This window comes from Neopsephotus bourkii, unplaced genomic scaffold (assembly GCF_033783945.1).
Source record: "Neopsephotus bourkii isolate Nb327-2 ecotype Australia unplaced genomic scaffold, CSIRO-AGI_Nbou_v1 NB_631, whole genome shotgun sequence".
Lineage (NCBI taxonomy): Eukaryota > Metazoa > Chordata > Aves > Psittaciformes > Psittacidae > Neopsephotus > Neopsephotus bourkii.
Genome location: NW_026901130.1, coordinates 740,831 through 885,009, shown reverse-complemented (window position 1 = coordinate 885,009; position 144,179 = coordinate 740,831). Strand labels below are relative to the sequence as shown.

Here is a 144,179-nt window from a genome sequence, read left to right as displayed (position 1 = left end):
AGACAACTTCTGTTAATAAATGGAATGGAAAGTAGAAGATGATTACCACTGAAGGATTACACTCATGCTTTGACTATGTTGTGTTAGAGTTATTCAGATTTCATAAACTAAATCAGGGCAGGCAGGTCTTATTAATCTGTACTCAATCATATTCTGTACTAAATTTAATTAAACATGGGTGATCTCAGATCCTCATCTAATCCCCAAATTAAATTTAACTTGGATTATTGGGGGGGGGGGGAGGGGAGGGGGATTGTGACACGTTATAATGACCTAATAGAGGAGTCCGAACTGTCCCCACCATTACTGATGAATCCCAAAAGTGCTTGGGTCATAATGTATTTCAATATATATGTATATATATTTTTATTGGCAGGGTCACTATGACTGGTGTTATCTCTGCTTTCTAATTATGTTTTGGAGCAGGTAAACACATTCCTTCCAGTTAGCCTGCAATACTTACTGGCCTATTTGTGGCACACATTCAAACCCTATTGAGGGATGCTTATATTGCAGTTACGATATATCTTTGCAATGACACTACTTCAGAAAAAAATGAAGAGCCACACATCACTTTCTCCTTCTCAGTCTGTGAATGGCAAAGGTGACAAGATTCTCTTCATGACCTAAAGCTGCTTTGCAATACAGATACCTAGTAATCATCAAAAAGCCTGTTTTGACAACCACCAAGGACAGAATGTCTTTTTTATCCAGAAAACAAATACAGAACATCACAGATACACTAAACTGGCAATACAAGGTCTATTCCCTAATTTGGCCTCATGGAGGGTGACAGATGGGACTCCCCTGTGACACCACTCAATTCTCATTCACATTCATAGCAACAATTTTAGATTTCTACAGCCCACACTGAATTTTTACTGAAAGCCCAGTAATTATTGCAGGAGGCACTTATTTTTTCTTTCCTTTAACTTCCTCTTTATGAATGTTTTGAAATTCCTCCCTTGCTGCTCCCTCTTCATATGTCTAGGAAAAGCTTGCCTTTGGCCAAGAATCATTAAAAATTGCCTTTACGCTGTTGCTTCTACAGAAGTCAGGAACAGCAACAGCTCTAACAATTTGGACGTAAAAGCAAGATGAGCAAAAAGGATGATAAAGAACCCTTCATAAGAACAGCAACCTAAATCATAGCAAAGCTACCACAAAAAATTACCTAAAAGGTAACTAGAATTTTAGCCCTACCCAATCACAATATCCTGATCCTGTTCTTAACTCTACACTGAAGACTGAAAAACAGCCGAAAGCCTCATTCAATTCCAGAACAGTTTGTAAAACTCCTTAATAGAGGTTTTATGAGGAAACATTTCTTCCAGACATAAGTCTCATCTTTGAAGTCTATTATCCACTCTTACAGTCCAGCTGAAGCCAAAAGGAGAGTTTACTTTGGTAAGAATAACTCATGTAACAGTATGAAAGGAAAGCTATCGAGAGCTAGATATGTAGGCTGCTGATAATGACTGTGAATGTTTCAGGTTTAGTCCCTAAATCTAATTCAAAAGAAAGTTGTAAGGTTTTGCCAGTCCTTATCTGCATAAACCCTTACCTCCTCAAAAAGATTTCTCCTCAGTTTCTAGTCTACTGTTTAAAAATATTTTAATTTCTTTTTCCAATTTAATTTATTTATGACCTCTTTATTTTCTTTTTTTTCCTTCTAATCCGCACTGATGCCCACATCTTTTCCTCTTTCAACCCTTAAATGTTTTCTCCTCCTGAAGATTGCTGTCATCGTCTTGAGCACACTAAAAATTTTTGAGAAGTTGCTTACAGATGTGGAAAGGTTCGTGGAGAATTTTGTTCATGTTTTTATACGTAAAATGTACAAAGTAGAAATCGTTTTATGCCAAAGAAAGAAAACAAAAAAAAATCAATAAAGCAAAATAAATTACGGAAATTTACAGATGTGGACAGGTCAGATATTAAGGTTATTTATATTCTCAAATTCTAAAGGAAAAATAAAACTATACTATGTATGGCTACAAAGAAGATGGAAACTCTCTTTTTACAAGGAGTAACATGGAAAAGACAAGTGGTAACGGGTACAAGTTATTCCTGGGGAGGTTCCAGTTGGACACAAAAAGAAAATTTTTCACAATGAGAACAATCAGCCATTGGAAAAATCTCCCCAGGGAGCTGGTGGAGCAAGGTGCTGGGACATCTAGACTAGGTCATGATTAGCCAAGGAAAGTTGGACCAGATGATCCTTAAGGTCCCTTAGAACCTGGGACTCTCTATGATACACAACTGCATACGGCAAAGGGTAGCACACACAGCAAATGATGAAACACAATTAAGAGGAACACACATCACCTAGGAGGAGGGCCTTCAATCACAGAACTAGAAAGGAGGGGAAACTCACTGGCTCCCATCCACCTACAGATAAACTGGTAACAACGACAGGGACTTGCAAATGGCAGTAAATAAAGAGACAAGGTTTGCAGGCAATTTCTTTTAACAGAGATTCCAAAACGGAAGAATTCAGCAAATTATATGGTTTACCTTTCACATCTTTACTTGACATTTTGTTGATTCTGCAATGTTGCAGAGCATTTTCAGGGTAAGAAATAGCAGAGATGCAGAGGAGGGATTATTCTAGCAAACCTTTGCCATGTCAGGAGCATGTTGGCACAGAAGTCTGCATCTAAGTACTAGCTTGTAGCTAGCTTGGGGTATGACTGCCCTTTAGGTAATAAGTGTACAAGCAATTTCCCTCTTCCTTTACTCCTTGCTTTTTTATCTAGCTGGAAGTCCTATGGATAAGGGTAGGAATAGCAGCATATCTAGCTGGAAGATCTATGGGTAAGGGTAGGAATAGCAGCAGTGTATATACTGATACTGGTAGAATTCCTGAGGAAGAAATGCCCGGCCTAAATTGAAACAGAAGGCCTGCCAAACAGAGTGCTTTGGAACAGGAAAGCAAATCCTGGCAACAGATGAGGAAGATGAGACAAAGCACTGTGACTTTGAAGACTCACACACAGTTTTGTGGATTACATTGCAAAAGCAGCTGCCTTCCTCTCAACACTGAGTTTTATCCATGCAGGAGCAGCTAACTATCTTCTTTTACAACACTATGTCATAGTTCACCTTTTTGTCTCTAGCAGTATGTGGCTGCATCCAGTTCTATATATAGCTTGGACAAGGATATAACCATGTCTTCAATCTATACTATGCACTATGCAGTATATTGCAAATAAACTGTTGTCAACACTGGGAGCTACCACTATTTCTATGGTGATTTTTGGCGACTGCGTGCATCAATAAGTAACTAATTTACTATTTAAATGAATCAGCTTTTTTCTTTCACTTGTTTCATTTCTCCATGTCTCCTCTGAACATCCAGTCCATTTCTAACATCTTTTTTTGACAGTGAAGAGCTTGCTTAAAAAAAACAACAACCAAAACCAAAACCAAAAAAAAAAAAAACAAAAACAACAAACCACCTTTAATTCTTTGCTTTCCCTCAAAGCACTGCTCTTGCCAAAGGAGTTGTGAATAAAAAACAGCTTTCACTGCCTTCTCAAACATCTTCCATGCTTTCTGCCTCCACCAGATCTGTTTCACATATGCCTTCCTGGGTAAGACAGCAGTATCATCTCGTTTTCTCTCCACAGCACTGCTATGGATTGATACTGTCACTTACACAATGCTCCCAACTCCTATCTGGTTAATTAGAAACATGCAATTATTCTCAGACTGAAACAATAACCTTACAAGACATAATATAACATCAAATGCTAAGCCAGCTGGCTATATTTTCTAACGAAGTACCCAGTTATACTTTCTAGTCAGAAACTGGGTCCAATAATGTATACCACAGAATTACATCTTCTACAGTGTGCCACACAAGCAGCCTGTGATGCTCCTGCTTCCAGCTCTTTACTATCTACATCCTCCACACAGCAAAGGCTGTATATATGGTAAAAAGAGCTCAGCTTCCCAGGACAGTTCTGCTGCCTTTAGCAGGGTTACTCCAGTCATGAGTTATACTTTATAAAAACAGCAAAATGCACTCCTGGATCAAACATCCCTTCAAATCCTCTGAGAGATGCCTTGTCGTGACAGACTGGCTTTGGATCAATGCCTGCAGGGAACACATTAGCCACTTTCTTCCAATAGTAAGTAAACAGCCATACTTCATGCATGGCCTCCAAAGGAAGGTCCTTTGTTTGTACTGACAACTGCTATTTACATACCTTTGAGAATGATAATGAGTCTGACACTGACTTGGTCTCCATATAAGTCAATAGGGCTGCAAGAGTTATAAATCAGGAAATAATATTTCTTGCAAATAAGCCCAGAGTATTTAAAATAATCCTAAATAAGACAGCATGATTATTTCTCAAAATAGCAGTAAAGAGAATGGATTGCCTGGAAAGCTGGATTTCAGTTCATCCAGATGTGTGCAATGGAATCATTTTTGTTTTCTTACAGCTATTAAAAAGTTATCCATCTTAGTTTTCACCATGGAAAATTACTAAACTCGGGGGCTAGTCATGAATGGCACTAGAATCAATTTAATAGAGACAAAAATATGTCTGAGGCAAAACTGATTTAGAGACAGGAATGATTTATAATGCTCTTTCACCAGTATCGGCTGTTCTTTCCATTGCAGTCACTTTAATCTCAAATATCCGAAATGTGGCATGCAGCTAAAAGAAAACTCCATGACATGTTTGAAAACATGGGGAGAAAAAAAATCTCAAGTATTAGGATACAAGAATATGAAATAAGTACTTATTTATTTTTTTTCTATCTCACATGACCAACATTACTGGAACCTTTTCACCAAGTGAGCGGAAAAAGAGGCTGTGTTTTCTGTGTACTGAGACAGCACAGAGTTCAGACATTCTTATGTCTTTTCTAGTAGACAGCGCTCCCCGTAAAGCCAAAAAACAAAAGATGGCAAAACAATATTTGGATATTACACACACACACACACACACACACACACCCCACTGGAATCACACATTTTGGCAGATATTTCTCTGAGAAAGCACAACTGTAGGTAACAAATTCACATTTATGGGGAAAGATGTTCACCTGTTGCTCTTTCCACCACCTTCATCTGCACTGACCCATTCTAGATTTCCAGCCTTAGTCTATTCATCTCAACATAGGAAAGTTTAATCCTCTATTTGCCAATTCTGCAATAGAGTTCTAAAATACTACTGCAAAACAGCGTGTTTGGATCATCACAGTAAATTACTCCCATGAGGGTGTTTACAAGTGAAAACTGGAAGAATATTTTAAGAGCTTTTTTCTCCCTTTTCTTCTTTGATGCAAGAGTTACACTGCTTGAAAACAATGCCAGACTTAGCATTGGATGGAATCCTTCACTGAGTAGAGACCAAATCATGGCAGAAGTAACAAAAAATCCAGTCCCTCGACAAATTAAATCCTTGGCCTCCCTACACAAACAGCCAGCAAGGATCTCAGTTAAAGCCAAACATAGTAGCAGTGTTTCTCTGTGATGCAAATTCATCTTCCTGGTGATCTGGATACAGACATTCTAAATGATTGTCAGTTAGCTACAAAATGAACATTTTGAAAGAAAAGAAATCAGACCTAGATGAAAAAGGTCAATAGAGGAAAGAATTACAATACAGCCCCTGCAAGCAAAAGCATGGTCTCTGAAGAACCTGAGAGTCCATCAGCCTCTCCACTGACTTGGAAGGTACCTGAACAGTGTAATGGGGGTTAGAAGTTGACTAGCACCATTTGTAAAAACATCAGGAAGTTTCTAACATGTGAGTACTGATTTTATTGTCTGGAAAGGGTAAAACAGGTAAGTTGTGGGGGGCAAAAGTTTTCTGCATACCAATGTGCAGTACTTGCACTGAAACTACCAGGTTCCTCCTCTTTTAAAATACAGATGAGAAGTGGACTTCTGTGGTGGGATCTGCCCACACTATCCCAGGAATGACCCCTCCCTTGGGAATTGCTATTTTGACATACCTTTTTCTTAGATCATTGCTTTGCAATGTCTCCAATGTCTCCATTGACACCCTGAGCCTCAAGCTCACTCTTCTGAATATTGACAACACTCATGCTGGCATATGGAGAGCTCACAGGGGATTAACAATGAGAGAGCAGTCAAGATCTATTGGTGTCTGATAATCTTCCTTTACTGGAAAAAGGGGTTTTCTACCAGTAAGGTCATTGCTTCAACAGATTGTGTAAAGAAGACAGTGAAGTATGCAAACTAGGCTGCTCCCTGTTGAAGTATGTGAACAAAAGAAAGACAGAGACCATGATAAAAGTTGATCGTGTGAGTAAAAAGGCCAAACCACTACCACATGCCTGATGAAAAGGCAGGAAAGACGCTGTCCAAACCAGGAGTCCCAGGAGAGATGAGATCACACTAAGCGGGGGAGGAGGGTACATACAGGATGTTGTTTTGTAACTGTCTAGTGTTTTCCAGAGTAAAAGTGATTGTGGCTTGGCTAAACCCAAGTTCCTTGCCTGCCCACTACTTCATCCCTAAAGACCAGAAACAAGAGCTCCACCAGCAGGTAGGCTTTCTGGAAGTGCATCAGAGCAGCAAGGTGCTAGGAATACCTACTGTCAGCAAAATCTCTGGAAGACCCAGCCTCTCCATGATGGTGGAGCTGACTGTCCAAGAGTTGTACTACAGCCTGAGTATCCTGAGGCACAGAACCAGACTGTGCCCAGTACCCAAACCCCAGAAATTCAATCAAACTGGTTTTGTTCTCAAAGGTCTACTCTCACAAGGAGGAAAGGGTTTCACTGTAGCATTCTGCTTCCAAGATAAGTCTGCATTGAAAGGAAGTCAACTCATCTTTCTTACTGAAGCTACAGGCTAACAATTAGGTCATTGTAAGAGTCAGGAGCATTTTTACGTCACACTTCAAGTGCTCCATAGTTTGCTAGATTCTTTATTTGTGCTGAATTTTTTCTGTAAGAACAGTTTTAGAAGAGATATCAGCAATTCCTAACTTTTCTGACAGTAAATTAATCCAGGCTGCTCTCAGAGGCCCTTCTTCCCTTACTGACTTCTCATCTCTCATATGCTATCTGCTCTCCTGTAAATTCCCTTATCTAAATCTCACAGTATTCATTTCATTTTCTATTATTGCTTTTGTTATCTTTTACACTCTCTACTTCAATATGTAATTGTTCGATTTCTCCTATGCACTTAATGTTTGATTCAGATTGCAGGTCAAAGGAGGTGATCCTGCCCCTCTGCTCTCGAGAAACCTCAGCTGGAGTATTGTGTGCATTTCTGGTGCCCTCAACATAAGAAGGACATGGAACTGTTGGAACAAACTGTGCCCATGGCAGGGGGGGGTGGAATTTAGATGATCTTAAGGTCTTTTCCGACCCTAACTATTCTGATTCTATAACAGCCTCCATTTCCATTACTATCAATGTTCTGTTCAGAGTACAAAGGACAGCGTGCACAGATGGCTATGGCAATCCTCTTGATATTAATTTTTCCTTTATTCTATATCCTCTGTTTATCCCTTCAAACATTTTATTCTATCTTGTTTTCTTTTATGCTACTAAAATTTCCTTTGATATAATTTATAACTCTTGTTTTCTTTTGTCTCACTGATGGCTTAATTATAAATTTAATTAAGTTCTAAAAATAAAGCACTTTCATACTCTCTTATTAATGGTTCTACTTGACAGTATTAGACATGCTTCTTGCTTCAGTTAGAAAGTCATATCACAAAAGTGAGACGATGTTAAATTGAAACAAATTTCACATCATCTGTTTTGTAAGCAAACCCATTGCCTTGCCTTGACAGAAACGACCTTCCAAAACTCTCTATTCCCTTATTTTCTAAGTTCTTACTACACATTCTCTGATAATATAATGTATTAAGACCAATGTAGGCCTTTTAATTAAGGCTTTGAAGTCGGCAAACTTGCAAAAGGATTTAGGGTTTCTGTTTCCTATCCCAGTCCCCTACAAAGCAAGATATTTTCCTTTTGAATGCTATTTTTTGCTCTCTTTCATTCAGAGTTCCATCCAGCTCTGTTACTTTTAATCTGTGAAAGTTCTTATCTGTCTGTGCTTGAACACTGAGTTTTTTCTTTCTTTGGTATTGATGCAATTTTTGTAATTATAACATAGGAGGAAGGTCTTGAGTTATTTTAGTTTCCAAATTGAGATGCATAAATAAAGTATCTGTCTGAACAAAGCAGTTTGTGGCTATTCATCAGGGACTGCGGTGACAGGACAAGGGGTAATGGTTTAAACTTAAACAGGGGAAGTTTAGATTGGATATAAGGAAGAAGTTATTTACTGTAAGGGTGGTGAGGCACTGGAATGGGTTGCCCAGGGAAGTTGTGAATGCTCCATCCCTGGCAGTTCAAGGTCAAGCTGAACAGAGCCTTGGGCAATCTGGCCTACTGTGAGGCATCCCCGCCCATGGCAGTAAGATTGGAACTTGATGATCTTAAGGTCCTTTTCAACTCGAACCATTCTATGGTTCTGTGTAAATTTATTGATATTATGCAAATTAGGCCACATTACTAAATACTTCCAGTTAGAACAGCTCAGTAATTAATTGACTGGGATAATCAGAGCTCTGAGAAAGCTATTCTGTATTCTTATACCCCTCCCACAGGAAAATTTTTAATAGTCAACACAGGCTGCCTACCAATGAAATCAATGGATCTTCAAAGTTCTTTAGGATGATCCATTCCTTGGGTTGCCAGGAAGTTCTCTGAGGCCCCCCACATGATGTACGCCAGTCTCACTGCAATCCCACTATGTATTGATCTAGGGACCAGAGAGAGCATAAGGACAAGAACAAAACTGTGGTGTCCTATGTCCAGTTCTCATCATTCCACAGTGACTGTAAATGAAATGACACTTGGCTGATGCACCAAGTTCACTGAGGGGGCAGGAGCATCAAGTAAAGAAAGCTGTTATCCAGCTGACTTCCTAAAAGCACAAAGCAATGGGCCAAATATTTAGCTAGCAAGATAGATCTGAAGGCAGATCATCTTGACAAATAAAGTGCATATAAAGACACTCAGCATTGAAGAAAAGGGCACCTTACACATCATTAGGACAATGCTATGCACATAATCACCTATACAGGTTGATGAAAAAGCACAAAGGAATCATGCAAATACTAACTAATCCATACACATTTTTTCTTGCTTTCTCTTCTCTTTGCAACAAGAATCCAAAGCATAGATTTCTCCAATAGAAAATACATGTAAAAATCATGAACTACAGACGAGTCAGTCTCACCCCTGTGCCTCGCAAAATCTTGGAGTACATTCTCCTGGAAGGCATGCTAAGGCACATGAAAAACAACAAGGTGCTTGGTGACAGCCAGCATGGCTGCACTAAGGGGAACTCCTGCCTGACCAATTTGGTGGCCTTCTATGATGAGGCTGCAGAACTGATGGACAGCAGTAGAGCAGTTGATGTCATCTACCTGGACTTGTGCAAAGCATTCAATACTGTCCCACGCGACATCCTTGTCACTAAATTGGAGAGACATTAATTTGATGGATGGACCACTCGGTGGATAAAGAACTAGCTGGATGGCCACACACAAAGAGTTGTGGTCAATGGCTCAATGTCCAGCTGGAGACCAGTAATGAGTGGTGTCCCTCAGGGATCAGTGTTGGGACCGGTCTTGTTTAACATCTTTGTCGCTGACATGGACAGTGGGATTGAGTGAGCCCTCAGCAAGTTTGTCGATGACACCAAGCTGTGTGGTTCGGTTGATACCCTGGAAGGAAGGAATACCATCCAGAGGGAACTTGACATGCTTGTGAGGTGGGCTGATACCAACCTCATGAAGTTTAACCATGCCAAGTGCAAGGTCCTACACCTGGGACCGAGCAATCCCAGACACAGCTACAGGTTGGGCAGAGAAGAGATTCAGAGCAGCCCTGCGGAGAAGGACTTGAGGGTGTTGGTCGATGAGAAATTTAACATGAGCCAGCAGTGTGCGTTCACAGCCCAGAAAGCCAACTGTATCCTGGGCTGCATCAAAAGGAGCGTGACCAGCAGGTCAAAGGAGGCGATCCTGCGCCTTTATTCTGCTCTCGTGAGACCTCACTTGGAGTATTGTGTACAGTTCTGGTGTCCTCAACATGAAAAGGACATGGAACTGTTGGAACAAGCCCAGAGGAGGGCCACGAGGGTGATCAGGGGACTGGAGCACCTCCCGTATGAAGATAGGCTGAGAAAGTTGGAGCTGTTCAGCCTGGAGAAGAGAAGGCTGTGTGGAGACCTCATAGCAGCCTTCCAGAGGCTTAAGAGCTCAAGCTCTGCCCAGAGCTTAAGTGCAGCTGTGGCAGCTACCGATAAGAGATATAGCTTCATAGCAACCTTTGTTTTTGCCGTCAGTTCTCAATAGCCAAAGACTTGTTTCATTCCACTTTGGAAGAATTCCCTAGTAAGAAGTGAAGCCAGTTGTTCTTCTGCTTATAAGTCACATCATGACATTAAGCAGGAGAGGGACTTATAATTGATAGCAAATGATTTCCACAGATGTGACCAGCAAAGTGAGGAAAGACAGATGCCTGCAGCTCTCGGTGACATTGTAGCTTCACTAAGCTACATTTACCTCCTGTGGACAGTTACAGGTTTTCATTTAAAGAGTGGTATTCTTTCGCACTACATGGCCTCTTCAAGTTACATGAGCTGCTGCAGATTTCTAAAGTTTTGCTTGATAACAAGAACGTTTGCAAACAAAAACTCTTTTTGGTCTTTACAACACGCTGTGCATTTTTCTCTTTCATATGTGGATGTCTCTGAAGGAATTCAATGAGCAGCGCAAAGAAAATCAGCAGAGCATAATACAGCCATTAGCGTATCAACTGTAGTGCATGTGTTTATGAACCTGTCACTCAGAGATTAGACCAGACATGCTTCTCTCATCAAAGGCTTCAAAGTCAAGCCTGAATACTCAGCTGACTTTCCCAAGATGGGATTCTCCTACTCTCAAAACAAACATGTCATTTCTGTCTGTGCTGCAGAACCGTCTCATATAATGCCACATCAAGTATAATTAGCTGCATTATTGAATCCAACTGCTCCAGCATCAAATTCTCTAGTAAGTTCCAGTGTGGCTGACATGCTGCCTTGTGATTTGCTGACAGAAGATATTAAGGCATCTTTTTCATGTTCATTAGGACTGCTCTGAGTTCATTTAGTTCCAGAAAACTATAACCTAGTGCAGTCTGGTATCCTAGAGCATTAACTGTAAAGCTGTATTCCTAGGCCAGGTACTGGGTCACAATACAACTTCTGGCAAGTTGCTTCACATTTCAGATAATCTTTCTTCTAAACTTGCCATCCCTAGATTTACTATACTTTTTTTCACAAAAAATGTGTAAAATTCAATTGATATTAATAAACCTTCTCGTTTAGATAACAGGTCCTTTTGAAATAAAAAGTATTATCACACTTATTAAAGCTGCTTCACAAATGGCCATTTATGGCTATATCTAACCAGTAGTGCTGGAATCATGTTTAGGCACATTTTTTATTTTGTCAGTAGAAGCTAGACTGCTTGCATAACAAATAAAACTACCAGCATGATGAACCTGCCTGCTCACAGATCATAAAGTTTGATTCCATATTTTAAAATGTGGCAATAATTCTTTTTTTTTCAGTTCCCAGCTTGTTCAGAGAAACACCATTCATCAGTTAGAGCAGAAATTCAGTTTTTTGCTAGTAAAGCTAAAAATATATTCTTCTCCAGCTTAGTGGAATGTCAGCCTGTTTGGATCCTGCTTTTTACTTCTGTGTTTGAAGGCCTACATGAAGTTAGAAGATGAAGTCATTGGAGGTGTGGCATGTAGGGAAAATGTTATGGGCTTTAGCTGTTCATGGGAAAGTACACATTAGCAGTGATATAGTAGTTAAGAGCTTCTATAAGGTAAATTTTATCCCCTTTACTGAAATTGTTTCCTATGTGAAAGATAGAAACTAACAGCTGAAGGCACATGACTCCAGCACTGCCCAGATAGTCAGGGACTGAAAGCAGTAATGCAATGCACATGATTAATTTTTAACTGTGAATATTCCTACCAAAGAAACAAAAAAGTAAGTATTGATCTACACTCACAGACCTGAAGGTTGATCCATTTCTGTTTAACTGGTGTGAAAATTTCCTTTCTTACCTTTACTCTCCATTCATCACTAAACTCAACATCTGCCCCACACACTCACTTCATAATCACAAATGATAATTAAAAAGATTATTTTAGCCTCCAGCCAAGGGTAGACTAACACAGTGATATTAGCTGATAGGAGTCAGAAGATGCTGAGTTCCAGTTTGATTTGCATAAGGACATGATAAGCTTATGAGGACTGGAAACTGCATTGCAAATCCCCAGCAAGCTCTCCAGTTGCTTGTATGATACCCATATGCCATATAGTATGATTACCCAAATGTACATGAACAAGCACTATATTGTGTGATGTGCCTTCTAACTCTCTTTCCTCTTTACAGAAACAGTGCAGTGTTTCAAACCAGTTCATCATTTGCACTTTGAGAATGGGCTAGAAAACCAGTCTTTGAACATAGGGTAACAACATATGCAACAGTTCTAGAATACAGTTTGTGGCTTGACAATTAGTAGTACTTCATCATAATATAACAAACCTCATTTGTTAAGGAAGAAGGTAAGAAGGCAAGGAAACTAGAGTTGTAGGTGTCTAATGGCCCTAAGTAATCTGAAGAAAACTGTATTGTTGTTCTCATCTGGTCAACTCACAGGATTTTACCAAGAATATTCCAGGACATTATATTCTTCTTAAAAACTCATTTTATAAAGAATCTCAGGCTGTGCCTTTCAAGCAGAAGCATCCGGTGCTTCCCTTAAGAACTCAGCTTGCATGGAAACCCTAAAGCACTCAAAGAATCCATCCTCCCTGCAGAATTTAAGCAGATAGGATCTCCCTTTACAGGCCTCCTTGGTGAGAAATGGATCCTAGAGGAAGGTCCTGTTGAGGTTAGATGAATTAGGTAACATAGATTAGGTAACATAGGTAACAAATGAAGTTTCTTGTGCTTAGGTTTAGAGATACACATCCCTCATATCTTAAATTTCGAAGTCCAAAAGCAAAGCATGGTACATTTTATGATATGCTGAGTCATGATTTTTAAGCTATCCTCATGGTTTTTAAGTCTGTTTACTCAGTATCTGGAAACACTGCATAAGCTCTTGGATAAATATTCGGGCTCTCAAATTACGACCCATCACATGTCTTCCTCTTCAAATGAAGCTCAAGCACCTTTCTTTGCTTGATGGTGTTAATGGCAAGTGTGCAAGAGGCTGTCTGAAAGCAGCAAGGGCTGGATGCGAGCAGCCATGAACTCTTCATTTGTATGAGCTGCAGTGGCTGACGCTTGTGGTCTGTGCTTGTAAAGAAATAAACTATGGGTTAAACACAAAGGAAATTTCTTTTGTAACCTCAGTGTTGATGATAGGAATTGCAATGCTACCATGTGGCTAAGCAGAGTTCTGCTCATTATGAGCATGCGTAAACACAAATCCAAGTACATAATGTTTTGCAAAAACACTCAGGGGGTTTACTACTTTTTAAAAATGGTGAACTCACAGGTGCATCTCAAATTCCTTTCAGAGTGTCTCTGCCACACTCTGTGACTTTCCAGTACCAACAAAAACTTGGTGTGTTTCACCTGCCTTTGTCATAAACTCCCATATTACGAGGTCCTAGAACCTCCCCATTTTATGAAGATAGAAATGAACTGTCACAAGGCCATCTGGTGTTATCAAACAGAGAAGCTATAGGGGCACACAGGTTTGAAGTAGCCTGGAGTCTTTATTTTTTCTGAAAAGCCATGGTGATGGCCACACTGAAAATAGAGGGCTGTGGCTAGGAAGAAGGCACACAGTGTGTTGCAGCTTCAGTAGAAAATATTTTATGTCCAGTTCTTTTCTTTTTATAGTTATGAATGCTTCTTACCAATAGTCTTGAACATCACAGAGAATGGCAGTGTTTAGGAAAAAAAATCAGTGTGCTAGGAGCCTTGAAAGGAATTTGGAACATATTGTTTACTGGATGTTAGCAGCTACTTGAAATTGAACTTTTTCTGTGTGTATACATTACCATCCTCCAATCCCACAGGAATTATACACAAATATCCAGCTCTACTGATGGAAAACATGACAGGGTGCATTTGGCAAGGATTTTTCATTCAGAACTCACTTCCTTGCCAGGAGGTTTCAAGGCTCATGCAGCACTGTTCATATGGCACCTACCCTTCTGCAAACCATCAATGTTGCTGAAAAAGCTTCTTAATTACATCACTTCTTTTCATTTTCTTATGGTTTAGTAGAAGTTTCCTCTGTGGGAAAATGGTAGGATCGTTAGTCTCAGCCACGTTAAATATTCTCACCCAGCTTCCTGTCCTAATTCAAATAGATTTATTGGCAAAACTCAGATTTAATGTGAGCAATAATGGCCCAAACCAGTGATGTGAGGTTTTTTCTACTTCTGGATCTTCAGCTTTTCTGCAGGGGAGTTCAGAGGTGTGTATAGCAAATGCAGGCTAGGCAAAGCCTTGATTTCATTATCTGCCTTTCACAGGCTTCTCACAGAAAAACATGTCCTAAGTCATTAAATCACAGAGGTTTGCTTGTGCAGCTTTTGTCTCTATGAAGCTAGGAAGCCCAGGAAGCTGGTCCTGTGCACGACCATTATGGTTTGGCCCATAATGTCTTTGGAGGTAGTTATTCACAAAATCTGTCACACAATAAAGGAAAAGGCATCTTCTCTTCAAAATGAGACATTTGTCCATAAGGCTGCACTCTCTGAGTACCTCACAGTCTGTAGGGTGTGTATGTACACCATGTCTTTACATGAGGTACTCATTTTTAACAGTGAAGAATTAAAGAGCACAGAAATACCTTTCCAGGTATAGTCAGGAACCTAATACCAGAGGAATTAGAAGCACACCAGTAATTTTCATTTCATAGTGGAGAGAAGCAAGCTTCACAAGGCACAATGCAGAGCAAGACTGCTATTGGGAATACCCTACAGTCCCCTGAGGAACAGTGGCAATCCAGTGATCCACACCGCAGCAGGGACACCTCTATGTGACTGCAGGCCATAGGGGATCCACACCAAGGCAGGGACACCTCTGGCTGACTGTGACCCACAGCCAACCCACACCAGAGGAAAGACACTGAGAAAAAGCATAGCAAGAACACCTGAAGAAGCAAATAACAGCAGAGGAAAAGCAGTAAGAAACAAGGTGCCATAGAAGAAAATAAATAAGCAAAGAAAGCAGCAGGAAAACAAAAAGTTGTGCATACAACGGTAGACCTCGTGTGTCACCCATCACCTAATGTAGTAACTGGGATAAACTGAGTTTAACTCCCAGCAAACACTGGGGAAGTCAAGCCTGGAGAAGAGGCAGGGAAAAGTGCTTGGCTCAAGTGAATTTTTGATTGCTTATGTTCTCTTTTTTCCCCTAATCCCAAATCAGTGATCAGAAGTTGATGCTACCTGCACATAATCAAGTAAAAATATCCTGACTAGAGATGTTTTGCCCACTGTGAATGCTTGGATGCTTTGACAGGAATTTGTGTTGCTTCCACAGGGCAGCTTAGCCCAGCATGTGTCTCCCTCCATCAAAAACTGACCAGGACCCATAGTGCCTGGCTCCCATTAGGTGTCCCAGCCAACAGTTCCCTTTAACTACTGCAACATAAAATGTCATAAAGAGCTTATTAATCAGCCAAGCCTAAAGCTACAGGAGTATTTCAAAATATTCATTATTAAATTTGGAGGGAAAGGGGAATAGGGAGTTATATTTGGTAGTAAAGAACAACAGCCCAATATTAAAAGAGAATAAATGAATGACTGCGGATATTGTTAAACACAGACTTAGGTGATTGTCATGCTACAGGTGAGGTTTAAACATTCAATTTTCCTTTCACTAGGGTCACTAGTAAAACATGCTTTTACTTCCATAGGAGGTGAATGGAGCCATTAAGTGCAGTCGAATTGTTAGGCCATATGGTCTCTCTCCTTGTAGTTTTCTTCATGTTGCAGGTATTTGTTTCTGTTTTGTGTTTGTATTTACATTTTCTTGGCCCTCTTAGTGCCCTAAGGAGCCATTTATAAATGGTCATAACACAGTAACTCACAAAATTACAGCCCTATAAATTATTCCCTCAGGCATTAAAAGAGCCTGGGAAAATACAAACACAGACAGACTCAAAACCTGTATATAAAAAAATTTAGGCCGTGTAGCAGGGGGAGGAGAGTCATAATTTCAAAAACTGGAAAACTACTTGTCTCATAGACAGACCTCATTTGGTGGGTGATGCAACAAACACAAGAACTACCTGGGTCTTCTATAGCTTCTTACTAGGCCCAAACAGATTTATTAACAGGAAAAATGAGTAAAATTATGTAAAAACAGTGAATACTGCTAAATGATAGTGTACTTACTTATGACAACAGTTACAAAGTGAAAACACCTTAAAAGTCAGAAAATGAATAAAGGACGTCTAAATCTTACTCTTGTTACATAACAAAGGAAAATACACTGATGGCCTCTACTGCAATGGTATCCTAGAATATCACACTCACCATTACATTTGTTTTCAAAGCTTCTCCCTGAAACAAGGACTTGATATTTTTAATCAGTGAGAAACTGATGCACAAAGCAACAAATTTTGAAAGATACCCAGCTTTGTAGACCCAGTGGAGACACATGACTGCTCTTAGTTTCTGCAACAAAGGGTGTACCTGAAGTCCCACAAAGTGGTTTGCAGCCCAGAATAGTGCAAGCAAAAGGGTGATGAGCACATTTGTGTTCTTCAAGTTCCCTGTACACGTTCCTGAAAGCAGAATGTACATAGCTCAGAGACATAGAGCCATGCCCCTAGCTCAGGGTATTCTCAGGCCCCATAATTTAGGGATCTACTCAATAAACACCCCACAACCAGCTTATATAGTGTCTACCCTATGATGTTGTGGTAAGGACAAGATTAGCATGGACCAAACACATTCTGCTGCACTGATGAGTGCCCCATAAACCTGATAGCTTAACTTGGGCATGTGGCCAGACAATTGCTCGCCTAACGAGAAGTCACATGGAAAAACTAAGCACAAAGCCAGAACACTATGACAAAAACTGACTTGCGGATTGCCAGTAGGTTCAACTACAACGTGTTTCCCAACATGTCCTACACTACTTAGCCTTTCAGATCGAGCAAGACCCCAAAAGAAGGTGGTGTGGCTATGGAAAGTCTCCATTTTAAGGTCTAGTCAAGTGATACTAGTTTCCTCACAAAAAGATTTGGACTAGAATCACACACTTCGAACTAATGTTTGCGAGAAGACAAATGTCTCCATATTAATCCCAGAAACAATAACAACAAGCAAATGCCTTTGTCAGTTGTTTCCAAATGTTTTTTTGACCTCTTAGTCCTGGAGATTATGAATTTCAGATGGATGTACTCCATGCCAAATACATTAACTCAAATAATTGGTGCCCTGGGGACCCACCTCTCTGGGAGACTGAATTCATCAGCAAACTGTGCTGGAGGACCTGATTTTGGCACACAATAATATGAAATTTAGTGAGGGGAAAGAATCTTAGAATTCATCTTAAATATTCTATGGGCTAAATTCATAGCTATACGTTGTTTTTCTGGCTACAGTACTGCTGTTATAGGATTTGAGGAATGTTTTGTTCCCACTTTTTTCTGAAAAAGGATGAAAAGTGTGTGAGAAATCCTACTTTTCACTGGGAGAGCTACTGAAGAGACAGAACATCTGCTGGAGAGATGTATGGAGCTGTCTGTCCACCTGTGTTTATGGGGAGACTCTGCAGGGTAATATGCTAAGGGATGTTAAGTCTCCACAATCTGCAACAGCTCCAACTCATGTCAGTTCTAAAATAAGGCGCAGGAAAAGAAAGATAGATCACAGTTTCTCAGGAGGCTTTGGGCAGAGCAGGGAGAAGACAAGCTGCAAAAGATCATATCTCTGCGGAGCACACTTTTCTGCTAAAGCACTGTGCACATTTTGTTCTGGGGCATAACAAGACTCCGCATTCCGTGTTCTCCCAGAAGGTACTGAGAAGTTGCTCGTGCCAATAGATTTCTCTGATAAGGGAGAGTCTTGCTAGACATTTTGGTTATGTTCACAACAGACCCAGGACTGTTTGCTGGCTCTGAGGCCACCCAGCCACTCACAGAGCACACCAAATGTGCTCCACTCCCATCCACACATGAAACCAGGGTAGCAACATCCCAACCAGCTCCTTGGAATGGCCCCTGAATGATCTCAGGGCCAGCTCTCCACTGTGAATGTACCAGCTGGCTTGGGCCACAGCCAGGAACTACGCAAGCTATTTATTAAGCCAGCTGTATATCTTACTAATATAGCTACAGATACTTAGAGCAAACTTGGACCAAATGAAGGTAGAACAGATCTGCTTAAGACCTTCATGCTTATGGATGTAGAACTGTCCTTAGACTAAGATGAAAAAATCCCTCTCACCATTCCATAAAACCTCTTTCTGAGTCTGAAGCAAAATTCCTTCTGGACCATTTTGTTTCTAATAGCAAACAATTTTAAAACTCAAGTTCTTAAATTCACAGGAATTAAAGGATATGGGCATCATAAATTTTATGACATTAAAACTTATTGTCCTGGATTCAGCAGTAGCAGTCATTTTTCTCTTTCTTGGTAGCTGGTGCATTGCTGTGTTTTGACTTTCGTCCTGGGAACAGAGCTGATAACACTGATCTTTTGGTTTGGCCAAGGACTTTGTGAACCTCATGCTCTGCTGGGGAGGAGGGAAAGCTGGGAGGAAGCAGAGACAGGACACCTGACCCAAACTGACCAAAGAGATATTCCATACCACAGCACATCATGCCCAGGATGTAACTGGGAGCTACCTGGAAGGGCGAGAGGACTGCGGGGTTGGAGGAGGTATCGGTCGGTGCTTGGTCAGGCTGGGGGGGGGGGGAAGTTATCAGTCAGCTGGTGGTGAGGTGTTGTATTTTCTTCCCTTGTTATTTCCTTTATCACTGTTATTATTGGTGGCAGCAGTAGTGATTTGTGTTATACCTTAGTTACTAAACTGTTCTTAACTCAACCCGTGGGAGTTGTATTCTTTTTGATTCTCCTCTCTGTCCATCCAGGAATAGGGGGAGGGCAAGACGTGGGGGAGTGAGTGAACAAGCTGTCTGGCTGGGTTTAAACCATGACACTTATAAGCCTGTTTTCATAAAGAGTGCAGACTGTGCCCAAGTGCCAAGTATACATTCTACTGAATATTTTTATAAAATCAGTTATTTCAGCAGATATTAATTATCAACATTTGACAGCTGTGAGTTTATTCTTATTTGTAAGAGTATGCTAATCAAAATTCACAGAAATAAGGTGTGAATAACTGGAGACTGTATATTGACAGCTTTAAACAACTGTTTTGTTAGCAGAGGTTCCATAAAAAAACTAATCAACAATTGCCTGAAACCTGAAAGCCACACGTTATTAATTTTAAACCTTTTACAGAAAAGTGAAATTATTTATAAAGTAATACATCTACATTAAAGCTCTTGCTTGAGAACTTCTGGAAGCAGACCTCCATTAATCAGGTTTTTTATAAAGGAAGTTATCAAAATATGTAAAGTATTTTTCATTATTTGTCAAGTGTCTTCAACCCACTTTGCAATATGAAAAATGAAACATGAAGACAATCCACTCCCCAAGGAGACTTCAGTCAAAATGTTGATAATTCTCATGCTACATAAAACCTTACAGGCAACCAGTCATGCAAGAAGATGCAGCATGTATCAGTGCTTTACTGGAAGGCTATGCACACAAACAGTTGATTTATCTCCACAGAGATAGGCAACAGAATAGCAAAGGCATATAGAGCCTTTGGAAAACTCCATAAAAGAGTCTGGTGTAATAAACACCTGAAGAAAAGTACAAAGATCAGTGTCTACAGAGCCATTGTATTGTCTACTCTTTTATATGGGTCTGAATCATGGGTCATCTACCGTCATCACCTGCGACTCCTGGAACGCTTTCATCAGCGCTGCCTCCGTACAATTCTAAACATCCATTGGACTGACTATGTGTCTAATGTCACTGTCCTCGAACAGGCAGGGGTCACCAGCATCGAGGCCACATTGCTGAAATTGCAGCTGCGCTGGGCAGGGCACGTCTCTAGAATGAAGGATCACCGCCTCCCCAAGATCGTGTTTTACGGTGAACTTGCCACCGGTAGCTGCAAGAGAGGTGCCCCAAAGAAGAGATATAAGGACTCCCTGAAACAATACCTTAGCCTTGGCCATATTGACTACCATCAGTGGTCCACCTTGGCCTCCAATCGGGAGACTTGGAGGCACACCATACATAATGCCGCTGACTCCTTTGAGAGCTCACGAAGAACTAGTCTCGAGGAGAAAAGACAACACAGGAAGAATCGCGCCCCACCTGTTTCACCCAAGGAGACCTGCTGTGCTTTTTGTAGCCGGATTTGACTATCCCACATTGGCCTTCTTAGTCATCAGCGCGCTTGTAGTAAGCGTGGGTAAATGCCCTTCCCAAATCTTCGTTCGCGAAGTCAAGCCATGATGACTGACTGACCCTAAACCTGGACTGCTCATCACTGTAGGACAGCCAAGGCAATCTACACATAAGAGTACAAAGGGAAGTGTTGTATTTACTTACCTTTGCCTCCAGCAGCTTGCTTGGCCACTTGCACACTGATGCTTTTCACTCCTGCCTCTTACAGAAAACCTGTTTCTGGCCTCCAGCCTCTGACACCCTACCTGGAAATAAATGAAATGGTGTTCAAAAGAAATTCAAGTAAATACTCTTAAGGTTAATGGGGGCTCTCTCCACAAGCCTGCTGAAGGAATATGCCAGCTGGTTACTGGAAAGAGGTAAGTATCCTGACTGCATGTCCTAGCTGTCTCGACCACTGTCATGGCCTTAGATGAAACTGTTCTTGAAGACTTTTCCTAGAAAATAGTTAATTTTCATTATCAAGTTATTACAGCTCAAAGTACGTAACTCAATTTATGTAAATAATATGTCCCTATGTCTAGGTGATATTTTAAGATCATACTGTCATTCACAGCAGAATGTGAGGAAGACAACAATTTTGTACAGAAATCTAATACCTTGCTTAACTTTAGAAAATACACAATTTAGTTGTTAGTGTGAACAGCACAGTTCACAAATAGTATGGCCAAAACAAGAAAAATCCCCATGCTTTCAGAACCCGCAGTTTTCATTCTTACATACTGCATATGTTTACATATTTACATATTTTGTCTTCTTTCCTTTCACTGTCCTTTACCATCCTCTTCCCATTCTCTGTTCCCTGAACTGAGTAAATGCTAAGCTTCTATTTTTGTGCCATGCTCCTTCCAATAGTTTAACTTCCATTCATTTAAACAGTCCCCCAGTTTAACTGAATGAGGTTAAGCACATGTGAAACAACATGTTGATGTTGTACCACATTCAACCCCAAGACAGGTTTAATCTTTTCTTTAGTTTCAAGACAGCTCCTGACGATTGTTGCATTTTAGGACAAAATAAACCTATTTTATTGCATCATTTTGAACTGCCCTTGAAGGCATATATCTCACACACACCATTCTCTCCTGAGATGCAGTCTGGGAGTACTTTCTCTGAAGAAGTTGCATCCAGACCTTCTATGTCAATACTTCAAATTTCAACAACAGTCGTCATCCTTGATGATGATAAAATACACAGGGTTCTTAGCAGACTGCAAAATGTTACATAAGAGAAAATACAGCTCCACAGCCCCTTTACTCCAGCCAGTTCTGGTTTATATCTACCTGACATTCTTTATTTGCATGTGCTCTCTCTTTTACATTGTTTAAATATATGGTAAGGTTGCTGCTTTTGTAGCAATATAAATATACAACCTAGAGTAGGTAATCTCAGTCTCAGTACGTTATTCAGTTGCATACACTGGTTTAGCATAGGATTTCAGCTTAACAGCTGAAGAGTCAAGCAGCATTTTGCAAAGAACTTTTTATCCTGCTTTTATGGTGATTTATAAATCAAAAGAGAAAAGTAACATCTTTCTTAAGGTTTCATTTTAAGTAGCACTTTAAGACTTTTATTGAATACATCGTTCATTCAAAATGGTAAATTTTTACTCAAACAGTGCTTTTACTTCTCAAGCTCCAGTACAGTTTTAAAGGTTTTTTGGCTTTCTTCCACTGTCAGGATGTATTGTTTCCAAAAATCATTATTTATTATAGCACTAAGTCTTTAAAAAGTACAAAGACAGGCAAAGAGGTGAACATTATGTTCTTTTTGAAAGTTTTCTAAGGAATAAAGTTGATGCAGCCTGTATCATCATGCCTGGATCTACATTCCTTCCTTACAAATGGCTTTATTGAGCTCTGTGTCATCTCTCCCAACAGAACTGCTTAGGTGCTTCGGAAGGAAGCCCTCTCTTTATGTCATATGCCATAATGCTGAAAACGAGGGGAATAGCTGCGTCATTATGCAATGTACAGTACAATATATGAATCAGGACTCCCTTACTATGCCCAGGGCTTCACAACAGTTTGTTTTAGTGTCTCCTGTAGTGTCTCTCTGCTGGTAACTAAAGATTTTAGAACAGTTTATATTGACTCTAGGGACAGCTGTTGAGGAGAAAATTCCTTATTTCAAGCCAAATATGGAGTTCATGGCTTAGCTCAGGAATTGGACAGTACCCAAGAATTTGTTAGGTTTTCTTCCCCTTTGCTCTGAATTGTCTAACATCTCCCTGCTTCCCCCAAAAAACCCTCTACAATAATAAAATTTAAAGTATATCCAGAGTGCTTACTATAGACTGACTTTTTTTAAAGGCATGGTGTCAGGATAACTCAGGCCTAAATTCTGGATCTAATAAAAAACTTTTCAAACAAAAAAGTAAAGTTAATACAAAATTTAAGATGATTTTAACCTGTCTCAGCAAAACCAGGAGTTCATATTTTAAAGGGCCTCTAATGCTGTTGAACTTCTAAGAAATGTCTTACTCTATAAAAGCTAGTAAGTGAAATCATATAGACTTTTAAAGTCCAACACACTAGCCTGCTTTCACTGTCTAAATGCAAGAAAAGCAAAAAACAAATAAACAAAAAAAAGGATTATTCATTTTCAATGCTTTATCTCATATTGATCACAGTCCATATAGATATTTGGTTTTATTACAGCACTTACAACCTGGTAACAAATAGCACTCTGAAAAAAGAATCTATGCCTTTGACCTAACAATTACATTACAACTGGGAATTAAAACAATAAAGTATCTTCCATTTCCACTAGTCAAAGGCCTAGCTACTTTTCCTATGACCAAGCAGAACAAATAGGTCAAGAGTATTAAGATACAGGAAACACTGACCAAACTCTTCTCCCCCCCGAAAAAAAAAAAAAAGGAAATACATTTATAAAATGACATATATTTGTTACAGGAAACATCTCAATTTGAATTTACTGCAGAAAACCTGCATTGCACGTTTAATTTCTGTCTCTTCTTAGATTGATTTTAAAATACAGGGCAACATAAGAAAGATACAAATTCCAAAAAGTGTCTAGAAAATGCAAGTTATCAAGATAACACCTGATAACTAACACCTATAAAGGCTTTCTGTAAATGACATATGTCATGTAAATAATGTCACGAGTCTTTTGTGAATGTTATGATACAGCAGTCCCAATAGAAGAGGAACTTGCTAGCAGCAAAAAGTACAGGTTTTTAATAAAGTAAGGTATCATCTAGAGTATACAAAATGTGTAACAGCTGAACTCTGAGGCATGGGTGACTCAAAGCAAATAACACTTAATCCTAGTGATATGCAGAGTATTTTAAAGATTTGCAGTTGGGAATATCTGAGCAGGTATGAGTTTAAAAAATATGCTTCTAGAGTTTTATTGAGAATTCTTGGTGGAGGAGATGCACCTGTGGGATGTTAGTCCAACAATAACAGATTTATTGTGACCACTCACCATGGACAGAGAGGTCTGCCCCACAAAAGCATGGGTAGCAGGGGAAGCTTGATGTGGTTTCCTTAATCATGTGCTACAGTCCTAGAAACTGCCTTCAACACCCCCTGTAGCCATCCAAATTGGCACGGCTCTGTTCCTCTGGGAGGAAATGAATGTTGGCCCTGTAGGCAACCAGCACTGATAAACAAATCTCCTGCCTAGGGCTCTGCACAACAGGCATTAAAGAAGAACAGTTACAGAGCTATAGCAGTGTGAGGCACCTGTGGAGGACATAGCATAAGGAAGCCCTCTCCACTGCTGCACCATACACTGAACTGCCTCATGCAAATGACTATGGCATAGATCTTCAAGGAGGGCTTTTATGACACTATATCCAGCCTAACTCTTGGTTGGATTTATACTTAAGGGCATCTGTATGGCTAGAAAGTACTTAGAATTTTAACATACAACTTCCAGACTGATGTTTCTCTAACCTGGTCCCTTGAGAGTCTTTAGCCTTTCTTAAGGTATGCTTTATAGATGTCTATACATGCACAATCAGTTTAGCTTATTACCAGATGTGACCAGCAGAAGCAACAAATGCAATTATAGCACTACATGCACCAAAGGAAGATGGGATCCAATTTGCTCCTTGCAACTCAAACTTGTCCAACCCCTTTTCTAAAAGTCTGTGCCTGGTGCTTTTGAAAAGTCAAGATTTACCAAAGATGGAAAATAAAAGAAGTTTAAGACAATTTTTAAGTCCATGGTTTAGGGATTTCCTTGGAGACATCTCAGTCCTCTCGAGAGGAAGACATCACCTCATGGCTTATACCTCTACTTCCAGGATCCATGCTGCGAGCAGCAGGTTATTTTATACAGGTGATTTGCTGGCATTTTTTGTCAATCAATCCTGTTTTAAAATAAAGCATCTATGTAACTGTGTTTCCAGAGGAACCCATTTACATTGGGCCCCTGTGGTTAAGTGTCCTGGGGAAATTCCCAGGGGACTGGCATCCCAGGGGAACCAGCCAAGACCTTCACAAGGAGATAGATGTTAATTTTCACATTGATTAAATAAATAAATAGGTTGATAGTTTCAGATTTTTATACTTAAGAAATGCATTCTCTTACAAGATTAGGCATCTCGTAAGAGGCACTTCAAGTATTAGGTAGCAGCTACATGAGGCTATTTAGGATTTGGCTTTGACTGCTTTCAAATATAGCTCCCTGCTACTAGTTCTGCATCTCTAAATAAAGGACAACAGAACAAAGAGTCCAAACAGGGTGTTGCGAGGCAATTAGCAACGCCTTCAGCTTTTAGGGAACAGGATGCTCCATAACTCTGAATCCATTCTGGTAATCATTGGATACTTTACAAAGCTGAAGGAATCTATATGCAAAGTGTTAACAACTTCTGTTCAGAAGAAGCTGTTGCTCTTGGCTTTTTCTTTTCTTTCAGCTGGGGTGGGTTTTAAAGTATTCATTTGTAGCAATAACAGAATTCTCGGCACAACAGATGTAGGAGACTTGCTTTAAGCATAAGAGGCCTTTCAGCATGGTTAGATGCAGACCAAAAAGAAGGGAAACAATCAAGGCTGGACATGTTTCACAAATCAGACAGTCCCACATCTGCATCAAGCTCAAGCTCCTAAATCCTGTTTTGGCTTGCCCTCCCAACACTGATGTGGTAAAACTTTATTTTTTCTGACAAAAGTTGCAGCGCTCCTGTTTAGCAGAGTACTTTTCATAACACCTACAGGTTATCACCTACTAGTGCTTTGGCTTGTGTAAGCATGAGGCCATGATAAAAAGGTCACTGCTTATACATGAGGGAAAAGAAAAGTATGTAAGTGTTACTGCAGTTTTTCTAAAGTGGAGTCCTGGAAAAATTCATGTAAACTGTGCATAGCTGTAATGTGAAAGGGGACATTTGTTTCTTCAGAAGGAATTACTGTGGTGCAAGAATTGTCTTGGCAGATAAACAGAACATATTTGCCTATTGTGTAAATAACATTTTCTTCTGTAAAACTTCAAGTGAATAAATAACATTTTGAAAGGCAAAAAGACTCCACCTTTTTACCTTCTGTGCAGAGACACATACCTGGTCCTTCTAAAAAAAATTAAAAAAATAAAAAAAAAAAAGAGATATTTTAAATTCTACCTTTTGACCTCAGTGGTTTCAGTACAAGTTTCAAATGTCAAACCAAAGGGTATTGCTCATGAAAAGAAATCTGCTGGCAAAGGTAACTCTCCTATTGAGGTTACATTCTAGAGTTCAAAGTGTGGGTAAGTTATTAGGTTTTTTTCCCCATTTTCCTAAAAGATTAGTCACATAAATATTTTCTAATTACATAAAACAGTACACATGACTCTTCCTATTGAAATGTATTCATTTAAATGTCTATTACGCAGTTTCACTAGAAGGAATGCCTGCCTTTCAAAATTGCGTGCAAATGGTTCCTTCTCTATTGGCTGACCTGGAGAGGAATGAAACCCCTCCAAACCATAGCAGTTATCTGGAAAGAAATTCCTCTTCAGCTCAAACCACAGGAGGTCTGTGCTTCCAGACATGCAGTATGTAATTCTAGCATTACACGTTGTTCAGCCATAGGCTGCCTGTATGAAGCAGCGCATTGGCCATGTAACATCATTATGCCAGTGCCAGGCACAAGATCTCAGCTGTGCCTGCTCTACTGAGCCCAGACATAAAGGTTTTCTGCTAGAAAGGGGTCATTCATACAAATGTCACAGAGTTTATGCCAAAATCTGCCCTCTCTGGAAAGAGAAAGGTGAATATGGTCGTCCCCAGAAAGAGAGCTAGCAGTAAGAGGGCTGTAGCAACTCAGACAGAGACCCCGGCCCTAGCCGTGGCTGTTCAGGTCTCTGGATGCAGGGAGTGCCAGAGCCTGCTGCTGCCGGGGGAGGGAGGACAGCATTCCACCTGTGTGAGGTGTGAGCAGGTGGAAGATCTGCTTAGCTTGGTGGCTGAACTTAAGGAGGAGGTTGAGACGCTGAGGAGCATCAGGGAGTGTGAAAGAGAGATCGACTGGTGGAGTAACTCCCTGGCTGACCAGTTGGAATGGCTCCGGGGAGATACCCCCCGAAAGGGGATGGACCCCCTGCCCTCTAAGACAGAGGGGGATGGCCCGAGACAGCCCCTGTCATGTAGCTGTCGCCCAGAGGCAGGGGACCAAAAAGATGATGAGGGTTGGAAGCGAGTTCCGGTTCGGCCTCGTGGGCAGCCGTCCTCCCTTCCTGCCCCGCTTCCCCAGGTGTCCCTCTGTAATAGGTTTGGGGCCCTGGATCTTGAAGGATAGGTAGGTGAGGATGTGGTGCAAGGCCCACTTGCAAGGCCCACTTACAAGGCCACATAGGAAAAAGTGGTCGACTTCACACTTCAAGACTGCCTCTGGTAAGAAAGAAAGAAGGGTCATTGTAGTAGGTGATTCCATTCTGAAAGGAACAGAGGGCCCGATATGCAGAGTTGACCCTCATCATAGGGAAGTGTGTAGTCTGCCTGGAGCCCGGATCAGGGATATCACCAGGGTGCTCCCCAACCTGGTGCGCCCGACAGACTACTACCCGCTGCTGGTCTTCCAGACGGGTGAAGGGGAAGTTGCTTCCCGCAGTCTGAGGGAGATGAAGAAAGACTACAGGGCCTTGGGGCAGATGGTGAAAGACTCTGGGGCTCAGGTGATCTTCTCTTCGCTCCTTCCATCTTCTGTTGATGATGTGGGACTGAATGGGAAAATGCAGTCCATAAACGATTGGCTTCGAGGCTGGTGCTGCAGGCAGGGCTTTGGATTCTTTGATAACGGCTGGTTTTATAGGGCACCAGTCTGGACATTGGCATGTGGGAAAGGTTTATCGCACAGAGGCAAAAGGATGCTGGGGCACGAATTAGCAGGGCTCATTTGGAGAGCTTTAAACTAGATTTGAAGGGGGATGGGGTTGTAGCTGGGCTTGCCTCAGTGGGACAGCGCTCCGGAATTGATGAAGACTGGGAGGCCTCCTGTAATCCTAGGGTGAAATCGGTGTGCTCAGCTCGCTCCCTGAAATGTCTGTACACCAATGCACGCAGCATGGGAAATAAGCAGGAGGAGCTAGAAACCTGTGTTAAGTCAGGAGATTATGACCTGGTGGCAATTACAGAGACGTGGTGGGACAGCTCACATGACTGGAATACAGTCATGGAGGGCTATGTCCTTTTCAGGAAAGACAGGCCAGCCAGGTGGGGTGGTGGGGTTGCTCTTTATGTGCGAGAGCAGCTACAATGTGTTGAGTTCTGTCCGGGGACAGATGATGAGCGAGTTGAGAGTCTGTGGGTGAGAATTAAGGGGCAGGCTGGCAGGGGCGATACTGTTGTGGGGGTCTGTTACAGGCCACCGGATCAGGGTGAGGAAGTTGACGAGGCCTTCTACAGGCAGCTGAGAGCGGCCTCACAGTCACAGCCCGTGGTCGTCGTGGGGGATTTTAACTTCCCTGATGTTTGCTGGAAGGACTACTCAGCAACCCAGCCGCAGTCCAGGAGGTTCCTCCAGTGTATGGATGATAACTTCCTCATGCAAATGGTGGATGAGCCAACCAGGAGAGGTGCGCTGCTGGATCTCATCCTCACTAACAAGGAGGGTCTGGTTGAAGGAGTGAAGGTTGAGGGCTGCCTTGGTTGCAGCGACCACGAGATGGTAGAATTCAGGATCTTGTGTGGTAGGGTCAGTAGAATAGCAAGTAGAATCGCAACCCTGGACTTTAGCAGGGCAAACTTTGGCCTCTTCAAGCAATTGCTAGGGGAAATCCCATGGGCTAGGCTGCTTGAAGGGAAAGGGGCCCAAGATAGTTGGTTTACGTTCAAGGACTGCTTTTTCCGAGCTCAAGATCGGAGCATCCCGACACGTAAGAAGTCAAGGAAGAGGGTCAGAAGACATGCGTGGCTAAATAGGGAATTGCTCAGTATGCTCAAGTGGAAGAGAAGAGTTTACAGGTCATGGAAGGAAGGGCTGGCCACTTGGGAAGAATATAAGGCTGCTGCTAGAGGATGTAGGAAAGCAGCTAGGATGACTAAGGCCTCCTTGGAATTAAAGCTGGCGAGAGGGGTCAAGGACAGCAGAAAGAGCTTTTTCAAATACATGGCAGATAAAACTAACACCAGAGGCAATGTAGGCCCGCTGATGAACGGGACGGGTGCCCTGGTGACAGAAGATACAGAGATGGCAGAGTTACTGAATGACTTCTTTGTCTCTGTCTACTCTGCTGGAGGCAGTCCTGAAGAGCCCTGTACCGCTGAGACCTCAGATGAAGATAGGTCAACGGAGCGGTCTGCCTTAGTCGATGAGGAATGGGTTAAAGACCAGTTGAGCAATCTGGATATCCATAAATCCATGGGTCCAGATGGGATGCACCCGCGGGTGCTGAGGGAACTGGCGGAGGTCATTGCTAGACCGCTCTCCATCATCTTTACCAAGTCTTGGGAAATGGGAGAGGTGCCTGAGGACTGGAGGAAAGCAAATGTCACTCCCATCTTCAAAAAGGGCAAGAAGGAGGACCCGGGTAACTATAGACCAGTCAGCCTCACCTCCATTCCTGGGAAAGTGATGGAACACCTTATCCTTGGTGCCATCTTAAGGCATATCAAGGATAAGAGGGTTATGAGAGGCAGTCAACATGGCTTCACCAAGGGGAAGTCATGCTTGACCAATCTCGTAGCCTTTTATGAGGAAATAACACGGTGGATGGATGATGGCAGAGCGGTGGATGTGGTCTACCTTGACTTCAGCAAAGCGTTTGACACAGTCTCCCACAGCATCCTTGCAGCCAAATTGAGGAAGTGTGGTCTGGATGATCGGGTAGTGAGGTGGACTGTGAACTGGCTGAAGGAGAGAAGCCAGAGAGTTGTAGTCTATGGGGCGGAGTCTAGTTGGAGGCCTGTATCTAGTGGAGTGCCTCAAGGGTGGGTACTGGGACCAGTATTATTTAATATATTCATCAACGATTTAGATGAGGGAATTGAGTGTACTGTCAGCAAGTTTGCTGATGACACTAAGCTGGGAGGGGTGGCCGACACGCCAGAAGGCTGTGCTGCCATCCAGAGGGACCTGGACAGGCTGGAGAGCTGGGCGGGGAATAACTTGATGAAATATAACAAGGGAAAGTGTAGAGTCCTGCATCTGGGCAGGAACAACCCCAGGTTCCAGTATAGACTGGGGAACGACCTGTTAGAGAGCAGTGTAGGGGAGAGGGACCTGGGGGTCCTAGTGGACGACAGGATGACCATGAGCCAACACTGTGCCCTTGTGGCCAAGAAGGCCAATGGCATCCTGGGGTGTATTAGGGGGGTGGTTAGTAGGTCGAGAGAGGTCCTCCTTCCCCTCTACTCTGCCCTGGTGAGACCTCATCTGGAATATTGTGTCCAGTTCTGGGCCCCTCAGTTTAAGAAGGACAGGGACCTGCTGGAGAGAGTCCAGCGCAGGGCAACTGAGATGATTAAGGGACTGGAGCATCTCCCTTATGAGGAAAGACTGAGGGAACTGGGTCTCTACAGTTTGGAGAAGAGGAGACTGAGGGGTGACCTTGTTAGTGTATATAAATATGTAAAGGGGGAGTGTCACGAGGATGGAGCCAGGCTCTTCTCAGTGGCAAACAATGAAAGGACAATGGGCAATGGGTACAAACTGGAACACAAGAGGTTCCACTTAAACTTGAGAAGAAACTTCTTCTCAGTGAGGGTCACGGAACACTGGAACAGGCTGCCCAGGGAGGTTGTGGAGTCTCCTTCTTTGGACACATTCAAAACCCGCCTGGACACGTTCCTGTGTAACCTTATCTAGGTGTTCCTGCTCCAGCAGGGGGATTGGACTAGATGATCTTTTGAGGTCCCTTCCAATCTTTAACATACTGTGATACTGTGATACTGGAACTCTGCTCAGCTTAGGCAAGAAGTTATCTTTCTACACTAAGCTGTAGTCATCTCACGAACCTGGATCATTTTAACGATGGATGCTCAGACTTGAGATAAAGACTTTCTTACCAATTTAACGGTGAGTCTATCAGGACATGGAACCAGGGCTCTCCTGGGTTGCAACACGGAGTATAAATGTATCCGCTGTTACACCACAAGTAATCTTGCTGCTTGCAAAAACTCAGTGAAAAAGTCACATCTTCTTGCCTATTTTATTTGGACAAAATTACTTCTATTTGCAGTAATATACACGGAATTCTTTTTTCTTTCTACTTATTTTGTGAGTTGTCAGTGACAGGGTGTTTCATTTTTTGCCGTACAAGAAAGGAAAAAAATATTTTCATTTATACCCTACCAGCTTAAAGTATACAGGCACAAAAGAATGAACCAAACAAAGCCTAAATGAGTTTTCCTACCATTTTTAGATAGATTTTGACACTCAGCAGGTTGGAACTACTTAGTCTTTTCTCATGATTCACAAATAAGTCCACCATATACTTTAACAGAATTAATTAATATATCACCCTGCAGAACACTAATGCATGCATTATTCATTCTGCCTCAGCTTGTTTGAAATGTTTGCATGAAGAGGAACTATAGTAGGTGCTGTTTCATTTCATCACTTACAGTGCCTGCAACCTGACTGCAGTAAAATTTACAGCACTGGGCTCTTGTATGACTAATATACCACTGCCCTAAGAATCTGCTATACTTTTGGTACCATTATGCACATGGGTTTTTGTTGGATACCACTTTTTGTGACTTCACATATCATTAATTTAAACCTAGCAAATGTTTCCTTAAAGTATGGTTTTAATCTTGTGTATCAGACATATGAAACATTCTATGAAATCTGTGGAAGAGCTCCTTTGGAAGAAGCTGATACAATTCAAGGTAAGCAAGCAACCCAAGACTAATCTGTTTGTGTCTACTCATCCATAATTTAGAACTAGATAATTCACCAAAACAAAAAGACCTATAGGGCTTCTAGACAAATAAATGAATAAAAGCACCCACCAAGGTCTTGCTCATTTGGTTATCAGGCACAGCAACGGAGAGATGGAATCTCCACAACACATTAATCCTGCCACCCCCTCTTTGCTCTTCTCCTTGGAATTCCTCATCATGTGAAGTGGAAAGTAGCATGAGAAGCCCAAATAAAACTACTTGGAATGGCTTTCTTGTGGTGGAATCCACTGTGTTAAGGGGACTGAAGGCAAATGAAGAAATCAGGATGTGGTCAGGCCAAACACTAATGGAGTCATAACAGAAAGCGATAAACCATGAATATGGCTTCTTCTGAAAACTGGGATGGAGACCTAGCACATGAAAGCTTACCTCTAGGAGCAGCCACGGTGGAAACAGCTGTCTCCGTCCTCATCTGAATTCTACTGAGAACATTTGACATTTCCTGGTATAGGTGTTAAAAGAAAAAAAAATTTGTTTTTAAGTGCGCAAGAATAAGTTAAAGGTGCAGTTTTTATTTCTTCTCATTTTCCTATTCCTCACATGTGTGTAATTATGAAAGCTCCACTCATATTTTTAATTAAAATATTCAGCGCCAGAAAGCAGCTGACAAACTGCTTCAGCTCTTGTAACCTGTAGCACAGCCTTTAGGGCATCATTTACCAAATTTGACCAATATGTTTAACTGTTAAAACAAAATTAGCAAAGGTTTGTATTACACACTGCTTGACTTGTATGTAATTAAGAGTAAACAAGCTCTGTTGTCTCCACTGGTATCTAATATGGTTTTATAATAACCAGAGAGAGACAGCCTTTGCTGTTGTGAAATTAATACTATATAGAGTGATGAAAAACTGGGACTGAAAACTTCACTGTAGAGTTTCAAGATACAGCAAAACTGAACAGGCAAAACTTTTTTTATAAAAGATGTGATCAAATACCAGACATGAAATCACTTGGGTTGACTAAAAGACCCTTGGAAAGAAACCATTCTTTAACAAAAAGGCCCATAGAGTTAATAACCAGCAACCACCTGAGAAACTACCACATGGTTTTAACAGCAGCAACAGAAACACAACTAGAAGGGAAATAAAAGACTGTTTCAGTTTTAAACACACTAATAAGATATTACTATAAAATCTAAAAATTTTTCCAAAGCATTAAATAAACCTTTAAGATAGCAAATCACCACAAATTGCTGAAACATGATAAGAATATACAAATACAAACATATTCAAAATGTATTAATGTACCCTGTAAATACCGCATCACTTAACTGTTTATATGATAAGTTTCAAGGGAATGACAAGTAGGAAACATTTGTTAATAACTGCTGGGTTTTAGATAGGATCCATGCTTCAACTTTTATACTTCAAAGTCAAATGCACAAAATTTTGTAAGATACAACAACACGTTTTACTTTTGAACAAGAAGTTTTGGTTAGAAATAAAAGTCAGAACTGATTTTTCATTGGACAATTTTCAAAATGCTGTCTCACATATAACAGGGGACAGTTCTGTTTGGTTTGGGGTTTTTTTTAGAATGCTGTAGCACTAGTACAACAGTACGAGTACAACAGTATAGAACAGCTAAGTACACATGGAAAAAAACCTGCTCAACCCGAAGTCACTGGAAGAAGTGGACCTCATTTCACTAAGGACAAGATGTCATTCTACATTCTAAATATCGGTAATATCAGTAATATCAGAGCTGACACCTAGACAGGAGACATTCAGTAAAATGAACATTATTACGCTTACAGAAAGTCTGTACTATTAATGTTGTAGGATGGCCATGACATTAGCTCATTAATTATGGGATGTTTATATATTTATTATATAATACATTTTATATATTTTGCATTTATTTTACATATTTTATATTTTATTTAGTTAATGTATTTAGAATATTATTTATATTTTATAATTTTACATACTTACTAGAAAGATGAAAATTTAGTGAGGAAAGGAAAAGAAGTGATGGGACAGTGTGTTATGACTGAAGGTTACCTGTTTATGCAATGACTTACAAGCAAAAAAGACTTACCACAGTTCTCTGCCACTCAGTCAAGAAAAGATTCTTCTTTTTATTCTAGTCTTCTGATAGTGCTGTCAGATGCTGCTGTTAGGACTGACATAATAGACAGAATGTACATGCAGGCACAATTCTATCTGCACAACAGATGACCACATCAAGCGTAACTACACATGTCAAAACACAGGAGTTGGAATGACTGGTGCCAACGTTGCCCATACATTTTTTTCAAGATGTGAATTTCCATAGCTAAATATTCTGCAGTAAATGGGCAATACCTCAAGAAGAAAATACTTCTTGGGTTTTGTTCCTTTCTGTCTTTCATCTCTTCATCATTTGTTTGGTTTTTTTATTGGCTGCAACTTTCTTTTTTCTACCTTTGATGTATCCTTCTTTATATCTACATTTCCATCTTCACAAAAAGCCTACAAATGCACACAAGATCAAACGCACTGTTGTGAAAAGCATATTTCTGTTGACTCAAACTCATGGTCCAAGTCAATGCTGATGCTACAGAAGTCATGGAGATCAGCATAGTAGTGGCAGAAATAGGACCTTCCTGATGGTTGTCTCGTGGTTACACATTAGTTGAAAAGCCATCTTCTAAACCTCACTTTAGAAGTATTATAGCATAACACAGGCAAAACTCGATTACAAGCATCTTATAATCTAAGGTAACAAGATGTCACTTCATATTAGCCTTTCTTGATTTTCAGATATAAAAGCACAAGGCAGAGAAAGAAAACTTCTGCTGCCCATTCTCACCTAGTCACCATTTCCACACTTGCAACAGACACACAGACTGTTTTCTCTTATGCCAGACCATTAACTTCTTACATATATTTATATGGAACAAGTGACATCCAGTGGTTGGTACAGTCAATTACTATTCAATTCTCAAGCCAGGCGCTCCAGCTTCCTCTCTCCTCCTGTTCCCTATCTACTCCAAGTGCCCATAGCGAGTCAACCAGTTTCTTTGTTCAAGGAGAATTTCTTCAGGACCCTCACCAAAATAATCACAAAGGATACTGATACAAGGATTATGGAGGTTAAGGGTCTTTTCCAAACTAAATGGTTCTCTTAATTTTATGATTCTATAACTAATACATTGTATTATACCAAAGAGCTATGGGATAGCAGGCATTTATTTTACTTTATATTACAGGCTCTAAAACAAATAAGTGATAAAAGAATGTTACAAATGTAATTCTGTTACAGTTTGAAGTATTTTTCTTAATTTTAAAGAAGTATTTGATAAATATTCAAATAAATTACTCTGGTCTGAAAGACATCAAAAGCTAGAAAACACAATATAGTATTTAAAAACCCACTTTTTTTTCTACCTTGAAATATCCTCTTTAACTATCCACCATGCAGACATAACGTTTTATTACTGTAGCTTACTTACAGTAAGACACTTCATTTTTTTTCTGCTGTAACATGCATTCTATTTCAAATCCTTTCCTAAGCACTTTAAAGATTTTAGTATTTAAAATGAGGTTAACAAACACTGCTGCTAAAGATAAATGGACAAAGTCATTCAAGAACAAATGCCAGAAACATGCACCAGGTAGCTTTAATACCACGTTAATAATTTTAGATCCTATAACAATAAGAAATGGTAGAACATACAGGTTTGTCTGACATGCCACAGAAAACAAATTTTGAGAGAAGAAATAATGTAAGACGAAACAATATAGCTGGGAAACAAACCAGAGCTTTCAGGGTAATGTGCCCTTCAAAGCTGAGTACAAGGCCATTTCTAAACAGAAGAAAATGAGGTTTGAAGAATGTGTCCATTCTTTTCCCAACTACATCAATTGCCTAATAAAATAAGGCAACTCTCCCTTTCTTTTTTAGTCTGTTATGACAACAAGAGGCCACCAAACAATAGCAATAACCAAATCCTCAAGAATGAGAAGTCTTTTTCAGAAGACGATGTTGTAGCTGCTTCATTACATATTCTGCACAATGATTATTTCTCAGTGGTAACAGGACACAAGCTAAGCCAAAGAGAACTAACTTGGACATTTCTGGAACAAGCTTTCGAAACAAAAAAAAAAAAAAAACAAACCTCTAAATATGCAACCAGGCAGCAGCATACTTGAATATCTTAAGACATTCAAGGAAAAAGTGTTTATAGAGAGAAGTATCAGCTGGAACCTACATTTTGACCCCTCACATCTACATACACCACACATACAAACAGCTTTACATCCACTGTTTGGACCTCAACAGTATCTATTCCTACAGGATTTTAATAAAGGATGGCAAAACACCAGCCCTAAAAAATGTGCTCATTTTGTGGCAACTCATATATCACACCCTGAACACTTACAAAGGTCCTAACACCTCTACTTGTAAAGTAGAGGTATTGTCATTTCAGGCAAACTGGGACTCCCCTTCTTAGAATATCAAACCTTCCCTAGCACAGAAAGATTCTTTAAGGGGTTTTCTTTTCAATCATCCCTTACATTGGGCCCTAAAACATACTTTCTATACAAGAAATATAATCCAGTAAAAGGATAATGGGTTTTCTTATCTACATAGAAAGAGTTTCTTATCTAATTAGAAAACATGAATTTCATATTTCAAAGATTAAAATCTCAACATTTGCATTTGTTAATATTTTAACAGCTTGTGAATACTGACCTAAATCACAAGTAACTCCTAATAGGAGCACTGAAATTTGTGAAGTATAATGGATAAAATGTCTTTATTTTGTGCCTTTATTTTGATGAAACTTTTAATATAGAGAACTGCAAATTTGCACAAAACAAAAAAGTTGCTTTAGATCCGTTACTTGTCTAAGTTCCCTTTGTATTATCTTTGTATTCAACACAGTTTAACATTTGCAAACATAGTAATTATTTTCCATGTTTCCATCCCGATAAACCATGGCCTCCTCCAACACAAAGCAGAGACAATTAAGAATTTAACAAAAACTAATTTTCACCCACAAAATGTATCCAGTACTGCAAGTTCATCAGAGTAACTCCCAAACCAATTGCAACTATTCCTAAAAGGCATAAGGGAAGCAATTTTTTGAGCTAGACAAAAAGAGAGTTGATATTAACTTTGCTTCGAAATGGAAAAATATTAATGAATTTAAATTCTGGCAGAATGCTTTGGTATTTCCTGCAAAGTACGTAAGTCTTCAGGTATGGTAAACTTAGTGTCAAACTGATCAAAACCTGATCTACTTCCCTATGCTAACCTAATATATTACTTGGTAAGTCTGGCTGAGAGTCAAATCCGTATATTCTGAAGAGAAAATAACAAAGATACTGATTGAAGACTAAGCTCAAATACTGACTTTTGCATCTCACCAACATGCTTTTTTGAGGGAAAAAAAAAAAACCAAACAAAACAACAAAAAAAACAAACCAAAAACATTGCCTACTGGAACAATTCTAAGAAAACATCTTTGGAAAATACTTATCTTCCAAATACTAAAACTTATTTTTGAAAGAACAAGTAAGCTAAAATACTCCAGGTTTATTTAAAACTAATTGTAGAATACCACCCAACAAACAAAATCAACACAGGAGGAGTCTGGAGACTACATGGGTTTCAGGTGCTGGTTGGTAAAAGATCCAGCTTTCTTCTTTCCCTCTTTAAGAGCTGACAGTTTTAAAGACAATCATTTTGAGAATAATGCATACACAGAAACAATGTGTTGCTAAGACTACTACTTATATTATTTTAAAAATAGTTGCTGTTTGTAAGCCATTGTGCGTTTTCTGATATGGAAGGATATCACACCCATTCAAACACTGAGATTTAACTGTTCAGCCCAAAGCCACAGAGCTGGGCCTTGAATAGAATGAAAGAGAATTGATTGTTGCAAAAGTCAAACTCAAGACCTCTTGACAATTTTCTCATTTGTCATGTCATCAACAAAAAAATTTCAGATGTCTGCTTATCCAGAGGGATACGCTGCAATTCATCAGAGACCAGCACAGTACATCCGCAGGGCAAGCAAAACAAGTCTTTTTATCTCAAACATTACACTGAGCTCTTTGAACTGTATTTTGGTCTTCACTGCCATCTTAGCTTCATCCCAACATTGTTTTGCTCAACCTTTTATTAACATCTATTTCAATAAATAGGAGGAATTGCAATATATGCATGACTACAGTAATCTCAAGGTAATACACTAGAGTATGCTTCCAAACTAAAACTAAAGTTTGTTATTCATATCATTTCCCATTCAGGCAATATTGAGATCTTTAATGATCATTCATAGGTATCTTAAAGAGCAAATGAATCATAGAATCAACCTGACTTCAAAAGGATTATAACATAAAAATGATAGCAACACTTACCAAATTGCACTATGTTGATTATACTTTCTGGTTTTAAAATTCAAATATAAATAGATCACCTCATATTATATGGCTCATGAAACTAACTTCAATAGATACATTTGGAGAGAGCATGCTGATGAAAAATAAGGATTGCTGATGTGCCTATAAATTACAGAATACACAACTTCCTATGTCGTGTCCTCACATTAACAAATCCACCATAAAACACTTGAAAACTTAAGTTCATTGTACCATGGCCTATGACAACAGTGAGCTTCTGAGAATGCAAAATCAGAAAACCAAATGGTTTTTCCTATCCACATCTGTAATATCTTAATAGGGAGAATGGGCAACTGCTAGTTATTACTGCATGAGACAGCTTTAACATCTGCTTGAGCTTTTTAAGTTCACTAGCTTTAGTTTCCATTCTGCTAAGGATTTTTTAAATTATGGGTTAGACTGACCATGTAATAGAATAACTTAATTTCATGCTATGCTAGAGTTCAACCTCAATCTTCTTCAGAAGACACTTCTGATTGAGTGTGAAGCCTTCTTAGCCCTTTTGTTCTCCAGTTCCTTTGTTGCTTCCTTTCTTTAATAGGGAAAGGGTTATAATAACCAGGTTTATGGGTTCTGTCAACAAGGAACAGGAAAAGAAGGTCAAGAGACACACAAAGGCTTCTCTCACACCTAATTGCAAAACATCACACTGTTAGTGATGCTCATATTCAGCACATCAAGCAGAACTGCATCACATACAACCTTATTTTTAAAGCCATACTTACACGGGAAGGTGTGACCTTATTTTTAAAGCCATACTTACACGGGAAGGTGTGAACTTTGCAGCAAGACTACTTTCCTTAGAAGTCATTAAGATGATAGCTCTGGAAAAAGGGCTGTAAATTAGCATCTTAATGTCTCAAGCAATACCTTAAGTTAATGTTTCAGGACAGGTTTTGCTACTTCAAATTATCACCTTTTGGGAACTTTGACCTTCAAATATTACTAAACCCATTTATGGAAATGTGTGTGTGTCTTCCTCTCAGGAAAAAAAACATGCATCACACTAGTTTAACGAAGTTAATGTGATACAGAATCATAGAATAGTTAGGGTTCAAAAGGACCTTAAGATCATCTAGTTCCAACCCCCCTGCATGGGCAGGGAAACCTCACACTAAACCAAGGCTCTGTCCAGCCTGGCCTTGAACACTGCCAGGGATGGAGCATTCACAACCCCTCTGGGCAACCCATATATCCTCTTCGCAGCTACAGAGCAGTTGCATTACACAAGTCATTAGCATTTGCACTTCTTTAGAATTTTTTTTTTAAACACCACTCCACACTAGTGGTATTGCTGGAAGAATACTCACTGCAAGTCTAATGAAATGGGTATTTGAACTGCACTTAGGTACAGAGTATCCAGACCTCCCAGTGTTCACAGTCCTTCCTGTCAAATTTTCCTGCAGAAATTGAGAGCATATACAAAAAACATGATTATGCTTATAGAGCAAAAATCTTTTTCTGTTTTGGGGTGGGTGTTTTTTTGAATTTAAATTTTTAGTTAATTAATTACAACTAACTAAGCCTTAGACTGGAAGGAAGTAAATTATACCCTCTTGATCTGTCTTATGCTCTGGAGATCTGTAAGTCCACCTTAGTAATTACTTTGGCACAATAGAATCAAACCTGATAAAAAAAGGCACTTGGTGTTGAGGATATGAAATTCACCCTATATGCTTGAGGATACTTACTGTGAACTACTGCTAATCTGGTTCTACAGACTGAATGCTCTAAAGCATCTTCTACCTTAGTTTCAAAATAATCCAAGTTTGTGTGCTCCAAGACTGCTCTGCAACAGAAACCAAAACTTAGCAAGTGAAGGAAACTGTGACTCACTTCCAAAGCCAGGTTTTTATTCAAACTGAAATACAAAAGTAGATGCAGTCCCTAATTTCCCTATCTGAATTAGCCAGAAATGCATGCTTGCTACAAGGAAACAACTTAGCAGGATATATGTAACTCATTAGATTAAGATATGGTTTCTAAAATTCCGGACTAATGTAAGAGTTTGAGAAACAGATTGATGGATTAGTAGATCACATAGCTGCAAACTTGTCATTTGGCAATCAGTTAAATTCCCCTACTTACAAAATGTTACAAAGCCGATTTGCCATCACAAAACTCCATGTTTCTCAAGAAGAAAGTAAACACAGTGTGTGTTAGAAACAGCAGCTTTTACAGTTAGAATTTAACTTACAATCTGAATAATAAGTTGCTGGCTCAAGAAAAACAAAGAACAGGGAAATAATAGGCCAGGTAGCCTAACCTTGACCCTGGGAAGGGTATATAACCAATACCCCTTCAGAATATCACATAAAACAAGACAACTGGGTAAAGGCAGGATGATTTTACCATGGACATATCATACCTGACCAACATGACGGCCTTCTGCAGTGAGATGACTGACCCTGAGGACACATGAAGAGCAGAGGATTTTCATACCTTGACTTTTTGCAAGGCCTTTGACAAGGTTTCACGCAGTATGCAGGCACATTAGTGACATACAGTTTGCACAGGTGGAGCATCAACCAGACTCTAACGGTTGTAGTAACAGTAAGAAATCTGGCTAGTGGTGAAGTAACAATATCATGCGGGGGTCAGTACTGAAGTCTCAAATTTCCTTATTATTGACCTGATCAGGAGGAAATCACTCATAACAAGCTCACAGGTTTTACAAAGTTGCAGGAACAAATTATTTCTGGAGAGCATGACTGCCAAGGGACCTCGGCAGGCTAAGAAACAGGTTGACAGGAATCTGACGAGTTCCAAAGCAAATGGAAAAAAACATTACTCAGCTAGAATAACCCCACACAACAGAACAGAGTGCAGGACAACTAGCAAGAAAACAGCTCTGCAGAAAACAAGATGGTCCCACTAGACCATCATGAACCACAAAATAACATCACAACCTTGCAGCAAAGGGCAACCATAGAATCATAGAATAGTTAGGGTTGGAAAGGACCTTAAGATCATCAAGTTACAACCCCCCTGTCATGGGCAGGGACACCTTGCTATAAACCATATCACCCAAGGCCTCGTTCAACCTGGCCTCGAACACTGCCAGGGATGGAGCATTCACAACCTCCCTGGGCAACCTATTCCAGTGCCTCACCACCCTAACAGGAAAGAATTCCCTCCTTATATTCAATCTAAACTTTCCCTGTTTCAGTTTTAACCCATTACTCCTTGTCCTATCACTACAGTCCCTAATGAAGAGTCCCTCCCCAGAATCCCTGTAAGCCCCCTTCAGATACTGGAAGGCTGCCATGAGCTCTTCACGCAGCCTTCTCTTCTCCAGGCTGAACAGCCCCAACTTCCTCAGCCTGTCTTCATATGGGAGGTGTTCCAGTCCCCTGATCATTCTCGTGGGCCTCCTCTGGACTTGTTCCAACAGTTCCATGTCCTTTTTATGTTGGGGACACCAGAACTGCACACAGTACTCCAAGTGAGGTCTTACGAGAGCAGAATAAAGGGGCAGGATCACCTCCTTCAACCTGCTGGTCACACTCCTTTTGATGCAGCCCAGGATATGGTTGGCTTTCTGGGCTGCAAGCGCACACTGCCGGCTCATGTTCATTTTCTCATCGACCAGCACCCCCAAGTCCTTCTCCGCAGGGCTGCTCTGAATCTCTTCTCTGCCCAGCCTGTAGCTGTGTCTGGGATGCTCTGACCCATTTGTAGGACCTTGCACTTGACATGGTTAAACTTCATGAGGTTGGCATCAGCCCACCTCACAAGCGTGTCAAGGTCCCTCTGGATGGCATTCCTTCCCTCCAGCGTATCAACCAAACCAGACAGCTTGGTGTCATCAGCAAACCTGCTGAGAGAGCACTCAATCCCACTGTCCATGTCAACAACAAAGATGTTAAACAAGACCAGTCCCAACACCGATCCCTGAGGGATACCACTCGTTACAGGTCGCCAGCTGAACGTTGAGCCATTGACCACAACTCTTTGTGTGCGGCCATCCAGCCAGTTCTTTATCCACCGAGTGGTCCATTCATCAAATTAATGTCTCTCCAATTTAGAGACAAGGATGTTGTGTGGGACAGTGTCAAACACTTTACACAAATCCAGGTAGATGACATCAACTGCTCTACCCCTGTCCATCAGTTCTGTAGCCCCATCATAAAAGGCCACCAAATTGGTCAGGCAGGATTTCCCCTTAGTGAAGCCATGCTGGCTGCCACCAAGCACTTTGCTGATTTTCATGCGTCTTCGCATGCCTTCCAGGAGAATCTGCTTCAAGATTTTGCCAGACACAGAGGTGAGACTGATTGGTCTGTTATTCCCTGGGTAAGGGGGAACCATGTATTGGAATGCATCAGTAAGCACATAGTTCATAGGTAAAAGTGATGATTTCCCTGCACTTCATAGTTATGAGACTGCATCTGCATTAATTTGTCCGGTAAAAGAAACCACTAACACACCGAAGTGAGCCAAGCTAGAACTTATCATTTACACAACATACAAGGAGAAACAAAAGACAAGTGTTTGTCAGGGCAGAATTTTCCTGTCGTATTCAGTAAGACTGGTGAAAAAAACTCTTTTCAGAGGGACACGGTAACAGGATTAGGCTAGCTAATGCACACAAATTGCAGCAAAGGCAATTTCAATAGATATGAAATAAAAAATTGTTCACAATGGGAAGAATCAAACACTGGAACAGAGAAGCTATGGCACCTCCACCCATGAAATGTTCGAACCAAAGCATGCAGCTTCTGATCAAACTGCAGGCAGGCAGCTCAACAGGGAAGATGGATTAACTCATAAATTAATGCCAGGCTGCAGCCTCTGAGTCTTGGCTTGACCAAAACTCAAAGAAAACACGAAAGCTGCATATCAGACTTGTGTAACAAAACAAGTGAACAGACCAACAGATGCCTGAAGGTATTATCATTCACTCCAAAGGTAGAAACTGAAATCTTCACAAAATCAACTTGACCGTCTTGTAGACCTAAATAACTAAGAACTGAAACAAACCTATATGGTATCAGGCTCAAGGGCATAGGATTAATCTCACACCTCAGGCAAGTTAGCTCTTACAGCTTTTTCAGGGTTTTTTTAAGTCAAAAAGGCAACAAATATTGGGATCAACCTCTCTCAGGTTCATTTACTAGAAGTTGCTACAGTCACATTACATCATTTTAAAGAACTATTCAAATTAAAAAGCCAAGAAATACGCCTATTTCACTGACTCCTTTTCATTACATTCCTCAGTCTCAACATCCTTGGTAGCAATTTGATCTTCTGACTCCCAGAAAGAATCTCAGACTACTTACCTACTCAACAAACAGGAGAGAAAAGAGACAGTGATCAATAAGAAAAATAACTGACTTTATTAGCACTTCAATGATCAGCTGGTGTTCCATGGTAAAGCACAGCTTCAAAGATAACACTGGTACCTCTAATCCAACATAATGGTATGGATATATTTTTAATTTTTTAAGTTCCTCCTCCCTTGTTTTTGTTTGTAGTTTTGTTGTGTTTTTTTAAAAGCTACTTATAAGCAGAAACATTGTGCATACAGTTTTAGATACATCATGTTTGACAAGACAAAAATTAATGCTTTAGGATGTTAATACCTTCAAATCCCATTTTGTTTAGTTGGGAGACAGACAAAGGATTATTTTCTTGTCTTTCCTGCTCTCCCATTTTCCTATTTTTTTTCAGACCTAAAAGAAAAGTTGAATACAATGAAATCAAGAAGCCATATACGCTACAATCAAGTATAGCTGCCACAATGTTTTCAAATTAAAATTTAATTACAACTCTTTTCTTGCAGTGTACAACATATTAATGTTACATGAAAATTTTTATTTCAAATTATATGAAAGAGATTTGCAAAAAGGGTAGCTTCCTTAGTACATTGTTACAACCCTTAATATAATTCTTATCAGTTCAAAGTCTGTGTTTTAAGTGATTTTCACATAAAAACAGAGGTAGCTAAGTAGAAATACTATATTTTAAATGAGGTCTCTGTACATGGTACAATAAAAAAATGTTCTATGAATCAAAATGGATTTTTAGATTTACTTCATAACAGTCTGTCTTCCCCAAATATGACTGCTTTCTAACACAAGTACAGCTATTTCTATTTAGCCTTCATCACCACAGACAGTTGCTACATCATTGTGGAAACATGATAAAGTCATTTTAATAGGCAAATATTTGAGTTTCACTCAAGTACACTTAACATAATAAAAACAAAATGGTAATCTATGTCATAATGTAATTTAATTCTTTGCTGAACTTATTATGGGAATTTAACAGTGCTTTTAATTAGATTAGAGAGAAGTCAAATAATCAAAACACTCGGTTTTAAGATTGGTATGTTTCTGTGCTGTTCAAACAATAGCTTATTTATTTAGAAAAATTCTAATAAAAATCCAGCATCTTAAATATGTTTGGAAGTGCATTTTCCAGCATCACAAAAATGTTAATTAAGAAAGCATCACTGAATTTCAAAGTAGCAAATACAGTGAAAAGCTTAAGTGAACATAAACTGAAAGAGTGTTCCAAATTCTGTGAACAGATTGGGTATGCAAGATGTTCTGCCTCTGCAGAACAGGACCGTATTTTTCCTCAGACACTTAAAAAGGCAACAACTGGAAAAAATGGAGAATTTAGCAGCTGCTTAAAAAAGTTAAGCTGTGCAAGTATGTGTACTTTTCCTTCTCAGACTTGAAAATCATTGGGTAGGTCCCTGAAATCCTGTGTTTACATAATGTAAGCATAAACTACAAAAAAGTGGAACTGTTCTTAAGAAAAGTAACCTTCCTAGAATGTTCCTGATTCACAGCATCCATAAAATCCCCAAAAGAAACAGAATATTCTGTTCAGAGTCTCAGATCATGTAAGCATCTATTTGCATCTGCTTGCATCTGTTTGCAATTTGCTTGAAGTTTTGATGAAATAAATAGTTGTTTTGTCCATACTGGCCAAAGAACAACTTTGATGATAAGACAGAATACAGGTTTGGCACAGTATTTTCTAGTGAATTACCATGACAGAAGTACAGACAGTAAGGAGGAGGAAGCCAGTAACTACTTCAAGATGACTGTAAGTTATCAGTTCCTGCTTCTAACAGCTCAGTGTTAACCTTAAAAAGCACATTTTCATTCCTTAATGCATTGCCTCATGGGAGATTCAGTTTGAAGGCCTAATATGGCCATCTTTTCATAAAGCCTGCATTCCATCTGTGGCAGTGTTCAAGGCCAGGCTGGATGGTGCTTTGAGCAACCTGGACTAATGGAACCATGGCAGGGGGATGGAACTAGATGATCTTAAGATCTTAAGTTTGTTTTCCAAACCAAACCATTCTATGATTCAATGGCTCCCTAACTGAACTACATCTCCTAGGAGTCAATGCAGTCTTCTTCAAATGCTGGCTATATCATGACAGTAAAGAATTCTTCTGTAACCCTTTTTCCACAACCTCTGTGACAAAACATTAACTGCAATCACGAGTGGAATACAAGATCAGTATTTAATTTTGATACAATTCCCTGACTTTTGCCTGCAGGGCATCACAAGTCTTCTTAGCATCTCCCAACAACATGGCAGTATTAGGCTTGTAGAAGATTGGATTGTCCACCGCTGCATAACCAACTCCCAATGACCTCTTCATTACAATGACCTGCACATAAAGAGTTCATGTTTGAAACAGCAAAAAACAACCACAATCCCCCCTCCAAACAAAGATAACACAAAAAGCAACTTCCACAAACTAAGGGAGAAGAAGAGGCATTCAAAATAGGGTACTCACTGCTATGAAACTCTTTTTCAAATTTTAATACAGCAGACAGAATTGATAACCAAACCATTTTCAGAAACATTTATTGTTAAACACAATATTACACATCACATGAAGAGACTTGTGGATGCTACATATGCATATACTTTTACTTATTCCATATAATAACATCAAAGCAAGATGGGCACTGATGATTATAACAGGGTTTTGAGGCTTTTTTATTTTGAATTATTTTAAGAGCTAATTCCCTGATAGCAACACAATTCAGATGAGCATTCACATCAATACTTGGTGCAACATTCTCTGGACTTCTCCAGACCATTACTCTGCATTACTTCATGCATGAGATTTTGGGGTTTTCTAATCCTAAAATAAATGTCAGCCAGTTTTAGATATTAAATGTTAAATTAGTTAATCATGGCACCTTCAGCAGAGAAACTATGAAGCTTTACCAGCTCCACCCATGTACATGTTTATTTCCCAGTTTACAACACCCTGATAAATATATGTGCCTATCACTGAGTATCTGAATAGCTAAACCCTCAGAAGAACTGAGGTTACATCTGGGTTCAGAACAAACTACCAAAGATTTCACAATGAGGCAACTCAAGCTTATGTAATTTAGAAGAGACAACATTGCTTTTGAAGAACAAAATTGGTGACGTAATTAAACTGTCAGCTCAACCTGGACAAACTAAGCTCTCTACTAAAAACCCAGCCAGTTACTGTTTTGATTCTTTTTATTTAAGCATATTATTAATTTTTGTATTTTCACTTTAATATCAAAGTTGTCAATCAAATTTCCTATGAACTTAAAAAAGCAGGTATTTGTACAGAAATGCTTCAGGACTGCAAATGTGAGCAGAACATAATTTATTCTAATCACACTTTTTTAGTAGAAGCACTTTCATTGGTCTTTTCTACTGCAATCACCACTAGACTCACTAAAGCATTTGCTGATGATTATAAAATCATGAATAATGCATCACACTTCCAAAGTACTGACTGTTTTGTTGGACATCTTGCAGAAAAGCTTCTCATGGAAATCAGAAGAGTAGGAGAATCTTGTTAACTTATCCTATAAATCTTTTTTATTTAAAAAAAGCATGCTCCCTAAGGTAAGTGATAATGAAACTGTTAATTTCACCTGTTTGGACTTCCAGACTTCAAGAACTGGCATTCCAGCAATGATAGAGTTTGGATCTTCCTGAGCTGCCGAATTAACTGTATCATTTGCACCAATCACAAGGACCAAGTCAGTTTCTGCAGCAAGACAAAGAAAATAAGACTGATGAAAAATTATCTGAAACCTGAACAGTGATGCTGATGTATTTTTGTGTTAAATCTGATCTTCAGAGGCAGAATAACCTGTTATGGTAAGTACTCTACAACATTTATGGGGACTTCATTCACAGATATTTTTCAAATTTATCAGACAAGCTATACGTGAGAGGCAAATGTGCTTACAAACTACCCCAAGCAAACTGCAAGCATCCAGAACCCTGTTCTAAAGGACTTGTTAGATCATTCCACCTCACAAAATTAAATCCTTTGATATTTAAATGTGGTTTTGTATACACATAGTACCATTACTTTCAAATCTCCTTATGCCTAGCTTTTCTTTTGACTATTCTTTTGAAAAACCTTTTATCAGCAATTTTCTGATTTTTAAATAAAGATGTAAGAAAGCAAGATGTCTGTTCAATGCTAAGCTGGTTTGCAAGACAGGACAGGGTCAAGTCATCCACGACACCTGACTTAAAGAAGTCAGTAAACAGTAGTTTTCCTGTATGGGGCAGTAACAGAGAGGAAAAAAAAAAAAGGACACAGCATGTCACTTATTTCACAGCTACAACCAACTAAAAAAGAACACTGCTCTCTCAGTTCTGAAGGAAGCAAATTTCACAGGCCTATCTAACTTCCAGTCAACATCTGCCCTCTTCTGTACACCTGCATTCAATATTTCCCTTTGCTTCACATGTCCGTACTTTCTGCTCCTGAGTCACACTATTTCTTGTATTCCTCTGTGCTCACTTGCCATCACCTGGGAGAGCACTCAGACTGCAAGAGAAAGACCTCCTGTTCCTCTACAGCAGTATCATGACAGGCACAAAGAGAAACTGAATGGTCTGACTAAGATTTTTTATTTTTAATAATCCCTGTGTGATATAAAACCAGAAATAAATTAAAACTGACAATATCAAATCCAATCTACTGGAAACCCACAGCTCACATGCTAACCTGGGAAGTCACTGTTGATCTCATCCATTTCCAGTACAATATCATAGGGAACACCAGCCTCTGCTAGGAGTACGTTCAGCTGACCAGGCATACGACCAGCCACAGGGTGAATACCAAACCTAACAGGAAAGGAAGTTCAATCCCATTAATATGACCACTCTATTATGCATAGTAAAATTGACACCTGTGACCTACAAGACTGAGTTCTTGAGTATAAGCACACATGTGAATTAATGAAATGATTAAACCTTAACAGTATCATAGTTACTTTTCCAGTGTTGCAGGGAAGTTAGCGGATGGGAAAGGGAACATAGCTCATAAATTTGACTCTTCACTTGGAGAGCAGCTGCTACTTTTCTGCAAAGTTAAAGTATGGCTGACACGGAAGGTATGCAAAATAATATGATCATTCACCAGTAGAACTAAAGAAGCCAGGAGTACATTTTCAATCTTTTCATCATAAGACGAATCTTTCAGAAAGTTGCTGCACCTGCAAAGTGGCTTTGGAGAGCCTGCTGGACACCTGTAGTGACAACACAGAAGGAACTCGTGGCCAGAAATGCCTGGGAACATGTCCTATCAAGATGGAACAACAGAGTAAATTTTCCACCCAGCAGCAGCTTACACCAAAAAAACCTTTTCTTCAGTTACTTTTGTAGGTAATAGGACTATTCTACCATTTTGTCTGGCTACAATCACCAAACTGAGCCACACCACACACTGCAAGCTTTTGCATCCGCTTTCCAAGCTGTACCACATTTAAAAACTTACGACAAGACACCTTTGAGTTTTTATGTATAAGCTTTTTTGCTGCAAAACCATCACCCACATGAATATGCTTCACAGGTCCCTTACATCATTGAAAGTAAAAGCACCCAGAGTAAACGAACAGGCCACAAAATGTAACACTCCATGAAAAGGCCAAAACAATGTGCACCCTTCCTGAAGTAAAGCCACTCCTAGAAATGCCCTTGGCAATGACCTTGTTGACTCAGGCAGCTCTAGAATGCGCAGGGTTAGCACAATCTAATGCTCTAACTGAAAGTTCAGTAAGGACTCCACTTCAAGCACAAGACAATGTTTTGCTGAATTTGGTTGATGTCCCACTCTCTTGTCATGATTGAAAAAAAAAAAAAGAGAAGGTGGGAGATGTTTTCAGAACAGCTCAAAACCAACTTAGACAAAATACACAGCTTATGCATTATGAGTTACTAAAATTCAGGCAGACAGAGGGTGGCAGAGAGGGAGCCAACGCATTCATACAGTTCTGTACAAGTAAAAACCTGACAAAAGTCAGAATGGAGGTGTTAAAACTGGTTTAGCTGCAACTCCCAAGAACATTTTGCATAGAAGCTGATCTATTTCTATTTCTCTTGGGCAGATTGTACTCTTCTGCTCATCTACAGGTCCTGAATAAACTAGGAATATTCACGTCTACTGCTCTGCGCATTTTACGTCTTTCCAGCTCTGGAGCTTTCACCAAATGGAATGCTGATTCCAGCACACCAGAAATGCCTCAGATAAAAGTATATGGCTGAAGTCACACAATTTATAATAAGGAAGCCTACATGTACTTTGGAAGATATCTAAAATACACAAGAGAACTGTAAATTTCTGAATTTCTGAACAGAAATTTCTGAACAGAAGTCCAAGGAATGCAGTAAGACTGCTTTGGACTTCTTCAGAAAGAAGGGCAAGACTGATAAATCAACTTGCCATGACAGATGGATTGTGAATTGAACACTGTGCAAATACATCCTTAAAAGGGCAACTGAACACTCCATCAGCAAGACAACATTAAGACAACGCAAAGATGACATAATTGGAACTCTAGCAACAAAATTAAGGACATATGATCAATTCACATAGCACAAGATATACTAGAATTTTAAGCTCTAGGTCAAGCAGCAGGACAAAAGCCAGCTTTAAAATAAATGCTTTTCAGGAAAGAAAGAGAACAGACAGTATTCAGCAAGTAAATAGTTGCAATCCTATTGCAAAGGAGAATACTTAGAATCACAAAAAGGAGAGGAAATATACAGGACAAAACATTAACAGCTTACATTTCATACCACTCAGTAATGGAAGCCATGTGCAGTACTGCAGCTAGTCTTTAAGTGTACCAAATTCAATCATTTACAGTACAGTAGGAGAACTCTTATTCTGAAGTACACTTGAGAAAACCCATAACTCCTCTGGCAGTGAAAATAAGATTTGCCAACAAAATTTCTTTTGTTTCTAATAAAATTATTTTAGTGTCTTTGTGACCAAAGCTACTTTGGCAATACACAAAACAAAATACTCGTGAGGTTTTTATTAAATACTATGTACACATACAATCTTATTCCAAGGGCTGGAAAGCCAAAATTTAAGCTGCCAAAAGAATTAATTTCACCTTTGACTGCACCACTCCTGACAAGAAGCAAAGAAAGAAGAAAAACAAGGGACAAGTAATCTTCATTCAGGAAAAGTTACAACATGAACTATCAGTACTTAGGGACTTCTGACAGACTCTGCTTGAAACCACATACTGAGTATTCACAAAGAAAGCTACTCATACAAAAGCTTTCTCGATAAATATTAAAGTGACTCCCAGAAGTCTGCTTCTAAGAGCCTGTTAACGAAATATGACAGTAGCCTGCCAGTACCCCTTAAAACTGGGTGTGCAAGTGTGTCAAAAAGAACCATTAAAAATATGTGCTTCTCTTAAGGTTTTCATTATTTCACAAGATAAGATCTACATACATCTGGAGTGAAGTTAGCCTGTCCAATGGAAAGCAGAATTCAGGTAAGCACAGAACAGAGGTAGCTAAAATCCTTACTCCTGACTCAAAACAGCAGCAGTTCTTGAAAGCTATGTGTATTACGGCAGAAACATTTTGTCACATGAACATCTCCCAGATGTTCAAAATATGAACCTCACTCATATTCAAAAATCCAACACTTAAATTAGTTTAAAAGAGAGACCTATTTTATAAATATTAATATTTTAAAGAGAAAAATTGTGAGGTTTCTTTGATACAGTTTTTATACCTGTTATGCAAGAACTCAATTACACTGGTTGGTTGGTTTTTAAATCAAGCAGAAATCTCACACTCTTTTTGACCTTCGGTTTACGTGACATTAAGGTTTCAGTCTATATATACTTCCCCTATATCGAAGATGCACAACCATGCTGTGTCTGACTTGAAAAATTATTCTGGTAGTTCACTGAAACACAGAATTAAGTCTGTTTTTTTTCTCTTGACCCTGACCATGTAACATGGGGCTCACTTACCACCTCCAACTGTCAGATACACTGAAGTGAGCATACACCTTGCTGCTATTAAGACTTTATACCTAAACAGCAGGAATATCAGGCAAGATATCCAGCCTTTTTAATCAGCCTCTTTCAGACTTTCAGACTTCTTTTTTCTTTAGAAAGACAACACAGCACTCTGAAAAATATGTTCACATTTTGAACATTTTTTTTTAAATACAAAGAGTGCAACAATTTCATTTATATTTAGACTAAAAATCTAAAACTCCTGACATGCATATCATATATAGGACAGCACTTTCAGTACAGAAAGCACTTAAATTCGGGGGAAGTGAGAGGAGCAGTTTGTGTTACTTAAAGTAGTATGAAGTTGATTATAGCAGTGTGAATAGACAACTATTGCATGAAAAATCTCAGAATGGAAATCACTTTTTATACAGTTCATAAAGTCAACATCTATCTTTATTGCAACTGGCTAGATAACATTCTTGTTATCAATACTGAAACAGCTAGCACCTGCCTAACCCAGCGCAGAAGTGTTTCAAGATCACTTCATCCATGTAAAGATAGGATTCTTGTCATTATGCCAAAGCTGGACAGAGTGATGTAAGTAAGTAACATCTGGCTGGTGCCTAGTTTGGTTTACTCAACACTTTAAGCACTGTATATACAGAGAATAATTTGCCCAAGGGTTTTGCCTCACCTCCTCTTCTCTCCACCCCATTCACTTTCTGTTTTGACATCTCTCCACCTCTGTTTGTAGTACAAACAATAATCTGTTATTCAAGGTTAACAGGAGGGGAAGGAAGAAAATAAAACAAAATACAAAACTAAATTAACTGAGAAGTGCATCATTCAGATATTGCACAGCTTGAATCCTGCCATATAACAGTTGCAGGGTAGTATGACAATATAATGCTCTCATCACACATTATGGATGACTATGTAGATTACTAGTATCAAAGCAGATAGCTAGCTTAGGTCTGCTGTCATGCCTGAGGCAACAACATATCCCTAGAAATAGTTATTTCAGCATCAAACAAGCTCTGAGTTTGCTGGGTCAGGTCACTTAAAGACTTTAAATTGAATTTAATTATTTAAATTATTAAGCATACTTAAGTGAGTGAGAGTTGGTACTGGCTCCTATTTCCAGCCACTACGGTTTATCACAGTTACAGCAAGCTCCAAACACATGGCATGGACTTTATCTCAATGCAAATACCCTCCCAAGAACCCAACTGCATGGAAGAAAGAGCAGCCTACCTCCACAAAGCATCACACACTAACCTATAAGACCACCAGAGCTGAGCTGACCCATAGGAGCCAATGGCATATCTACAATACAGCCCCAGGAGCATAGAACTGAAGCTGTATCCTTGAAAAAGCAAACCAGGTACAACAAGGTTTGCTAGTGCTCTCTAGCTATAGCAATATATTTGAGCTAACAGATCTATTAGACTTCATTTGTCCCTACTAATTCAGAAGCACTAGTAATTCAGAATCCACCTAGTTAATTTGACTATGTGAAACCAACTGAAAACTGACACACATTGCTTATGATATCCTGGTGATACATTTAGTGTCTTCCTAGAAAGCATACTTCAACATCCTATGAGCTTGCATCGGTGTATGTTGTTCTTAAGCTGCCATTCAGATGTGACAGTAATATCCACCTTATCCACACCTGAGTTATGCAGTATGATAAGAGTGGTTGGGAGATCATCTTAACAGCTCACCCTTTAAAATTCTTCTAGATTTTCTTGTACAGCAACATAGAATGATGACTGTAAATCGATATAAGTAAAAGAACTGAAGATTAAAATTAAAATAAAAAATGTCCAACACTAAATCCATATTTTATTTTGAAAAATGTAAGAAACCTACCTTTGCATGTGCTCAAAACTAATTAGATTCTCCAGCATCAAAAGACAGAAACCCAAGTCCCTCAAGATACCCATCTATAAATATAGGTTAAAAAAAAACAACAAACCAAACCAAACCACCAACATATTAGCAACTAATTTGAACGTACGTGGAAGAAATAGAGGGAATCTCTATTTCACAGAATCACAGAATCATAGAATAGTTAGGGTTGAAAAAGACCTTAAGATCATCTAGTTCCAACCCCCCTGTCATGGACAGGAAAACCTCACACTAAACCATATCACCCAAGGCTCTGTCCAACCTGCCCTTGAACACTGCCAGGGATGGAGCATTCACAACTTCCTTCAGCAACCCATTCCAGTGCCTCAACAACCTCACAGTAAAGAACTTCTTCCTTATATCCAATCTAAACTTTCCCTGTTCAAGTATGAACCCATTATCCCTTGTCCTGTCACTACAGTCCCTAATGACAAGTCCCTCCCAAGCATTCATTTAGGACCCCTTCAGATAATGGAAGGCTGCTATGAGGTCTCCATGCAGCCTTCTCTTCTCCAGGCTGAACAGCCCCAACTTTCTCAGCCGATCTTCATACAGGAGGTGCTCCAGTCCCCTGATCATCCTCGTGGGCCTCCTCTGGACTTGTTCCAACAGTTCCATGTCCTTTTTATGTTGAGGACACCAGGACTGCACACAATACTCCAAATGAGGTCTCACGAGAGCAGAATAAAGGGGCAGGATCACCTCCTTCAACCTGCTGGTCACACTCCTTTTGATGCAGCCCAGGATATGGTTGGCTTTCTGGGCTGCAAGCGCACACTGCTGGCTCATGTTCATTTTCTCATCGACCAGCACCCCCAAGTCCTTCTCCGCAGGGCTGCTCTGAATCTCTTCTCTGCCCAGCCTGTAGCTGTGTCTGGGATTGCTCCGACCCAGGTGTAGGACCTTGCACTTGGCATGGTTAAACTTCATGAGGTTGGCATCAGCCCACCTCACAAGCGTGTCGAGGTCCCTCTGGATGGCATTCCTTCCCTCCAGCGTATCAACCGAACCACACAGCTTGGTGTCATCGGCAAACTTGCTGAGGGCGCACTCAATCCCACTGTCCATGTCACTGACAAAGATGTTGAACAAGACTGGTCCCAAGACCAGTCCCAACACCGATCCCTGAGGGATACCACTTGTTACTGGTCTCCAGCTGGAGACCATTGACCACTACTCTTCGTGTGCGGCCATCCAGCCAGTTCTTTATCCACCAAGTGGTCCATCCAACAAATTGATGTCTCTCCAATTTACAGACAAGGATGTCATGCGGGACAGTTCGAACACTTTGCACAAGTCCAGGTAGATGACATCAACTGCTCTACCCATGTCCATCAGCTCTGTAGCCCCATCATAAGAGGCCACCAAATTGGTCAGGCAGGATTTCCCCTTAGTGAAGCCATGCTGGCTGTCACCAAGCACCTTGTTGTTTTTCATGTGCCTTAGCATGCCTTCCAGAAGCATCTGCTCCATGATTTTTCCAGGCATAGAGGTGAGACTGACTGGTCTGTAGTTCCCTGGGTCATGTATTTTCCCCTTCTTGAAAATGGGGGCTGTATTTTCCTTTTTCCAGTTGTCAGGAACTTCACCTGAGTGCCATGATTTTTCAAATATTTTGGACAATATTTCTCTCAACCATGAGAGTTACCAGAAAACCACCATACTTATGTATGACTTAGATTTAGAAAGTCTATAAAAAGCACCATTCTAAGAGTCCATTCGCTCTGTAATACATTTTTCTTAACAAGAATTTCTTACTATGCAAGAAACAAAACACATGGATAGATAACGTCTTAGGAAAGTCACACTGTGGCAATAGCTAAAACAGTTAATCTGATGTGGGAAAATGTCGATTACCTGCTTATATATGGAAATGTATACAGTTTTAAACTGTATATAATACTATACAGTAATTACATATCTATATATAGAATTATCTGGGTTAAGGCAATCCCAAGCACAAATACAGGCTGGGCAGAAAATAGACTGAGAGCAGGCCTGAGGAGGAGGACTGTGGCTGTTGGCTGACAAGAAGCAAAATGTGACATAGCAACACGCACTTGCAGCCCAGAAAGCCAACCATGCCCTCTGCTGTATCAAAAGGAGCATGACCAGCAGGTCGGAGGTGATTCTGCCCCCTTTGCTCTCTTCTCGTGACAACCCACTTCCAGTCCTGCATCCAGCTCCAGGGCACCTAACTTCAGAAAGACATGGAACTGTTGGAATCAGAGGAGACCACAAGATGACCAAAAAGCTGAGAGTTGGGCTTGTTCAGCCTAGAGAAGAGAAGGCTCTGGGGACACCTTACAGAAGCCTTCCAGTACCTAAAGGGGCTACAAGAAACCTGGAGAGAGACATTTTACAAGGGCTTGTAGTGACAGGACAAGGGGAATGGCTTTAAACTGGAAGAAGAGAGATTTAGATTAAATATTAGGAATAAGTCTATACTGTGAGGGTCGTGAAACACTGGCACAGGTTGCCCAGAGAAGCTGTGGCTGCCCCATTCCTGGAATTGGTTCAAGGCCAGGTTGGATATGGCCTGGAGCAACCTAGTCTAATGATTTATGGAATATAATTTAATTATATGGAAGAAATCAGAATTTCACAACTAGGGGCCTACAAACTACATGTGCCCAAAAAACAAGAACTTTCAACAATTTACGCAGTTGTAACTTTGCAGAGATACAACAGCAGTGGTAGAATGGGCATTTGCTCTCCAAGGCCAATAGATTCTGGGGACTTGAGGATTTAGTTTATGAAAAGTTTTATTGTCTTACACATCCATGACAGCAAAATGTTATAATGAAGGGTCAGCAGTATCCAGCTTTCTATGTGATCCTCCTAATGCATTAAAGATGTGATCTGCTGCAAGACCATCTCAAGTAAGCATTGATGTTAGCTATGCATTTTAAAAGTCTGAAGTTTCCAAACTATCTGTATTTCTAAATTTAAACCCCAGTCAAAGGTTATGCATCATGTTATATAATCTGCACTCTTCACTGAGAATGTTATGGCTATGGAGCAAAGTAAATGAAAACAACAGCTCCTCTGGATCAATCATGAGCCACGAAGCAAAAGACCATATGACAGACATAATTTTTCTTGGCACAGAATGGGCATTACAAATTGATGCAATCGTATGTTCATGCTGGCATCCTTCCATAGCGGATGTGTGAGAGTGTCACTGCATCTGGATGGTGACTATACTAGGGTCCCGAGGCACTCCAGGCCTACTGAAACCAGAGGGACAGCAGCTGCACTCAATGAACACCGTGGGAGCTCCCCAAAGTGATGAAAGGCCTGAACTACCACAAACTGTAAATACAGATTTATTTCATTAAAATACCAGGTAAGCACTGCAGCAATCCCTTCCTTAAACTGATTCATCTCAAGTATAAGCCAGTTATTTCAAGGATTCATTCACATTTCTCCCCTGCAAAGCCAACATAAAAGGCAAAACCAGTAATTACTTATTTCACCAAGGCTGATAAAAAAAACAGAAGAGCTGAAAGGAAAGCCAAAGCACACAACACTGTCACTGCATTAGCCAAGAAAGGTTCTTCATTGCACAGCTAACAGGTCTTCAAAATTTTTAATGCAATTTGGACTTACAGCTTCTGCTAAACATGGAGAAATAGATGTGAATAGAACTGCTCCAGGAAGCAAATACACCAGAACACCTCCTCATTTATCATGTATGTATGAACAAATACATCTACAAAGCAATTTTAGATGAAAAAACTATAACATTATGGGCATACACTAACAATTGCTAAAAAACCCTATGACAACCCTGCCATTATGCATTACCAATGCATGCTGTAAAACAATTCAAACACTTGTATGCAACTTTTCAATAAGCCTGGAAAAACAGTGGAAGAAAACCAAAACAAATGATTGCTGGAGTACTGCAATGCTGGAGTACTAACAGTTGGAGTACTGATTTCAAAGGAAAATCACCATATAATTGAGGTAAACACATGGAAATCAATGAGTGAGTGGCTAACCAGCATTTGTCCAAGTATCTTGTTTCAAATGAAAAGAGAGCCTTGACTGATTTTAAAATATTCAGTTATCATAATTAGAAAATAGTTGTTCCCAAACAAACAGCAAGGGAGGCATGATGCTAGCTTGCCAGTACTTTTAATATCTATAAGGTCTATCGAAAATTGAAGATGAAAAGGACTTCAGGCCATTACTGGCATCTAAGAATTAACCCCGTTATTTGGATCAGCACTCCAGCAAAATAAAAACATGGGTTTGGCCATATGCACTCCAGTTATCCTTCCATGCAATACTCAAAGAACTCTAATACAGTGTTGCTTGCAATAGCAAAAATTTATGAGAATCCAGTAAGTTAAGTTGCTTAACGGAATAGAGATTACATTAAAATGGTAACAGAAGTTTACATCCTCAGACCTTCCAATATTCACTGTCTCCTTTCTCTTATCCCAGGAAATAAGTAAGTCCCACATTTTTTGTGCAGAGACTGCTACCTCATCTACTCTTCCACTTCATATGAGACTGACTCCAGCAAAAACTTCTTCCATACTGTAGAAAGCTCTCCTTTCCTGCCTACTATCCTTAACTATTCCTATTACACTCCTTTAACCATTCCCAGCAGAGAGGTCCATTTCCTTAAGGAATCAGGACTTAAAAAAAAAAAAAAAAAAAAAAGGGTATTTTCAGGATAATAAACAATCCTCTTCAATGGAGGTTTCTCTACAAGGGCATTCAAAGCACTTACTTTAGGCCTGTACTGTCTCCCTATTGACTACAAACATAAAAGCTATTCTCCCTGCACTGATTTCAGCTGTTGTGATTACTCCTCACAGTTATGTATTCCCACAGAGTGGTTGCGTTCACAGAGCTCTCCAACCTCCCCATCTGTAGAAAATGCTAACTTTTGAACACAATGCAGAATTATATTAAAGTTTTATTTTACAAATAACTCCAGTGCTTGTTGTGTAGCAAAATGCTACTATATCCAGAGGCAGAGCATATGTATCCAAAGGAGCTTACTCACCTTTCAGAAAAGTAAAACTTTGTTGCCTCAATAAAGACGTATTACATCTTAAAGCTGTTTTTTTTAATTGAACTTCAGCATGACACCAAATAAAACAAAACTGGGAAAAAAAACAAACATAATTCTCCAGATGATGGCTTCTTCCAGAAACCAAATTTAAGAAAAGTATAAGGGAGTAACGAATCTTTTATATTCAGTATGAGATTTCTAGATATTCAGCTATAGCTTAGTAAAACTAGAGCATTCTTTTAGCTAGTATTCTGAGAGAGCGATCAGCATAATAACGACTGGAAGAGAAATTAAACCAAAACAAAGACTTGCAGGGGATTTTTCTGGAACGAAGAAAAAACAAAACCAAAATAACAACAACAACAAACAAACAAACAAACAACTGTAATACTCAAGGAAAGTACCTACCTTACATTTTTCCCTTGTTCTCTCAACATTTTCACCAGATCAGATATGGGATACTGAGCTTTTGCTGCACACAAACCGTAACCTGGAAGAATTTTCAAGTTGTAAGCTATTTTTCTGTTTCAGTGCAGGCAGAATAGTTCAAAACAATAAGTGTACCTTCCACACAAAGAGAAGCGCCCATAATTAAAAATAAACAAAAAAAAAGTATATGTACACACACACACAAGATACTCATATATTCCCAGCCTGATCACTGTACTCCCACTGACCACTCTTCTTTTGGTCTCCTGACCAGTAACAGTGTAGTGCTTTGACCAGGCAAACTATGCAAGTAACTTATTTCAACTACACAAAAGCATGTGTTCCTCTTTCTATCAGCAAATGATGTTTCAGACAGGTACACTGAAAAATTGATAAAGAGGCTACTATCAGGTTACTTCACCACCATTAAGCTCAACATACTACTAGGTTTGCTTTAGCAGCAAACAAACACTTCAAATCATCAGAGCAAAAGTGCCCAGGAAGAAAATGGAGAGCAGAAATTATTAACGGTGTCACAGTATCACAGTATGTTAGAGATTGGAATAGACCTCAAAAGATCATCTAGTTCAATCCCCCTGCCAGAGCAGGAAGACCTAGATAAGGTTACACAGGAACGTGTCCAGGCGGGTTTTGAATGTCTCCAGAGAAGGAGACTCCACAGCCTCCCTGGGCAGCGTGTTCCAGTGTTCTGTCACCCTCACTGAGAAGAAGTTTCTTCTCAAGTTTAAGTGGAAACTCTTGTGTTCCAGTTTGTACCCACTGCCCCTTGTCCTATCATTGTTTGCCACTGAGAAGAGCCTGGATCCATCCTCGTGACACTCCCCCTTTATATATTTATATACACTAATAAGGTCACCCCTCAATCTCCTCTTCTCCAAACTATAGAGACCCAGCTCCCTCAGTCTTTCCTCATAAGGGAGATGCTCCAGTCCCTTAATCATCTTAGCTGCCCTGCACTGGACTCTCTCCAGCAGGTCCCTGTCCTTCCTAAACTGAGGGGCCCAGAACTGGACACAATATTCCAGATGAGGTCTCACCAGGGCAGAGTAGAGGGAAAGGAGGACCTCTCTCGACCTACTAACCACCCCCCTTCTAATACAACCCAGGATGCCATTGGCCTTCTTGGCCACAAGGGCACAGTGTCAGCTCATGGTCATCCTGTCATCCACTAGGACCCCCAGGTCCCTCACCCCTGCACTGCTCTCTAGCAGGTCATTCCCCAACCTATACTGGAACCTGGGGTTGTTCCTGCCCAGATGCAGGACTCTACACTTTCCCTTGTTATATTTCATCAAGTTATTCCCTGCCCAACTCTCCAGCCTGTCCAGGCCTCGCTGGACGGCAGCACAGCCTTCTGGTGTGTCGGCCACCCCTCCCAGCTTAGTGTCATCAGCAAACTTGCTGATAGTACACTCAATTCCCTCATCTAAATCATTGATGAATATATTAAATAATACTGGTCCCCGTACTGACCCTTGAGGCACTCCACTAGATACAGGCCTCCAACTAGACTCCGCCCATAGACTACAACTCTCTGGCTTCTCTCCTTCAGCCACAAACTCCTTGAAAATGTTTGCAAGCTTTCTTGGAAACAAAGATGACTTCCCAAATCAGAACCCTACCCCACTGATGTTTTCATTTAAGCTGAAGCAAAATGAAAGATGACTTTGTTTATCATTCTTTGCATTCAAATGCTAAAATAAATTTAACACACTACTTGTGCCATTCAGCTGAAGGAAAACAAGTATTGAGCTATTCCCTACCTGGCCTCTTCTAACAGGAAAGGTACTATTGAACCATATGAGCCTACAGCCAACATAATAGTTTCAGACAACTCAGGGTTTTAGTTTTCAGGTTTCTTTCCACTTTAATTCCAGTATTTATTACATGTTAACAAAGTTTCAGATGTTCATCTGCCTTTTTTTTTTTTAACAGTACAATCCAGACTTGAGCAAGTAGATGAGAAGTATAAACAAAATCCCCTTTCAGTAACTTGACAGATATTCTGTTATTGGTACCACTGGTATTGTGGTAGTGCTTGTAAACCCACACCACAACAGCTGTAGAAAAAAATCAACTGTAAATATAATGTAAAAAGGACAGTCTTTGTCCTGAAAAAAATTAAAGCCTAAATATATAGCACAAATTTTGAAGAGACATACACAAGGAAAAAGAAAGTGTCATACACATGTCTACACAAAGGAACGACAACCTGGGAACAAAAACATATACCACAAACCCAGGCAACATTTGCCCTGTTACTGCTATGTTCCAACTGCAAGGTGGGCTACCGTGTTTTTTTTCAGATGGGCTGTTTGTTTTTGTTCATTGGTTGGGGTTTGTTTTCTTTTGGGTTTGGGTTTGGTTTTTTAGGTTTATGAAAGTGCTTTTTAAACAATATATCCTCTGAGCATCTTACTGAATGAGTCAAGAATGTCTTACCTGGAGTAATAATAATATTATTGGCTTCTTTTATAATTTCAACTGCATTGTCCACATTGATTTCTGTGTGGATTCCAGTAATTTCCATGGGCTTCCCACCAGCTGTTGATGTGGTGCCATAGCCCCCTAGAATCACATTTGCAAGGGAACGGTTCATAGCCTGAAAGATAAGACAGCTTTCATCAGGTAAAGACGAAATCCAAAAATAAAGGAGGAATGTCCACAAAGAAAACTTCTGAAGCTATTAAAGCCTCCCTGACAATAGTATTTCTCCGATGATTTTGCCTGCTTACAACTCAAAATTTCTTAAAACATGCTTCTTAAAACAGAGACACAGATTAACACAACAGTAGTCCAACATCAGCTTCTAACACATTACATGTAATGGAAGAGCATCAGTATTTCCCTAAGACAAGAACAGAACAACACAAATAGCAAATATTGGTCTCTTTTTGTTCTCAAAAGAGAGAAATACAGAAGAATGCATGTTTGATGTCAGGTTTATTTTTACATACATACACACTATTTTTGCAAGACATTTTCTTAAGTTCTTGAGCAATTCAACACGTAAGCATAGAACAGCTACAGAACTGCTACAGGACAGCATGGAAACTGCGTAGCTCTTAGAGAGTACAGAAGCAAAGCTCCTACAGCATCAAGGCAGGAAAAACACAACAAAGCCAAGTAGCTACACAAAATTAACCAAATGCTAACTCAAATCATAATAAACTAAAAAGGACCATTAACTTACTGGCTGAGCACCAAAGGGGAACAAGAGATCTTAAATAGGAGCTTTAAAAGAACACATCCTGAAAATATGGCTCCTGAAAATTAGCCAGGAAAAGCCACTGGCTAAATGCTTTCAGTGGCATGTTTCCTTGTGAGTATGGTCCCAAACCAGTATCTGTCAATATCTGGAAGCAGGCAAAACTTGTAATTGCAGTAAACAAAACTTTGGAAGCAGGAAAGGAACAGGATAAATTGCTTCTTTAATTAAACATGTGTGTCATACATCTGCTGTGTTAGCTCAGAAACCACAGCAAAATTTAAGAATTGATCTGGAGAGGCACACATACAAGCAAAAGGAAACACCCACACAAAACTATGCTTCCAAGTGTCCATTTTCCACCAACTTTACAAACCATGCAATTCCACTTTTTTTTTTTTGCTATAGCCCGAGAAGATATGCCATCCTGTGAAATTCACCATCCAGCAAATAAGTACAACAAAGGTGTTAGGAGATGTCCTGATTCATCACCAGTTTCAGATACTGCAAGGCAGGCTCACAAATTTGGTGAAATCAGCATCTTTCTACTGGCTGCAGCAGGCAGTAGTTCGTATCCTCTAAGAACACACTGCCTTTGACAAGTATCACAGTATCAAACTATCAAACAGAAGAACAGACTACTTAGTATATTACAACAGTTGAGTCAGGTAAGACTACCTAGACAGAAGAATACCCTCTTCAGATATTGCGCACACTAACTTTACATGAAGCAAAGCACTTTCTACATGTATCTAAACCAAAAGGCAACAGTAAGACCAGGCCAAAGGAAAAATGGTTCAAATATTAGAAATCTGAGAATCCACAAACAGCAAGCATGAGACTGAAGCACCCTTGCCTGGATCCACACCAAAGAGCTGAGGAATCAGGAAGTGGGGGGGGGGGGGGGGAAAAAAAAAAAAAAGAAGAAGAGAAGGGACTGGTCCAGAAGACTTCAAAATAAGCCAAGACCTCAACAAGCAGCAATTAAACAATGCAGCTAAGACCCCCTCAGCACAAGGAAACTCTTCTACAGCCTCTTTCATCTTCTATACCACCACAGACCACAAACACAACAAAGTGCAGGCTTCACCACTCACAGATAATCTAACCAGTAGCTAAAAGACCTCTCTGCTGTACATACACAGGTGGTGCTGGCCAGGAACTTACAGCCCAGGCAAAAGCAAACAATCCCTGAGAACTCCAAGTCCTTCCACTGTGCCCACAGAAACCACGCAGGTAGTTCAGGTGATGCACCATCATACTATTTATAAGACTAATGCAATCTGTTCCTTCTCTTGCTGTTCCATCACCCCAGTTAATGGTTCCTCTTCAACCTGAAGCATTTTCCCAATCCCCAAGTGTGCCAATTCTAGTACCACACTTGTGATCATCAAGTATTCTCCTGGGGCAAAAAAAAAAGGGAGAGAAGGACATGCTAATACAATCAAGTGTTGTGTGACTGTTTTAAGAGAAGTCGCAATTCACAGGACAACTGAAAGCTACAGGCCTTTGGTTTTTTTTTGTTTTGAAGTTAAATTCTCTGTCCTTAACTCATCCAACTAATAGGCACAGAAGAGGGACAGGTATAAAATCAAGTACATACAAGTGCATGTGGTTATCTGAACATCTGTTGGCCAATTTTATCAACTCCAGCTTTAAGAGATTTTCTGTATAGGTTTTGGATGATTAAACTACCGTTTTATCACAAAAAGTAATTGGAAATGTAAAAAGAAGGTTTCAACCAGTAAGATGTTTCAAAAAAACACCTTCTCATCTGTACTAAATAAGCTTCAACAAACACTCTGCTTTAGATGGAAGTCATACTAGAAGAGGGAAGAAGTTAAAAAAAAAAAAAAAAGAGAGTATAAAACTGTTGCTACATTAGCACAGGTTACAACAACAACTCAATCAGAGTTTATTGAAACTCTTGAGCAGTTTTTCTCCCAAAATTCAGCTTGAAGACAATGATACTGAATCCCCTAATTACAACAATACTTTTAAAAGTAACAATTTCCATTAAAACAAGTAAAGAAGAAAAATCCTGGGCTAGAAACAAGTTATTCTGCTTATTATGCAGAAATTGTACAAAATATTAGGTATTTTACTGGCTGATGAACTTTGTCTAAACTTTATGTAAAGCAGCACAAAATTTCTAGAATCCTATCTCAAACACTAAACTCACTGAAATTTAAGAAATTCATAGAGGAAAGACACTTTGTCACAGCACAACTGCTTTGCTAATTACTTCCTCAGGACTCCTATTTACCTGGATTCCTCCACACAACAAATGCAGCATCTCAAAACTCTCTTGTGAGTGCAGAGAGGAGGTAGCAATAAAACGAATAAAAAAAACAGGCAGGGACAGTAAAAAAAAAAAAAATGAAGCTATAGAGGTATTATGCCTATGTAAATACATACCCAACAGATTATATTTACACCAAGACTTACAAGGATTTGATCTTTAAAGAACACACTTTTCATTCCTGTGTTGCCCATAAGCATCATTTTCTGCTGATATGGACTAAATTGCTGCCTGTATACAAATATATATGAATATATACATTTATACCTAAATACATAAACCCATGAACCACATAATCAGATTTTCTTTTGATAAGGAGATACAAAATGTTCAAGAACGAACAAAATTCTTTAAAATTCACACCTGGGATTGTTCACTTGAACTCACCCCCACAAAGCTGCACAAAAAAACTTTTTTAAGCTTTTCTGAAATCGGTCCTCAAGAGAGATAAAAATGAGTGATTCCTAACATGGTAACGACACTATTTATCAGCAGGTATGAAATACAAAAAGATAGCCAGAGCAGGAAAACATTAGGACAGGAGAAAAGTGATACTGATCATACAAGAAGACAACAGCAGAAGTGAAACAGAATTACCAACAGATAATCAACAGGCTGGTAGCTGTGAATAGGTGTTATTTTTTAAGTCATTATCTCTCCATCTTTGAAAAGAAAAAGGAGACACACACAGGAAAACAAAATACTTATGCACAAATGTTTCACAGAAAAAGAGGCCATTAATAATAATGCAGTATGATCTACACACAGGGTTGCATTGAAGCTCGAGTTTGCTCCAACAGACATTACTACCAGCACTACATTAATGCAAGCCTGCTGCCACCCCGTGGTACTTCAGAGTACCTGCTTTGAAGAGAGTAGCACACTCTCCCACACTCCAAAAATCTAACTTTCCATTACGTCCTACCAAACCAACCTTCTTTTTTTTATTCTAAAGGAACTTCCTACTTACAGTATCTCTTGACGATAGATTTTTCATCTAGCTTAAATGAAAAGTAAACATGAGTGTGATAGACTGGTATGTCTAAAAAAACACCTAAGCACAAGGAATTAAACTTGAGTCCAGATCCCAAAACTCAATGCACAAATCAAATAAAGGCTTTCTGCAATTTTGAAGTACATATCTCTCGAAACCATAGAGATGACTGGCAACTAGTCCAACAGTTTCAATCTAGTCTGTAAACACCTAGCAGTTTGGTCTTCCAATTGTTTATCTGCCTAGCAAACATGCTGAATACAGTTTTTTATTACTTGGACAAAAACTGTATTTCTGCTACTTCTTACCACACACATGATGTAAGAGAGGATGGCACCAGAAGAGCCAATGAGTGCACCAACAATGGTCAGCAAGTTGTTGTTCAGTAGGAAGCCCTCAGCACACAAAGCCCATCCAGAATAACTGTTGAGGACAGTAATAACTACAGGCATGTCAGCGCCTCCAATAGCTGCTGTTAAAGTGACACCCTGGAAAAGGAAAGAAAATGCTTCAGTACAAGCTATAACTAAGGAGACCATGCACAGAAGACAACCTACCTCTAGCACTGAAAAAATAAATACTAAGTTACTAACCTATTCAAGTCTTCTCAATGTAGGAGATACTAAGCTGTAGCCTGAGAATTGAACTTACTGATTCTGCCTTTGAGAGTGGACATAAAGGCACTCGACTGTCCTCACCCTGTGCTTAGCCACATATTTTTACTCAAAAAAATATCCTACCAGCTCTGTGAAACTGTTCATAACATTAAAGATTTGTACTGAGGAGTCTTTGCAAGACTTGGTTTACACAATGGTAATACTTGAGGTAAATTTTGCAACAGCCAGTGTGAGTAGAAGGGGGAAAGTTACTCATAATCTTACTAAGTTATGATAACCAGTAGACCCAGCACTCTTTATTTTAAGGATAAACTTTCCAGTAAGTATTTTAAAAGAAGTTTGTCATATAAAAGGCTCCATTAAGTCATAGCTGCAAAAAACAATCCTATATGCACATGCCTGTTCTCTGGAACAGTTCTAATTTACTGCTAGATTTAGGACAGTCAGTTGCTACTTCCTACTGCAAGTTAGCATACAGGCACTATGATGACTGCGACTCAGCCTGTAAAATGCAACAATTAAGAGGAATCGAGCAAAGTCAAAGAACAAAAACCATTTTTAATTTGTTTCACCTCTTAAAACACCCTGACTTACCATTATGGCTGAGAGAACTGACACGGAACCTAAGCAAGTCATTCCCGTAGTGTAACTAGGATCAATCATGTATGGAATCATTGCACCAGCACTGGCAGCCAACAATCCTGCATTCAATACATGACGACCAGGCAAGAGCAGTGGTGCAGAATTCAGGATACCTGCAATCAAATGCATATTCAGAGATTGATACATGTGTGCTGGTGAGCCTGTCTCTTGCCTTCAGAGAAAACCAAATACCTCAGCTAAAGAAAAATTAAAAAAAGAAAAAGGGAGGAGCAGAAAACAAAACAAGTTGGTCAAAGCTGAGATTCTCAAATACTCCTGCCCAAACTCTTTTTAATTCCTAATTTCACTGAAATCCTTCAGAATAACCACCCAAAAAAAAAACAGAAAAAACAAATAACCAAACAAACAAACCAGGGAAAAGAAAAACCAAACAAACTCAAAAAAAAAAAAAAGCAAACAAAACAGAACAAAACAAACCCCAAACCAAATCAAAACAACCCATATTTTTATTCTGGCCCTGGGTTTTTGCATGTTACGTATGATGCTCTGCAATACAAAGTTTTAGCTGGAACTTCTTAGTACAGGCATTACATCAGCCTCTCAAAAGCTGTGTGCTTAGAAAAATATGACCACACAGATAATCCCAAATATAAAACAGTCCTGCTTTCAAATGCTTTCAAAAGTACCCTCAGTCACACAGAATTCTTACAGCTTTTCATACTGGCAAAGAGGGTTTGGTATTTATGTGAATTTATTTTCACCCTAGGCTTTTTTTTTTTTTTCACCCCAAACAACATGGCAATGAGTAAAAATAATGCAAGTTCATCTGTTACTTTTGGTGTAAGTAATTACTTACCAAGTTCTCATTTATAATTAGCCGAACTAAAGGGGAAGAATGAACTGATCGTCTCAGGACTAGGAGTCAAAGTGGGATTAAAAATAAGGGAAAGGGGGAAAGGAAAAGAAAACACAAACAAAATACCCCACCCAACAACAAACCAAACCAAACAAAACCCCACAAAAACAAAACGAGAAACAGGAGAGTGGGCTGAAACAGGCCAGGAGGTTCACCAGGGACATGCGCACAAATCACTGAGTGGATGGAGGGAGGTAAGATGGAGAAGATAAAAAAAATAACCAAGAAGAAATACATGAGTAACCACTTAGCAGAAATACATCATAAATACATACTACTGACAAATCCTTCAAAAGATTATTAGAGAAGACAGCTTTCCATCCATGTCATGCTTCCTCCTTCAATGGCTGGTCTCATAAACACTGAAGAAAGCAAACAGATGTTTCCTAAAGGAACTACTGCAAAGCTAGTAACAGGATTAGTAACAGGAAGCTCTTAGGTGCAACTTCTTAGTACAGGTATTACCTCAGTCTCTCAAAATCTGTGTGCTTACAAAACCAAAAATAAACACAATAAAGAACCTTCAGGTGCATAAGAATCAGGAATTAGTATTTAATTTAGAAGGCATATTTACTAAAACAGAAAGATGCATGGAGTTTGCACAGTAGGTGAACAGTGAACTGAATGGTTTCAAGTGAAGCAGTCTCAGCTCATATTGCAAGCTACCTACCTGAATGAAGCCTGCTATGACCTACCTAAATGAAGCCTGCAATGACCTAAGTGAAGCCTGCAATGACCTACCTAAATGAAGCCTGTACTGCTGAGAACAAAATCCTATAAATACTGACAGTGCTCCTGGAGTCCAGCAACACAAAGATTTCAATCAAAATGTCTGCTCAGGAATACAAAGTTGTGAACATAAAAGTTCAATAAAACCAATTAGAGAAACAGTGTCAGGTAGTGTCTTAACACTAAAGCAACACTTACTTCTAGATAAGATGAATTGAGGGACCTTTACGTGACTTAGTAATTATTAGCAGTAGTATGTCCAAGCACTGAAGACAATTTTTTCATAACTAAAGCTGTACACAGTTTAAATACAATTTTAAAGGGGGATGAATGAATTCATATAATTAAACAAAGTTTTACCTGATGCAAAATACTAAGTTTCCTTCCAATTACATAGCAGTCTAAAGGCAAAGATAAACCCTAGGGGTAAAAAAAAAGCCTGTCACAAATACTTAATTCTGAATGGAAGGTCTCACCTTGCAGTTTTCCATAAGCAACAAGAGAGCCACTGAAAGTCACTCCACCAATGTACGTGCCAAGGTATGCCACAATCCTGGTGAGGTTTGCAGCTGGATCAGCAGCGAAGTGAGGATATTCAATCATGTATTCGGCAATACAGGTGAGCACCGCAGCCAAACCAACCAAACTATGGAAAGCAGCCACTAGCTGAGGCAGATCTGTAATCTGGATGCGTTTAGCAATCGTTAAACCTATTAAAAGTTGGAAACAGAGGGAAGTCTTACAAAACACAATCAATCTGTGCAGATGGAAATTAATGTATCATAGTTCAGTGTGCACTGAATAAATGCACACACATGCCTATTCCAATGGAAGAATTTGTTGTACACTGAGAATTGCTATAGCATTTAAGTGGAAGATGCATTTGTGTATTTTATGCAATGAAGTTATAATGGAAATTAAAAGATTAAAGCTTATTATATTCTTCGAAGCTTCATTAAATATTGCTCCTCCTTTTCCACCACTCTCCTTATTCTTTATGTTACCCTGATACACGAATAAAAGCCCTGTGACTTTTTGTTCATGTATTTGCAAAGTAACATACGCAAGCCATATATTTTAGTCAATTCACCTATGAGCTATAAAGTATTTTGTGTATACACAGCCTGCATAAATCTATGCATAGAGCAAATATTGTTCGGTTATAGTATCATACACATACCTATGGTACCACCAAGTGCCAGTGCACCTGACATCTGTGCCAGCAATTCAGGTGAGGGTTTAAGGCATCCAAGAGTTGCTGCTAAGCCTCCTGCAACACCAATCATACCCAAAGCATTTCCAAGACGAGCTGTTCCTTGTGTGGACAGACCAGCCAGGGCACCAACACAGCATAAGCCTGAGCCTAAATACATCATCTTTAAAATAAGAAAAACATCAGTATGCATATATGAATCAAAGATAAACTGAATAATCATTATAAAAATCTTTCTGAATATTACATAGAAGGGCTGATTTCTCCAGAATTTATGCAAGTTACTGCTCTTAACTGAAGCCAAAACTCTTCTGACTCTGAGAAACTGTTGCACAGGATGTGATTTTGGCCAATCTTGGTTTATCTGTGAATACTAAACTTGAGTCAAGCCCTTTTCCCTCATCAGTTCATAAGGAAATTTTTCTTTAGTACAAACCTGAAACTAAATGGTCCTGTTCATTACAGCGATAGTTTCAGAATTTGCCTATGGAACATCTGAACTCCTATCTTTTATGTATGAACAAACTTAAATGAACTGAGCAGTACATGTCTAGATAACTGAAAAAAAAAAATCAAATCTATTACAAGCCTCTGGCATAGAGGTATGTTTGCATTCACCTTTTTCAACCACAGAAGGCAATACAGATTGGTTTTTTTTTCCTTTTAAAATGAAACAAAAAAAAAATTGCCATAAAAGATGCTCATTTACAGGTACAATCCCTGTATATCTCTTTGTGCTGAAATCTCATCCCATCCAGATGTCACATCTACTTCAATTGTCATGCCAAGCTGAATTTTCAGAAACATTTAAATCAAAGACTGGTTTCTGGAGTTCCTCTAATACTTAAGCTGTAATTTAGGAAAACTGTCCAATAAGTAACAAAGTACCTGCTGCTTTGCAGGAAGGGAAAGGAAAAAAAAGAACAGCTTTTAAAATTTTCAGATTCGGCATTTGGGGTAGGATTGCAAACTTCATGTTAATCAACTTCAGACTCGCCTTGTGGGAATACATAGCTAATGAAAAGACCACAGCTAATTTGCAGTTTATTCCTCAGAGTAAACAGTGAAGAAAGATACCACGCTGTGAACAGTTGGCTAAGAGCCACAAAGTTACCTCCTTACCTGTTCAATGTGATAGCCACCACTAAGAGCAGCTGCATAGCCTCCTACAAACACACCACCAGGAAGTAGGTACAAGTAGTTGTATTCAGGGGGATCTGTGGGACGTTTGAACATATCCAGCATTCTCTGTGTAACTAGAAACCCACCTGGCCAAAGCAAAGGAACAATTTTACAAAAATAAAATCTGAAACGAAACATATGCCAAGCTGTAAGAGAAATATTTGGTTAAATCATTATTACCACACAAAGTTAACAACTGACACCAACAAAGCCCCTGAAAAGCTATTAATCTGGAAAACCACCAGGAAACAAATATGTAATCAGTGTGAGATCCTGTTGTCTTTTTTAACCTTCAGAAGAAATTCATAAAAGGACAAGTTGGAACACATGAAGGATGTGCTCTGGCTCTATACTCTGACTGTAGGATGCAGCTTAGTTTATGACTGTGCCATTTCCCTATCTACTCTAGGAAAAAGCTGTATCTATAAGACACATTTCTCACTTCCTTTTTTATTTGTGAAGCTTGGGCTTCTGCAGCTCAAGCAAGCAGAATTTTGTTCTATGACACTAGTATATTTTTTCAAGTAGAAAAAAGGAATACAAGGACAAATTTATATCCCAAGATATACAGGAAAAGATATTTTATATAATCATCACCAAAAGGATACTGTAAAAGAAAAAGGCACATTTAAATGTTTCCCTAGAGAAGGTTTACACAACAGGGTGTGCAAACCAGACTGAGTAACTTCTACCCAATTTCCAGAATTCTACTTCTGGAATCTATATAATTAAAGACCTAGAAGAAATAGAAGAATTAGACAAGTGCTTTAATGTTACCCTCAGGAGAAAGACTTTCATACCTGCAATATTGACTGAAGAGATAAAGGCCGAAAGCACTGCAAGACTTTGAGGAGCATTTTCAGGGAAATAGTGTCCTCCCATCACTACCAGCCCACCAACTGCAGTTAGTCCTATTTAAAAGAGGAAAAAGCATTACTGATCCTGAAAAGGCTCTATAGCTGTAGCAAGTCTCCTTTCAGCTGTCAACAGATACCAGTCAACTCAAATTTTGACCCCTGCTGTACACACTACTATTTAAACAAAGACTTTTCAGTCCTAGTCAGACTAAGCAGCCCTTTTGTTTGTTTAAAAAGAAAAACAAACAAACAAAAAAATTATTATATGAATATAGTTTTGAAGTACAGTGCCTTAAACACAGAGTCAGCCTCCAATTGCTTGTTCAATAAAAGAAACTTCGCTTTTAACAGTCAAAATGTGTCAGAATTATGACCTGTCATACATATATACAAACACAGTATGTTACATCTGACAGAGTTATGAGCCTTACAAGTCACTTAGGAACTCTTTCCTCTCTCTCGAAACACATAGTTTGAGGAGAGGAAAAAAGAATGTAGGAATGAAAGACAAGTATTTTCAGGGCAACATTTTGGAGAGATGGGAGGATACGTTTTATGAAAGGAGAGACTGCAGTATTCCAAGTAAAGCAAATTTTAAAGCAAACGGATTAAAAGGGAAAAATCAGTTATAAAAATTAAAAACACACAGCACCATATTTGTCCTTCTTTTGAAACATCACATTCCCATAAAGAGTTTGTTTCAGGTGTCCTTGCTATTTATTTATCAGCAGACTTTCGTATGAAGTTCAAATAAAAGAAGCTGTGCCTACTCCAAACAGAGAACAAGCAGTTGTGTGACAGCTACTCACCTGAGATAGCATTAGTCACTGACATGAGTGGAGAGTGAAGAGCAGGAGTCACACCCCACACTGTATGGTACCCCACGATTCCAGCTAGGCCAAATGTTGTCACCATTTGCGTGAAAGCAGAAGTAGGTGCTACAATGCCCAGCCCTAACATGCTGGCCAAACCTAGAAGAAAGAACAGCAAAGTGTTTTTATAGTTTTCACTGTTTTCTTACATTTAACCTCTGTACATCAGGATTCCCCGATATGAGGTAAAAGCAAAAAGGAGTCTTGTGCAGGGACTTATTTCAAGATCAGCTGTGTTATTTTTGTTGACTACAAGGCTCTTTGGTGCTAGTGTTTCTTTTACAATAGAAAACAAAATCATAAACACAACATATACATCTTTGCTATGCATGCCCACAAAGTAGCAATGATATGTTTCTATAGCAACACTGAATCCTATCACCTCCCTGTTCTAGAGCAAAAATATAGAAGAGTGACAATCATGTTGAAATACTATTATGAAGACTCAAACCACGCATATGAAGAACAGACGTAAAAATAAAGAATACGCAATTCATCGATTACCTCATGCAGAATTCCTGGTACATACAGAATACCAAATGCCAAGAGCAAACAATATCTATGACAATATATATTATTATTACAATATATATGACAAATGTCATATTCTCAGTACTTCAGTAGATTGTGGGCAAATTAACTCATACACTACATTAAAATTTAAGAAAGCAATGGCATTGAATTGGTTCTGCTGCAAAGTATGGACACAGTCCTAGCAGGAGTCCTTCAGGATTTTAAGTATTTTACTGATATTTAAATAAAACCAAACACATACATGCACAGAGCATGAGTCATCACTGTTTGAAATGTCGATACTTTTAGTTAAAGTTATAAAATTTTATTTCCCCTCCCCAAAGCAGTTATTCTAATACACTGATTTTGCACTAGAGTAGAACAGCCAATCACCTGCTCTCCCAAATAGTTACTAAATTGAATAAGTAAGATGAGGAGTCTTAAAAGTATTTGCCAAATAAGGAGCACTATACACTGATTCTCCAAATCTGGATGGTGCCTACCTGCTGTGTATATAGATGCAGTAGTCACAGTTTTTCTAAAAGGTGTAATAGTAGCTGCTTTTTCAGCTTCCAGCTCTGCTACAGTCTTCTGCTTCACAGGGGCTCCTTGAGGAATGTTATTTGGCGGAGGTGCAGGGAAAATCACCTTGCCATCCTGACAAGAGGTATTTACAGTCATCACTAACATGGTAGATGCTTTACAGTTAGAGGAACCTCCTCTTCTTAATCCTGCAACTCAATTAAGTCTTAACATCCTACAGGCATGCCACAGGAATATCTTCTTTTTCTGCATTTGCAAAATTTTGCAAGGTTAGATGATCAGTACAGCCTGACCAAGTTAACCTTACTGATTTACGTATTTTTCAGACATGATTTAATATTAGTGTCCAAGAGCACCTGGTGGAATCACAATATAAGGCTTGAAAGCAGAAACCAAAGTGGTCAAGTTCCTTAAATGGAAAACATTTATGCAAAACAAAACAGGGTCTTGGAAATAGCAAAATCTACTACAGATCTGAATAGTAATCAGAGCCTGCCAAGACCACAGCTAGGAACCAAGTATACCCTCTCACATTTCTTGCTGTTCTCCACACCTCTGGAGGAAAAACTTCCAGACCTGAGCGGTACACACCACTTCAGTGGCCTTGGAGAGCAGAGGTCAATGCAATCCTCCTCCAGGTATCATAAGCATTACAAAATGCTGGAAACACTATGCAGCAAAACTCAGCAGAAGGAAATACCTCTTACCTAAACCGCAAGTTATTATTCCTAATAGTTTCAGGAGGAGAGCCTATACTGGTCCATGACTAAAGTCTGTATTTTCATATTTCCTAACAAAGAGTATCCTGCACATTCAATTCCACCATTTTTTTCTGAAGTTACTTTTATAAGAACAGAGACATGTATTTATTAAAAACAAAAACAAAAAAAGGAGTATTTTCTGATCTTGCAGTAATGTTTCAAACATGTTTTAAATAACTATGCTTTTATCATATGAATACAACATGCAAATTGAATCTTTTTCCTATTTTTCAATAGTAGACATTAGATGCTTGTTTAACCATGACAAGAAGACAGAAGCAAAGAGCTTTCCCTTCACAAAAATGGACATATTCAGCTGAATACAAACATATTGCCCACACTACCCATGAAGCCATATCTGAAGTCCGTTCACACGGAGTATCTTTGAATTATTTTAAAGAGGCAACACTGATAAATATATACACTCACCAATTAAGAAAAGAATATTTACTGACTTACCTTCATTACTACAGTTCCTCTAATAACATGATCCAGAGTCCCATAATCAAAATCATCTTTCGGATCAAAGTAGAAGTTCTCTTTGTCAGGACTAATAGCCTTTAGGAGTTTGACAATATTATTGGAATACAGAGTACTGGCCTGAGTAGCCATCCTGCTGGGCAGGTCTGTATAGCCAATGTGTGTAACGCCCTGAAAAAAAAATTTAAACAAAATACTAAGGATTAGTACAATCTCTGAAGAATTATAGAATTACAGAATTGTTTGGATTGGAAAGAAACTTTAAAGATCCATCTAGTTCCAACCCCACTGCCACAGGCAGGGGCACCTTCCATTAGACCAGGTTGCTCAAAGCCCCATCTGACCTCGCCTTGAATAGTGCCAGGGATGGTGCAGCCACAGCTTCTCTGGCAATCTCTTCTAGTGTCTCACCACTTTCAGAGTGTACAATTTCTTCCTAGTGTCTAATCTAAATCTACTCTCTTTCAGCTGAAAGCCATTTCCCTTTGACCTAATGCTACATCCCCTTTTAAAAAGTCCCTCTCTTATTCCTATATATGCTCCTAGAAATATATATCCAAACTGTTTCACTCATTTCTGGTTTTAACCCCAGATAAAACTGTTACCTGCAGCTCTAACATTATTATGTTGGGGGAAGGATTACTCACAACAATTACAGTATCCAACATGATCAAATCCAATAACTTAAATACTATTAGCAGCAAGCCTACACAGAGAGTAAGATATATTGGCGAAAGAGCTTGTCCTCTCCAAATCCTGCCATTCTCTCAGATTAACTTCTTAAAGCATCAGGTAACAGGTTATTCTGCCCAATGCTTGGCACCTTCTCAGTTGTTCTTGAGGGCATGCACTGAAGGCAACTTTCCATATGACAGTGAGGAAACTTCCTTAGACCTAGCTAGCTGTGCAAGTAACATGCCTAATGGGTTCACATTTATGTAAAGAGGTAATATAATACGTCCCTACTGTTTAAAGAAGAAATTTGAGTATATTTGGTTATCAGGGTCTTGGAACGTACGGGAAGCTGAGGCTGGCATGCGCATACAAGCAGGCTTGAGTTAAAACACTGCTCCCACAGCTGAGAGCCAAGATCCATGAATGATTCCAGGAATCCTGGCTTCACAATACAATGCTATGGCACACTGATAATACCTCTGCACTGTTGCTTTTTTTCCACAGGTCAGTGCCAGCACACTATATCCAGGGGTAATACTCCTCTGACTAAAAGTGTCCCATATAAATTCTTCATGCAAGTATCTTATTACTTGTGTTCTACATACTCTAATTTTTTAAGCAATGACATCAAAAGCCCTAGGAAACCACAAAGCCAAATACAGTGCATGACTCATACACACACAGCCCTGCTAATATTAATAACCATGGCAACAGTATGTCCTACAAGCTTCCCTAATAACACCATTATGTCCTGACATCACCAAATAAACAACCTTGGAAACCTGCTACTTTAAATCTCATCACCCAAATTTCTGTAACTACTAGTAGATTCCTCACAAGTACCAAAAATAAAACCCAGAAAGCATGAAATACAGGCTCTCTAGCGAGCCAATGAACACTGGAGCAAAACCAAAGTAGTAAGTTCAGTCCAGAGCAAAATTGCTTATTTTAATGAACAGATAGTGATAATGAACCCTAGTTTGGCTTACAAGTGGTTGAGGTACGTAAGGATTACTTAAGCCCCAATAGTGAAATCAGGTACTCATTTTCAGCATACAGTTTACAAAACACAATGTGAATTCACACAAACTGAGAACAATCTGCAGATTAAAATGCTCACCTTATGAACATACATTTCTCCAGGCTTTGTAGTCTCAATGTTTCCCCCCGATTCTGCTGCTAAATCCACAACAACGGAACCTTCCTTCATTGATTCAATCATATCTTTCTTAAACAAGATGGGAGCTTTTTTGCCTGACATGACAAGGTATTTTAAGTTAAACACAAAATAAACCCTTTTATCTGTATAGCTCAGGAGACAGATTCTCTCTCTCTATAAACCTTCTCTCTATATATATAAACCTCATTTTTGTAAGCAAAATTTTCAAGTCATCAGTACCTGATGATATGTCATAGAAGGCTTTTTTGTACAGGCAGAGAGAAGAGACGCTAGAACAAATTGCTCTGAGCATGTAAAATTTTGTTCTTAGTAACTGACAACAACCAATCTTATAATTCAAGTCGTAACAAAGAACAACAAAAGATGCCACATCAAAATACATATGTTGTGCAACACAAATAGTAAGCTCTATCTTACTGTGTTTCAATTACCAAAGACCGTACTGTTTTGTTCGGATTCATTTCTGTGCACAAGCTGGATAGCAGCAGTAGCAGTGATGCAATAAATACACAACAGAACTACATATTCTTATTTTATTACCATCTATTCCTTGTTCAATAGAAGAACATGGTATTGAGTCAAAGACTGCTAGCTTGTGAAAACAAAAGCTGCAAAAAAAGACACATGCTTCAGAAACAGGCATTATTGGGGAAGTTAAAAGGTAGATGGTAGCACTGAAATAATTCAGTAACACCTCTGTTTTCACTGCAGGCACAGCTCCAAAACATGCCAACTTACACAAGATAAATGAAAATCAGCATCTTGCACATAAACCATACCTGGAATAAGAGCTGTAGTGATGATGATATCAACATCTTGGCACTGTTTGGCAAAGAGTTTCATTTCAGCTTCAATAAATTCTTTGGACATTTCTTTAGCATAACCACCTTGTCCCTCTCCAGATTCTTTTAAGTCAACCTCCAAAGGCTCAGCCCCAAGAGACTTGAACTGTTCCAGAGCTGCAGCTCTAAGAAAATAAAATTGCAGGGAAGAAAACACCTGCTGCCATGAAAATCCACCATGACTTTTCTGGTTTTTCTACTAGCAGTCTCCACACAAGAGATCTAAAACTTACTCTAGGATTAAGGAGATCACAAGTGCCTCAAGGGTCGGTACTGGGACCAGTATTATTTAATATATTCATCAACGATTTAGATGAGGGAATTGAGTGTACTATCAGCAAGTTTGCTGATGACACTAAGCTGGGAGGGGTGGCCGACACGCCAGAAGGCTGTGCTGCCATCCAGAGGGACCTGGACAGGCTGGAGAGCTGGGCATGGAATAACTTGATGAAATATAACAAGGGAAAGTGTAGAGTCCTGCATCTGGGCAGGAACAACCCCAGGTTCCAGTATAGATTGGGGAACGACCTGTTAGAGAGCAGTGTAGGGGAGAGGGACCTGGGGGTCCTGGTGGACGACAGGGTGACCATGAGCCGACACTGTGCCCTTGTGGCCAAGAAGGCCAATGGCATCCTGGGTTGTATTAGAAGGGGGGTGGTTAGTAGGTCGAGAGAGGTCCTCCTTCCCCTCTACTCTGCCCTGGTGAGACCTCATCTGGAATATTGTGTCCAGTTCTGGGCCCCTCAGTTTAAAAAGGACAGGGACCTGCTGGAGAGAGCCCAGCGCAGGGCAACTAAGATGATTAAGGGACTGGAGCATCTCCCTTATGAGGAAAGACTGAGGGAGCTGGGTCTCTATAGTTTGGAGAAGAGGAGATTGAGGGGTGACCTTATTAGTGTATATAAATATATAAAGGGGGAGTGTCACGAGGATGGAGCCAGGCTCTTCTCAGTGGCAAACAATGAAAGGACAAGGGGTAATGGGTACAAATTGGAGCACAAGAGGTTCCACTTAAACCTGAGAAGAAACTTCTTCTCAGTGAGGGTGACGGAACACTGGAACAGGCTGCCCAGGGAGGTTGTGGAATCTCCTTGTTTGGAGACATTCAAAACCCGCCTGGACACGTTCCTGTGTAACCTTATCTAGGTGTTCCTGCTCTGGCAGGGGGATTGGACTAGATGATCTTTTGAGGTCCCTTCCAATCTCTAACATACTGTGATACTGTGATACTGTGAAGTCCTAAACTTTATTAAAGTGAAAAAAGTAATTGCATCACTAACTTTAGGTCCCTAATAATAATTGGGTAAGGAATAAAGGCAGCCAAGGTTTCCTGTACACTCAGCAGCATTGCTCCAATAAAAGTCTCAAAGCTCGGAGCTTAACTGTTGACTAACTCCGCTTACCCATTTCTCTTGTCATGCCCAGGTACATCTACAGCCCAAACTTAGATGCCAAGGAGAGGTGACAAATACACAACCTGTGGCCCCACCTTTAATTTGTTAAATGGGAACTAGTAAGTCTTATTTTCACAGGGAAAACTGGGAGATTAGGGGCTAAGGGGTCGTCGGTTTGAGGATTTATTTGGGTTCCGAGGTTTTGGGGTTTAACAGTTATCCTGAAAATCTGGTATTTATTTTTCATCACGTGGTATCACAGTAAATAATGGGTCGAAATTTCAGAGTTAGGTGAACACTGACAACACGTTAGATTTAAGACAAAATTCTTGCACACCAACATAAAAGCATAAAGGATGCTTAAGAAGGGAATTAAAAAAAAAACTGTAAAAAGGTTTAGACAAGTTTTGATCATGCCTTTAGGAAAAACAAACTCCTTCTAGTTTGTTTTAAGTCACATGCAGATTTTTTAACAAACCAGAGTGAAGGTTTTTTCATGTTGCGCATCATAAATCTGGAGATACATTCACAGAATCATAGGATCATAGAACAGCTAGGGCTGGAAAAGACCTTAAGATCATCTAGTTCCAACCCCCCTGTCATGGACAGGGACACCTCACATTAAACCATCTCACCCAAGGCTCTGTCCAACCTGGCCTTGAACACCGTCAGAGAGGGAGAAATCAAAACTTCCTTGGGCAGCCCATTCCAGTGCCTCAATACCCTCACAGTAAAAAACTTCTTCCTTATATCCAATCTAAACTTTCCCTGTTTAAGTTTTAACCCATTATCCCTTGTCCTGTCACTACAGTCCCTAATGACAAGTCCCTCCCAAGCATCCTTTTAGGACCCCTTCAGATACTGGAAGGCTGCTACGAGGTCTCCACGCAGCCTTCTCTTCTCCAGGCTGAACAGCCCCAACTTTCTCAGCCTGTCTTCACACGGGAGGTGCTCCAGTCCCCTGATCATCCTCGTGGGCCTCCTCTGGACTTGTTCCAACAGTTCCATTCCTTTTTATGTTGAGGACACCAGAAGTGCACACAATATTCCAAGTGAGGTCTCACGAGAGCAGAGCAGAGCAGCAGGATCACCTCCTTCGACCTGCTGGTCATGCTCCTTTTGATGCGGCCCAGGACACAGTTGGCTTTCTGGGCTGCCAGCACACACTGCCAGCTCATGTTAAATTTCTCATCAACCAAAACCCCCAAGTTCTTCCCTGCAGGGCTGCTCTGAATCTCTTCTCTGCCCAACCTGTAGCTGTGCCTGGGATTGCTCGGTCCCAGGTGTAGGACCTTGCACTTGGCATGGTTAAGCTTCATGAGGTTGGCATCAGCCCACCTCACAAGCGTGTCGAGGTCCCTCTGGATGGCATTCCTTCCCTCCAGCGTATCAACCGAACTACACAGCTTGGTGTCATCGGCAAACTTGCTAAGGGTGCACTCAATCCCACTGTTCATGTCAGCAACAAAGATGTTGAACAAGACCTGCCCCAACATAGATCCCCGAGGGACACCACTCTTTACTGGTATCTGACTGGACATTGAGCCACTGACCACAACTCTGCATGCGGCCATCCAGCCAGTTCTTTATCCACCGAGTGGTCCATTCATCAAATTGATGTCTCTCCAATTTAGAGACAAGGGTGCCTTGTGTGACAGCGTCAAACACTTTGCACAAGTCCACGTAGATGACATCAACTGCTCTATCCCTGTCCATCAGTTCCATAGCCCCATCACTGGCCACCACATTGGTCAGGCAGGATTTCCCCTTAGTGAAGCCACGCTGGCTGTCACCAAGCACCTTGTTGTTTTTCATGTGCCTTAGCATGTCTTTCAGGAGAATCTGCTCCAAGATTTTGTCAGGCACAGAGGTGAGACTGACTGGGGTCTGTAGCTCCCTGGGTCATCCATTTTTCCCTTCCTGAAAATGCGGGCTGTATTACCCTTTTCCCAGTCATCAGGAACTTCACCTGACTGCCATGATTTTTCAAATATGATGGACAGTGGCTTAGTACTTTATTTGCCAGCTCCTTCACGACCCACGGATGGATTTCATCAGGTCCCATGGACTTGTGCACATTCAGGTTCTTAGGATGGTCTCAAACCAGATCACTTTTACTCTTTCTTATTAAATATAGTTAAGAAGCACTAAATGCCACTTCTGCATAAAATCAAACATATATAAGTAATTTTAATGCAAATACAGTATTAAGCACATAGAAATTCAATATAAGACCATTTAATAGAAAATAATCCAGTTTGTAGTCCCCAGAGCTGTAAGACAAATGTTTGTGCTCTGTAATTTTTCCATTCTACTGCTCTAAAAAATGGCTATAGGACAAAATAATCCTTCCAAACATAAGGAAGAGACCCAAAGAAAGCAGAATTTGAAACAGCTTTAGATGCATTTCCTGTTCTTTCATCCTGAGATTTATAAATAAAATAACTTGATCTCTTGCTTCTTTCAGCCTGCTGAAGGAGAGAGTCTCTCCAAAGACTTCCCAGCTGGCCTTTCTTGGATCAGGAAAGAGGAAACAAATGAAGAATATGCAGCTATGAACCTGGATCAAAGCAATCTATAAATAAGGGCATATAGATTATTTCTTTACTATTCCTCTGTGTCCCCAAGAAGAACAGAGACATGGAATTATGGATAAAAGCCCTACCTTTCTCACTCTCATAAAGCAATTATTTTTTTATTCCTGTACTTCTGAATGATGCAATGATAAGGACTTCTTGGAATATTTGGGGTTTTTTTTTGAAGTATAAAAAAATGGAGGAATAAAGATGGAATAAAAATAGCAGGAAAGGAACTGTGATTCAGTGCAGTACAAGTGCTTTCACTGCAATACTGACTCAAACCACTTAACCTTAAAATAACGTCAGATTGCTATTACCATTTTCATACACCTACCTAGTATCAAATCCACGAACCACTGCACCCATCGATTTAGCTGCTCCTGCAGAAGCCAGACCAGCAACTCCTCCTCCGATAATCAAGACCTAGAATGATACAATCATTGTATTTGTAACATTACCTAAAACTAGAGCTGGTTAGAAAAGCAGCATCATTGTATTACCATTTAAACAAGCTACCTTAAGATATAGAACACAAAATTACTTTGGTAAAGCTGCCCCATAATCTTTTAAAAGCTGCAACTCCTAACTTCACTTATCTGAAAGCCAATTCATCTGCAGCTAACAGTTTATGTAAGTACATTTTCTCCTTTTTTTTTTCCCCTTCCCTAATTCTACTTCCATTTCCCTTCAACCCAATCCACCTGCAATTCCAATCCAGCAATCCCTTCAATCATAGCCTTCAATGCACCAGAAATCCCAACATCTCTGACTTTTCTGAACTGCTTCCTTGCCTTTCCTCATCTGGGGAGAAGGGGGAAATCCATCCAGGTATAAATAGTCTGAAGTTCAAAACTAAGCAAATTAAAATAAAACTCACATTATTCTATTATTCCCCAAAACACCAACACTACAGGTAGTGAACAAAAATTGTTATGGGAATAACTACAGGAATTTCTGAAGTCTCTAGAACTAGCCCCAAGGCACAAAAAAAGCCTTTTAAGACAGTTTCAGCAGTCGTTAGCTGCGCTCAGGAACTCACATTTTCTTCTACCACAGTATCTGTTTAATTGCACATACCTTTGCTGGAGGAACTTTACCAGCAGCTGTGATCTGACCCGTGAAAAATCGACCAAAGTGATTTGCTGCCAGTACCACAGCCTTGTAACTGTCAATTAAGGATGAACACATATCAGTATTTTCCTAGGGTCAGTACAATTCCATTCATGACAGCAATCAAAAGAATAAACATTTGACCATAGCTTACACAGGATAAAGCAAGATCAATATTCTACTGTTGAGCACAAGCTTAATAGTCTATTTCTTTTTTTTTTTCTTTTTCTTGGGGGGGGGGGGGGGGGTGGGGGCGGGGATGCATTTTCAGACATAATTTTTAGAATGCCATATACTGGATGTCCACAACCATTCACTCTCTCAAATTAAATTTTACCTGAACAATATACTCATAACTTGCTAACAGTTAACTCTGTGGTCTTTGAAGCTATCGTTAAAGGATGTAACCTGAAGCATGAACAAGCAAGAACGAAGCATGAACAAGCAATTGCAAAACCCAGAGCAATTCTGCAGTAAACTCACTTAGACAAACAAGCACACATTTAAACAAGATACTCTGACCCTAACTCTGCAGAGCTATATAGTTTAGGCCAAATAGCTTAAGCTTGCTACTTCTTTTGCCCCATCTGCTCTGTAGCCATTCAAGAACGGGTGGCTGGATGCCAAGTTAACATCAACAGAGCTATCAAAAAATGCAAATTAATGTGTAATGTGTCTTTTATTAACAACAGTGCACATTTTCTTGCATTGTTACTAACAGTGTTGTGTTCAACAGCCCCATTCCATTCTTTTTACTGTCTCTAGCAGGAATATATGTAGGTCTGTATGACAAAAAATTAGTTCTAATTTGGAATACAGGTTGCAGATTTTATACTTTTAAACAGTACGAATTTCTGTATTTTAGTAAAATTACACAGAATGAAACACAGAGAAGTAACCAAACATGTGCTCAGATGTATAATGCTGGTGTCCACAAAATCTGGTAGCCTTCTCCAAGGTTTACTATGCCTCACAGACATCATCTAAGTAAAAAGTCAAAAAAAAAAATAAAAAGCAATAAAGAATCTAATAATAGAAGTCAGCTTCATGACAACAACATTTTAATGCACTGGAATACCTACAATACCAGTCACAAAGCATGAAGATGCCTGACAGTATTTGGTCTTTTGTTTGTATCTGCCATGGCAATTACATTCATACTGCATTGCTGCTTGGGTCAGTGAGCTCCCAACACCACCAGATCTCAATGACAGACAACCTGTGTTCAAGCTTTCTCAAAGATAACTTGAGCCTGCTCAGATCTAGCTCAGACAAAAAAAAAAAATAAAAAATAAAAAATAAACTAGAGAAAGCAGTCACGGAATTAAAAGGACTGCCATCAACTTTGTCTATTTAATTTTTCTGTAGGCTTTTTTCTGATCTACTGCAAATCTGACCATAATAAATTTAAGTTGGTTGGCACCTCCAACAGCGTCCTCCTCTGTGAAACAACTATATGAAAACAGAGGTACAGAATTGTTTTGTATATACCCAATACCAAAGAACATAGCTTTTAATCCAGCCATACTTACTCGAGCTGAAAGAAAAAAAAAAAAAAAGAGTAAGATTCATACCCAGCAATGTTGGCCATGGAGCTAAGTGCATCATATCCCTGAGCAATGGTGATCCGTGGAACCTGATCCATAGCCAAGACAGTAGTTTTTTTCTCTGCAAGTTTTTTCAGGAGGTCTGGGTTTTGTGCTGGGTAGATAAAACTAATCAGAGTAGCAGCCGTCTTAAAAAGATCTGCCTCGTGCACACCTAGAGCTGAGTTATATATAGGAGCCCTCACCTGAAGAGAGAAGTTTCCAAATTAATCAGAAGAAATAAATCGGAAAACTGAACTTTCTTCCTGCTCACCTGCAGCTGTCTGTTCCCATCCATAAAGTACACAAGGATAGAAGTATACCAAAGTCTGTTTACATAACTGAACTGTTTACACAAATGAACACAACTGAGTAACTGCAGTTCTTAACTGCAATCCATGTATTAGAATTAGCTCTAGGCAGATTGGTGAGAGAGCAGTAATAGCCATCACACCTTCAGAAAGATATGATGGCTTCTAACCAGCAGTTAGTGGCTTTTATGACAGATAGCTGCCCCAAACACACAATTTTTAAGCAAAATTATTACTGAGTAGACGTGCCATTAAGCTCTACAGGCTAAGAATCACTTATCAGTTTGCAATGCAGCACAGCATACAGAGAATTTCAAGCATGAAGTCCAGCAGATACTCATCTTTATCTGTACTCAATACTTTTTTGAGTTTCTCACTTTTCTTCAAAAAGAAACCTACCTAAAAGGATTGTTGACAAAGCAGCTCACAGAAATTCTATGTTCAAACCTGACAGGATAACTTTAAATAAAGCAGTTAAAAGAAGCCTCAGCAACAAGTTTAAGGTCTTTTTCCATTTTCCTTCAGAACTTTACACAACCTAATACCTCACAAGCAACTTCACTTCTAGTAGCTCTCCTAGATCAACTACAATTCATCTAGTTATAAAAACTTCTGAAATGCTCAGTTGTGGAATTGCTGGATGCCTGATTGAGAAAAGTTAGAAACCAGCATCTTCAGAATTCCAAGCAACTCTCTCTAAAGAATAATCTCAGTTGTATGTTGCTACTTTTGCAGTGAAAGTTTCTTAAGCAGGGACCTCATTTGATTAGTCTAGAACTAGTAGCCTGCCACACTGGATATAAGGACGAAATTCTTTCCTGTTAGGGTGGTGAGGCACTGGAATAGGTTACCCAGGGAGGTTGTGAATGCTCCATCCCTGGCAGTGTTCAAGGCCAGGCTGGACAGAGCCTTGGATGATGTGGTTTAGAGTGAGGTGTCTCTGCCCATGGCAGGGGGGGCTGGAACTTGATGATCTTAAGGTCCTTTCCAACCCTAACTATTCTATGATTCTATGAAATACAACACCTCCAAGCTTGTTAAAAACTTGGTAAGTAATTATCCTAACTCTTTTCAATGCTGCCATTTACTAGCTTATTACTGCAGGTGTACACCTGAGGTATTAAAAAAAAAAAGAAGAAAATTGAATCAGAGGAAAACTCTAACTTACTTACTGAACTTTCAGCACTCTAGCAGAAAAAAAAATTACCTTTATGTTTCTCCAAAAAGAATGTAATAGGAAATATATTAATAAAGCAATTACTTTGATAATCAAATCAGAAGCTAGGACTTCCTTGGTCCCCTGGATCTTTGCTCCAACTTCTCTGTACTGGTCATCAGAAAATTTGGAAGCTTCTCCAGCACCATATTCCACCACAACGTTGAAGCCTTGTTTGGCCAAGGCTTGAACTCCAGCTGGTGATAGAGCCACTCTCTTCTCATTCTCAAATATCTCCTTGGGGACACCTACAGTCAGCTGTTTATACGGAATTCCTGTAAGAGTGGCAGATAAGACAGCATTAGTTGCAAAGATTAATAAATTGATATTAATGGCACTATTCAGTGTTGTACAGACACATGCAGACATGTCATACTTACCAGTTCTCCCTCCTAATGCAGGAAGAAGTAGAATGATCTTTCCTGGCACTGTAGTTTACATTTCCTTAAATTACACCACTTTGCTAGAGATCCTTGTTCTCTCAGGAATTGACAGATCAGCCCAATCAACCACACAAGCAGTAAGAAGTGCTTGGTGAAGTTCATACCAATCTGAAGTTATAGTTCTGACTGTGTAACTGTCATTCTGACTTATACTTTACATGGTGTTCTGGTGATAACACATTCTACCTGGGGTCAGAAGGGTTTAAATCTCTCTCTACTCACTATTGTGAAGAAATAAACAAATCAGTTTGTTCATCTGAACTGCATTTTAAATGAGCATGTTTTTAATGTTTATCAAAATACAGTTGTCTCTGATACCTACTAATGAATGTAATTTAAATACTACAAAAGACATTGAAAGACACAACTGTATCTATAACGTACTCTTACAATTTGTACAGAGACAAAAATCAGTGAATTCAGGAGTAGTGGAAGAATAATGGAATATCTGTCTACTAGTTTATTCAATTATAGTTCCCTTCAATATTACTTCCTTGCCTTAACTTGTTCAAAGCTCTTCTAAGTAACATCAGCAAAATGCTGAGGCTGCAATCTATCAGTTTTAGCTTAAGGTTTCAAATTACAAATATCTTTGTAATTGTTCACATACAATTTGTGGACTTCTAGTACAATATCTGATCAAATTAAGTGCTTAAATACATAATTTATAAATACACAGACTCAAGCAGTATACTTATAAATCAAATTACTGTTTTAAATATACTCAACAGCATGCAGTCCAGCACGCAGGCCCAGTTTTTCATCAGCTTTCAGTGCTATCTAGAATTTAAACCTGGATTGTGACATTTGTACATGAGCCACTTGCACCGCATATAGTTTAATGAAACATACGTGCCTAAGCAGTCACAGATACTAAAGATCAAGCAGCAAAAACAAACAAAACAAAAAAAAAAGGGTGAGAGGAAGGGGATGAGAGGTTTGTTTAATTTACAGATCTGCTTTTCATTTTGTCCCTAAACTATGTATTCTGCTACAAACATTGTAGCACACTAGTAATGTGTTGCATGTTTTAGGAAGGCCTCCTTTTCACTTTTTTTTTCCTGTTTGTTTAAGATAGAAACAAGCAAAACAAAGCCAAACCATACCACACTAGAAGAACTTGGAGGAACTGAGTTAGTTTGATATTTTAAAATCTAAATCTGAAATAAAAACTAGGACTATAAAGTGTTTAAAGTTGAACATCTGAAAATGGTTTAACAACTTTCAAGATACTATCAACCTATAATGTTCTGAAAAAAAACTGCTAAGAACTGGTACTTACATATCTGTATGTACTTGTCAGTCTTCTAATCCATTAAAAAAAAAAATGGTTGAACATATCCAACAAGATGACAGAGTTCACAAAAAAGTGCATTACTTCTAATTATTTTTACCTTTTTTCTTTTTAGCTTTCTCTTTGAAACGGAACTAATAAAATAGTAACAAATAATTTGAAGACAGAGTATTGTGATATTTTGTATGTTGGAAAACATTTAAATTTTTTTAAATTACAAGACAAAAATCAAATTCAGAAAAACATGATTTAAGGGAACATGAAGTCACAGCAGGAGTGAGAATGCACATCTAAAACAACAGACCCACAAAGGTAACAATGCTTTGCAAAGATTTCTTTCATCAGCATACACCACATATAATCATCACTGTGCAAACTGTGCAGCTCAGGGCATCCCTATCACAGCAGCACTAACCACTTTAAAGCCACAGTAACTGTTGCTGTCACTCATACAAATCACCCTTGTCATTTGAAAAGAATTTTCTCTTCATCTCTTCTCCTGATTAGTACACAATGAAGTTCTGCTTCTGATTTTCACTAAATCAGTTCAGTGGAAATAGGCTCTGTTGTCTTTTAGAACCAGAAATGAAACCTAAAAGATTAAAATTTGTTAAAGAGACCAATCATAATTCCAAAGGAAGTAGCTCTAGGATAGAAGGCAAATAGCTTTTCAAGAAGTGCTAAGAAAATAAGAACTGGAGTGATACCTTCCCCTTCTGCTTCTCTAAGTTTCTGCAGCACACAAATTCAGAGAAAGGAAGGAATTATAGCATAAAGGGGATAAAAGGATAACTGCAAATTCAAAGGCACACAAACTTGGCTAAAGATTATGTACTTCTCAAGAAAAAACATGTAGATATTTTTCTTTTTTTTTTTTAATCTCCTATGGCTCAAATGACAATACATGCTTCTGGTTTCTTTTTGCTCTCTTGTTTTGTGTGGGGTACCACAGTAAAAGTCTAAGAGTGATGGGACAAGAATATGCTCTCACTGTATGCTAAATGTGTTTCCTTATTTCTCCTTTTCATGTTGGTACATCTTGCATGAAATAAAAACAGGTGAAACTATTTGTGCAACTTATTTGGCAAGGAGAACGATCAGAGACCAATACTGAGGACTATGATGGGGCTACGGAACTGATGGACAGGGGTAGAGCAGTTGATGTCATCTACCTGGACTTGCGCAAAGTGTTCGACACTGTCCTGGACAACATCCAATTGGAAAGACATAAATTTTATAGGTGGACCACTCAGTGAATAAAGAACAGTCTGGCTGGCCGCATGCAAAAACTTGTGGACAATGGCTCAATGTCCAGCTGGAGACCAGCAACAAGTGGTGTCCCTCAGGAATCGGTGTTGGGACTGGTTTTGTTCAGCATCTTTGTCCGTGACATGGACAGTGGGATTGAGAGCACCCTTAGCAAGTTTGCCAACGACACCAAGCTGTGTGGTTCGGTTGATACGCTGGAGGGAAGGAATGCCATCCAGAGGGACCTCGACAGGCTTGTGAGGCGGGCTGATGCCAACCTCATGAAGTTTAACCATGCCAAGTGCAAGGTCCTACACCTGGGTCAGAGCAATCCCAGGCACAGCTACAGGTTGGGCAGAGAAGAGATTCAGAGCAGCCCTGCGGAGAAGGACTTGGGGGTGCTGGTCGATGAGAAAATGAACATGAGCCAGCAGTGTGCGCTTGCAGCCCAGAAAGCCAACCGTATCCTGGGCTGCATCAAAAGGAGCACGACCAGCAGGTTGAAGGAGGTGATCCTGCTGCTCTACTCTGCTCTCGTGAGACCTCACTTGGAGTACTGTGTGCAGTTCTGGTGTCCTCAACATAAAAAGGACATGGAACTGTTGGAACAAGTCCAGAGGAGGGCCACAAGGATGATCAGGGGACTGGAGCACCTCCCGTGTGAAGACAGGCTGAGAAAGTTGGGGCTGTTCAGCCTGGAGAAGAGAAGGCTGTGTGGAGACCTCATAGCAGCCTTCCAGTATCTGAAGGGGTCCTACAGGATGCTTGGGAGGGACTCCTCATTAGGGAGTGTAGTGACAGAACAAGGGGTAATGGGTTCATACTTGAACAGGGGAAGTTTAGACTGGGTATAAGGAAGAAGTTCTTTACTGTAAGGGTGGTGAAGCACTGGAATGTGTTGCCCAGGGAAGCTGTGAATGCTCCATCCCTGGCAGTGTTCAAGGGCAGGTTGGACAGAGTCTTGGGTGACATGATTTAGTGTGAAATGTCCCTGCCCATGGCAGGGGACTTGGAACTCGATGATCTTAAGGTCTTTTCCAACCCTAACTATTCTATGATTCCATGACTATGTCCTCATCCGATGCTTTGGGAGATCAAATCCAAGATAAACATTCAACAAGTCTCATTTGCCTCTCACCTTCTCTTCTCCTCTGTCCCACTACTAAATTTCTAGCAAACAGCAAATATAAAGGCACATGAACACAAAAGGAAAGAACCATCAGTTTGCCAGCAGTTAGCTACAGCAGGTACAGGACATTTTTCAAGAAGACTATACCAAGCTATCACATCATTCAACACCAAAACGAAGCAAATGTCTACAACTGCAAAGGAAAGACCTATGTTAAAACTTCAGGACAGGCTACAATAAATATTATTTGTGAATAATAACTATACTGTGAGCACAGATTTGGCTTATTAAACTCAGCAATATTATGGAAGTTATTAGTTTTGAAAAGTTTAAATCTATAATCATAAACTTAGGATCTTTATTGAGATTTTATTTCAAGAAAGAACATCTGCAGTCCTTCCCATGCATTTTAAACTGCATAAGAATGTGAAGCTTCCAAGTTGCCTTTCTAAGCTTCCACATCCTATAATTTAAGAATTGCCTGATTTAAGCTTCCACATCCAAAAATTTAAGAACTGCTTTATCACATGAAGAAGATTTTCCAGAAACCGACCACTACACACATACCTTGAGAGTCTTTTTTGAGTCACATGAAGATTCTGAATGTACTGTTCATTTTGTAGGAAATACACCACTTTTTTTTTTTTTTTATACAGAGAATCAACAGCAAAAGGACACCGCCAATACCAGAAGTGGTAAAATAAATTTCACAGGCCTAAAAATCTTAGTGTGGAATATAGAAAACTAGTAAGACCCCTACCATAATTTCAACTGTGTAATGAAGACAAGTCTCAAACTTCAAGTAAGCAAAGTAAGTAGGTAATCTAAATCTTCAAGCTCCAGAAATCAAACAAAAATAACTATCATCACAGAAGTGATGATCTCCATTTAACTTTTATCTACAAACCAGGTGTTTAAAGAAGATCATAAGCTAAAACTAGCAAGAAAACTTAGAACATTTTATGTAGAGAAATAGAGAAAAATAGAGATTTTTAGTCCCCTAACCTGATTTCAGGAAGAAGTCTGGAGGAAAGTATTACCACCAACAGACTTAGAGAAAAGAGAAGTTTTGACTATATGCCATATGTTCTGGGATAGGAAAACAGGATATGTAACCTGTTTATTTTATAAGTTACTCTAACATCAGCCTTAAACCAAACATCTCACCTGTTCTGAAGATGAGGACATGTTCCAAAGAACATCAATATGATGTTGGGAAAATCAGAAAAAACAAAACCAAAAAAAAACCCTAAAGGATGGTACAGAATATTAAACAAAAGCCTGATCCCTCTTCTTACACAAGCAAGGGGATATAAAAAAAAAACCAAGGAAATTAATGGAGAATACCTATGATTTATAAATAATGTACAGCTTATCAAGAGAGTAAGTTGATAATACACTGCTGTAAGGTTTAAAAGTTCGGCTACACGGGGGCGGGGGGGAAATGCCTTTTTAAGAAAGAAGAATAAAAATTAAAATTACATTAAAAATGCCAAGATAGAGATGGGTGAAAGACACAGAGCTCTAAGGCAAATGAATCTGGAAGTACATTGGAAACTTGTCAGTCGGTCACCCTTCTCAGGGCTTGGGAAAGTTTTGCATCTGTTTCTCAAGCACCTTGTGCTAGCAACAATTTGAGATAGACTGCAGGAATACTTTTTACTCCTGTATGAAAATGCCTATGTTTCTAAGGAATGCAGAAAGCAAATTAAACAGCCGTAAGAAAAGTATCCATCTTCCAAGTTTACTTTTCAACTGACTCCAAGTCCCTTCACACCTGAAGTAGCTGTTGTTCCTGTACATAACATATCCTGGATTAAATGAAAGCTAATCTGAGAAAACGGAAGTAACAACACAGGTTTAACAAGAATTACTGTGACAGCGGTCTTTTCGGAAAACTGACTGTTCCTAGTATTACAGTGATTTTATCAAGTGTCACTTATAACTTCTAAAAGAATAAAATGTAGTTATTTTCTAAGCTGTTAAATTTTGATTCAAGAGCACTTAAAAAGTATACATAGGCAACAGTACTGCCAGTAATTCGTCAGTCAATGGCTGGTTTATCCTTGATTTGTCCCCTACTGAGTGACAGATCTCATGTTACCAAAACTAACTATGAGAACAGCTTAATTATCAACCAAAATACTTCCCCAACTTAATTCTCAACATTAACTAACTGCATTGCATGAACACTATTCGCTCTTAAATAAGGACTTTCACATGACAGATGTGAAGAGACATTCAGAGCACTGAATGCTTGAACACATGACACTTATCAGAATTCTCTGTCCTTGTGGAAAACATTCTGAAGAGCAATTTATAAAAACAGAAAAACGCAGACACATGAGAGACAGAGACAAGCATACTCACTTCAGTAAAACTGAAGAGATCTTGCAGTTTCATGATCAAATTTGTGGTCAAAGTCAACTACAAGATTGATTCCAAACTCAAACAACAACAAGGGCACTTACCTGGGACATTTGAGAAAGAACCTTGAACCTAGTTTTCTACATCCCAGATTAACACCACCAACCAAGGGTCAATTTGCCATATCAAGACAGACAGATGTCTCATTCGGTACTTAATATGAAAAAAATTTTTGGAGCATCACAAATCTGTCAGTCAGAGCAAAGAAATTCAGGTTCACCATGCAACTGTGGTAAAAAAACCATGCGATACCAATTATAAGGAGCCCTTGGGACTAAAGAAACTCTTCCTCTCACCACATTTCTTCAGACGCTCCAAATCATTGGCTCACTGATTTGAGAGGACCCCAGAACGCACCAGCCATTGTTAGTACTGCCAGAAATTCCATGCAACAAAGGCTTCTCAGAGTTATCTAGTCTCGTTTTGTGTCCTGTGTTTTCATAACCAGACACTTCAATCCACAAACAGCACTACTTTTCTAAGATATCTAATGCAGTTACCTACTGTGCATATCTGGAAGAACTGAACATCACGTGTACAGTGTCTAACTTTCCACATTAATCTGTCGCAGACTGAGAAGATCCTAGATCTGCACTGCAGCTGGGTCTCTAAATTCCTTCAGGGAAGCATGACCCATGCAGGATAATGGGCAAAAATATGATTAAATCAGTTTTATATATTCTCCAGTCCTCTAGCTCTCAGGCTATACACTGCATAGGGAAAAAAACAAAGTCAGTTCTGATTTTCATGCAGCAGGTTCACATCATAAACTGGAACCAAGGACATCCCTCCACTCCCCCCCTTCTTTTTTTTTTTCTCTCTCCGGAAAATACCTGAGCCTGCCATTATCTGCCCATAAACATAATTAGTGCAAACACAGCAACAAACCCTACATGTGAAGATGCAGATCGAAAGTTCTTCAAGGCAGTGCAACGTAAGTTTTCTGAAAAAAAAGATTTTTTTTTAGATGGGATAGCTGCATCTACATATAGTCATGCTTGCAGATCCCCTCTCTGTAAGGGCTCTATTTTCCCCTGCATGCACACAAAGAGTTGCACAACCACACCTCTTGGGAAACTCAGGCTTTTTATTAAGAAAAGTGTTCATAAAAAACACAAACACCTTTCATGTACCCCCTTTAAAACCAGCGTAAAATTGTACTGCATCTGACCCAAGCATGCTACTGACATGATTTAAGGGCGCTCTTTTTAAGTCTCTTCTGTACTAATGCATGTCTGAAAGAAAAATTGAATCTATCTCCATGTTTTAAAATAAAATATTATTTACAATAGTGTAATCTATTTACCTGGCTTTAGAACTGCCCGAGTCGTGAGCATCCTGTGGGTTCTAAACATTCGCAATCGTGGCATCTTTGCAGAATGCACATTAGGTGGTAAGACACTGCTGAAAACAGGAGCGGAGCACCCACTAACAGCAGCACGCAGAAGGCTCGCCATTTTGCCCAGACCTTACAGCAGACTCCTTGCCACTTATGGAATTCGGGCTGCACACATAAAAACAAAGCAAGAATTATTAATGATACAAGACAGAAGGCATGTAAACTCAGTAGCCTAAGTCCTTGTCTACTGCCAGTAGCCATGAGATGATCATTTCTCCCCTTTTCTTCCTAGCTAGAACTTTCTTTTTAACTGAGGCAACTAGCGAACTAAAGTAACAAGACCACAGCAGGGTTTACATTATAATAAGTTGACCTAGAAATCGCATTCTGTGCTCAAAGACTGCATTCTCCTCACACCATCCCTGTAAACCAGGATCTTTGACACGTGTAAACTTCCTGGGGACGCAGAACCAAACAATTCAATCCCCTACCAGAGTCCTCAGAACAGTTACCCGCTGCGGGACAGCATCTCACGGGCGCTCCGGACACATCCCAGAGCAGGCACTCGGGATGGGACAAGCAGGGCAGAGGGCAGCGGAGCCGGGACGCCGTCTTCAGCAGGCGGGTACTGACTGCTTACGGATGCCAGGGCTCCTCGCCCGACACCCAGCCGGGTCTAACGCGCCGTCCCTTCCCTCCCCACAGCGAGGTACCACCGCTTCCCCACCGGCCCTGCCCACACCACAGAGCCCCCGTTTTGTTCCCGCTACTATTTATAGCCACGGCCACTGACAGACCTTAGTTGGGCAGGCGACTCGCCCCTCTCCCGCCAGGGCCCCCCGCCCCTTCCTCCCCGGCACAATGGCTATCGCGCTCGCCCAGGGGGAGGCCGGCAGCCGCCACTTCGCTCCCTGCCTGGAGCCCGCCAGCGGGCCCCTTTCCGCGTTACCTGCCTTCTCTACGCGTCCTCCCTCCCCCAAGTCTTTCCTTCCTCTCTACCGCCCTTCCTTCCCGCGGCTCCCAGGCGCTGCGAGAAAGAGACCCCGCAGCCCTCCCCCTCAGCAAGGGCCAGTCCCCGGCCAAGCAGTGAGAAACCAAACATGCCACCGCCCCTATCCCGCAAGACACCCACCAGCCGTACCGCCAGCACGGCCCTGCCGCGGCACTAACCGACCTTGGGTCGAGGCGGCGCGGCAGCTCCAGCGCGGTGCGGGGTTGGGTGGGGTGGGGCTGGAGGGGCGGGACGGGACGGGACGGGATGGGATGGTGTAGGGGGGGTGTGGGGGTGCACTGCACGCCAACCCGGAAGGAGTGAGGGGAACGCATTGGTAGGGGCGGTCCGCGAGTGGGAGGGGAGTGGAGGGGGCTGCCCGTCACGTGGTGCTTTGCGTGCCGCCAGCGGCGGGCGAGTGAGGGGCGGCTCCGCCCGCTGGCCCTGCCTTCAGGACGGTGCTGCGGCGCTGGCGAGGCGTTTCCCGAAGGAAGCTGGGGCATCGCGGGTGGGGTTGGAGCCGTCGCAGCCGTTGGTGGAGGCCGAAGGTGCTGGGCGCTGGCAGCAGGCGGACGCGTCCCTCAGCCGTGGCAGGCTGCCGGTGACTGGGGCGAGGAGGCGAAGGTCGAGGCAGCGGCTTGCGAAGAAGGTGTCTGAAACGTGGCTGGTTTCTTGCGGACAAGCACCACGGCATATAGGTGATATCTTCTTTATTATTGTTATTTCTTCAGATGTGTGATACAGCAGCGAGCTGGTGTCTGCGTTAGAGTGGTAGATACAATGTGGGAGGATAACAGACACAGAGGAACTCTGGCAACTGTATAAATAATACATGAATCAATGAAGAGAACATGCTATTAAGTAGGAACTTTACAGATGACAGCTTTCCCGTTGCCTGTGTGTCTTGTCTTACTTCACACAGTCTGTAGATTCTAGGTATGTGCTGTGCTTTCTTTACATCAGTGTAACTGTTCGGGCAAAACATGCATTGCCAGAGGTGTCATACAGCCTCAAAACCAATGACTTACGACTAGAAGTGAAGTTAATGATTCTGGAAACAAAATTTCTCTGAGAGTAATTAATAGGATACCCTGCTGCTAGATGTTTAAAAGACTACTGTGCTTTTAAATAAATCTGTGGGGAAGATTCCCGCTAGAGTTACACCTTATATACTAATATGAGTGCTCTATGTTTCAGGCTCAGTAACCAGTAAGTAGTGCAATGCCATGCCTTATCAATATAACAGGGATCAGCAAAATACCAATTATTCATAATATATTCAGTTTTAAAAGGTAGAACTAGCCCTTTCCATTTTTTTCTAATTATAAATATGTTGTGCGCATAAAAAGAAAAAGAAAAATCTTAAAAGTGCTTGTGTTCTGAATAGTGACAAAGTTGCAGTTTGTGGTTTCTCAGCACCAGGCATTGCAGGTTTGTACAATATTGCTTCAAAATTAAGTGATAGACTATTAGGTCTCACACTTAGGACAAAACAGGTAACTCCTTACAAATGGATATTTGTAAGTAATAATGGCATTTGTTAAAAGTTTTCATTGTTCATTGGGTGTCTCACTAGTGTAGCCATCTTGGGTCTTCTGCTGTTTGGTATCACAGGATTGAAGTAACTGGCAGTTACTCAGGCCAGAACATTCTGAGCAGAATTTTAGGCATTGTCTAAAAGAGTTGGCTATTGTAGGTAGTATTTTGGGTATTGTAATTTTGGATTTCATTGCCTGAAAATATCCTTTTTTTAATTTTTGGTTTAGGTGTATACAATAGGGAAGAGAAATCAGGTCCCCAGCCAAACACAACTGCTTTCGTACAATCCCCAGTACTACATCTCTGAGGAAAAGATGGATCTGGTATCACAGTCCACTCTAAATGGTAAGTAGTTGCCAAACAGGCATTAAATTAAGATAATATAGAATTATCTTAAGAAGAAGAATTCACATTTATGATCACAGGTGAAAAGTTACCTGTTCAGTAACATTTAATCCCTCAATAGGTGTATACCTTAAAGAATGAGATTTGCTTTTTCAAAAAATTGATCTATTAAAAAGTGATGCCAGCGTATAATGATGATTTTCCTTTAAAGCCTCAGGAGCCTAAGACCAGTGGTTGAGAATCTCAGCTTCCTTTTTCACATTAATGTAAGCTTTTCATTATCCTCCTGGTAAGGTGAAGTCTGTAGATGTGACATGAGGTCACAAACATGGGCTTTAAAAGTGGAGCTGAAATAAGACAACACTACTGAATATATTCCATTTAGTTATTTTAGTACCTAATTTGTGTTCTTTAAAGAGTTGGTAATGCTGCTTAGATCTGGTTTTGAGAATTGTTTACACAAGGGAAGTATTCCGGTATTTTTTTGTCTCATCAAAACCTCCTACTGTTGCTCTCATTTCCTTTGCAGTGTGTAGATCTGTTAGTTTACCAGTCTGGCTTTCAGTAACGGTTGCCTAGGAACAGTTTTCCCATGAGCATAATGAACTTCAGCTCTGTCACCTTTACTGTCTGGCCAAGCCTGTCTCTCACCAAAAATCAGACCAATTCATGCCTTGTGGAAGTCACAAATGTTTTACACCCTACACCAACACCCCATTAATAATTAAAAAGAGTAAAATGTAATAATAAAACAAATAGGAACATAACTTTCAAAGGCACCATTTTACAATCCAATTTATTATTTTTTTTTAATAAAAGACAATGCTATTCTGTTTGTTTGGGGTTTTTCACCCCCTCATGAGTGATGAACAGAGTTTGACCTGACTCCACCTCAGGCTTTGGCTTTGGCTGTAGAAGGGACAGAGCACCTTTGTGGGGTCAGGACCAGCTGTGGTGTGTTATGGGCACCCTGTGTCTCCATTATCTGCCTCATCTTGAAAGCATATTGTGTTGTGATGGAGTTTGCAAAGTGAGTAGATTAAGGCTCTGGGCTAAAACTGAACAGGAATAGGTGAATTAAATTGTGAGCAGGCACTTAAACTCAGTCACCCACAGTTAATGTGGGTTGATATTAGCAAAATATTAGCAAATATTAGTTAATATTTGTAAAATGCATTACAGAGATATATAATTGGCTCTTCCAGTTAGTTCCTGTTGGTGTGGAAGGTTTAAAAAGTTATATCAGAATAAGTTTGTTACCATGTCATGCACAATTATACATGAAAATACATTATTCTGAATAAGCATATTTATATGAAGTGACTCTAGCTGTACAATCATGTTGCCATGTTAGCGGCTCAAGCGTAGAACTCGGGCTGCAGCTGTGCACACAAACGCCTCTCCTCTGCCTATATGTGCGTAGTGGAGCTACAGGTCTTCTGCTACGTGTAGCAGCAGTCTTGGTGCTGGTGGGCTCACCTCGCGCTGTGCGTTCCTGCAGGGGAACAATCACGAGAACATACTGTTTTGTGAGAAATGCCGTGCCCAAGCTTCCCTGCTGTTTGGGAGGCGTGACGAGGTGCGGCCCCGGAACCGGCTGCTGACACCCGCAGCCAGCTAGAAAGCGATCCCGTGCTGTGGTGGGGGGTGCAGACCTATGAGCTGTGGACAGGCTAGGTTGTCCTCGCGTCCGGTAACAGCCTCTGTTCCTCCGCGGCAGCCGAGCTGGGCGACACTCACCCGGGCCCGGTCGAGCTGCCGTCCCTGCGCCGGGGTTGCTATGGCGACAGGCATGACAAGTGCCGCGAGGGGGCGCTGTCAGCCTTGCTGGTCCGCGACCATCGTGGCGCTGGGGTGGGGGTGAAACTGAAAGTGAAGGGTTCGGGCCGCGGCAAGGCGGGACTCAGCAGCCGCCCTGCCCCTCTCCCCGTTCCGCCCCCACGCCGTTCGCCGGCTGCCTCCCAGAAGCGCTTGAGCTGCCCCAGCGTGAGCATGTCGGATGTTTTCGACCGAACTCCGGGTGCCGGCCGACGCCGGGGTGCGGGCTGGGAAGGCACTGCTGTCCCCGGTGGTGCGGGAGCCCCGGAGAGTGGCGATGGGGCCCCCCTTGGGGGAAGCGGTTCAAACAGCTCAGGCTCGGCTGACGAGCAGCAACACCAAGCAGGCGGCCTCTTCCCGCAGCAGGAATCACTGCGGCCTCCGAAGACTGCGCCTCTGGGCACCGGAATCGCAGGTACAGGCGAAACGGCCCCCTCCCTGCCCCTCCCGAGGTCCCCGTTGTCGAAGGCGTAGGGGAACGGCTCCCTGCAGCCTGCCCCGCTCCACTCGTGTGCCCGCAGCATGCTTCTCCGCTTGTACCCCCATTCGCCATCCCGCTGAGAGTGGAGCCATTGAGGTTCACCTCACCTCCCCGCGGCCCAAGCTCGGGGACGAGTGATTTTTCGCACCCCCATACCTAGAGGCGGAGGAGTCACCGCGGCCTGAGGACCAGCGTGATGTGCACCCCAGACATCCGCCGGGCTCCTCTCGGCATGGCACTGAGGACTGCTGCGTGGGGGCATCTGCACCTTTCCTTAGAATAGTGATCATGTTTCTGGGTTATGGGCCTGTGGCCAGGTAAAGGTGTGATGTGGCACTGCAGCCACTCACAACACCTCTTTGTCCATTTCCCCCCTTTCTGGGCCCTCACATCTGTGTGTGCATTTTATCCATCTGTTAAACTGACAGCAGATGGTTTCAGCCTTCCTCTTATTGAAGAACACCAGCCTAAAGGTTTGCCAGAAAATAAACACAATCTAACAGTAATACCAAGCATTGTTTGCTGGTTAGCTTTTTCAGGTAGGTAGCAGGTTCCATTTTCAATAAACATAAGAGCTAATCTATAAAGATACATTTGGAACTCTCGGGAAATACTGTTTTAAAAGCACTCTTTCATTGTTGATTGGTTGCTTAGTTGTGGGGGGGGTTTTGCCAACAATGTATGAGAGCAACACCTAAGTGTCTTTGAGAATTCTGGTAAAAATTAGTGTTGTTAAAAATTAGTCATGTCTTCCAATAATTGAACTTCAAAGTCTTGAATTCCTATCTGAAAAGTATGGAAAACCCACAAGATGAGCAAGCATGCCATAAGCACATTTGCTAGTTTCTCAGGTTAGCTCTCTTAGAAAGTGTATTTTCATGGGAGAGGAGAGAGCTCTTTTCCTTTTTTCTCTTTTTTTTTTCTTTCTCTTTTTTTTTTTTTAAATGTTCACGTGAACATTTTGGTTATTTTCTGTGAGGTAGAAGGACATCTAGAGTTTGCTAAAGTAAAAACTTTATCCATGTTTAGGAAAAATGATATATTTGAAGTAAACTTGAGAGTATTTTTTATAATAAAAGTATATTTGAAATAAAAATATGTATTATATGTGCACTCAGTGTGAATACATACTAATTTAGTCAATTCTAAGAAAAGCTTTTAACAAAAATTTTTCAGAGCACCTGCCACAGACAGGGATTCCATCTGGATCACAAGATAAAGTTTCAGCTCTTGATTCTGAACCAGAAACGGCTGAATCTCAAGTGGCTGCAGCTCCTGTGATAAGATCAAACTTGTCTGTCAAAGCACCTGAGTTTTATCCACCAGGATACGTCCAGAACTTCAATCAGAACTTTGCGGTGAGTGTTTATTTTCTTTTTTTAGTATATGCCAATTTGCTTGTATTCAAGTTAACATTTTTCTGAGATCTTGTTTAATCAGATAACTTGAATGCTTCATTTGCTGAAGAGATTCCAGAAACTCTGATGATAACCTCAGGAGTCACAGTCAGAATGTTAAGTGATAGTGTGTGAATTTTATGGTGTATGTGAGAGCCTTTAGCATGAGATATTTTGTTAAAGCTTGCTGCAGGTAACAATGTTGCTTGTTCATTTTACCAAGCATTGATTACATCTTTTTTAGCAGCTACCTCTGTTGTAGCTGCACTGGATTTTAAGTAAAGGCTTAGGTACACATTTAGGCAGATTTCAGTTTTTGAAGCAAGTGTGGGAGAAAGCTTGACCTTCAGCTTTTCCAAGCACAGACTTTACCTTTTTGAAATTTATTCTACAGTGGGTATGATTGACAGTGACTTTTAATTCCTTCCTTAAAAGTGGTACCACCAAAGGGCAGAAAAGTAGGATTAGGCTCCTACCCACATACCTAATACATTTACAGCCAGGTTAAGGGTGATTTCAGATGGATGTTGTAGATGTACCATGTAATAAAAGTTGGTACTTTGTATTTTCTTCTCTGTTGTCTTCCATGTTACTGCTTCAGTAAAGGGAAAGATGTATGTGAATTCTTGGAATACCCTTTTGTGCAAGCAGCCAAATTCTGGTATTGTACATAAACAGGTGGGAACAATGACTTTTACAAATACACTCAAGTGATTTAAAAAAAAAAAAAAAAAACAAAGACCCACAGAAAACCCCCAAACAATTTATAGAGACATACAGATTTTTTTATAACTTCTAGAAAAATACTTGATTTGAATGCTAAATGTGGTGGCTTGGCTTTAAAGTCTTTTCCTCACCAGTGAAATTGATGTTATCTTAATGTTACCAGCTTTGCCAGCTTACTGAATAGAATTACTGTCCTGCATAATAGAAGCCCATAGCTGATAAACAACTGCTAATGAAACGCCAACACAAACATGCTTCAGTGAATTAGGTAATCTAGGGGGAAAATAACTATTTTCCCCCAATATATGTTACATGTTTTCTGTAAGGAAAAATTTCAGTTTCAAGACCAAAAAACCTGCCATTTGGGTTGGCATACATAATGCATGCTTACAATTACAAAGTTATGAGGACACCAGTGTTGCTTTTCAGCTCTTTTGCGGAAACACGCAGGCATGTAGGAGTTCCTGGTTGCTGTGTTGTAGGAATATGTAGGAATATGTTGTCGGAATATGTGACTCATCTATTAATTAAAATACCTGTTAAAATGCTAGTCAAAACCTAGAACATGTATTTGTAAGTATGTTGCAGGGGCCTTAATAGTGGTGTTTCAGATGTTTGTGCTTCACTATTACAAAGGTTTTTGGCAGTTTTAGCTTTTTTTTTCTTGGTGTGGTTTTTTTTTTGGTTGTTTTGGGTTTTTTAATTTTAATGGCTGAATTAATTTCACTTTCAATAAAATTAAGAAATTTAGCACCCTTCATTATTACACAGATTTTGATCATGAGTTTTAAAATTTGAATCAAAAATATTTCGAGAAAATACTGCTTTTCTGACTTACATTTAATATCTTTTAGCTTTAATTTATAACATTCCCTGAAATTTTTACATCTGAAAGCTCCATTTCTCTTCTAAAATACAGTGGCTTTGCTATTAAGCATTTATTGTTTTAGAAAAAGTGACAATTTTCTTATTTATTTGTACATTATAGTAATTACTGTGCATGTCCATATCACATTTGCGTATGAGATTACTTGATGACTTCCGGTTAGTTCTGATACTCAAAACTATCAGTTCCCTGTGAAGACAGTGTAAGGGGTACAGCACACAAGGCATACTAGAGTTTTCAGAAAAACTTTACCAGGACTTTAGGGACTAAAGACCCCCGTGGAATTCTCTCTTTCCATACAGAGGTTGCTCCAATCAGACCTTGTGGAATTCTGCAGTAGAATTGGTGACTAGATTTAGGTTTGAATTGCCAGTTGGAAATGTCAGACTTGTTCTCTGGCACAAGTGTATGATAACATGGCTGTCACTCCATCAGAAGGGCACAATCATGTCTTCACTTCGTAAGAATGAGATTTGTATCATCTTAGATGGAATCCAGCCATCACCATTTGGTCTGGCTTTGGTTTTTACTTTGTTTCATTTCAAAAAAAAAAAAAAAAAGGAGGTTAAGCAGCCTCAGTGCTGGTTTTATATGTTTAGCCAAGCAGGAGGGTGCGTCTTCCCTTCATACAGCATGGCAAGGTGATTTTGTATATGCAACAGTTTTTGTGTTGTCCCAAAAGTGGAATTGTTACCTGGTGTGCAGAATGACTATATATACTCAGACTCAAGGTGTTTTATTCTCATCTGTTTTACAAAATAGGGTGCTAGGTGGAAGGTCCACAAAGCTAGCACACCTTAGTTTTGTGTGCATCAAACATACACATTTCAGAAAACAAAGAAATTAGTTATCATTGGTCAAAAGTTATCAAATATATTCGTAATTAGTACTTTCTTTTAGCACACATGCTTCATGAAAAGGGGTGGGGAGACAGCAAGCTTTTCGGGTCCTGAATTGAGTCAGTCAGCAATCTTCCTATGCCACCTTTGCTTTTCACCCAGCTACTGCCCTTTCTTGTTGACCACTTGTTTTTCTAGTATTCACTTTGTGTTTGGCACTCTCTGGTGCAGGTGTTCTCCTTTTATCAGTCCTTTAGCTCTGCTTCTAAGGTTAAGGTAATTAGTAAGGAATTGTCTTGTTTTTACAAGTGATGTTGTTAATCACTGTTTATCACTACGGCAAATTCCATTTTCACTGTACATCATTTGTACTTAAGTTTGCAATAAATTTATTGTAAACTTGTTAAGTGCATATAATCTGAAAGGGAGAAAATCTTTTTCCTAAGGGTCTGAAGAGAAATCAAATGAAGAATTCAGTGATGAAGTTCCTAAGTGGAAGAAATGTGAATACCTACCAGGTATAGGAAGGTGGTAATTAGCACATGTGCAGAAACTGAGCAGACCTGGCTTATATATCTTCCTTTTTGTTACCTTTGTGTAAATCAGAGGGGTTTTAGTACTTACTGAGCTTTTTCACTGTTGTTTTTTTGAAACTCGTGAATTGAGTCTTAGTAGAAGCAGAGGCGGAAGAGAAGCAAATCATCATTAGCCAAAAAGAGGCAAATCTGTTATCTTTAAATTGGTCAGTCTTTTGTTGTGAATAATCCAGGATCCCATCCTATAGCTATCAAACATAAAGGAGAAGGATTAGACAGTGTTGGCTTGATTGAGAAATCGTTGAAATTCGTGGAAAAATTCTATTTGACTTTCATGGCTTTAAATCATAAATTTGTAAACTTAATAGCTTCCTGTTAGCCAACTATAAAAATAATAGGAGGGATTAGTGCTGTCTTCTCTTGTAAAAATCTGCCAATGACAAACATGAGTGGTTTATGTCTAGAAGTTACTGGGGCAAATATTATTATTTTTAAACTATTAAGTATTACTTATTTAGCAATATACAACTTTATTATAATGCCTGAATTATTCATTTTTTCTCTCCTATTTGTTCTTTTTGCTGGCATAGTTACTAAGACCTCAATTGCACTTGGATTTGCGTAGTTAGTACAGGTAGATTAATGTGGTAAAGACCCTCTGTGCTAGCCTTTTAATTACAAAATGGGAAGAGGAGTATGAATACAGAGACACGGGTATACCAAATGATATTGGGGCTCCTTCCAGGAGGATATTATCCTCCAAGATTGAATTCCTATCAAGTAAGGATGAGAGGAAGATACCTTCCTCTTTGCTGAATGAGGATCTCCTAACAACCTGATGGCTGTCAGAAGGAGCAGCTTCTTTATACTAGGTGCAGCAACAGCATTCCCTGCAACCTGACATGAGAGGTTTTCAACAGGTTCTTCGGAGAAATGCCAGTTCATTTGTATGACTAAGCTGTAGTTGTTGCACGATAATGTCATAGTTCTGTGGAACAAAATAGTTGAAGTTTATTGTACAGAACTTTTCCTGGGGTACTTGAAATTGCCTAGTAAAAGTTGATTTCCTTAAGCAAAATAGAGTATTTAGCCAATTATGCATAGGCCTGTTACCCTTTAGTCTTTGGTTTTATAAGCTCCAAACCATTAGAACTGTAAGATACTTTCAGTTGGAAAAGATCTCTGAAGCTCCTTGATTCCCTTTCCAAACTCAAAATAAAATTAACTTGGACGAGGTTGTTGAAATATTTATCCTTATGGTAATAACAATTTGCCACCATTTCCATAAACTCTTTTTTTCAGCTTCTTGTGGGCAATATTATGTAACTTTGTACATTGAATAATATGAAAGACAAATATTCTACTTAATTAAACATAATAGGACATATTTTTTTTTTCTTTTATTATATTGATATATCTCACTCTAGCTTAAATTGTATACCCTTATGACGCGGATCTTTGAAGAATTTTGGAAGGTCTGCCTTTTTCCCTACACATTCTTCACAGGTCGTGAAATTAATGTAAATACTTGATTGTCAGCAATGTCTGTCTGTCTTTCTGTACAGTTCATGTCCAAATAAAAATCTTTCACAGATCCACGTTGCTTCACAGTAGAGGAGAGACTGAGGTGTTTTAAAGACAGAAAGTAAATTACATCACTTCAATAAGGGAGAAGTGGTGGGGAAAAGGAGAATGTACTTACAATCCTTGGTAATGTATTTATGTCCACTAAATGAAGAAAATTGTTAGTTCACTAACATTTTTAGATAATTTTTTTCTTTACAGTTCATATATTTTAAACCTTTTTCTTGTTAACCAGTAGATAAGTTGACAGGCCTGATATTCTGTGTTACCCTTATGTCTTGAATAACTAATGATAAGTCATTTCTTTAGCAGTCCTTCTTCAGGTTCCTGCTTGCACTTCTGAAATCTGTGTAAGAATACTTTTTACCATCTTTTGTATAGTGTGACAAAGTGAATTATTTGTACTGTGTTATTACTAGTGACATCACAAAATATCCTGCTTACTTTGCTGTTCCCCTCCCATGCTAGCATCATAATACTCCAGAACAGTATTGACTTCAGATACATACGTTCATTTCTGAATGAACAAAATTGACAGCCTTCTATCCATCAGCAGGAGTGTAAACACTGATAAAGTGGTATTGTGCAAGCTCAATCCCTCCTTTAGGGAGCAGGTGTGTTTACTCTCTGGTTTTTAACCTCTTTAGCTGCAAATTAATGCAGTACCATTTGAATAGTTTCATGCTTTGTAGTCTTTCATCCATTGTCAAGAGATGCAAATTCACTGACTTTAAAAAATACTTTTTACATGGGGACGCTAGTCTGTATTTCTTGTATTTCTGTAATTTCTTGCCATTCTGCATGTTTTGAAACACTATGCGCTCTGTTTAAGCCCAACATACTTTGTTTCAAGTTTCCAATTATTTTTCCTTCTACATTTTGTATATATGCAGCACTGTCTGCACATCAGGAATGGGTGCTGAGCCTCTATTGGTTTTAGTCTTAACATATATACTTACTTTATTGCTTAGTTAATCTTGCTCCTAACTCGGCAAACTCTTTGATTTCTTTTGATCTGTCTTTTGATGTGTTTTGCTGGGAGACCTTTATCTCTATAAAAATATCACCTAGTTCTTAAGATGGTAGGACTACTAGAGATTTCTGATGCCCTGAGGTCTGTCTTCTCTTAACAGTGTTGAAGTAAACTGTGATAAAGATCACTATTAAGCCTGCAGAGACTCACAACTGAAGGCTATATGGTTGCTTCTGGATATAGTAAGTGTAACAATGTTCTTTTATGTTCCTTTTAAATAGTCGGTATGTTATTTCACTGCTATAGGATTCTTCCTTTGAAGATAGATACGATGGCTATCTGACTTTGGTGGAATATGTACAAGACTTCCTAAATCACCTCACCGACCAACCAGCTTGTTTTGAAACTGAAATAGAGCAGTTTGCTGAAACACTGAATTCCTGGGTCACTTCAGGTGAAGATTTACAAGGGCTTGTTGAGCTCATCTATCAGCAGGTACGCTGTGTATATAACATTGATACTATGCCTCTATTGCCTAGTGTCCAAAGTAAGCATATCAGTATTATTTGTCATGTAATTTTACCTATGTAGTTGTTTAATGAATTTTTCTTTTTAGACTGGAACATATAGGGAAAGATTTTGCTAAATCAAATCTAAATGGTAGCTCAGGTGTGGAATACTTGGACGGTTGATAAATTTTTATCTCCTGGCTCACATACTAGATTTGAAATTGTGGTTAAAGGGAGTTATATTTGAATTGCTTTATTTATGTAGTAAAGATTGAAGAAGTACACTTAAGCAATGTCAGAGTTGTACATTTTTATTCTGTCCTGCAAAACAAGTTCCTTATACTACTCAGATACTTTCAATTCCTTGGTATTTTAAAAAATTAAATTCATAGCTACTGTGCGCATCACCCTTTGGGAAACACTCCTGACAGGCTTTCTTATTCATTTGGAATGTACCTATTTCAGAACAGCATAACTAGGGGAAGGGAAAGCTCATCTAATGCTAACTAGGTCCAGTCCCATTGATGGGCATGGAAATGAGGACAGTGACCTTGAACTGAACTCCATACTAATTGGGGGAGCCATTGGAACAAACAGCTTAATATCTGTTGGTTAGCAAATTAGCTGTTTTTACTGTCTTTTGGCCTTGTTGCTTAGAATGAAGTCACTCTTGCCCTTGCTGTTTATTACCTTGGGTGTCTTTCACATTTCTGAGTTGGTTGCTTTTGAATTCTACCTTGGAGAATGCAAACTCTTATTTACCTTTTAAGTGCAGATACTTGCAGAATATTTTAATCTAGGGCACGTAGAAGCTGCATGACTGATTGATCATGGTACAGAACTGTAGAGTCTAAAGTTTCTTACTGTCATACAGAATTGATGCAGATTTAATTCACAACAGACTAGTGATTATCTGTAAGATTATCTGTACTGTGTTTGGCAGCATTGTTTTCCCATCTTTTATTTGAACACATGGACAAGAGCTTAAAAAGATTAACATATTCCATGTAACTTTATTGGAAGAAAAAGAGGGATTTATCCGATTTTTAACTTCATACAAGTTAAATAGATTCTTATTTAATGTAAGTCTTCAGTGTTGTCTCTTTCTCTCTCCTGCTGTTTAAAAACAAGTCCAGTGTTAGGGTTGGCTGTGCCTTCTTCAACTGAAAAGCATTGAGTGTTATTACTCAGTGAGGGATAGAGCATCTCTCATGAAGACAGGCTGAGAGAGATGGTTTTGTTCAGCCTGGAGAAAAGGTTGCTCCAGGAAGATCTTACAGCTGGCACAGGTTGTGCAGAGAAGTTGTGGATGTCTGATTCCTGGAAATGTTCAAGACCAGGCTGGATGGGCCTTAGAGCAACCCGATCTAATGGCCTGGCTGAACAGGGAGATATTGTGGGAATTCAGGAGAAGAGGAGAATCTATTACCTGTAGGAGGGACTATTGCTCCATCAGGAATACAAGGATATTGTTGGGTTATGGAAGGAGAAAATTGGAAAGGGGAAGGCACAGATGGAACTAACTCTGGCCACTGACATTAAAGATAATAAGTATTTTTACAAAATGTATTAGCAATAAGAGGAGGGCCAAGGAGAACCTCCATCTTTTACTGAATAGTAGGGAAAACCTAGTGACCAAGGATGAGGAAAAGGAGACATACTTAATGTTGCCTTTGCCTCAGTCTTCAATAATCACACCAGCAGTTCTCAGGGTGCTCAGCTTCCTGAGCTGTATGGCAGAGATGGGGAGCTGATTGAAGTCTCCATAATTCAGGAAGAAATGGTGGGAGACCTCCTGTCCTCAGCACTGGTGAGGCCACACCTCAAGTCCTGCATTCAGTTCTGGGCCTCTCACTACAAGAGGGACATTGAGGTGCTGGAGCGGGTCCAGAAAAGGGCAGCAAAGCTGGTGAAGGGTCTGGAGCACAGGTGTGATGAGGAACGGCTGAGGGACCTGGGAGTGTTCAGTCTGGAGAAAAGGAGGCAAAGGGGAGTTCTTCTCACTCTCTACAGCTATTTGAAAGGAGGATGGAACCAGGAGGTGGCTGGTCTTTTCTTATCCAGTAACAAGCAGTAGGATAAGAGGTAACTGCTTCAAGCTGCAACAGGGGAGGTTTTGACTGGATATTAGGAAAAATTTCTTCACCAAGAGGGTGGTCAGGCACTGGAACAGGCTGCCCAGTGCTGTGGTGGAATTACCATTGCTGGAAGACTTCAAAAACCATGTAGGTGAGGCCCTCAGTGACATGGTTTAGTGGTGGACTTGGCAGTCCTGGGTTAAAGGTGGCAGATTTACACCTGCTACGTGTAAATTAAAAGACTAAAATGAATGAAACCCAAGTCCTGTACGCTCTTCCCTTTGTCTGTGTATCAGGTATCTCAATCTGTCTGTAAGTATTAATTACATACTTCCCCTTCTTCTTCCTAACCCATTTATGTCTCTATACAGTGAGTTGTTGAGTCCCTTGTTTTTCAAAAGTTGAACACTCTGACATTATAGCTTAAGAATCTTGGCTGTTTATAGTTAATACACCAACTGAAATTTCCCAAGATAAGTATTGGTAGATTAGCCTTCTGATTAGATTGTGACTTTTTTGAGTCGGAGATAAGCTAGGATTACCAGCAACGATAATTCAGGGAAGATGTTACTGCACAGTAGTGACTGGTTATTAAGAAGATGTAGAGGTGGGTTTTTTTGGTCTCTGAGTCATAATAGCTAAAATTTAGGTCATAATACGTAAAACTTAATTGTGTCGGTATTTGATGCAACCACAAATACAGACCAAGTAATTAGGAAGATGAAGATTAGAAAATACAGATGAGGTTTGAAGAATTTGCATGTGTGCTTGATTGATTTGGGGGTTTTGTTAGGAGAGAGAAGTGAAATTAAAGTGATGTATTTTGCTGTATAAAAAGGGGACACCTTTTCTAGTGCAAGCAACTAATTGAACCAAAGCACCAAAAAGCTCGTTAGATGTTTCACATGCCTCTTACTGGAAACTAGATTCTATTTTGCTATCTTAGTTACATAAGCTTCTTGTATCTTCCAAAGACAATTCAGTTTTTACCAGCAACTTCATGCACACAGTACAGTTACAGTAAGTGCATTTTTCCCTGCCTGTGCGTATACAAGGTAACTAGATGCAACACATTGATGTGCTAATGGCAAGATGCTTTTTATTTGAACATGTTAGAAGCAGCAAGCACAGCTGTAGTGCTGATAGATGATCAAGATGTAAAATCAATGTTCAAAGATGATTCAGCCATGGGAGAAGTTTAATGGATTCTTGATAACCCTATTTTCTTTTTGGCAGAGCTGCTGGAGTTATTTAAACTAGAACCTCTTTTCACCGAAGCTGTATTTGAGAAAGAATCTCTAATTCAAGTGTTGTTGGAAGATCGTTTAAAATAATTGAACAAGATTTAATTGCCAAAATAAGGGGATGTTCTGCATTAAGTTCTAAGAGAGTTTGAATAATAGACAATGTTGAATTTTCAATTGCTTTTTTCCACCTCTTAAAATTTTAAAGTATAGTATTTAAAGCAGAATATTTTTCAGACAGTGTATAACTTACATTGTAGAATTTCGTTGCTGCCAGCTGTTTTTAGATGACAAAAGTGTAAATGTTCAGAGTAACATGACTTTTTCTGGAAAAAAAGACCCATCAAGATCTGTTAACTGTAATGATAGCGGCTTAACCTCTGAATCGGGAGTTTGCTATTCTGCAGATTGCTGGAGTGTGTCTTTACTTACAGTGTGCTTGTACTTTTTCCCTGGGCATCCATTATTGCCAGGAACGTTTTCTGGGATAAACAGCCCTTTGAATGAAGGAGACTTTTTGTTGTTGTTGCTGCTGGTTTCATATAATCCTTGCTCCTTGAGAGAGTGTCCTTGGAAAAATGTTTTAATGTCCAGTGTTAATTTTTTTTTTTTGTATAAACAGTTTGTAAGTGATCTTCAGGTACTTTTTGGTTGCAGGTTATAGTGAAGAAGCACAGTTGAGACACACAGCATAATAGTGGTTGTTTTCTGAAAGATTTTTACAAAATCACAGTATGTGTATTTTGTTAAGTGCAGGAATGCATTTAGCAATGTGTTGATGCGATGCAAAAATTAACATGACAAATAGTAATTATAAATCTTCTGCTTTTCAGTTGTCCTATCAACTGTTGTTAAGTAGCTTTCAAAAAAGCTTTTAAAGATACTTCCTGATAGCCTAACAATGATTTTATGAATAATTTCTTTTTTTCCACTTTTATTTTGGAAGGCCACATCTGTCCCAAATTTTTCGTACATGGGAGCTCGGTTGTGTAACTATCTGTCTCACCATCTAACCATTAGTCCACAAAGTGGGAACTTCCGACAACTGTTACTTCAAAGGTCAGTATCAGTATGTAATTTTAAGCCTGTTACTTTCTCAGGTTACATGTCTTCTTACTTTGTAACTGTTAGCATCATGTGCAACAAGGTACATACATAAAATAGAAGTTTAGATTGAGGATTATTAAAGCACAGGTACATACTGGGTATCAGAAACATACATTTTAAAATATTTTAATATTTTAAAATATGAGAAAGGGATTCCATTTGGAGTTCTGTTGGCTCTTTTGACCTGAGTATCTCAGACTGATCACAAGTTACAGGGTAAATTGGAAAGTTAGTCAACTAAAGTTTGGAAGTTATAGTAAATGCACATATATGTACTGTCCTTGTCCTTTGACCCTTGCCAAGACTGACTTCATTGTGGTTTGGTTTTTTTTTTTCCTTTGATTACTTTTTTGGCTGGAGTTGCTGTGTAAGGTTTATTCACTGATCAGCTAACTGACTTTGTCTGTGGAGTGGGTACATAAAATCCAGAAGAATACTTTTCTTCAATTTTCAGTTTCTACAGAATTCCGAGGGCTTACAGTTTAATAATTACTAGACTTCGTAGTTGACAAAAAAAAAAGTTTTTAAATGAACTATTTCCTTTTAAATCTTTCTGCATGACATTTGAAGCAGAACACCGTCGTACTTAAGAATTCTTTAGAAATTAGCCTTTTTAAGGACTTTTGGCTTTATAAACTTCAAGCTTGCTTCTTGTTTTAAAAAGTTTCACTTAGTGCACCTATGTTTAGGAACAAAATCAGGAAAAACTTCAACAGCAGTGAATTACGATGATCTTTTATCCAGAGTGTAACTTCTGGAGTGTCATGGTTGAAGACTGCAGGTAGCTAAAAATGATACAGCCACTTGCTTACTCTCCCTGCCCCTCAGGAGGATGGAGGAGAGACCTGGGAAGAAAAGGCAATTTAATAAGACAGGAATTGAAGGAAAAATAATAAAGCCAAGTAGTTGGCTTGCTGAAATGCAGTGCATGTTTTACAACCATGGATAACCTGTCCAATAGTGTCCATGGTGAAATCTGCTCTGCAGTCACGAGCCCATCTATATGTTGCATCTCCTCCTTGGTGGCCTGCATGAGCCCACTGGGTTAAAAATAATTCTCCCTTATGTTGCCAGTCCAAATCCACCTGAGCCACCTCAGTCTTAGCAGCCTGATCTACCTTTTGGCTGTTTTGATGTTCGTCAGTGGCCCAACTCTTGAGTACTTGAGTATCTGTCTACATGGCATACTTTTACAACAGGTACTCTACCCAAGCAACACTCGTAACTATCTAGCCTCGGGACAGATCTCTGGATGGTATTCTTAAATAGTTGTTTAACTCTGAGGACATTTAGGAGACATAGCAATAGGATCATGCTGGTTTGAACATCCCTAGAATATTCAAAATTCTTGAGCTATTATAATTAGCCTGGAGAAGACGAGGAAGATGGAGGAAGGTATCTCCTCCAGGAGAAAGGGAAGATGGAGGAATGTTATCTCCACAATGGATTGACTCACCGAGGAGAAAAGGTAAAAGGTGTAATTGCTAATAGATTCCGATAGATGGCTCCCGAAGTACGGAAATGAGGCAAGGTTGCGAGGGACCAGATGAGTCTCACAAGCAGCATTTTTCTGTCATAAGCCAGTGTTACAAAGTACAGCAAAATGGTAACCTTAACCCAGCCCCCAGAGTTGATAAATATCACAACAGGCAACATGTACAGCAAGTAAGAACTCACAGCAACTCTGAGAGAAAATCAATCAATATTGTGACCAGTGACAGTTAAACTAATATAATGAATGCTTATAGCAAATTTGTTTTAACACACTTTGTTCCGATCTGCTGTTAGCTCAGTCTTTTGTGCACTGTGTTGGGCTCCCAAAAGGACTGTCGTGGTTTAACCTGACAGGTAGCTAAATGCCACACAGACACTCACTCCTCCAGGTACTCGCAAAACAACTAAAGCATCAGTGTGCTATTAACATTATTCTCATACTGAAGCCAAACCACAGCACTGTACTGTACCCACTACTAGAACGAAAATCAATTCTATCCCAGCTGAAACCAGGACACGGAGAAACAGAGAATACTTACATTTTCCCTCTTCCCAGAATGAGCCTTTTTGCCTTAAAAATTACGACTTTCATCTTGGTCGGTTTGTTTTGTTTTTTTTTTTAAATATGTTTGTTACTTGAAGACGAAGGAAATAACCTGGTAAGGTTGGGTTATCAGGTTTTTGGTGGCTTTTTTAAAGCCAACCCAATAGATAAGATCCATTTTGGCACCCTGCTTATGTGTTTATTACTAAGACGGACGTAATTGGGAAGGGGGATAAACAACCTAACAGTATAACCACAGAGAGTTCATCTTCTTTTTCTCAACCCAAGTTTCTACTTTAGTAGCTGAAATAGAAAATGTAGATTTTTTTCATTTCTTTAGTGTTTCTTAATTCACTACATAACCATAGAGAGTAACATTAGAAGTTGTCTGGCTTTCCTTTATCTCAGATACTTTCTCATTCTGATTTTGAACTGCTATGTAAGCTTGTGTGGTTTTGGCACAGTTGTTGAGTGCCAGAAAAATTACCTCTCAGCCATATTATCTTAATCCTCTGTATTTGTATCTAGATAATAGAATCACAGAATGTTTTGGTTTGGAAGGGACCTTAAAGCTCATCCAGTTCCAACCTCCCTGATACAAGCAGCGACACCTTCCACTAGACCAGGTTGCTCAAAGCCCCGTCCAGCCTAGCTTTGAACACTGCCAGGGATGGGTCAGCCACAACTTCTCTGGGCAACCTGTGCCAGGGCCTCACCACCCTCACAGCAGAGAACTTCTTCCTAATGTCTACTCTAAATCTACCTTCTTCCAATTTAAAGCCATCCCCCCTTGTCCTATTACTATTTTCTCTTACAAAAGATCCTGCTTCAGATTGTTTGTAAGCCCCTTCAGGCACTGGAAGCTCCTCTAAGGTCTCCCTGGAGCCTTCTCTTCTCTAGACTGAACAATCCTAGCTCTTTCAGTCTGTCTTTATAGGAAAGCTACTCCAGCCCTCTGATCATCTTCATGGCTCTCCTCTGGACTCACTCCGGCAGCTTCACATCCTTCTTATGTTGGGGGCTCCAGAGCTGGACATAGTACTGCAGGGTGGAGTTGAGGGGAAGAATCACTTCCCTTGATTTGCTTGTCACGCTTTTCTTGATGCAGCCCAAGGTGTGATTAAGCTTTCTGGACTGCTAGTACTCATTGCCAGCTGATAATCAGTTTTTCATCCACCAGTACCCCCAAGTCCTTTTCTTCAGGGCTGCTCTCAATGCACCCAGCCAATATCCCAAGTTTGGGATTGCCCCAGCCAAGTGCAGGAACTTGGACTTGGCCTTGTTGAACTTCATGAGGTTTGCGCTCACCCACCTCCATCCTTCCCCTCCAGCATATCGCCACACAGCTTAGTGTCATGAACTAGGCATCACTGTCACTTAAAATGGTTAGATAAATAATTTATTGGGTAAGTGTAAAGGTATCTAAGACAATGTGGGCAGCACCCTGAAAGGGGGAATATGTCTTTTGCAGTAATATCTGGTTTTGTGGACGTTTCACTGCCTGCCTTAAGCTTCCTGGACCCATATTCTAATATGTAGACAGTAACTGTCTTCTAATTTTTCCATGTTGTAATTTGCTCTGTTTCATTTTGCTCTCTCCAATTTCAGCACGTGAAAACATCATCATGTAATCATATGTATTCATCTAAAAAGAGACAAGTCCATGGTGTCTTTGTGAAGTGCTCTCATTTCCTTCACAAATTGTACTTGCCAACATTCAGCATGTAACAGTTTCAATATAGTTCATAAGTTCTTAGCATTCTGTTAAGTAAGTATCATGTTAAATACACTGGGATGTTTACAGATGTATGATTTTGTTTTAATTTTTACAGGTGTCGAGCAGAGTATGAAAACAGGGATGAAGCCACCAGAGCAGATGAGACTACTCAAAAAGAGTTTCATGCCTTTGTGCTCTTCTTAGCTGAACTCTACCTTAATCTAGAGGTAAGAGGAAAGTTCCATGTGGTGTGGTTCTTTGTTGATTTTTTTTTGTTGTTGTTGTGTTCAGGTAAACACTGAAAATGGCATGTAATTTGAGGTGTTTTTTTTCTGAAGGGAGAGGGGATTAAATTAAAAGAACTTTAGAACAGTTTTGTTATAATGTGTGTCCAGGAAATAGGACAAGATCAGTAGAAGTTTATAAAGATTTTTTTTTAAGTGTAAGAAATCATTAAAAAATCCAACCCCAACCACCTTTGGAATGCAGCTTATGTTATGTTTTTTAGACTGGCAATACCCCAGATGAGTACGATTCAGCACAGGAAATGTTACAACCTTGCAGAAGCGGATCAGGATCAATAACCCATAATTCAGTATCCAGTCACCAATAGGAGCTATTAGCAAACCCTTGAGGAAGACGTGGAAATATTTAAAATGAGCAATTAAAAATGTAGGCCTTTAAATATACATCTTCTGAAGGTTGAGCCCTTGTATTATGCTTTAAGCATGTAATCTTGTATTTAGATTGGGGGTTTTTGTATCTGTAATATGTGCAAACAAGTTTATGTACACTTAAAGCTTCTGTGACTTTTACACTTGTGAGTTCAGTAAGGTCACTACCAAAGTGTACTTAAATATGTTTTTAGCAGGATTATTTCAATGGTTTGATATAAGGAAATAATATAAAAATGTTGTGCTGGCATAAGGAAAGAAAATAAATATGTGAGTTTTCCATTTCTGTTTGTAAGTAGGCCTTGAAATCTTCTTTTCACTTGCTAGAAGTAAATGGGAAAAATTTACAGAGGGCTTTGCAGGAGGAGAAGTTATCCAGTTCTGTGGAACTTACGATTTATTTTTTTAACTGTTTTCTGTACTCTGTTAAATACATAATGAGCACCTTCCAGAAGTAAGCCACTACAGCTGTAGAGAATACATATTGTAACATGGGAAAGAGCATGGGGATCTGGGACTTTGTGGACCATTTGCCAGGCATTTGGTAGCTTTTCCATAGCAGTTTACTAGCAACCAAAATGCTAGGCATGCATTGGTATGTATGTGTCAGAATTGTAAGGTATCCTCAAAGTCCGTGTTCTAAAACAGCTACAGTATGTGGCATGTTCTTCCAATTAAAGACCTCAGCTATGTGGATCACGAACCAAATCATAACAGCTTTCAAGAGAAGAAAATGTGACTAAATTGATTTCTAAAACTTAAGTCTTTTAAACTTGTTGTTGCAGATTAAAGGAACAAAGGGACAGGTAATGCGAGCAGAAATTCTTCAAGAAGGCCTTCGGGAATTACTAAATGCACTCTTGTCTAATCCTGTGGACAGTAATCTGATATGTGCAGTGAAACTGCTGAAGGTGAGACAGTAGTTTTAACAGAAAAAATGATCAAGTTTTTTAACCTTCCTACCTTTGGAAGCAGTGGCGGAAACTGCAAGTGAGGAAATGTTTATAAGGTTTTATGCATTACATCATTAGCAGAGGAAGCTATACTTGTTTGCTGGGGTTTTCTCCCTTAGTACCATTATGAAATTGAGCCAACAAAAAAGTAACGTAAGCTCTAAAAGTAAAATGAAAGGCTGTTCTTATACATACAAGAGCAATGGAACTGAAGCCAGGATGCAGAGGATTAAGCAGTCACTTCAGGTCTCCTTTTGCTGTTTCTGGTGTGGGAGAAAACTGTAACCAATTTGAATGAATTGTGGGGGCCTATAAGGATGCTGGGGAGGGACTCTTTGTTAGGGACTGTAGTGATAGGACAAAGGGTAACGGGTTAAAACTTAAACAGGGGAAATTTAGATTGGATATAAGGAAGAAATTCTTTATTGTATGGGTGCTGAGGCACTGGAATGGGTTGCCCAGGGAAGTTCTGAATGCTCCAGCCATGGTGGTGTTCAAGGCCAGGTTAGACAGAGCCTTGGATGACATGGTTTAGTGTGAGGTGTCCCTGCGCATGGCAGGGGGGTTAGAACTAGATGATCTTAAGGTCGTTTCTAACTCTAACTATTCTATGATTCTGTGTTCTGTGTTCTGAAGGATGTGTCTGCCACTTTTTGTGGCAAAAGGTTCTTGATACCAGTTATTTCATCTTGTATTGTCTGTATCGTTGTTACTGCACAAATAAATATATTCTCTTTCATGATGAAAACAAACATCTTTGCTCTTAAATTTTTACTTAAAAAAAAATGGTAGCCTCTATGCAGGGAGAAACTTTTCTTTGCTAGCCATGGTTATATTCATAGTTGGGAAAAGACTTTCACAGGAAAGCAATTTAAAAGCTATACAGCATTTTTTTGGACTTAAGGTTTTTTGGGGGGAAAAGGGGGTAGGGGAAGGGTGGTTGGTTGTTTAGTTGCTTTTTCCTCATTCTTCCCTCTTCTTCCCACTCCACTATTTTTCAGACTCTTCTATCTTGAAATTCAGGCAGCTTCTTTTGATATGGTGAATAGGGAAGAGAGGTTTTAAATCTTTCTATTTCAACTTTTGATTTGAATTTTGGATGTTTAAACAGGTTGCTTCAAAGCAAAAATATGAGGTTGTATTCAATGAGCACAGTTCCTCCTGTGGTCAGTCCTTACATTGGCAGTGCTTCCCTGAGGCAAGGCCCCTTGAAGGACTTTCTGAAAAGGCAGTACACAAATCAAGAGGTTTTCCAGTGCTGCTGGTTTTTATAATCGTTCTCAAAAGAAGGTGGAGGTCTTGCTATTTCTGTGAATGGTCTTGGAATATTTACTTGACTTCACAGCATCCATACAAAAATAAAAGACAGCAATCTAAATTATTTTATGACATGGTACTAATCTAAAAAGTGTTACAGAACACAGGTTTTGGGGAGGTTTGATGCAAGTGTTTTCTAGTGTCTTACAGTAGCTACAAATGTTAGAGTATATGTGTAGCTAGACTGAGCTACTTCATGGAACAGAATCACAGAGTTGTCAGGGTTGGAAGTGGTCTCTGGAGTTCACCTAGTCCAACCCCTTGGCTTCATTATTGAAGCAGTAAATGTCTCCTGTTGTCTTTTCCATTTAATATAGTGATCAATAAGGTGTTTTACCTGTTTGCTCTGCAGTATGTTTATTTGTAATTAAATCTCCTTGGTGCTATTATCTAATTGTCTAGGGTCAGGGTAGGACTGCAGCAGAAAATCAAGAACACCAAACAAATGCTGACCAAGATGCTTGCTTTTATTCCTTTATATCATCAGGTGCTGTTCCAGGCATTTTGGAAAGTGGCTGAGTAGATCAGGAATTGCTATTAACTTTGATCGTAGAGGCAAACTATTTTTCTTGTGATTTAATTCCTACTGTGCAATTACTGGGCAGTGAAGTACCTGTTTTTAACAGAAAAGGCTTTCATCCACAGCAGTTGTAGACTATCTGCTGCTAAAACTCAGCAGCAGCTTCAGCCTCCCAGATTTTATGGATTAAAATTCAGGCTGGCTTAGTTAGATAATTCTTGGCTCCTCATATATACCCAGATGAAATCCTCTGCCATGTGTGATGCTAGCTAAGTTTACTGAAGTGTTTCTAAACTGTTTATTAAACTCTTCATTATTCTCAGGTAAGCTAGTGGCATTATCTGCAAAAATATGGTCTCCTTTTCTCATAGCATATACTTACATAAGATCAGACAAATGTCATTGAAGGGTTGTTCCAAATCGTATTTCAAGACTGAAAGGAGAGAAGTGGTTGTGAACTTCTTGGTGACATAAACATTGGACATAGAGCTACCATACTGTCTGTAATCTAAAATAAACTATTTACAAGGTCTGTTAATCTGTTTAGCAAAAGGGTATCGGGAATTGGGAATGTCAGTCCTCAAGCAGTCATGCAGTACATGTAAATGTTATGAATTGTTACAGAACCTGTTCTGTTGACAGTTTATTAATGTTTTATAATTAAAAAAAAAAAAAAACACACACACAAAAAAAAAGAAACAAAAACCCCAAAACTAATCCAATATCTTTAGTTGACAGGCTCAGTTTTAGAAGATGCCTGGAAAGAAAAAGGAAAAAGTGATATGGAGGATATTATTCAGAGAATTGAAAATGTTGTGTTGGATGCAAACTGTAGCAGGTGAGAAGATAAATTTGTGTGCAGTGGGGTTTTCTTATATCTTATATTAAACAGAACACCTTAAAAATCTTCAAGAATAATGAACATCACATCCAAAACATTTTAAAAACTTCTATTTATAAGAAAGAAGGGGATGTTCGGGTCAATTCCTATGTGTAAATTTTTTTTTTCAACCTTTTAGATCTTGAAATCTTTCCTAAGTGCTTTGGTTTCTAAGAGCAAGTGTATATATACAAGGAGACAACTGTGGCGATATCTCATAGTTTATACTTTTAAATATTATTTTAACAGTATTAGGTTTATATAAATATATACAAATAACTATAAATGTAAAGGCAAAGTGAAACTTGGTTTTGTGTTGTTTTTTCTGGAGAGCATGGTCTTACTGCAGTCTGGAGAAAAATGAGTGGTATCAAACAGCATGAATGAGGTGATCTGATTCTGTTGTACTTCATCCTCAGCTTCTTGCAAATTCACTAAAAACCTATACATGGTCCAGGCACTGTGACCTGTTATCTTGCCATATGGAGGGAGGCCAACAGGTAGCTTATAGCATCTGTGGGTTGTAATTGAGCTGTCCCCAGGGAGGATGAGGAAAATTTTGCTTCAGGAACCTGAGAAAATTGATAGCATAAACAAAGGCTTCAAAGACACAGAAGCGCAAACTTACTTTAATAAAGAAAACAAGTGAAAATTTTATTTATTCCTTAATGAGAGTCTTCTCCATGAACTCGCTTAAAAGAAGAAAGGAATTTCTCCTATTTTAGGGGTGAAATGACTCATGATGCCTAGTGTATTGGAGACATTACTTCTCACTGTTGACTGCAAAATTACAGTGTGATTAAGAGGGCTGAAGTTAGGAGAATAATTTAGATTATTAAATAGAATTTGAAGATCATCTGCCTGTTTTTCCCAGTACAATCCTTCTATCAGTAAAACTTGTGCTGCAGGTTTGGTATCTTGATAAAAACTATAGCAATTTTTGTTTCATATGGGCTCCTTACTTCACCACAGAGGAAGTGGAGAGGGTGAGTATCTTATATTTGATACATAAAGCATCTAGACACACAGGGGGGGAAAAATTAACTCAGAGTTATCTGTCGACTGGACCAGGTTTTGTCCTTTACAGAGCTTTTGGGAGGGGATTTAACTACGTAATATTTGCAAAATATGAGAAACCCAATTTCCTGCTTAGCAGAAAACATTCTAACTTCTGGAGTGCTGCTTTTTTTCAGAGATGTGAAACATATGCTTCTGAAACTAGTAGAATTGAGATCAAGTAACTGGGGTAGAGTTCATGGATCTTCTGCACATACAGAAGCTACCCCTGAAAATGACCCTAACTATTTTATGGTAAGAACATACACTTCAGTTCCTTAATTGTGAATTTAATTTGATACATAGACACATAGATTCATACAATTTGATTCATAGACACATAGATTCATACAATTTCACATTGCTGAAAACTACAAACAGCTGTCTCTCTGAATATGTATAACTTCCTGTGTAACTTTATTCTTAGAATGAGCCAACATTTTACACTTCTGAGGGTGTTCCTTTCACTGCAGCAGATCCAGGTATGTCAACAGCTTAGCATACGTTCCTTCTCAATCTTTGAAAAGTTGTAATCAACTTTGTCCTGCTGAAGTACATAAAAAGTTGTTCTTCAAATTTCTGAAGTTCATGCAGATTAAAAGACAAAATTATGTCTGAATTTCTGACTTTGTGTAACCCATACCTTATCCTGCATTAAAAGAAAATAAATATTTGAAATGGAAAGCATGTATTTGAGTTCCTGTCACTCAGAAGAATTTGTTCCAGAGTTCTCAGCACTCAGTCTCTCCACAGAGCCAGAAATCTTCATGTCAATTTTTCTTTGTTGTCAGTAGCAAAAGTGACAGAGCACTGGAACAGGTTGCCCAGGGGGGTTGTGGAGTCTCCTGCGTTGGAGATATTCAAGGCCTGCCTGGACAACTTCCTGTGTGATGTACTCTAGGTTACCCTGCTCTTGCAGGGGGGTTGGACTAGATGATCTTTTGAGGTCACTTCCAACCCTTGGGATTCTGTGATTCTGTGTGATTCCTTGGTTTCCTTGTTTTCTGTAATCTGAGCACAGTGTGGCATGAAATCTCTTGCAGCAGACATCTGTGCCTGGGAAGTTAGGTATCATTCTTAAAGGTTGGTTCATGTCCTGAGAAACACAGTAGCAGGAGATTTTTTTCCTATGAAATGTTTCATACCATTTATGATTTCATTGAAAAGGTTATTTTCCAACCATGCAGATGTATGGTAATTTAGAGGACTAGTTTTATATATTATTCAATGTCATTTTTGCTTTGCCAGATTATCAAGAAAAATACCAAGAGCTGCTTGAAAGAGAGGATTTTTTTCCAGAATATGAAGAAAATGGAACATACCTGCCAGGACCTGGAGATCCGTATGTTTTCTTTTTGAGTGATTTTTTTTTTTTTTTTTTAATACCGGTTCTTTTCACTGCAGACTCAGAAATCCAGTCTTGCCAAAAATAAAACTAAATAATTAATAGTTAGCTCTACAGTGGAGGTTACCTGTTTTGTAATCACACAAAATTGAAACATTTTATATTTATCCAACTGAGTGGGGTAATTAGAATTCAGATATTCATACACATGTACAAACAAACTCTTTCCTGCATTATAAATAAATAAATAAATTTGCAAGCAAAATGAAGCAGCAGACTTTCAAGTGTTGGCAGTGAGACAAACTGAATTCACTTGAGTGATGTGCATATACATCCCAGCTAGAGATGATTACAAAATTTTCAGTATCTCAACATTCGTCACGTTTCTTTCCTTAGAATAAGTAGTATTCCTTCAATGATTATTCAGATTCCTTTGGAATTAAGGTTTCATATATCAACAAAGAGGAATGCAGTTTTTTATATAAATGGATTCTTTAGTGTGCAACCAAGCCAGTGCATGCAGTATTTGAACTAGGATGCTGAAAAATAAAAGCTACTATGATGCTAATTATGGTTTCTTGCAAATAGATTAATACAGATGCTTTATTAAATTTTATGAAGCTTGGTTAAAATTATTGCACTTACTATCATCTCGGGAAGTATTTCTGTTTTTAAACTGTGGACAGTGTAATATGATCCAAAATGGTGACAAGCACTGTCACTATTTGTACCATGCCCATGCTGCTTTGAGGTTTCTGTTTTACTTGTTTTCTTAGTTACCCATGATTTTTTTCCTTTTCAGCCTCTTTAGGAAAATGTCATAGTTAACACCTATTTACAGAGCTGTGTTTTATTTTTGACATCTACATAAGTGTTTCTGAAAAGCTGTACTTAATGTCTTTGGTGATTTAATTTAATTTTTTTTTCAGGTATTTTGATGACATTGATGATGAGATGGATCCAGAAATTGAAGAAGCATATGAAAAATTCTGTCTAGAATCAGAACATACAAAAAAATAGTGAGATGTTACACATTAATATTAGTTTATTAAGCCACTTTATGGTTAGAATTCATGGGGATAAAAACATTTGTACCAAAACAGGGAGCTTGAGTTTCTCCAAGTACTAAAGTTACACAATTTTCATTAATAGAAACTGCCAAAAATTGTAAACTCATGCCCTGTATCTTAAAATGTTGTGTATATAATCATAGTTTATTTTATGTACAGGTATATGAACTATGTTTTGGCTGCAATAAAAATTATTTTAAAATTATCATAACTGAAATTACAATCTGATGGGGAATTATTCCGTAAAATTTCACTTGAGAAAAAGGGGAAGAATAACTTGATCTGAATTTAACTGCTTTCTTGCTTCTTCCAGTATACGTTGGGTTTTATTCACCCTTTTTTAAGATAACCCAAATTTATTTATTTTTTCCCCTAAAAAAGCATGATCCAAAAACAGTTGGGTCTTGGGTTTGGGTTTTTTTTGGAGGGAGGGTGGGGAGGTGTTTTGGGGGAGTTTTTTTGTTTCATTTTTTCCCCTGTAGATTACAGCCATGAGAAGTGAGGTGTTTTTTGTGTAGGTTTTGTTTTGTGGGAATTTTGGGGGTTTTTTTATTTCCTTTTTTTTTTTTTTTTTTTCCAAAACCTGTACGGACAAGGTCCAGATCTTTTTGGCTTGGCTTTTTTTTTCTCCCCTGTTACAAAAACATTCTATGTTGACAGGTGAGAAAGCAAGCAGTATTTTGGAAGTTGGGTGCTTTCAAGGTCTTTGGTTTAGATAAGCTTATTTTCAACTTCTACAAGCAAAAACTAGCCTTTAATTTGCGGTGTTATTCAAGAGCATACAAATGTAGTTATGTTTTAACCCATGCTTCTCAAGAGTTTGTGCAGTGCTCAATATAGAGTTTTGGTTTTCTTTTCAATGTATCTAACATGTCTGACCCGGTAACTCTTCTAACTTACTTTATTCTTCTAATTTTATGTAGTTTAATTTTGTAGTTGGAGTAAATTCATGTATTTCATTAACGTCAACATGCTAAAGCCAACTGCTCTTCTTTTGACCCCATATAATCGTGTTACCTTTCCTAGGATACTCTGTTATTGTTGTTGCCAAACTCAGTTGTACTGTTTCCTGTTATCTGTTACTGGTTAGATTGAGTAGAATCCGTTACCAAAAAAAAATAATAAAAAAATAAAAAAAAATCCCCAAAGTTAGCAACTATAAAGAACACATGTTGTAAATATGCATGTAAATAATTCTGGTAATATTTCACTGTTACTTGTTTGATTAAATAACTTGTGCATCTGCTAAGAGTGAGCACTGACTCTTTTCTTTCTGTTCATTTAACATACTTATTTAGGTTGGGGTTTTGAAAAAAATAAAACTTAACCTGCTTTGTTTCCTTTGGTATAATTTCACTACATTTTTTGCTTAAAAATAAAAAAGGTACTCTTTGTCCTTTTTCTATCTCCCCTTTACCTAAAGCTCCTATTTTTCTTTAGACAGTTGCAGAGAGTAATATCTTTTAATACTCATTGGAAAAATAAAATTTATCAAAGAGCAATATGGTCATAAGAGCTATATTAGCATTTCAGAGTTTCTAGAACAAAATCCAGAATCTAGAAAAGTGAAAATTAGATTCTTTTCACACACACATTCTCAAATGTTTAGCATGTTTTTCATACAAAAATTTGAATCCAAATGCAGATCAGACTTCCACTGACTTTACAGGCAGATGTCTTGTGGAAAACATACTTACACAAATCTTGAAGTCCCAAGGAACAGGTATTCATATATCCATTACAGTAAACTCATGGTGTCTTCAAGGGACTCCATTTTGTGTTTTAGTTTTGTATCTTTCGTAGTGTCTTTTTGTCTGTAATGTAGCTGTCGGACCCAAGGAACAGGTATTCATATATCCATTATAGTAAACTCATGGTGTCTTCAAGGGACTCCATTTTGTGTTTTAGTTTTGTATCTTTCATAGTGTCTTTTTGTCTGTAATGTAGCTGTCGGACTCCAGTTGTATACCCTGTCAGCTTGTGGAGACAGTGTGTCTTACCTGTAGTTAAGAAATAGGGCAAGTCATCCTGTACAAAAATGTTGGGGACTAGGAATTGGAAGGATGAAGCAATTTGGTTCAAAGTTTGCAACATAAGATTTGCCTTCCACCAGCAGTGCTGACTTGTGACATAAAGTGACGCTTCTGTTCAAAGCAGTGGCGATGGTGGTGGTCTCTGCACATAGGAACTTTGGAAGAGTTTTTAAGGACATTGGTTTTAACTCTGCCCTACTGCATAAGGAAGATGGGATAATCTTGGCCTTAAACACTTAACAACCTTACTTGTCTTAAGCCTCACAGGACTCTTAAAACAAATTATTGATGGTGGAATGAGATGTGAGAGAGCAAAGCCAGCAGCAGGTTTTGCATCATCATAATCACCATTTCCTGCTCTTCTGCCTGCTTTTAACTGCCAGTAGTTCTGTGCATGACAGAGACGAGTCTTAAGAGGTTAAAAGATGATTTCACCCGAATTTTCAAGTGCAGTGTGTACGTTTCTCATCTGCAAGTTTCTGAACAATACCTTGCAGATAAATAACACTTAAAAGGATTTCTTTATGACATAATGGTAAACCAGTGAAGGTACAGAAGCATGGAAAGCAAACTTTGGGAGAGAAGTGAAGCTAACTTTAGCACTGGTTCTGAAAAGAAACAGACTTTGCCTTTACATTCAAGCACATGACCAAGCTTCACACATTAGAAAACAGTATGTGCTATTCCAGACAAATTATTTGTGATTTAACAAAAATGTTTAGTATTTGAAAATCACACTGCTTGAAGTCATTTCAAACTTGCTGCTTTTCATGCAGTCTGCTTTTGAGCAAGAGTTACATATTTAAATACTGAGTCAACTTTTTCTTGGTAGTTTCCTTTCAAATCTGCTAATCTTTTGGGTTTTCGTTGGGTTTTTTTGTTTTGATTTGGTTTTGATTTGGTGTGGGGGTTTTATGTTTATTTGGGGCTTGGGGTTTTGGGGGGGTTTGGTTTTGTGTTTTTTTGGGTTTTTTTTTTTTTAGGAAAACGTCTGGCCCCTGGGTTTTTGAATGTTGGGTTCAGTAATTGTAGCATTACAGAAACAAGCAAGACTAGCTCAGCTATGTCCTGTGTCACAAATTACGCATATCTGGGATTTTATTTTCTGTTTAAATAGAATAATCCATTATGGCACTGTTTGTGACAGTCTGGTTTGTAACAGTTGCTTTTATTTCTCTCTGGAACAGTACTTTCTTACTATGTCCTGACTTCCCTTTGGTATTGGCAGCTCAAGTTTGCAGCTTCCCCCATCTGCATTGTAGTTCTAATCGCCCACTTTATACCTGTGAACCCCACTAGCTGATGCAGCAAGACAAAATGATACTCTGGCCAGAAGTCAGGGAAAAAGCAGTGCACTGTTTTGTGAACTGGTTATTTGCCACATGTGTGACCTACTGCCACAGTTCCTGTGCTGAGGGTTCTGGCCACAGCAGTGAAGTTGCTCGTGACACACAATGCATTGTCCATAAATAATAAAGAGCAATGAAGGATCTGTAATCCTGATACTTACTTTGAAACTTGCTTCAGGCAAGGACAATGCAGGATAATAGTAGTTTAAAAGGGTATTGCAAACAGAAGCAGACTGACTGATGCATAGCTGTCTGTAGCCACTTCACTGGGTGTTGATCTGCTCTCTGCTTTGCTAAGAAAGAATGGAGATCTGTACTGAATGCAGTTAGGCATGATTTTTAAAATGGCCTTTGGTAAGTTAATATTTCAGTCCATTCAACTAGGGCTTCTGCAACCCAGTTCTGAGTACACGGGTACCTGTGAGATTTCCCTGCCCTGCAAATGCATAAATACCCAGAAGCAGTGACCAGACAGTTACTTAAATATAATCTGTCTTCGGGACATGTGGCAGATTGGCCATTGGCCTCCTTGTTTTCCAGAGGTGATCCTGTGGGGAGACACCCACAGCTCTTGTACTGTAGCTGGTGTGCTACCTGGGGAGGAAGGAATGCACTGGTGCTGCCGCTGCTGTGCTGCAGGTAATCCTGCTCTGTGTCAGGACACTTGCTGAACAAGGTCTATCTTAAAGCACAGGTAGAGGTCCCGGCAGAAAAGGGCCTGGACGTGGTGACTCAGAGCTGAACATGACCCAGCTTGTGCCCAGGCAGCCAAGAAGGCCAACAGCATCCTGGTCTGTATCAGCAATAGTGTGGCCAGCAGGTCCAGGGCAGTGATCATACCCCTGTACTGGGCACTGGTGAGGCTGCACCTTGAATTCTGTGTTCCGTTCTGGGCCCCTCACTACAAGAGAGACATTGGGGTGCTGAAGTGGGTCCAGACAAGGGCAACAAAGCTGGTGAAGGTCCTGCAGCACAAGTGTGATGGGGAATGGCTGAGGGGAGAGATGGCTCACGGAGGACCTTATGGCGCTCTACAACAAGTGATAGGACAAGAGGAAACAGCCTCAAGCTGCACCAGGGGAGGTTTAGGTTGGATATTAGCAAAAATTTCTTCACAGACAGGCTGCCCAGGGCAGTGCTGGAGTCCACGGTCCCTGGAAGTGTTCACAAACTCTTAGACCCTCAGTGACATGGTGGACTTGGCAGTCTGGGGTAATGGCTGGACCTGATGATCTTAAAGGTCTCTTCCAACCTAGCTGTGTGATTCTATACAGGTAAATAGGTTTCTATCTATAATCTCGGCCTTTGTACTGCTAATCTTCATCTCTGGAGCAACAAAAAGATACTTGTGTTTCCAGCAGGTAATAACAAACTCTAACAAGATGGAAGTGTATTCCCACCCAGCTGTTCTACAGACGTGCGTAAAACCGGTTCACGCTTCCCCTGCTGCCCTGCAGGCAGGAGACCGCAGCGACCCGGCCGCGCCCCGCTGGGTGGCCGGTGAGCTCGGCGCCACGCCCCATCCCTCTCTTCCCGCCCGGCGGAGGCGGCAACCGTGGGCTGGGGCCTGGCCAGTTCCTGGTGCCGCCTGCAGCCCACGCTGCGCCGCCGCGGCCATGGCGGAGCGGCTGATGGTGCTGTACGCGGACGACTCGGCGGAGGTGCACTACGCGGGGGGGGACCGCCTGCTGCTGTCGCCCTGCGGCTGCGAGTACCGGTACGACGCGGCGCCGCCCGCCGCCTCCCACCAGCTGCAGCCGGCCCAGAGCACCCGGCAGCGGACCGCCTTCTGCCGCAGCGCTCACCGGGTACGCTGGGGTCGCGCCCGCTGGCCCCTGTGCTCCTGGCCTTGATGTGTGGTGCCGGGCCAGTGTCGGGATGCTTTCTCGGAGCTTCTCTCTGGGGTCTGTCCTCCCGTGCCGTGCATGCGGGTGCGAGTCCCGGGGAGCGGCCGTGGTGCGGGGTGCCCGGGATGCGGTTTCTTCCACTCTCCAGCAAAGCTCCTCTGGGTGATACGGCGGGGATCTCTCAGCCTCTGCTTCAAAACAGAAGGGATAAAATAAGCTTTAAACATCATCAATGTGTAGACAAACTCGTAACAGGCTTGTTTTAGTTTGTTTTTTCTCTGCGCTTCAAATAGGAACAACTTATGCGAGCTCTAGATTTCCGGAACAGGTTCTCTTCTCGCCCATACTTACCTTCACGTGTTATACCTCCAGAAAGAAAGAAGGTGAGAGTTACACATATAATACTGTTGTACAATGGACATCCCTAGGAGCCTGACAAGGCGGACTCCAGTAACTTTACATGCATGTGTATGATGAGCATAGGCCTTGATGATGTACAGAGAACAGTTTGGTGAGTGCAGCTAACAACTTTAGAATACTGCTAGTTTTAGTTATAGCTTCAACAGTTTATTTAGTCCTTTCTCCACATCTTTTGTAGCCAGACACCAAAGAGTTCATTTACTCGTAGTGATTTACAGAACAGAACTTCATAACTCACAAAGAGTTATAAAGCAGGTATGTTTATTGCTGTGCCGGGTGTGAGGGGGATCGCTCCTCCTAACTCGTGCACTGAGAGCTCAACAAGCTGGATATTTATTACACACAAACATCCATATTCATCAGATTTCACAAGCAGAGGAAGAGTTTATTACAATTAGTTCCAAGAACTCATTAATACCATTCTCCTCCTCTCTACACCTGCGCATTGCCATCTGGTGGTCTTGGGCTGGGGTCTTCTGAATGAAGTATGAGGTCTTCCTCACTGTGCGCAGTTTCCCCAGCTGGCAACCTCAAGTCTTGCAGAGACTAGCTGAAACAGGCTCTTGTCAGACATTCATCTTCTTGAGGGAAAAGGGTCCCTGATTTTAAATAATGTGTTTCGGCTACCTATTCTATTCTGAGTTACAGTTTAACCACAAGACTAGCAAGAGCAAGAACATATCTGTTCCCTATACTAAGTTAACACAATCAATACATTGTTTGAAGAAAACTCTTAACCCTTTCCTTAGTCCATTACTATTCCTCGCATCAACAGTAAGACTAAAACCTAGGGGTTTGTACATACGCCAGAATAAGCTGTTTTATATATTGTCACTTTCCAGCACTGAAAACCTGCCAGGGAAGACTGGGTGACATAGGGCAGTGGTTTCTGAGAGCTGTCACATTCAGCATCCCATTGTTTCTGCACTGCAGCACCTTTGTGACTCTGGAGGCTGCAGGAGGGCAGGGGCAGTGTTACTCTAGGAATGGCTACTCCAGGTCTGGCTGAGGTCCATCCAGAGACCCCCGTTACCATTTCTGGGAGCTCCCCTCTGGATTCCCACTGAACACATGTGTGTGCACGCTATGGTGGGATTCTTAAGGCAACTTAAGAGCCCCGCCGAGTGTTAAAACTTCATTAGTAACAGGCAAGTGTTAAAACTTCATTAGTAGCATACTTCATGCTAACATTTAGTTCCTGAAAACACAGTATCACTACATACTTAGCAGTAGGCTGATGCTCTGTCATTAGCACACGTGGGTCACACTTGAGACAAGGAGGCACAAAATGAAATACAAACCTTTGTAAATAAGTAGAATCAGTTCTAAGTAATGTTAAGTTTGATGGTGTTGTAACAGTAGCAATGGAAAATAATTAAGATATATATTTCACAGAAGAAAAAAATAGAGTGCAGCTAGAGAACATAATGAGAATCCTTGTATGAGATAAACCATTGTAGTTGATGTAGTTCTAGGTCCTTATGACCTTAGTACAAAATATGTGTAAGAAAAGCAAGACAGAAAAACAGGGCATGTAGATAAAGAGTATCTGAAACTAAGAGATGTCCAGGATGGGCTGCAGCTAAGCTACCTGACAAGTAGAAGGACAGGATGATTATGTCTGCAGTGTTACTGAACCAATTAAGCTGGTGTAAGCATTATCTACTGCACGTGCTTCAAAGACAGCCAGAAGTGATGAAGATTGCTGGAAGAAGAAAACAACCCCCAGAAGACCACTACCACGTTGTTGTGTGAGTGTGAAAATGGGTGTGGAATTATGTAAAGCGGTTCTTGGATTGTTAATGAATATGTATGATGTTTAATGAATATGCATATCAAGGAACAATATAATCACAGTCATGTTTGAGGTTCGGCTGGGACACGTTAGGAGGAGCTGCCCCCTGTGTCTCCCGGTGCCGCAATAAGGAATACCTGCTTGTCAACTGAAACTGTGTTGGCGAGTTCCTGGAGATTTCTCCGAATCACTCTCCACTGTCCCCCAGGCCACCATCTTCTGGAGCATGGTTGGGCCTCTAGATGCTTCCAGACAGAGCTTTCACTGTTCAGGGTGCTGGGGATAAATTTCCCAGCCCACAGCAACTGTTTATCAACTGTTGCTTTTGTTAAAGCAAAAGCAGGTTTTTCTGTAGCTCTTAATATTGTACTTCTTTGGTAATTCACTGCTAGTTTATTGTTCTGTGCCCTCTTTTCAACTAGTGCTCATTGTTTCCAAGGTTTTTGCTACTTCCCACGCTCAGCAATCCATTATAGGAAGGTAACAATTACCAAGCTCTAGTTCACTCAGCGTGTTCCCATAATAAAGTGGTAATGAGCCTAATGGGCCAGCCTTGGAGCCTCCCACAGTTACCATAGGACATAGTTACTCCAAGGCTTATGGCCTTTAGTAGCAGTGAGTGTACTTTTACTGGCCACTGGGTATGAAAACAGTTGCACTGTGTTACTGTGCTTATGCTTGAATTCCAAACTGCATAGTACTGTAGCTTGCTTAGGCTCTGCTTTGGCCACACTAACCATCCACATCTCTAGACAGCTTGAAGAGGGAGATGTTGTCAGTAGTACGGCCTGTTCAGAACTGCAAATACTATTTACAATGCAGACTTTTCCAATGCTGATCCAAAGTGTGATTTGGGCTGAAACATTTGATTAAAGGTCAAATGTGACAAAGCTGATTAAATTGAGATAAAACAAATTATGAGGAATGCAAATACTTATTTGCTAAGGTTTTTTTTCACATCTTGTTTGGGAGGGTTTCCATTTCTGTTCTCTACCTTGGATCCCGTGCTTTAGGATCCAGTGCTTTACCTGAAGTCTTCAATTCAAAGCAGGCTAATGATATTTTCTGTGTGGTGATCAGGTACCAGGCCAATACAAAAGAAAATACTTAATTTTTAGGGCAGAACTTTTTGCAGATGGCTAGAAAGGCATTCTGTGTTTTAGGATGTTTCTAGTTTCAGAGGGTGATTAGTGTATTTTCCAAGCCTACAATTTGGGGAAAGCCTTAATCTGGGGTTTGAGTAGATACAGTGCTTGTTTGGAGTACTTTGTTGAGAATCAGCTGCTTTGTTTTTGTAGAAGGGGCAGCACATGGCCATCTGGTGTGAAAATGTTTTTCATTTGTTTTGAATGAAAGTGCTAATTGAAGCAGCAGTATGTACTTAAATATCACAGCACCAAGATGAGGCTACTCTTTTGAGACTTTCCAAATGTTGTAAAAGTCTAAAATCTTTATTATATTTTACATTCGTCTTCAGAGGTGTGTTTTATCCACATCCTACCAGTATCAGTGTAACCAAAACTGCATTGCCACAGCAAAATGCTTTCAATAAATTTCCATTTTGGTAAGAACACATAAATACATGTTATATGCCAGTTTACAGGCTTATCTTAATCTTATAAATAGAAGATTTCAGAGTACATGGGGTTTTAATGTACACAGTTGTAATGTGGGCTTTCCATGAAGTGTACCATTAACTGATGCAATCAAGATAATTTAGCTTTCTCATCAGTGTTTCTTAAGAAGCAGTTTGGAACAGAAATACCTTCCATCTGTGAGCAGTTGTGACTGGTCAGCTGGCCATGTACCTTACTAGCTAATAGTGCATATTAAATTAAAACATTATTGCTAGGTAGAACTCTGTTAGAAGAAAGCAGATACAAAAATGAGGTCTTTTGAGTACGCAGATAAATGTATGCAGATAAATGCAGAATAATGTTTCTTGCTATGTATCACCTTGCAGGAATGAATTCATTTAAATGTAATCCTCCATTGCAAATTGTGGGAAGCAAGTCATTTTTATCTTGCTGAATACTCCCGTCCTTTTTCTTGGTTTAGGTTATTTTCAGGGATATCTTAGAAGTTAGATGGCCTGACCCTGCTACAGCTGATCTGACAAGATGTGCAGACAATGGCAGTGTGAAAATCTCGTCAGTAGATAGTTATGCTCACCTTTACCTGTCAGAATTGCAGCAGGAATTCACAGTGGAGTTCTTATGCAAAGTCAGCCAGTCATCTGCAGCATCCCTACACTCCTCTGAAAAGAATAGCAACTATCAAACCAGAGATCAGTATGGAAAATCGAGAGAGAATCCTGTTGCTGAAATGTCATTGAAACAAATGAGAATAGAGGATAAGAAGAATGATCAAGGTTGTGCTGAAGGTAAATACAGAGATCCAACCAATCCAGAGGACCAAAGAGACACAGACGGAGTCCCTTTGTTCTACACAAATCAGTCTTGTGAATACATGTGGGTTACACAGTGTTGGTCCATCTCCTCCTACCCAGAAAAATGGAAATACCCTTTGTCACTGGCACTAATGTGCTATAATTTAAAAACTGCTAAGAAGGTAATGGAGACAGGTGAGAAAAAGAATCATCCATCTATGGAAACTGATGTTCTAATAGACCCTGGAACAAAGGAAACTGTTTCTCATTTACCTACAGCGTTGCCACTCAGTTGCAGAGCCCCACACTTACACAGGTAATTTAAGTTGTTTACTTCATAGTTCTTGACACGTTTTGAAATATGTAATTTGGAACTTCAACCTCTAGCAAAATAACTGAATTCTAGCTGTAAAAGATTTTTAAAAAATTACTATAGTAGTATTTATTTTTTTTAGGAATGAGAGACATGAAGTTTGTGAAACTAACTTTCTGTATCCTACTGTAATTAAAATATAGGAATTAGTCCAGAGAAAAGTATTTTTTATATTTCTGACATGCTGTACAACTATGTAAAGGAAAAAGAGAATACTGAAAAAAGAACAGGTTTTGGGTCTGTTTGGTTTCATTTTTGAGAACACTTCTGAGTTGTGCCAGTGGCATACGCTTTCTGTCAGCACCACTAAAAATAATTAAACAAAAGAGAATCTTTGCAGGTTTGAGAAAATTAATTTGGTAACTAACATGGGTAACTAAGGAATCGCAGGAATCTGCAAATACCTAGTCTCTTTTCCTTTAATAAGTGTGCATCCATCTGTTCTTGGTACAGAAATGATCAGCAGCACATAAAGAAAAAATCTGACCTTCAGCCTTACTGAAGCATTTGTTGTATTTTATACAGGTGGACTTTCTGTGACTTCTTTCAGAATGAAGACACTGAAAAGTATTCATGCCCTCTGCTAATTCAAATTGTATGGTGGCAGGGTGTTTTTTATAGGTATGTTGGAGATCTTGTGTTTCTTCTTTGGAAGACTTTACAGAAATTAAGCTTTAAGATGCCTTACTTTGTCCCTTTCTCACTCTTCGAGAGATTGCACACAATCTTCATGTAAGAGTCTGCTCATTTCTGCTGTTTATTGGACTTCAGATTTTCTGGTACAGTGTATTTCCAGGTCTGAAAGTGGGTATGTCTGAAACAATCAATCTGAAATCATGTTTAAGGCTTTTAAAGTAGTGATCTGATTTTAGAATCGCAGAATAGTTAAGAGTTGGAAAGGCCCTTAAGATCATGTAGTTCCAACCCCCTGCCATCTCCAGAGACACTTGCTCAAGGTTGCTCAAGGCACTGTATGAGAGTTCTTATTCTTAAAGGCTTACTGGACAGCTGGAGCTCCCACTGGCTAAATGGTGGTTTCTTGAAAAATTACTTTGCTGCTTTTGATGCTGAAGATTTCATGCTTTATAAATGCATGGTGACCCATCTTGGTCTTGATGTCTTGGTGACATACATAATTCACATCTTGCAGGCAGCTAAATTGTGGATTTTACTGGTGTATGGTTAAAAAAAAAAAACAAAACCAAAACCCCAAACCTTTTTTAAAATTGCCCTTTCCAATCTATTGTAAAACCTGAAAATTCTACAGTTGCTAGCAGCATCTAAAAGTCTTTGATAAAACCATGATCAGTGTTTAAAGCTTTAATCTTTCGCCCAGTGTTCTTCACTTTTCTCAGTGCAATTCCTAAATTTTCATTTCATTTCTGAACAAAATGGTCAGCAGCTCTTCAGTACTATACTTCATTTCTTTGGATATGGTGAGTAGCTCTATTTAGTCTTGTAAGTCCCATTACCAAACTCCAGGCACATAACCACAGAGTCACAGAATTGGTCCATTAAATGGCTTTTAGGCTTCTGAGATACCATATGATCACAAGTGAACGACCATTTATTTTAGGGAAAAACATAGAGCTACAGTGAAAGTGAAGACCTTCAGGTTGTTCAGAAATCATTCAGTCTGATGCTCTCTGTACACTAGGTAGGGCTGGACCACTAAGAAAATTAAGACTTTTCTCTTTAGAATTGCTGTATTTTGTGCTGTGATATGTTTACCTCAACACAAAAAAGCTTTCCTTAGCTTGTTTAACTCCTGCACACCATGTACACAACCAAAGAAAGAGCCTGGCAATGTTAATGTTCTGTGTTGAAAGAAGTAATTGGTGCACTCTGGTGTTTGTAAAACAGTAGAGTTGTGTTGCAAACATATTTCTGCTTTGTGCTTTCTTGAAGTATACCAACCTGTTTTGCTTGGGTAGTGACACAGCATTTAAAATACTTATTAAAACACCTGTTATTTCTTTCAGATTTATCCATGGTAGGAAAAACATCATAGAAATTTATCCTGGTGATGATTCAGTTCTCAAGTCAGAGGGAGCACTTTTTGGAAATTATTTCATACACTATGCAATCCAGAAAGGAATAAAAAAGGTGTAAAACTGTTCTAAAATTTTAAAATACTTTCTAAATTCTTTCATGTTAAGCAGTTTCCTTATTTTTTAAGACATTTGCCTATGCAATCTGTAGTGAATCAAGCAATCAGTCATACAAAAAATGAGATTATACTTTCTGTTCCAGAATGTATTTTTATAAGTTATAAACAGATAAGATTTTCTTACAGATAAAAAAATTCTTGTTCATGATAACATTTATTTCACAAGCTCAAGTATGCACTGCAGGAGGATTCTACAATGACTATTTCTTACTAATTTAGAAGAGACATTTCGTCTTTAATATACTGATGAGAGGTTAATCTTTGTGCACTTGGAGATGTTTTCTTTTTCATGGTATAGAGACAGAACCTAGAAGATGCAAGTTCTGTTCTATCTTTGCCACAGACCTGCTGTTCATTGCTGGAGAAATGGTTTTGCCTCTCTCTGTGTCTGTCTATTGTTAAACTTCCCCAGAACAGACATCCGCTGAAGGCTCATGCAGTGTTTTGTATTTTTAAAGCAGAATTAAGCATCGACTTACCTTTCAAACCAAGCCTGTGACTTGTAGTCAGTCATAGTTACTCAGTAATGAACTAGTTGACTCTCTGATAAGCGAACTTCTTGGTCCATACTGAGTGCACGGAAACCATGCATGTTTCCTCTCACAGAAGCAGGCTTGAAGAATACAACTGCAGGTCAATATTTTTCAAGGAGATACTTGTCCATGTTCTGGAAAAATGTGATTACAGTTGCTTTCTGGGACATCAGAAGTTTCATATCTTGCAATCTTTTAATGCTGTTTTCATGCTACAGTACCTGTAACTAACTCACCTCCTTTCTGCTTTTTACTGCAGAGGGAAGAGAAGATGTATTCGGTCAACAGCCTACCTCCCGATGTACCAGGAAATTCATATTCTATATCCTCTATCATCACTCAGGCAACCAAGTAACTTTAATTTATCTTTGTTACATTAATTCCTCTGACTGTGAAAGGACAGTAGTTAAAATTGCATGTAATACATTTTATGACATGAAGTATAAAAATTAGAGTTTATATTAGCACTAAGTACGTCTATAAATTTACACAAGATCACAACTATTTAGAAGATGTAGTAAGTATGAAATGCTTAATATTTTGTTGGTTTTTTTCTCAGAATACTTCAGTACTGCTACAAGACTAAACTGTCATTAACTCATAACTATTATCTCTGCTGCTGGAAAATGGTATGTAGCTGAAGATTTATAAATCTTTCAGTGTTATAAAGTTGATTATTCAGGCTATAGGGAATAGGACCTAATCTATAGGGAAGAATGGTTAGTGTATCCTTGAAGATCAGAAGATATATACTGGGAACCACTAGCATGCAGTGTAAATGTATATTTGTGAAACAGAAAGCAACTGCATGACAGTGATCTGGTTATGGTCTGGAAAAAAAAAGTGAATTGAAGATCTGGGAGAGATTCAAGCATCTGAATGATGTAAGTAACCTTTTCTCAAGTTTTCAGTGTATTTGTCTCATTCTAGGTACCTGAGACAGATGGACGAGAAATGTTGCCATTTTTGCTGTATGAAAAGGTTATTCCCAGCATAGGAAGACTCATCGTGTACTCGGATCATAAAGTCCATGCTGCTTTTTGGGATGGGGTGACCTTGAATATGGTCTGGGATTTCAGCTCTTCCTGTAGCAAGATCCAGGTAATTTGTGAGTTCTAGGGGTAACCATTCTTAAAACTCTTCATGAAAAGTATCACTAGGAAACTAATGAGAACATGAAACAAAAGTTTTGATGCATGTAAAATACAAACTGAAGACTTTGGAGAGATTCATTCACAGTATTTTTCATTTGGATGAGTACAGAAGCTCAAGAGTAGGTTTGTCTCACAAGCTTGTATAGTCATCTAAATGAAAATAGGAACTATCTGCAAAAAACACCATTAATGTATTGCCAGTATTTTAACCAGAAACAAGAGGGAAATATATTTTAGTGCCTAACAGATGCCTAAGGAAGCAAATGAAACTATCCTTTCAAGAAGTCACATTGATCAACGAAGAGAGTATTTGGTTTTTATTTTGAATTACCTGTCATTCAGTAAATGGATAGTGAAAAATTACTTGGAAAAGTAACCTTGTGCATATGGTATTCCATGTATGTGTTTAAATCTACTTACTACAGAAGTGAAACGACTATGTCGATTTTTGCTGAATGGCACTACAGAGAAAATATGAATGTGGAATGCAAGGTTGACTGCTGAGACTTTTGCTTCTGTGCCTTTGCTTATTATCCTGAGGTGACAAGACACAAAAATATGTTAAAGTGTCTGAGGATATCTCTATTATAGAATCATAGAATAGTTAGGGTTGGAAAGGACCTTAAGATCATTTAATTCCAACCCCACTGCCATGGGCAGGGACACCTCACACTAAACCATGTCATCCAAGGCTGTGTCCAACCTGGCTTTGAACACAGCCAGGGAAGGATCATTCACAACTTCTTTGGGCAACCCATTCCAGTGCCTCACCACCTTCAAAGTAAAGAACTTCCTCTTTATAGCCAATCTAAACTTTCCCTGTTTAAGTTTTAACCCATTATCCCTTGTTCTATCACTACAGTCCCTAATGAATAGTCCTTCCCCAGCATCCTTATAGGCCCCCACAATTCATTCAAATTGGTTACAGTTTTCTCCCACACCAGAAACAGCAAAAGGAGACCTGAAGTGACTGCTTAATCCTCTGCATCCTGAATTTAGTTCCATTGCTATATATACAAATATGATAGTGTGTTAAGAGATTCAGTATAACTTCCTGATATGAGCTAGCTTGAATCTATATACTCACTCCTGATAAAAGGAGGAAGAACTGAATATTCTACAGGTTTGGAAACATTTCTACACACTTTTCTGGAAGTAGTTTATTCTTGAATAACCAAATTCTATCCTTAGCAAAACACAGACTATTAAGTATTTAAAGTGGAATGTTCATAGATACTTAATTCTTAAGTTGGCATATTATACTTGCATTTTTTTTTCTTTTTCTTCAGACTGTAGCAGAAAACCAGTAATTCTAATTTTCTTTTTCTTCTAAGGTAAATGAAGATGTAGGCTGGTGTAAGTTAACTACTTCTGATGGGTTACAGCACCTAATACAAATAAGTCATCCTGGAATCTATGAAAGGTATAAGTAACTTAAACAAGTTAAATAGAAAAGAATTCTGCACAGATCTCTTATATGAAGACATGGTATTTACTGAAAATAGATGGGATGGGGGTAACACCAAACACACCATGATAAAAGCTCTGTGTTTCATCTGGCAAAGATTCAGGACCTTTATGGCTCAGGACCTCTGCATGCTATCATTCCATTATGGTTATTCCAGTAATTTTATTTTTTTTTAAAGTGACTAGAGCTGAAACTTGGCACTTAGATCAGCGGAGAATGTTGGGGAAAAAAAAAAAAAGAAAAAAATCTTGTCCTATATAGAGCTGGTACACAGAAGTGGATAACACTTTATCAGATTTCTGCTTTATTACAGATACTGACCTCTGTCTGCAGATTGCTTTCTCTAATCTGCTTGCTCTAATTACAGCCTCATTATGGGAACCATTAGAAGCTTACTGTGCTACTTTTCAGCAAGGAGATATTCACAAACAAAAATTAACATTTGTACACTACTCATTACAAATCATACAGCTTTGTTACAATTTTCTGTGACAGCACAAATTTTAATATGAAGGAGATTCTACCCACAAAATGGGAATCAAAAATTGGCAAGGGAACCTAGAGAAGAAAGCTAGATTTCGACTCATGTTTTTTTCTTTCAGATCCAGGTCTATTGCTTAATGCCTTCAGGTTTTTTTGCTTGAATTACTGCAGCGTATTTCTCATGTAAATAACTACTTCTTGTAAATTTTTGTGTTAATGTAGGTACACAAGAACAGCAATAGAATGGTGCAGAAGTTTGAATGAAAGGAAGGAGATTCCTGAATATACTGAACACTCTGTAACTGAAGAAAATTGGTATTGATCTTTATCCTTAATAATTGACTACAAATAACCTTTATCCTAAATAACTGACCTATAAATAAGTTGAAAATAAAACTCAAAAAGACTAATAAACTTTGAATTTCATAGACTGAATTTCCTAAGGGTCAGAAGTAATAATTTTAAGTCCATTTATTTTTATTTCAGTGTTTAAAACATTAGCTAAATTGAGTTCTAGGTGAAGCTTGTTTCATTGACCTTCTGCCTGTCTTATTTAAAAATCAGAATTATGGTGACTTTGCCAAAGGAGTATTAATGTTACAGAGACAGTATCTTGCAAGGTGAAAAAGAGAAACTAGGCTAAGAAAGGTGTCTTTTAACAGAGCACCAAGCAGCTCAAAATAGTACTTTGAACTGCTAAATGACACTTAACATCTCTTGCTAATACATCTGTCCTTTTTAATACATGCTACAAAAGTCTGCTGACATCATATACAAACACATTCGGGTATTAAAAATGTGGGGTTTATCATTTAAAATGATTACACTTTGTATTCAAATTACAGCAGATTCAGTAGCTGATGAAATAAAAGTTGTATCTGTACATACATACATATAGCAAAGAGATCATTTTTAGAGGAGAGCCCGTATTTTTCGTAACACAACTGATTGACAGATGGCAGCCATTTACTTGAGGTGTGAAGGACAAAAATACAGCTTTTTTTTTTTTCACTTGGATTTTGCTCATCTAATTTTTAGTATTGCTGGAAACTACTAAAAATTAAAATCTGAAGTAGAAAATACATTAAGAGAACTTTTCATGATACTACATCATTTAATAATCTATTTTTTTGCACAGGTCTGCTGATGTTGAGCTTGAAAAAATACAGAGATTTAACTGTATCCTTTCTGAAAGCTGTAAAGATTTTTCACTTTTACATTGTTGCTCATCTGCATATTCAAATCTGCATTTTTGATCATCAAACACTTATTATCACCTTTTATGGTTTTACCCATTTCTTAAGATTATCTTATTGAGCCATTTTTTCTTATTTATCTTTTTATTGTTTAGTTTGTGTGATTTCTGCAGCAGAGCACCAGTAATAAAACCAATGTCAGTGTACAAAACTAAAATAAATAAATCACCAAAAAAAGGAAGCCCTTTAATGAGCACTGCCTTAACTTCGCTAATACTCACCTGCTGATCTTTTCTTGAAAGCAGGATGATGCAGTTGCCATGGGGCTTGCTGTTACAGCACAGAACCCTTCTGGTTTTCAATTACTTAAGTTTCACTCCACTGTGTTCAGATAGCTCAAAAAAGTGTGCTGCACTGCCTCTGCTTAAAGCCACTCTTACGACTGTCTTCAAGCCAGCATTCAGTTTGATTAGTAGGAAAAGTGCTGTTGAATGTGCAGTGTAATATCACATAGTTCCCTTTTTAAGGTAACTTTTGGATAAATCAAAGTCTCAGAGACATTTTCTATAAATGTTGTAGCCATTTTAAGTTATACACTTTTATTTTTTAGCTTTATGTAATTGCCATGCTATGAAATGTGAGACTTTGCAGAATGAATAGAAATCCAGAGTATTTTTCTCATTAGGAGGAAGAGTTTGAATATTTTTTTCTTTCCTTAACAAAATAACCCTAGTTTTATTGGATAATAGCAATGTTCTGGAAGGGACATCTGCTGCAAAAAACAATCCATCTGGTCTTACTGTCAGAAAAACAGAAAATGAGAGTGAGCCAGAAGAAATCAGTGAAGGGTACGTCCTGGAGGCTTTGGAAAAAACTTCCAAAGTAATTCAGGATATTGAATCTCTGCTTGCAGCTTGTGGGAGGTAAAGCCCCATGGCTTCATGAAGACCTGTGTTCTGCATCTTCATGGGAATTGTCGCAATTCTGTCTGAGGAGGCTTCGAGGTGCAAGAGAAATGAAGGCTGAAGGCAGAGTGACTGAGTTGCTGTTGTAACACCAGAGTTGCATGTTGTGGATAGGCAAAAAGAACAGTGAAATAACAGAGCACAGCTGTACAAATAAATCAGGGCTGACCTGGAAGTGATGTTTTTGTATGTATGAATGTGTTAGAATCATGTGATTTTATAGAGGCCTGTAAAAGTAACTTAAGTTACTGTTCAAGTGGCTAGGGTGGGGATAAGCAGTTTTAACTGTATGAATGTGCTTATATTCAGATGCATACACTGAGTAGTCCAGTATTGAATAGAAAGCTTTCCAAATGCTTTCTACTTCATGGTTTTGTAGTAAATAAGTATTTATTAAAGTGTCTTCAGTCCTTCCTGGTGCATTTTCTGTTACTGGATAGTGCACTGTTGTACTGGTGGTATATAATGAAAACACACTAGCCTGCTGCTCCAGAGATGAAGATTAGCAGTACAAAGGCTGAGATTATAGATAGAAACCTATTTACCTGTATAGAATCACAGAGTCAACTAGGATGGAAAAGACCTTTAAGATCATCAGGTCCAACCATTAACCCAGTACTGCCAAGTCCACCACTAAACCATGTCACTGAGGGCCTCAGCTATACAGTTTGTGAACACTTCCAGGGACATTGACTCCAGCACTGCCCTCGGCAGCCTGTTCCAATGCCTGAGCACTTTCTTCTGTGAAGATATTTCTCCTAATACCCAACCTAAACCTCCCCTGGTGCAGCTTGAGGCTGTTATCTCTTGTCCTATTGCTTGTTACTTGGGAGAAGAGACTGACCCCCCACCTCACTACTACCTCCTTTCAGGCAGATGTAGCAAACAGTAACATTCCCCCATGAGCCTTCTCCAGGCTAAACCCCTCCCTAGTTCCCTCAGTGATAAGACTCATTCTCCAGACCATTCACCAGCTCTTTGCCCTTCTCTGGACCCACTCCAGCACCTCAGTGACTTTTGCAGTGAGGGGCTCAGAACTGAACAAAATATTTGAGCCGCAGCCTCACCAGTGCCTGATGCAGGGAAATGATCACTGCTCTGACCCTGCTGGCTACACTATTGCTGATAAAGACCAGCTGAATCTAGTTCAGCTCCATCAGTCAGCGCCCCCAGGTCTTTTTCCATGAGCAGCGTTCCAGCCACTCTGCCCCAAACCTGGAGCATTGCATGGGGTTGTTCTGACCCAAGGGCAGGACCAGGCACTTTGGTCTTGTTGAACTTCCTATCACTGGCCACAGTCCATTGATTCCGCCTGTACAGATCCCTCTGCAGAGCCTTCCTGTCCTCCAAGCAGATCGTTGGTTTCTCTTCCAGCGCTTCATTGCGACTCCCCCCACCCTGTTTCCCAACACTTCCGAGCACATTTCTCCACAAAACGCCGCAGACCGAGGCTACGACGAGAAAGGCAACTTCCTCACCCGTCCTCCCAGCCTGCTCCGCGGCCACGCATGCCTCCTGCGGGCCGGGCGGCTGAGCTTCACCTCATGGGGCGAAGGGGGCTGCTAGTAGCGGTGGCGGCGGCGGCACTTGAGGTGGGTGCGAGGGGCCGCGGGGCGGCCTTGCTACAGGCGGCGGCCGCAGGCGGCTTCCTGGCTCCGCGGACTCGGCGGCTCCGAGCGGCAGCCCCTCTCGCCCCGCGAAGCCGGAAAGCCGCACGCAGCCGCCCGGGCCGGATATACGGGTCGGCTCTTCACGTAAGAATGCCGAGCTTTGCCTAAAGCCAGGCATGTCACTTAGCCGTCAGGCTGTCTCACGCTCCATTCTTGTGCTGAAGATGACGGCACATTTTTATTTCTTAATGACTGAGGAGGTGGTTGATGAGGGGCTTTGGTGATGGGTGTTGAGGCAAAGCACCTTTTTTCTTCAAGACGTAAAAATTGTTGCTGATCGATGTAATTTCACGTCTGCTTGCCGCATGCCTGTTTTTCCTTCGTTCCTGTCTTCAGTTACACATACTGATTGTATTATAGTCTTAAACTGGATTATTTACGATGCAAATGATGTTGCAGTTAATGAGGGTAATGCATAAACTGCTCGTGCTTCTTTTTTTCTTGTTTAGGATGACAGATGATTTTTTTTTTTCTTCTACTGGGTAGTACTGGGATCTGTTTCTGTTCCTGAACACTTTAAGGGTATTTCTTTCAACTGTTTTCTTTTAGGTACATCTCAGTTCCAAAGTACTCATTAAGGAAAAGGTCTGCCTTTTGGTGTCTTGGTATCTCTTTTCAACAAACACCTTAAGTTATGATCCCTGAAATAAACAATGTAAGTCCTGACTGGGGGGGGGGGATGTGGTGTGGTATTTGTTTTTCCTAATTTCCTTGTGGTTTTAATTTCGTTTCTTCCTCAGTAATTTGATAAAATCTCACTGATTTCTGGTGTGCTTTTGTCCTCTTTCCTGTTCAGCCCCCTTTCACCCTCCAACATCAATAATGCATTATAATTATCTAACTCCAAAATATTTGTTTTATTGGTTCTTCACAGGTCTTTTTAGGCTCGGAACTGCTTTTCCGTGAGATAATATGTTAAATGTTTGAGTTTATGAATTGGTAATTCAACTTTTTGGAGTATTCTGTATAAATTAACATCCAGTATCAAATGATACTTTTTAGGAGATCATAGAATTATAAGGGACTGCTGCAATCTTGACTTCTGTCCTAAAGTGCATAATTGTACTAATTTTAAGCATTGAACTCCTATATGTATTAATGTACCTGATTTTTTTCTCTTGCTGTTACAACGTAAGTTGAAAGGTTTCTTAGTATCAGCTATTTCCTCAAATGCGTATTTACAACTCTGATCTAAATATCTTTTTGTGTCAGTAATTTACAACGTTAACTGCGTGTTTGCTAAAATTATTTTTATAGTTTCCATAAGTGAAACTAAATGCATCAGCAAAATTGCATTTTCTGGATATAAGCAGAGATTATGCATAATGCTATATATATCTCATAAAAAAATGTGAGAAAGCGTAACTGAGGAGTGTAACTCTGTCAGCTATTGCGTGCGTGTGTTTTATGTAAACCCAACCTAAATCTCTCTTTCAGTATGTTAACTGGACTGATCACTTATAGGTTTCTAGGCGTTCTGTGTAATACATCTGTTTCCCACTCTCCTATTTTAACAAAAATGTAAGCTTCACAACTGTGCTTTGTCAGATGTATAGGATAGAAAAAGCTCTGACACTTCATTGTGATATTTTATATTTTATTGTGATATGTGTAAACATCACACTTTATTGTGGTATATTTACACCACCTGAAAATCATTGTTTTTTCACATAAAAAAATGCATTTTCTAGTTTTATATTATAAATTGTAGTTTCAGAGGTTATTTTGGTTGAACAGAGTTTTGCTTTTTCTAGTCTTGATTTCACTCTTGATCTGCAGAATATTTATAGTTATGCCGTTGTACCTGGTCATTTGACTCGATTTTTGCACAGATATCAGTCGTTTGTGTCTATGAAAGGTGACAGAGCCAGTCTGTTTAAAAACAGTTACTCCATGGACATGGCTCTCTACTAAGGGTAGTCTGAATCCACGTTTTTGCTTCCTATTCTTTATTCTTGCTCAGATACACCCATTCATATATTGTTTTCCAGTTGGTATTGTTACCTTTATTTCACAGTACAATAATTCTCAAATCATGCTCATTTTGTGTTACTTGTGATAGTTTTCCTGTGCACTTTATGCACATTGATAGTATCTGTAGCAAATTAGTGTAAGCCTACCACAGAACTGCGAGTTTGAAGAGCTCTGTGTAGTATCAGTGCTT

General features: G+C 39.6%; 4 protein-coding genes across 8 annotated transcripts in view; 3 read left to right on the top strand and 1 right to left on the bottom strand.

The window, feature by feature from the left end:
• Positions 1-43,636: 43,636 nt before the first annotated feature.
• On the bottom strand, positions 43,637-94,777 carry NNT (nicotinamide nucleotide transhydrogenase). Its single transcript, XM_061352176.1, has 22 exons — positions 94,722-94,777; positions 93,515-93,712; positions 85,713-85,942; positions 84,129-84,346; positions 82,522-82,609; positions 81,779-81,867; positions 77,409-77,596; positions 76,570-76,703; positions 74,754-74,945; positions 73,494-73,647; positions 72,415-72,576; positions 71,549-71,659; positions 70,689-70,834; positions 69,534-69,729; positions 68,830-69,063; positions 66,700-66,860; positions 65,797-65,976; positions 61,427-61,586; positions 58,943-59,024; positions 48,318-48,436; positions 47,224-47,339; positions 43,637-45,959 (listed from the first exon to the last, which is right to left on the bottom strand). Exons 2-22 carry the CDS (start codon positions 93,663-93,665, stop codon positions 45,810-45,812), a joined length of 3,261 nt encoding a protein of 1,086 aa, XP_061208160.1. The 5' UTR covers positions 93,666-93,712; positions 94,722-94,777; the 3' UTR covers positions 43,637-45,809.
• A 64-nt stretch (positions 94,778-94,841) lies between these two features.
• Positions 94,842-122,375, top strand: PAIP1 (poly(A) binding protein interacting protein 1). 4 transcript variants are annotated; one of them, XM_061352192.1, is made up of 12 exons: positions 94,842-94,858; positions 96,305-96,422; positions 99,898-100,079; positions 105,969-106,157; positions 110,440-110,552; positions 114,471-114,582; positions 115,815-115,940; positions 118,551-118,657; positions 119,893-120,010; positions 120,183-120,237; positions 121,004-121,097; positions 122,030-122,375. In XM_061352192.1, the coding sequence occupies exons 2-12, from the start codon at positions 96,392-96,394 to the stop codon at positions 122,118-122,120; spliced, it is 1,218 nt and encodes a 405-aa protein (XP_061208176.1). In that variant the 5' UTR covers positions 94,842-94,858; positions 96,305-96,391; the 3' UTR covers positions 122,121-122,375. The 4 variants fall into 4 exon arrangements, with proteins under 4 accessions (XP_061208176.1, XP_061208175.1, XP_061208174.1 ...); XM_061352191.1 differs by lacking the exon at positions 94,842-94,858 and adding an exon at positions 94,900-95,236; XM_061352190.1 differs by lacking the exon at positions 94,842-94,858 and having other exon boundaries at positions 95,901-96,422.
• Positions 122,376-127,162: 4,787 nt separating this feature from the next.
• Positions 127,163-140,708, top strand: CUNH5orf34 (chromosome unknown C5orf34 homolog). Of its 2 annotated transcripts, XM_061352185.1 has the most exons (12): positions 127,163-127,360; positions 127,693-127,782; positions 131,673-132,319; positions 132,902-132,997; positions 134,359-134,482; positions 135,339-135,430; positions 135,639-135,708; positions 136,010-136,180; positions 137,568-137,656; positions 138,407-138,499; positions 139,323-139,363; positions 140,114-140,708. In XM_061352185.1, exons 1-12 carry the CDS (start codon positions 127,169-127,171, stop codon positions 140,305-140,307), a joined length of 1,899 nt encoding a protein of 632 aa, XP_061208169.1. In that variant the 5' UTR covers positions 127,163-127,168; the 3' UTR covers positions 140,308-140,708. The 2 variants fall into 2 exon arrangements, 1 of the variants encoding a protein (XP_061208169.1); XR_009725250.1 differs by lacking the exon at positions 137,568-137,656 and having other exon boundaries at positions 140,114-140,207.
• Positions 140,709-142,371: 1,663 nt separating this feature from the next.
• TMEM267 (transmembrane protein 267) overlaps positions 142,372-144,179 on the top strand; it is a 10,644-nt gene continuing 8,836 nt past the window's right edge. The window contains exon 1 of the mRNA XM_061352175.1: positions 142,372-142,600. The gene's annotated coding sequence lies outside the window, so the exon portion shown is untranslated. The remainder of the gene's footprint in view (positions 142,601-144,179) is intronic.

Bases quoted from the DNA above. Each gene is read 5' to 3' on its own strand.
- NNT (XM_061352176.1), bottom strand. From the start codon at position 93,665: ATGGCGAGCCTTCTGCGTGCTGCTGTTAGTGGGTGCTCCGCTCCTGTT. The intron at 85,943-93,514 runs GTAAATAGATTA...CCACTCTTACAG, and splicing joins TCGGGCAGTTCTAAAGCCAG to GAATTCCGTATAAACAGCTG. The intron at 48,437-58,942 runs GTAGGTACTTTC...CTTTCCTGTTAG, and splicing joins GAACAAGGGAAAAATGTAAG to GTTTGGTATTCACCCTGTGG.
- PAIP1 (XM_061352189.1), top strand. From the start codon at position 98,415: ATGTCGGATGTTTTCGACCGAACTCCGGGTGCCGGCCGACGCCGGGGT. The intron at 100,080-105,968 runs GTGAGTGTTTAT...TCACTGCTATAG, and splicing joins ACTTCAATCAGAACTTTGCG to GATTCTTCCTTTGAAGATAG. The intron at 118,658-119,892 runs GTGAGAAGATAA...GCTTTTTTTCAG, and splicing joins TTGGATGCAAACTGTAGCAG to AGATGTGAAACATATGCTTC.
- CUNH5orf34 (XM_061352185.1), top strand. From the start codon at position 127,169: ATGGCGGAGCGGCTGATGGTGCTGTACGCGGACGACTCGGCGGAGGTG. The intron at 127,361-127,692 runs GTACGCTGGGGT...CGCTTCAAATAG, and splicing joins TCTGCCGCAGCGCTCACCGG to GAACAACTTATGCGAGCTCT. The intron at 127,783-131,672 runs GTGAGAGTTACA...TTCTTGGTTTAG, and splicing joins TACCTCCAGAAAGAAAGAAG to GTTATTTTCAGGGATATCTT.